The sequence below is a fragment of the Nicotiana tabacum genome, chromosome 7 (genome assembly GCF_000715075.1).
Source record: "Nicotiana tabacum cultivar K326 chromosome 7, ASM71507v2, whole genome shotgun sequence".
NCBI lineage: Eukaryota > Viridiplantae > Streptophyta > Magnoliopsida > Solanales > Solanaceae > Nicotiana > Nicotiana tabacum.
Genome location: NC_134086.1, coordinates 102,824,452 through 102,968,630, shown reverse-complemented (window position 1 = coordinate 102,968,630; position 144,179 = coordinate 102,824,452). Strand labels below are relative to the sequence as shown.

General features: G+C 38.2%; 3 protein-coding genes, 1 long non-coding RNA gene and 1 other non-coding gene across 25 annotated transcripts; all 5 read right to left on the bottom strand.

Annotated features, from left to right (window-relative positions):
- Positions 1 to 13,229: 13,229 nt before the first annotated feature.
- LOC107831292 (transcription factor SAC51-like) lies at positions 13,230 to 17,179 on the bottom strand. Its single transcript, XM_016659047.2, has 4 exons — positions 16,920 to 17,179; positions 15,428 to 16,048; positions 15,166 to 15,313; positions 13,230 to 15,069 (listed from the first exon to the last, which is right to left on the bottom strand). The coding sequence occupies exon 4, from the start codon at positions 15,050 to 15,052 to the stop codon at positions 13,958 to 13,960; it is 1,095 nt and encodes a 364-aa protein (XP_016514533.2). The 5' UTR covers positions 15,053 to 15,069; positions 15,166 to 15,313; positions 15,428 to 16,048; positions 16,920 to 17,179; the 3' UTR covers positions 13,230 to 13,957.
- A 1,942-nt stretch (positions 17,180 to 19,121) lies between these two features.
- LOC107831294 (peptidyl-prolyl cis-trans isomerase FKBP12) lies at positions 19,122 to 22,691 on the bottom strand. Its single transcript, XM_016659048.2, has 5 exons — positions 22,464 to 22,691; positions 22,179 to 22,212; positions 22,039 to 22,100; positions 20,736 to 20,788; positions 19,122 to 19,408 (listed from the first exon to the last, which is right to left on the bottom strand). Exons 1-5 carry the CDS (start codon positions 22,549 to 22,551, stop codon positions 19,307 to 19,309), a joined length of 339 nt encoding a protein of 112 aa, XP_016514534.1. The 5' UTR covers positions 22,552 to 22,691; the 3' UTR covers positions 19,122 to 19,306.
- Positions 22,692 to 71,820: 49,129 nt separating this feature from the next.
- On the bottom strand, positions 71,821 to 73,896 carry LOC142161816 (uncharacterized). Its single transcript, XR_012693457.1, has 2 exons — positions 72,497 to 73,896; positions 71,821 to 72,238 (listed from the first exon to the last, which is right to left on the bottom strand). It is a non-coding gene; the product is annotated as an uncharacterized LOC142161816 (long non-coding RNA).
- Positions 73,897 to 90,287: 16,391 nt separating this feature from the next.
- LOC107784450 (ATP-dependent DNA helicase PIF1-like) lies at positions 90,288 to 123,930 on the bottom strand. 21 transcript variants are annotated; one of them, XM_075217435.1, is made up of 10 exons: positions 123,802 to 123,890; positions 101,540 to 101,710; positions 101,290 to 101,376; positions 97,116 to 101,211; positions 96,534 to 96,590; positions 95,752 to 95,866; positions 95,593 to 95,622; positions 94,310 to 94,479; positions 91,206 to 92,536; positions 90,288 to 91,030 (listed from the first exon to the last, which is right to left on the bottom strand). In XM_075217435.1, exons 4-7 carry the CDS (start codon positions 98,161 to 98,163, stop codon positions 95,616 to 95,618), a joined length of 1,227 nt encoding a protein of 408 aa, XP_075073536.1. In that variant the 5' UTR covers positions 98,164 to 101,211; positions 101,290 to 101,376; positions 101,540 to 101,710; positions 123,802 to 123,890; the 3' UTR covers positions 90,288 to 91,030; positions 91,206 to 92,536; positions 94,310 to 94,479; positions 95,593 to 95,615. The 21 variants fall into 21 exon arrangements, with proteins under 21 accessions (XP_075073536.1, XP_075073533.1, XP_075073532.1 ...); XM_075217432.1 differs by lacking the exons at positions 90,288 to 91,030; positions 91,206 to 92,536 and adding an exon at positions 92,543 to 92,957; XM_075217431.1 differs by lacking the exons at positions 90,288 to 91,030; positions 91,206 to 92,536 and adding an exon at positions 93,665 to 93,918.
- A 19,129-nt stretch (positions 123,931 to 143,059) lies between these two features.
- On the bottom strand, positions 143,060 to 143,166 carry LOC142162470 (small nucleolar RNA R71). The gene has a single exon (XR_012693734.1). It is a non-coding gene; the product is annotated as a small nucleolar RNA R71 (small nucleolar RNA).
- Between the last annotated feature and the right edge of the window lie 1,013 nt (positions 143,167 to 144,179).

Below are 144,179 nucleotides of genomic sequence, written 5' to 3'. Positions count from 1 at the left end.
CAAGTCAACAAAATTGGCTACCAACTCATTTGAATGAGATGGACACCATATCAATCTCCCCCTCCAGCCTCATTCATCTATAGGAGGTAGCACTGTCTTCTAGTTTGAGTGCATGCCGACAAGTTCTTTGCATAGCTCGAACTTGTCTCTTGGTACCACCTTGGTCAACATATCTGCAGGATTTTCACTCGTGTGAATCTTTTTACTTGAAGTGATTCGTTCTCCACTTGCTCACGAATCCAATGATATCTGACGTCAATGTGTTTTGTTCTCGCATGGTACATGGAGTTTTTGCTCAGGTCTATTGCACTCTGACTGTCGCAATAGACAACATACTCCATCTGTCGCAATCCAAGTTCTTGAATAAATCTCTTGAGCCATATCATCTCTTTGCCAGCTTCAGTAACCGCAATATACTCCGCTTCAGTTGTAGATAGTGCGACACACTTCTGCAACTTCGACTGCCATGATATAGCTCCCCTTGAAAAAGTAAACAAATATCCAGTAGTGGATTTTCTGTTATCAAGGTCACCTGCCATATCAGAATCTGTATAGCCCTTCAAAATTGGATTTGATCCTCCAAAACATAAGCATTCACGTGAGCTTCCTCTTAAATACCTGAGTATCCACTTTACAGCTTCCCAATGCTCTTTTCCTGGATTTTCGAGAAATCTACTAACAACACCGACTGCATGAGCAATATCTGGTCGAGTGCATACCATTGCATACATCAAACTTCCAACGGCAGAGGAATAAGGAATCTTGGCCATTCTCTCTTTTTCCTCCGTTGTTGTTGGACACATCTTCTTGTTCAACTTCAGATGACCAGGAAGAGGTGTGCGAACCAACTTAGCACTTTTCATATTGAAGCGTTCCAGTACACGTTCTATGTACTTCTCCTGTGACAAGTAAAGCTTCCTTTCGTTTCTCGAACGAGTAATTCTCATGCCCAAAATCTGGTTAGCATGACCCAAGTCTTTCATTGCAAAAGACTTATTCAACTGTTTCTTGAACTCGTCAATCTTAGAAGAATTCCTGCCCACAATCAACATATCATCCACATATAACAAGAGGATGATAAAATCGTCATCAGAAAATCTTTGTACAAACACACAGTGATCTGAAGAAGTCTTCTTGTAGCCTTGCTCCCCCATAACAGACTCAAACTTCTTGTACCACTGTCTGGGAGCTTGCTTCAATCCATATAGACTCTTCTTAAGTTTGCATACAAGATTTTCTTTACCTTTTGCCTTGAAGCCTTCAGGTTGTTCCATATAAATCTCCTCTTCTAAGTCACCATGAAGAAAAGCAGTCTTCACATCCATTTGCTCAATCTCCATATCAAGACTAGCAGTCAAACCAAGAACTGTCCGAATGGAGGACATTTTCACGACAGGAGAAAATATTTCGTCAAAGTCAATACCTTTCCTTTGACCAAATCCCTTGACAACCAATCTAGCTTTGTATCTGGGCTTCAAACTATGTTCTTCAGCTTTAACTTTGAATACCCACTTGTTCTTCAAAGCTCTCATACCCTTAGGCAATTTCACCAACTCATAAGTATGGTTCTCATGCAGAGATTTCATCTCATCTTACATGGCTTCAATCCATTGATCCTTGTGCTCATTTTCTATAGCCTCCGCATAACATTCTGGTTCTCCCCCATCAGTGAATAATACATATTCATTGGGTGAATAACGGGAGGAAGGAGTACGAGGTCTAGAAGACCTCCTGAGTGGAATATCTAACTCGTCCACAACTTCGTGAGTATGAGCATCTACCTCATCAACATTAGCATTGTTATCCCCATCACCATCAATATGTTGATCTGGAATATGGTTCTGGGCATCACCATCATTATTGAGCCCACCAGTGTCATCCCCATTTGTATGAGGAACTTGATCAAGATTAACTAAACCTTCAGAACTTGAAGATTTTAACTTCTCCGCTTTGTTAATATCTTCAATGGTTTGATCCTCCACGAAGATAACATCACGGCTTCTCACAACCTTCTTCTCAATTGGATCATATAGCCTGTAACCAAACTCATCAAGGCCATAACCAATGAAGATGCACTGCCTTGTCTTGGCAGTTAATTTTGACCTCTCATCTTTAGGCACATGTACAAAAGCTTTGCAACCAAACACTTTCAAGTGGTCATAGGAGACATCCTTGCCATACCAAACTTTGTTTGGAACATCACTTTGCAAAGCAACCGCAGGGGATAGATTAATAACATGTGCGGCGGTCAACAAAGCCTCACTCCAAAAGGAATTCGGCAACTTTGCTTCAGAAAGCAAACATCTGACTCTTTCCATCAATGTCTTGTTCATCCTTTCTGCTAAACCATTAAGCTGAGGAGTCTTTGGAGGAGTCTTCTGGTGTCTGATACCCTGTTGTTTGCAGTATTCGTCAAACGGTCCACAATATTTACCACCGTTATCAGTACGAATACACTTCAGCTTCTTTCCAGTTTCTCTTTCAACTGAAGCCTGAAACTGCTTAAAGACACCCAACACTTGGTCTTTAGTTTTCAAGATGTAGACCCAAAGTTTCCTTGAACAATCATCAATAAAGGTAGCAAAATAAAGTGCACCACCCAAAGTTCTTGTCTTCATTGGACCACATAAATCTGAATGCACCAACTCAAGCAACTCTGTCTTTCTTGAAGGAGGATGAGACTGGAAAGAAACTCTTTTTTGTTTTCCAGCCAAGCAGTGCTCACTTTTTTCTAATTTTGCACTTTCAAAATTTGACAACAATTTCTTCTTGGCCAGAACATTTAGTCCTTTCTCGCTAATGTGGCTAAGCCTCTTATGCCATAACGTTGAAGAGTTATGGCTCTCAACGGCATTCACCATATCAACACAGGTAGAGGTCGTAGTCCAGTATAGACCACGACGCTTTTCCCCACAAGCCACAATCATGGAGCCCTTAGTGAGCTTCCACTTTCCAGCACCATTGGTACTGACATATCCCTCATCATCCAAAACACCAACAGAGATCAAGTGCAAATGAACATCAGGTGCATGCTTTACATTGTTTAAAACTAGTTTAGTTCCAATACTAGTTTCCAAACAAATCGTTCCAACACCAGCCACCCTAGATACAGTCTCATTACCCATACTCAGAGTTCCAAAGTCACCCTGAGTATATGATGAGAAAAATTCCTTCCTTGATGTCACATGAGATGCGGCACCACTGTCCACAACCCAGCTTGACTCACACCATCCGGAGCAGAATTTGATAATGAAGTTCTAAGAATTTCCCAAGAATCTGGTAGGGAACCAAGTAGAAACAAGCCTTGAATTTCTTCATCAAATTTAATGCCCATAGCAGATAACTGGTTTATGATCCCCTGAAAATTATTCAGATGATCTGTCATCGCGGAACCATCGTGGTATTTTAAACCCAACATCTGCTTTATCAGAAACATCTTGTTTCCAGTTTTCCGAGCATACAAACTTTCAAGGTGCTCCCATAGGGTCCGAGCATGTGTCTCCCCAGAAATATGGTTCAAAACATTATCGTCAACTCACTGTCTAATAAAGCCGCAAACCTGCCTGTGTAACAGATTCCACTCTTCATCTGATTTATTATCAGGCTTTACAGTGGCGAAGACAGGTTGATGAAAATTCTTGACATAGAGCAAATCTTCCATTTTGCCCTTCCAAATGGCATAATTTGTGTCATTCAAGGTAACCATTCTACTAGTGTTGGCTTCCATCGTTTATCACAAATACAAATATTATTTATTAGGAGACCAAAGTAATTCTTTTCTGATGTGGAAGTTCAGACTGTGCTGCAACCACATAGAGCATACTCAGATAGAACCTTGGCTCTGATACCACTTGTTGGGAATAAACCCCGTAAAAATAGTATTCACGGTATTAGTGATAAACGCAGAACACTAAGTTATGGTTAAATCAGCAAGAATAGAAATGCAGCAATAATGACACCAAGATTTTACGTGGAAACCCTTCTGAATAAGGGAAAAAACCACGGCCAAGAAGAGCAACTGATATCACTATAGCGAGGAATTTTACACTGTGTAGTAACGAGTAAAAAATACTCCTAAGACCACTACACCCTCAAAAGAAATAAACACTCTTTTGCTTTTTCCACCTCACTACAATATCTCTCACACTCTATTTTTCTTCACAAACTATTTTCTTATAGTTTATGGAATACCTTGCTCTCTCTTTTCTCTCTTTGTTGGTGTGTAGAAATGAGAGTTAAAGCTCTCCTTTTATAGCCAAAACCTCACTCTTTAAAGTCTACAATATTTGACAATTTACACACCCTTTTCACAATTTCAACAAGGTTGACTACCAAACCAAACCAAGTCAATAAAATTGACTACCAAATTATACAAATTCAACAAGGTTGGCTACCAAACCAAACCAAGTCAACAAAATTGGCTACCAACTCATTTGAATGAGATGGACACCATATCATGAGGTTGTTACTGATGGAAGTACATCAATATGAAAATTTCAAGTTGTTAGTGATGCAGAAACTCGCATAACATATATAGCTTTCTAGTTCATGTCTTAACGAAAAGATAAAAATGTGACATAACATGTTAAGTAGATCACTTTAAAACTTCCGAGCAAATGAAATCATGAGATAATGGATCAAAACATAAAAGGTCTAATAATTCAACTCAATAGATTTAGCATCTTATTATCACTTTGATTGACACAGTAAACTTGAGCCAAAGTAAAGGAGATATTCGGTCCGCTGATGCTAGTATAACTATGCTGCAAGCAAGTCCTTCTTATGCTAGCTGCAATGAGTTCTTGTTAGGAAAACCACTTACTTTAACTATGAATATACTGCAATGAGTTTAACTTTTGTGGTTTCCTTCAATATTATTTCAAGATTTTCTACAGAGAAATGTGTTTATCAGCATTAGGGATTGTTTTTGCACTGAATTTAGGATAAATATCAGCAGAACTTGAATTTCAGAAGTAGTTACTTGATTAAAAACTGCTACTTGTAGTTGCAATATTTAATCTAATAAATGGAGTAGCAATGTAAACAGAAATAAAGAATTATCAATCAACTTAAATTTGAAATGACAGCAGAAGTGTATGATAAAGAAAGTAGCAACCACAAAGTACAAGATACTATCAATTAAAAGGCCTTATAATAGCAATATTTAAGGTTATGTCAAGTCTTAAACTGCCTAGCCAAATTACAAGCTAAAGCTAACAGCAGAATCAATGCTTTCAAGAGCTCTCTCTCTATCTCTATCTCTTGTACTTGTTCATTTTTAATTTCTCTTTTAATCTTTAGAGACCAAAGACTAAAAGATGAATACATCTTGTTGGACTTGTCTATCCAGTGTCCAGTACGTAGTTGAAGTTTAGACAGATGTGAAAGCCTGGTGAATAATAGAATTAGTTAAGGAATTGATTCCTCCACTGTTCTATGTACAAAATGCACGTGACATGAAAAACATTAGGGGATAAAACTTGGGAACTGACTCTCTCCATGACATTCACTAGGTAACAAACAAGGTGGTTCATTGACAGGTGATTAATATATATGTTGTACTCAAGGGCGGATTTAGGGGCGGAAGGGGTTCACTCAAACCTTCGCCAGAAAATTACACTTTACATATAAGGCAAATTCCGGTTTCTACCTCTATATATTATATTTTGAATCTCTTTAAGAGAGCCCAAAAGCATAACTCAGTGGTAAGGGAGTTCAAAATCTTTTTTAAGTTGTTGGTTCAATTTTCAATGGCCACAATTTTTTTTAATTATTCAACTTTTTTTTAAACTCCTTTATAGCGAAAATCCTGCTTGCGCCACTGATTGTACTCTTGTTAATTTCCAACGATGATACTCATTAAATGATTCTCTTTTGTCCTGGACATATACCTACCACTTTTTGAAGGTTTAAATACCTTAATAATCATCATGAGATATATGAAGTTTCACTTTAAGTAAGTAAAAGCACATAAATGGTTTATAAGATCTTGAATAATTCATCTATTACATTTGGAGTTGAGACTTTTTCACAAACATGGACCCAAAAGACTTGCACAAATCAATAGGAACTAACTCTAGACCTAAAAACACGACCTAAATAAATCAATGGAACAGACTCGAATCAATCGATGGGAACTAAATCACAATTTCTTACCAACAGACCACGTTTTAAGAGTTTTACCATTCTCGTAAGGATACACGTGGCGAAATTTTCAAAACTAGGATATAATGTTATTGTTTAATCTCTTATAAAATTTTATACTAAGTATATATATATATATATATATATATATATATATATATATATATATATATAAGTATAATAAGTATGGAGTCCATTGTGTTATCTTGTCATCACAAGACTAATTGTTTCCATTTTGTTACCTATTCGGCTTGGAAATTGTAAATACTGTTAAGATAATCAATTGTTCTAAGTGTTACGATGAATATCACATTATGATGGATGTCTACTCTTCTTCCATGATCTTCATCTAAAATGCTTAATGACATATTCAGTGACATAATTTCTTCACTTTTTATGCCTATATAAAAGCCTTGTAATAGATAGGAAAAAATACACAATTGAAGAAGAAAATCTCTTCATTCTCTCTATCTCTATTTCTTGTTTATGTTTTACTAAATTGCTTTTATTTCATAACACGTTATCAGCACAAAACTCTAATTTTATTCTTAACTCCAGCTAAGTTGAGCCATATTTTATTGAGGTATGTATCATTATAATCATTTTATTTATGACAGTACATATATCATATGCTTAATTCTTACAACCTAAATTTTTCTTTGCAATTTTTGATAATTTACATCATTCATGTTATTGTTCCATTTTTCATATTTTTGTTTATCGTGTTGTTTTTCACACCTGACACAATACCATTAAAAAAAATGTATGCATATGTATGTAGTGTATACATTATCTAGTCACTGCAACTAATAAAACGTTAAATTCTATTAATATATATATCAATAATATAAAGTGAAATGAAACAATATATAGTTTCTATTTTATGGCATGAATAAAATGAAATAGTAGATTGCTAATATGATATAACTTTATTTTCATTTCTTTTACCTTAATCGATTTGTTTCATTAATTGTTTATTATTATAATTATTTCTCTAACTTATTCATCTTTTATGATAGTTTTTACTATGTCAAATTTATCAAAACTTGAATTTGTGGCACTTGACATCACCGGGAAGAACTATTTATCATGGGTCCTTGATGCTGAAATTCACCTTGACGCTAAAGGTCTTGAAAATACGATTATACAAGGAAATGAAGCATCAAATCAGGATAAAGCGAAGGCCATGATTTTCCTCCGCCATCATTTACATGAAGGGTTAAAAACTGAATATTTAACAGTAAAAGATCCACCTGAATTATGGATTAATTTGAAGGATCGATATGACCACCTAAAACTTACGGTATTACCGAAAGCTCGGTATGAGTGGATACATTTAAGGTTGCAAGACTTTAAAACTGTAAGTGAGTATAATTCTGCTATCTTTAAAGTAAGTTCTCTATTAAAATTATGTGGAGACACTATCACAGATGAGGACTTATTGGAAAAAAATATTTTCTACTTTTCACGCTTCAAATGTGGTGCTACAACAACAATACCGTGAAAAAGGTTTTAAGAAATATTCTGAGTTAATCACATGCCTACTTGTGGCTGAGCAGAATAATACTCTATTAATGAAAAATCATGAAGCCCGTCCCACTGGGTCAGCTCCATTTCCGGAAGTGAATGTTGTAGCAACATATGATAAGTTTGAAAGAAAACAAAATAATTACCGTGGTTGTGGACATGGTCGTAACCGTGGACGTGGCAGGGGGCGAAACAATTATCGTTATTATGGTGGAAATAAATTGGAGAACAATAAGGGTTCTCAAATTAATCATTCAAAAGGTAAAGCTAGTATGTGTCACCGATGTGGTATGAGAGGTCATTGGGCACGCATTTGTCGTACGGCAGAACATTTTGTCAAACTTTATCAAGCCTCCCTCAAGAAAAAAGAAAATAATGTGGAGGCACACTTGACCTTTCAAAATAATAATGATGAAGTAGGTCCCTCAAATAAATATGATTCTAAGGCACATCCTGCATATAAAGATGATGATTTTGAAGGCCTAACAAATATTACTCATTTAGAAGTTGGAGACTTCTTTGAGGATATTGACTGAAGAATGAATCATCTTATTGGGGAATGAAATTATAAAAGTTGTTATGTTTATGTTTGCAACTAGTTTATTTTTTCTTGAGTGTATTTTCCTAATGCATCATGTGTTGCTAGTTTCTATATTTCTAATGTATTTCTTAATGTTTTTTTTGCTTGTCTTTCATATTTCTTATGATGTATTATTTGTCTTTTTTATGAAGAATATGAAAATTTCACAGTCTTCAGTTGGACTCAAGATTAATAAAGATGATATATGTCTTCTGGATAGTGCTACAACACACACTATTTTAAAAGATAAGAGATATTTCTCTTATTTGGTAATGAAAGAAGCGAATGTTAATACAATATCCGGTAGTACAAGATTAATTGAAGGTTCTGGAAGAACCAATTTATTACACCAGGAGGAACAAATTTGGCTATTGATGAAGCACTATATTGTAGTAAATCTCAAAGAAACTTATTAAGTTTCAAAGATATTCGCCAAAATGGCTATCATATTGAGACTACAAATGATGAAAAGATTGAATATCTTTATATTACTACAATAACGTCCGGTAAGAAATATGTGCTTGAAATGTTACCCGCTTTTTCCTCCGGCTTATACTACACAAGTATTAGCAGGATTGAAACACATGCCGTAGTAAACAAGAAGTTTACTAATCAAGATAATTTTATTATTTGGCATGACCGGTTGGGCCATCCTGGTTCTAATATGATGCGTAAAATAATTGAGAATTCATATGGACATGCAATGAAGAATCAGAAAATTCTTCAATTTAAGGAATTCTCTTATGCTGCATGTTCTCAAGGAAAATTAATTATTAGACAATCAACTATTAAAGTTAGGATGGAATCCCCTGCATTTCTGGAACGTATACAAGGTGATATATGTGGGCCCATTTACCCTTCATGTGGACCATTCAAATATTATATGATTTTGATAGATGCATCTATAAGATGGTCACATGTGTGCTTACTATCAACTCGCAATATGGCATTTGCGAGATTGTTGGCTCAAATAATAAAGCTAAGAGCACAATTTCCAGATTATGCAATTAAGACAATCCGTCTTGATAATGCTGGTGAGTTTACATCCCAAGCCTTTAATGATTATTGTATTTCAACTGGGATAACAATTGAGCATCCGGTTGCTCATGTTCATACACAAAATGGTCTAGCAGAATCATTGATCAAACGCCTCCAATTAATTGCTAGACCAATGCTTATGAGAACAAAACTTCCCATTTCAGTATGGGGTTATGCTATTTTGCACGCAGCATCACTTATGCGGATAAGGCCCACAAGTTATCATAAAGTCTCCCCATTGCAATTGGCTTTTGGTCAGGAGCCAAATATTTCCCATCTTAGGATCTTTGGTTGTGCGATATATGTTCCAATTGCTCCACCACAACGCACAAAGATGGGTCCTCAAAGAAGGTTGGGGATATATGTTGGATATGAATCTCCTTCAATTATAAAATATCTAGAGCCGATGACTGGAGATTTATTTACGGCAAGATTTTCTGATTGCCATTTTGATGAATCAGTATATCCAACATTAGGGGGAGAAAATAAGCAGCTGAAAAAGAATATAGATTGGAATGCATTATCACTGTCTCATTTAGATCCTCGAACAAATCAATGTGAACAAGAGGTTCAAAAGATTATTCATTTGCAAAATATTGCAAATCAATTGCCAGATGCATTCACTGACCTACCAAGGGTGACCAAGTCACATATTCCAGCTGCTAATGTACCAATTCGAGTTGATATCCCGGTAGGACAATTAATTAAAGCAAATGAGTCTAAGCCATGCTTGAAACGTGGTAGACCAATCGGTTCTAAAGATAAAAATCCTCGAAGAAGAAAAGGAGCAAATGATCAAAGTGAACATAACACGGAGGTAGTGGCTCAAGAAGAGCCCCAAGACGTAACAAATGATAAGACCTTAGGGGAGGTCCAGGTACCTGAAAATAATGAAAATGAAGAGATATCAATAAGTTACGTCTCAACCGGGAAAAGATGGAACCGAAATAATGTTGTTATCGATAACATTTTTGCTTATAATGTTGCTGTTGAAATAATGCAACAAGATGAGGATCTTGAACCAAAATCTGTCAATGAATGTAGACAGAGAAATGATTGGCCAAAATGGAAAGACGCTATCCAGGCAGAGTTAACTTCACTTGGAAAACGTGAAGTCTTCGGACCCATAGTTCGAACACCTGAAGGCATAAAGCCAGTAGGGTATAAATGGGTTTTTGTGCGGAAACGAAATGATAAAAATGAAGTCGTTAGATATAAAGCACGACTTGTGGTACAAGGGTTTTCCCAAAGGCCTAGAATTGATTATATGGAGACATATTCTCCTGTAGTGGATGCTATCACCTTCAGGTATCTCATAAATATGGCAGTGCAAGAAAAACTTGATATGCATCTAATGGATGTTGTTACAGCCTATTTGTATGGATCATTAGACAACGAAATTTTTATGAAAGTACCTGAGGGATTTAAAGTGCCAGAAGCATATAAAAGTTTTCGAGAAACTTGTTCAATAAAGCTTCAGAAATCTTTATACGGATTGAAACAATCAGGTTGTATGTGGTACAATCGCCTGAGTGAATACCTGTTGAAAGAAGGGTACAAGAATGATCCAATTTGTCCTTGTGTCTTTATAAAAAGGTCTGGATCTGAATTTGTTATAATCGCTGTGTATGTTGATGATTTAAATATCATTGGAACTCCTGAGGAGCTTCCAAAAACAGTAGACTGTTTGAAGAAAGAATTTGAAATGAAAGATCTTGGAAAGACAGAATTTTGTCTTGGTCTACAAATTGAGTATATGAAAGATGGAATATTTGTCCATCAATCAACATACACCGAAAAGATTTTAAAGCGATTCTATATGGATAAAGCACATCCATTGAGTACCCCGATGGTTGTGAGATCACTTGATATAAAGAAAGATTCATTCCGACCTCATGAAAATGATGAAGAGCTTCTTGGTGCCGAAGTACCATATCTTAGTGCAATTGGGGCATTAATGTATCTTGCCAATAATTCCCGACCAGATATAGCTTTCTCAGTAAGTTTATTGGCAAGATTTAGTACTTCGCCAACACAAAGACACTGGAATGGTATTAAACATATATTCAGATACCTCCAAGGGACCATTGATATGGGTTTATTTTATTCAAACGAATCCAAGCCATCATTGATTGGTTATGCAGATGCAGGATATTTGTCTGATCCACACAAAGGTCGATCTCAGACAGGCTATTTATTTACAAGTGGAGGTACCGCCATATCATGGCGTTCGACAAAACAAACTATGGTTGCTACTTCTTCAAATCATGCAGAGATAATAGCCATTCACGAAGCAAGTCGAGAATGCGTTTGGTTAAGATCTATAACTCAACACATTCAGCAAACATGTGGTTTTTCTTCGAAAGAGAATATTCCAACAATATTGTATGAAGACAATGATGCATGCATAGCTCAATTGAAAGAGGATATATCAAAGGAGATAGAACAAAACACATTTCACCAAAATTCTTTTTCACTCATGATCTTCAGAAGAATGGTGAAATAGATGTACAACAAGTTCGTTCAAGTGATAATTTGGCTGATTTGTTCACTAAGGCATTACCAACCTCAATATTTGAAAAGCTGATATATAAGATTGGAATGCATCGTCTTCGAGACATTAAGTGATTTTTCATCAGGGGGAGTAACTATACGCTGCACTCTTTTCCTTAACCAAAGTTTTGTCCCACTGGGTTTTCCTGGTAAGGTTTTTAATGAGGCAGCAAGCAATGCATATCATAAATAACTATGTACATCCCAATATTTTTTTAGAGAGTTTTTAACAAGGCACATTATCTATGGACATCCAAGGGGGAGTGTTATGATGAATATCACATTATGGTGGATGTCTACTCTTCTTCCATGATCTTCATCTAAAATGCTTAATGACATATTCAATGACATAATTTGTATGTTCAATGACATATATAAAGGCCTTGTAATAGATAGGAAAAAACACACAATTGAAGAAGAAAATCTCTTCATTCTCTCTATCTCTATTTCTTGTTCATGTTTTACTAAATTGCTTTTATTTCATAACACTAAACTCATTTTATTTTTTCCTTTTTTTTTTCGGGTTGCACTTAGGTAGGTATTATGTTTCATGAAAGTAAGTAAGGATGAGATATTGGTGTCAAGTAGTTCTAAATCGTAATACCATTTCTATATTTCTTTCTAAAGAATCACAGAAAGGAAAATGATAAGGGACGTCTTTTTCTGATTGCACTTTTCTACACCCTTTTCGTTGTTTTCAAAATCTGAATCATAACTTGCAATACTTTCAAAGGAGAGAATGTCCTGCATTAGTGCCATGGCGACTTTCTGAAAAAGCAGTCAAGAACTGTGATTATGTTGATATGAGCGCCGCTGCTTTTCATCTTTTATGTGAAAAAAAAAAGGTAAGATCATAAAACTAAAAATAAGTTTGTAAAGAGCCATAAAACTAATTGAATACTAATACGTCTAGGATTTCATATACAACCACATACAATATAATGAAATTTTTGTAAATATATTGATGGTATAAAACTTTTCTACATCGGTGTATAAAAGTTCTTTTTTTCTGTTTTTTTATCCCACTCCACGTCAAGTTGATCCCGTAAAACTTTAATGTTTCTCCTAGTTTGATGAGGACTTAAATTTTTCTCCTTATGGAAATAATATCCCATGTTCGTTGATAACAGTAAACCTTTTTTAGCAGGCAATGATTCAAGTTCAAAGAGATTCCAATCTCATTGCCTCTCCCATGAGGGAAAACTCTCATTCTACATGCGTAATCCAATATTTTTCTCCATTTAAAACTTTCTTTAAGTAGTGCTAACCCTTAAAATAGACAAAACCACATAATGATCAAACATAGCCACCAGTATCCATTAGAATCACATAAACGAGTCCTCAACAAAATGCACAAAACAAATATGACAGAAAAACACAACAGAAATAATAATGAAGCAAGCTATATTTTAATAGTTTTAAGTAGTAAAAGCATAAAGACAACACACACAGCAATAATAGCATGAAACACAAGGGTCCATCAGGCTCATAAAAAGACACCACGCTTATAGAAAAAGACTCACAACTCTCTCCAACTACAAAAAACTCACCATTCCAAAGCTCTCACACAAGTGGGAACAAACCAAACTTTAAGACAAGATTTGATCATGTTTCTCAATCAACCTTTTCATGATAAGCTTTAGAGGGCAGGCCCCCCCATTTTTCCATGCGCTACTCTTCAACAGTAGTTGCCATCACTATCCTTTGTGGGGATCAACAGAAAGATCAACACATCATAACAGTCATTCAAATCAAGAAACATATGGGGGTGGATTGTGGGTCCTCAATTACCAATTGCGCATGCATTGAATCCATGGTTTTCTCAAGGGTCCCTCATTTACTGCACACTCATGAGTTTGAACTTTGAAATTGCTACACTTTCTTACTCCACAAAAAACTCAAAAATAATCCCTTTTATTTCACCCCTTGCAAGTAAAAGACATTCCACTAAATCTTTACCTCTGGTGGTTCATAATACTTGTTGCACTAAAGGACTGATGAAGATGGCAAATGCTTCATAATTTAACTATTTTAACCAAATAGATTAATATCCAAGAAACAATACCCCTAAAATCCACAATGTTAATGTTGTAGGGTTGGATATCCTTTTCTTTATCAAGGAGATGGGGGATACTCTTGAGGGAGCCCAACTCCTAAAGCTTTGGCTTTGCCCCTCAGAGACTTCAAGTAATCAATTGCTTCATCAATAACCAACAATGGGTCCTTACTCTTTATCCCAGGAATCAAGCTCTCAAGAATTCTCAAGGTCTCACGAATTTTTGCTTTCCTTTTCCTAGTGTTCAAACTGGGATCCTCCTCATCCTTCTCCCTGAGAGGAAGAGATGTTTTAACACATCTTGATTCCACATTATCATCATCATCATCATTATTGGCCCATCCAGATTCTATGGATGAACATTTCTTGTGCCCGCCATTTGGCAATCTTTGCCTTTTACATGGGCCATCAGAACTGGCAACTTCTTCTGTAAGTTCCTCAGACAGTTGTACATGCTCACCACAGCCACAACCCCCTTTGTTTGCACAAGGAGAGCGAGCCGTGCTAGTTACTTCATCATCCTCGCCACAATCATCGTCATCTTCGTCCCCTTCAATGCCATCAGAAGAGTAGAGCAATGCATTGATTTCTTCTGTGTCTTCATGCATACTACTTTCTTCACCATTTATGTAGCTTTCCTCCAATTTATCTTCTATAATGGGTTTCACAGGAGATCTTCGCTCCACTACAGCAGTCAGGTTCTCATAATACAAACCATAAGCATGTTCTTTCGGTGTAGTTACTTCATTTTCAAGAGGGCGACCTTGACTAAAGAAAATTCTAGTTTGATTCCCAGACTGATCACAAATGAGGAACCTTTTCTGAGAATTTGCTGATGCATCAGTTGGTGGGGACTCTAATCCTATCAAGCGAGGAAGTAAAAAGTTAGTATCATTCGGATACTCAATTTTGGGGGGAGCTAAGCTTGGCAGCCATTTGACTCCATTCTGATTGGCTGCCTTAGAACTTGGCAAACCAGGGACGAAACATGACGGCCTAGGAGAAACTGCATTTGCAGCACATATGCAAGGGCTATACAGAGATGGAACACCAAGGTTATGTCCATGTCGTAAGAATGCAGTTGCATGGTTCAAATTCGGTGAAGTCCATGCTGGATCCTGCTGGTAACAATTGAGCGTGCTGGTTGTAACCATCTAGACAGAAGAGAAACCTAACATGCATAATGTAAGAACTTTAGATGGAAATACACAACAAAAATCAACAGAAATTTAGCGCAGATAGCAGTACCAAAGACTAAGACACATACCAGTTATATGGGTTGTACAAATTCCACTTCAAATTACTCTTTAAGGACGTAAATAACAAGAAAAATACTATAAAGCTGGATTTAAGACAAAGGCGTGAACTCAGAGCATCTACGTTACAGGCTTCAACAACTGACGGAAGTATTCAGCCTGGTAAGCAAAAACAGATTGTAAGTTAGGAAGCCTTTCAATTACATCATAGAAACCCACAACTGAAAAGCAACACTTAAATTTCCCATAAGTGAGGCAAAAACGTGAACGAACCTGGCAATTCTGTAATGGTTGAAAACATGCTATAACTCTAACTACAATGGTTGCTTTCCCTGTGATTCCACTCTCATGCTTTAAGGCCCGAAATCTTGTTTGTCCTGCTGCTTGGCACACCATAACTACTTTCGACTTTCCAATTAAATTCAAAATATATGCGGAGAGATAATACTGAATTCCAAGAGTAAATAGAATACTAGCTTTCGGGGGAATACGGAGATTACAAGAAAGGAGAAGGTTGAGGAAATCGCAGTATAGGAAAAGAAGCCTGAAAAGACCTAAACTGTGTCACAGTGATGACAAAGTGCAAAGGAATCAAAGTCAGGACTAAGAGGATTTAAATTTGCTTTCCAGTTGTCTTTCAGCTAATCATATAGATATAACAAGCAAAGAGTCAAAACTGACTGGTTAAAGGGAAGAGGAAGATGAAGAGAATGGTAGATAAAAAAGCTGGTTTAATAGGAGAAATAATTTATAGGATCACCCTGCAAAATAAGTTCAAGGGGATGACATAAGAAAACACATCAATTGACAGGCTCAGCCACCGCATGTTGTTACTTCTTTAAACTGCAGAAGTTGCCACAATTGTGATAGGCTGTCAATATGAAATTAGTTTACCTGAAATATTAGACAACATATGCGTTAGTCATGAACCAGAACAACTAAATAGTTTGCCATGTGAATATCGCCTAAATCCCTTAAGAGAAACAACTGTGTGAATGTCTGGACAAAAACTCATTTTTTTCCCACAAAAAGTACATGAAACATATCACTTATTCGATTTCGTATTAAAAAAAATCAAAATAAAACAAAAGGCTAAATAGAATTCTAGGCATGTGCAGTAAGCTTGTCTTTAACACTAATCAACCTCAAAAAACTATAAATTAAAAAAAAATCAAAAAATTAATCAACCTTTAGATTTCTTAGCACTGATGACTGAACTCACCATACTTTTAAACAAATCCATTTTTTGTTGAATTTTGTTTTTCGCACATAAACACACACACACACACACTCTTCTATATATACACACACATTCCGTGTCAAAAATACTGGATTCCATAGCAGTAAGGCTACATACGCCAAAGCATGTCACTGATACAGCTCTCTTTGAGTTTGTATGACTTCCCAAACAGCGAAAAAGAAAAAAAAAACTGAAAATTCGAACAAAATCCAAAAATTTAGCCAATAACTGTAAAAATTAAAAAGAAGCGCAGCTAGAGATCTCAACAATAAAAGTATAACTGAAAGATCAAATCTTGCAATCAATCAAACGCTTCTGAAAGACGTTCGAAGAGGCGCACACCACACACACACAGAGACAAAAACAAGAATTCAGAAAACCTAAACATGACAAACTGATTTTCTCAATTTCAAAAATCATAACTTAAGCAAACCAGATAAATCAAAGGGGTTAGAAACATTTATGGTATGAACATTAAGCATAAATGATGTGCATAATAAGAAAAATGCAGCTGAAACAACTTACGAGGGAAGAGATCCAAGACGAGTATATTTGACCATGCAAAAATGTTCAAAAATGATTTCAAGAGAGAGAGAGAAGCAGAAGCAGAATGTGAACAGATTTTATGGTTTCAGAATTCAGATAGTAGGTAGTAGAGCAGGTGAAAAAAGAAGGAAGTGTTGCAGCTTGGGGATTGATGGTCTTATATATACATATTCCAATGACAGTATTGCCCTTCACTAGAGTCATAAGTACAATATTAACCTTTCTTGCCTTTTTTCTTTTTTTCTCTTTCATATTTTCCTTTTTTTTTTCTTTTCATTGACGTCTCAAATGTTGTTTAATCTTTGGAAAAAAAGTGTTTTATATTTTATATAAATTGATTTTCTGTTATATTTAACGTCATTATAATGTTACTCGAGTCTCAAGAATTCAATAATTTGATTTACTAAAATGAAATCTGGACGTAATATTTCAGTCAAGCTAACATTTTAATATTTTCTAACAATTCTACTAGGTATATTATTTATTTGTAAGATAAACTACAGTAATATTTACTCAAGATCCAAACCAATTGTGTCACATAGGAATGAATAAATAGAGTACTAACAATTGTTAATTAACAAACGTGCAACAAAATTAACAAAATGATGATTTCGTGATCAAGAACAACTAGTTATGATTATAAGTGCATAACTTAATTTCTTAATCTACATAAGATATAATTATTAGGAAAAAGAAAAGAACACATTCGTTGTGGGAGGTCACAGTTGTAACTAGTAGGTATTTAAATGAACAAAAAATGAATTTAATCAAATTGAGTCCCTCGTGCCTTCGATATTTATGAGGATCATGATAGTACTAAACAATTTTAAGCACTCAGGCCGTACCTTTAGGAGGCAATGAATGAGAATGGTCCATTAAACATTATTATTAGAAAGTTAAGAAGAAACCATAATTGTAATTTCAAAAGCTTAATTACTACTCCACATTACAAAAGAGAAAATAAAATGATTAAGACCATGCTCTGAAATAGGACTTTCAGGCAAAGCAGGTCCAACCACTATATAGAATATAATCGATTGATTCATACTTAATAATAATTGATAACCACTTCGTATAATTGACAAATTTTCAAATAATGAATAATCATAGAGTAAACACGTGGCACATCAACGCATTTTTAAAGTATGCACTTTTCAAGACGCAAAGCAACAATTAACATCAATTGAGGGATTTGTTAGTTTCTTGCTTGATTTATTTAGGCATTTGTGTTTCTTTCTGATACCGACCCTCGGATATAATTTCATTGTTTTTTTTTTTTTCTTCAAATAAAACTCATTGATTTAGCATTTCAGGCCCTGAATTTCTGGTTAAAGACGAGGGAGATAAATGAATGCCACCAAAAACTTTACAATCTTTTATACATTCTGACCTATTGCAAATTGTTAGTATTACTATCTTGAACTCGCAGCCTGCATTTTAGTGTCATTTCTTCTTGCTCTTTTCTGCCAACTCAAGCATGAAAAAGGGACGAATGTTGCTTGTTTGCTGCAGAAGCGCACGTACAAATTGTCTAAGACTGCAATTATGTGATTGAAATTTTGTAATAGATATGTATTATACTAGTAATTAGTTCCCATTATAATCAAGGAGTAGCGGCTGAAATTGTATTCTACACCTAGTGATTTGAAATATGAATCACTAGGTCTCTTGGTGAGAGTAAAATCTTTGATCTTGCCGTTTTCACTCGATCTTTCGTTTAATGTTTGTATTTGTCACTCCACCATGAGGTCTCTTGGTTATTGATTTTGGTCAAACTGTTAACCGGCGGATAGATAGAACTTTCTTCCCCTATTATTGACAGTGTTAAATAGAGGCAAATGTGCGTGTAGAGGACGGACGTATACTGAGCAATTGGACAATCTAGTTCACAGAGTAGCCTGTGGAGATATGTTGATCACAATTCACAAGTAGTCTACACTCCTCTGGGAGCTTTAACACGCTAGTCATTATCATAACCATGATCAAAGAAGAAATCAGAGAAGATCAACTGGTGGCTATGGCAACACTCACCATAACGACCACCACATGAAAATTCAACACCCCAGCCATCGTTCTTGGTTAGTCCTTCGTCCAATATACTACACGACCTTATCTCTAGATTATTGCAAGTCCCTACGGACGTTGCCAATGCAAAAAAGGTGTATCATCTTAGAACGACCATTATCCAGAGAAAAGCTAGAAAGCATTTATGAGTGCCTCGGCCTGTTTTAAAAAGTTGCATAATGCAAAGTACATGAGCAGTTCTGATACCCTCAAAGCTGTGCCATAATATTATGTCTAACCATCACCAAACTGTCTACTGCAAAGAGTACAACATAGGAATAGCCCAAATGTTGGGAAAATGCTCACTGTGCACCCAGGACTTCAATCTCAAAAACCAGAACTGAGTTGGACTGAATACCCCATGCTGGAAATCCAGCAGCACCATAAGCATAATCAGGAGAGCACTGCAACATTTTAAGACATCATCAGTTAAGACTCTCCTTGTAGAAGATCTTAATACATAAAGCCTAGAAACTTCATTTTTCATGTTTGTACAATTATAGCAGGATTAATACGCTTTGGAGGAAAGAGAAGTGCAATTATTGTGTTGTTACCATGCGACATGTTCATGCAGACCCCTTTATAAACTTTTCAATTATCAGTATCAAAAAGATGAAGATAATGTGCGCTTGAAGTGGGCAGATATGACTAGGCAAAAACTGAGAAAGGGCTGTTAGGAGAATGATCTGAAAACCATCAGTATATTTTAATTTGTAAATTGTAAAAAGCTTCATCATGCCTTCTGACAAGACAGTAAGCCCAAAGGATGACGACATTTCAGTGTTGTCAAAGGCGCGCTTAAGCCCTGAAGCGAGGCTCAAAACACGTTGAGCGCTTCGCCTCGCTTTGTGGGCGCTTTAGTGTCGCATCAAAGCTCTAACGCATTCTTTCGTTACCAATGATTGGAATCCTAAAAAAGGCGACCTTAAACAATTGATATTTCACTTTATCATGAATTTTTTTTTCAATTTCTTTGTCCATATATTTGTTATTCGTGCTTATAATGATTAGTCTTGGACTACTATGCATATTTTACTTTTTTTCCTGTTGCGCCTTTTTTCATTAAAGTCCACGCTTCATTTGCACTTTGCGCTTAAAGCCCCAACGGAATAACTAGAGTTTTTTTACGCTTTTCGCTTTTGATAACACTGCGACATTTTTGTAAAGTAAAATTAGAGGTGTCAAACAGACGGGTCGGGTCGGATATGAGCGGTTCAAATCGGGTAATTTTAAAAAACGGATAAATTATCCGACCCGACCCGTATTTGAGATGGATAAAAACGGGTTCATCCGGCGGATAATATGGATATCCATATTATCTATGGCTTCTTAAATATGATCACTTATGAGAGAATTCCTAGTCTTCCAAACTTGAGAAACTCCAATTTAAGGCTTTACAAATTTAAAAGTTAAACACATTAGTTATTCATTTGGTTAACCATTTTCTAAGCGAATAATATGGTTCTTTATTCATATTCGACCCATTTTTAAATGGTTCATTATCCAACCCATTTTTTGATGGATAATATGGGTGGATAACTGTTTTCTTTTAACCATTTTGCCACCTCTAAGTAAAACTAATGAAAATTCAATCAACTAAAATCACCCCGGAGATATCAAGCTCCTTCTTTTCAAATTGCCTCTTTAATTTTTGAATATAAATCCATATAACTAACTCCAAAATTAGTTTCACCTCAACTAAGAAATCAAAAGAAACGAGAAGGTATTTACCGTTAATCGAGCAACTTCTCCCACTTGCATGCTAAGTACTCCTTCATCCCATCCTGTAAATAAGGAGATACAAGAATAAAAGAACTGCGGCCTGAGAGAACTTTGTCACTATGGTCTGCAGTGTTGTCCTAGTCTCTCCCTTAAAGACCCAAAATGAGGAGAGGTTTTGTTAAAAATGTATGCACGTCTAACAAATATAGAAGGATCCAAAGAAGGAAACCCTCTTGTAGCAAGAGCTTCATTTGGGGGGGGGGGGAGAACATTAATAGAAATAACAAAACATAACCATTAAGCAAGTGCAAAAGTTTTTCTAAGGCCAAATTTCACTCCATAAATCAGATGTGCTTTTGTGTTGTCAAAAAGATTTACTTTTTCCAAATATTAATATGTTGATATCTGAAACATTGAAGAATTAGCTGAATTAGGTGTGCACTTCTGTCAGGGGGTTTGATCCTGCATTGAGTCTCTTTTAGTACAATCTTAAGCCAACAACAACAACGCTGTATAATCCCACTTAGTGGGGTCTGGGGAGGGTAGTGTGTACGCAGACTTACCCCTACCCTGGGGGGTAGAGAGGCTGTTTCCAAATAGACTCTCGGCATCCTTCCCTCCAAGAACATCCCACCTTGCTCTTGGGGAGACTCGAACTCACAACCTCTTGGTTGGAAGTGGAGGTTGCTTAGCATCAGAGCAACCCCTCTTGTTTACAATCTTAAGCCAGTTGTCTTAAATTTAGGACCTCCCTGTCATTTGCCAACAGATCTATAACTATCACGCTAGCTTTAAATGAATCCACCTGCAGCTCATTTTGACTACTTTGACCACCAAAATCACGAGCTTTTCATATTTGAATCAACAAGTAATTGCTGAAACTACACCACTGTAACCACAGAAACACTACTCTCAACTTTCTCATCTCAACGTCAACCCTGAACCATATTAGGCAAAGAACCTGAAAACTGATAATTCACATTCTGGAATAGGTGGATACTGGATACTTTTATGCATTTTTATTTTGTTTGCTTTATACAAATGTAATATTTTAGCACTAAAAGCTGTTCCGGTAAAAGCTTCTGGACCATTTGTACGCTTTAGAGATAAAGATAAGAAAAGGTAGTTGAAATTAATTAAAAAGAAAGTGGTATCACTATGATAAGTTTCATTAATGGTTAGTCTAACACTACTAAGTTTTTCAAATGAATCTTCCAATAGAAAAATATTCTTTGGGTATAAAGGCAACATTCTAATGCATAAACCAGCAATAAAAAGAATATAAATAGAGATAAACATGAGTCAGGACTACCTTTGATAACTCTGCCTTGGCCGATCTTGAAAGAGAAAGGCTGCTGGTCTGGATCCTTAGTGCTGTTACACATAAAAATTCAGTAAATATATACACAAAATCCTGTATCAAACTTCCCAAAAAAAAAACCGTAAGCTTACCTCCAGAATTTCTGATTCAGGTCTCTATTTTTCCCTGCAGGCAAGGAACAAGAAAAACAATATCAATCCAGCCTCTACTAAAAACTGTGCATAATAAAGAGTCAAACTAGAATAAAGATTCAGCCATTGTTGCTCCAATTCGTCCCTCAAAAAATAAGAAAAACAAAATTTGAGATTCAACCCTGTGTACCTCCGATTGATCCATTAATAAATAAGCTTACTGAATTAGCTACCGTGGAAAATTCTAACTTTTTTTTGTGGAGCGAAAAATAAAGGGAGACTAACCGAAACCGGTGCAGTGGACGGTGACAGTTTGACCAGGTTGTGGTTTGGGCCCATTTCCGGCTCTCACGACTTCCTTCTCCACTCCCATTTTCCGGTGATTTTGATGATTTCTATGATTTAGGTTTAGGGTTTGACGACGGGAACGGTAGTGCCTGTGAATTTCAAGGATCTATCCACGTGATTCACGCGTGCGGCATCGTAATATCTTTGATACTTCCCTTTTATGGATGTTTAATGGAGTCCGGAACTAAATTTGGACTCAATCAACAAAAATATATGGAAAAAAAATGAGAAATTTTCATAAAACACATCTTTTAGTAGTAATTAGTCATCTATAGATACCATTTGCTATATTACGGAATATAGATACTTTTTCTGTGGTTATAGGATGTATTTGATGTATTTAAGTTATTGTATTCATGAATACAGTAGCAAAAATAGACGTGAATCAGGAAGTCCAGCTAATCAGTTGTTGTATTCAAGTGTATTCGACTGTATTCATGGAGTGACACATGATTGTATTCACGGCGTGAAATAGGGGATTACACTGTTTTTAAAACGGAAAGTGAATCAATTAACATAATAGACTCCTAATATAAATCAACAAACTCAATTATAACACACAAATTTTGTATTTTCAGTTATAAAAAAGATTCTCAACCAAAAAATACCCCAAAAACATAGCAATCTTCAGAGAAATTATATAATACATTTGAATACATAAATTATATTAATTAAAAAAAACTTATGAATACATTCATGACATATAACGAGATAGTGAATACAATGAAATACATAGAATATATCGGGATACATTGAAACACAATGAAAAAAAGACAATGAATACAGTGAAATACATGGAAATACATTAAAATATATTAATAGAAAATTTACGTTGCTCAGCCCCAAACTCCGTCGTCTTTGTTCAAGAACAACCCTAATGTCGTCTCGTCGAGCTGGAGGACAAGTAGAACCAAATCAAGAACCCAAAAAAGAAAAGGTCCCTTTTCCCCTAGATTCCCTCTTTTCCTCTCAATTTCTACTCCAAAATGGAGAAAATCGCTATTTCTACTCATTTGTGCCCTAGCCTTAAGCTTTTCAGTTCTAATTCAAGTTCAGATGTAGGGTTTTCCTTGCCTTGCCTCACTTCTGTATTCCCAAATCAATGCAGAAAGATATTTGCTTGAACAACTTCAATTGAACAGCTTCGTTTACTCCTCTTGGTCTTCGAATATTTCGTAAGGAATTTGGTTGTTTTATGAAAGGGAAAGAATCGTTGCCTAGACAAAAAAGAGGAAGAAAATCGGAAATTTTAACGGGATGGGGGAAGAGAATGAGATGTATCAAATGAGAGAGAGAAAGAAAATATTGTAACTCATTAGCGTATTTAGTGGCTTAGGGATAGGAGGTAGCCAAAATTAAATATTTTGCTATAAACCTTAAAAGGTATCTATATAATATAATTTATTTTAAATGGTATTTATTAAAAATAAATAAGGTGTTAACCTTTGCTATATGATGTAAAAATTCCAAAAAACAATTAGTGACATAAATATATATAGCGTTTTTTGAAACCACACTATACTTTAGCGGCTGTTTGACTAGTTAAGTATAGCGTCATTCCAAAAATGCTATACTTGAATTAATTTAAGCGAGAAAATATAGTGTCTTTTGTTAATACGTTATACTGTAACGTCTTAATAAAAGACGCTATTCTTCCCTTCCCCAAAACAGAAACGGTCCCTCCCAAATTAAAAAATTAAACTGCCCCCCCTCCCCCCCCCCCCCACATATTTTTAAACCCAAAAGGCTTGAGTGGAGCCCATCCGTCCCACATAAAGTAAAGATTCTAGGTCCCATATGCTAGCTAAGGAGTTATCTCAAACGTTGTTGGTTGTTTCGGCTCAAAATCTTCGACTTTCTAAAAACCTTAAATTGAGGTATTTCGACTTAGATATTGTTAAAACTTGTATAAAAAATGCATATTAGTTATTTTTTATGTGCTCTATGTTATTTTATGATTGTTTTGCGATTTAACCAATTTGTTATTTTTTATCCGGACTATAGTATTAGTGTGCTAAAAAAATTTATAAAATAGAGAAATAGTTATTAATTATTAAAAAAATTATAAATTAGTTACTTTTTACTGTGGTATATATAATTTCGTGATTGTTTTGTGATTAAATTGATTTATTATTTATATCTGATTTAGATTATTAATTTGCTAAAAGACTAGTAAACTAGATAAATTTTTACTTTAGTACCCTATAGTGGTATCTTGTGGCCTAATGTAGTGTTCATATTTGTAATGTAATGACCTTTTAGCCCAGTAAAATGTAGTGCCCTTTAGCGTAATATCCTTGTAGTTATAGAAATGAATTATTTAAGTATCTCTTATTCCAAAAAATACGTCAAAAAGCTGGATTCAAACATAAATTATCTCCAATTATAATCAACAAACATAAGAACATAAGAATTCAGGGTACATTGGTGTACTGGGCCTCAAATATTGTGTCCGGAACCAAAATGTGATTATTTAATAATTAAATCTTGTATAGTTATAAAAATTATTTATTTATTTTAGTATAGTAAAAATATAAAATAATAAAATCAACATATTAAATAATAAAACTAACATATTAAATAATAAAACTAACATATACAATAATAAACTAACATATAAAATAACAGACTAACATATATAAATAATAAAATAACATATACAATAAATAAACTAATATATTAAATAATAAAACTAACATACAAACTAACAGATCTGTTGATTGAAAAATTAGAAAAAAATTCTCATCATGAACATAAGAATTCAGGATACATTGGTGCCACTGGGTCTCAAATATTGTGTCCGGAAATAATTAATAATTAAATTATGTATAGTAAAAAATAGGTGAATAACTAACAAACATATAAAATAATTAAACTAATATATTAAAGTAAGGTATAAAATATAAAATTATAATATTGAAAATGTATCAACCTAATTAACAATATTGTAAAATATCGAATAAAATTTAATATTCAAGGTATTGTAATATATTTAAGCAGTGGAAAAGAAAAATAATGTAATTAATTTTGTTCAATTTACAGTAGTCGTCATGGAGGTTCCGCCTTTGCATCCATGACCTGCCTCCCTAGAGCTACTACAGCTATAGGCCGAGCATAGGTCTTCCTTCATATGGGAGGGGGGGTTATTGGCCCAGACTTTACGTTCTAGGAGAATAGACGATGTCTAGGACTTTCTTAAGGAACGCCAGCTTCATCCACGTGTAGTCAGGCTCCTGCAGGATACGAGTTTTTATAGGATCATTGAGATCGGCCGACAACAGCTAGATTGGTCGTTGCTCACGGCTTTGATAGAGCGGTGGCGACCAAAGACGCACACATTTCATTGCCATTGGTGAGCCCACTATCACGCTGCAAGACGTGGAGGTCCTTTATGGGCTGCCGATTGATGGACTTGTTGTTGCTTTGCCCCAAGGCATGAGCGATTATACGGGAGCTCAGTACCTGGTGACTTTATAGCGGCTCACCGGTTACCGGCCAGAGGATGAGGGTGTATAGGTTGGGGCTAGTCATATTTTGTTGACGCCCACCCGGCAGCATTTGGAGGCTATGTATGATAACATTGGTTATGATACACCGGAGGTTCATATTAACCGGTACACGAGGTCGTTGTTGCTACTTATGTTTAGAGGTGTATTGTTCCCGAACACTTCGGGAAACCTAGTCAGTTTGGGATTTCTTCATCATCTTAAGCGGCTAGATGATTTACTTGAGTACAGCTGGGGTGCTGCTGTTCTTGGTTACTTGTACCAGCAGATGTGTTGGTCATGCATGGTCACCTAGCGAGACGTTGCAGGATTTATGTCGTTGTTGTAGGTGAAAACATATCAAATACTCTCTTTCATTATAACATACATCATAAAAATATACCTTAAATTTTACGTCTAAATTGTATATTAGGTTTGGGCCTGGGAGCGGTTCTTGCAGTTTCAGCCACCTCTACCACCTATAGCTCAGGATGCACCACCTTCCCGATTTCTTTCTTTGGCTAGGAGGTGGGTTGAGAGGCGGGGATACGGACGCGAGTACCAGGCTCGACATAATCTCCCGTATTGTAGAGATTTGTTGGATTTGCTGGAGGACGCGCAGGTAATTCTATACTTAAGTTTACTTGGCCTGGATTTATATGTGTTGCGTATACTCACGGTTGCTATTTTTACGTGATAGTTCATTTGGACGCCATACAGCGATGCGCTAATAGCTAGTTTGCCCGATTATTGCTCGACTGGGCAACTTATGTGGAGCTCTTCCGTCCCGTTTATATGTCTCGATATTGTCGAGCATCATGCCACCGAGCGAGTCCTTCGCCAGTTTAGTCGATCGTAGTATGTACCTCCACCGCCCGCTTGGGTTAGGACACATTATCAGCGGGATGATCGTTCGAAGGTTGACCAGGCATATGAGACATGGTTAGAGGCGCAGATCGGGAGACTTGGGACCAGCGTTGTGGCCTGATTCCACCACCCCCTTCAGCCCATCTTATGGATGGAGAGCATACGTATATCGGCTGGTACCGTAGCATTACCCGACTTATCATCGGGAATCCCATTCATCGCGCTGGCGGTCGATTCGTTCCATACGCTAGGAGGCAGAGGCGCTGGTATGTTATTTGGTAACATTACCGTTTAATGAATACTTAGTTATAATGTTAACATTACCTTTTCGCAATTAATATTTTACACGTTGTGCAGGCTATTAGACTATATATGTTCCATCAGTTGGGACTGCAGATGCAGTAGCATACTAGCGATGGAGCGGTTGCTTTGCACGACTATGGCTGACAAGTTATAGATTTGGCTGCCCGAACATTGCAGCGAGCCTGTAATGATGAGCGTTTAGCACACGAGGCTGATTATATGACGTCAGAGAAGTACCACCGTGGTCGACGTGGCAGGGGTGTGCCACAAGGCAGGGGTGTGCCACGAGGTAGGGTTGTCCCACGAGGTCGTGGGGGTCGGCAAGGAGGTGGTCCCCAACAAGAGGGTGTTGAGGTACCTGTTGAGGATGTTGTAGTTAATCTGCCGGGTGACCACCCCGATCTAAGTGATATCCCGTCATTTAGCCTGGGCTTACTCTAGGGACTTCGCAGGTGATCCCTCAGTTCCATTGTCGATTGCGCGCACGACCTTTACCTCTCATGACTAGGATGCGTTGTTTTTTGACCATCCAGAGGCATCGACGGTTGCTGATGCTCGTCCGGTATGGGATGTGGATACTGGGCGCCGACTTAGTTATGGCTCATCACCGAGGGATGCTAAGGATCTTTCACAAGATTTGGTTAGTTTGTATTATTATTGTAAGCACGTAATTTTTGACCCGCGAAACATTTAAAAGTAGTATTTTAAAAATATTTACTTATTTTCATTTTAATAGGATTTCAGCTAACTTTTAGTTTTAATTTTAAAACATAAGTTTAAAAACACAAAAATAGTTTCATAATCTCACTTTTCTTAAATATATATATATATATATATAGCTTATTAGTATTTTATAATATTTATACATTTAAAATATAGCTTATTAGTATTTTATAATATTTATAACATTTTAAAAATACCAAAATATTTTTATTTTAATATATATATAGTTCACTTTAATAGTTTATTCTTATTAACTAAGATTAACTAGTATATTTTGGTAGTATTTTTATTTTGTTCGATGATAAAGAATTGAATTTGGGCCAATTGGGAGCTCATTTTCGGATTTTAATGGCCCAGCAAGACAATGACACATTCTTCCCAACCCATTAAATACCCACTATTCACTTAAATGCAAAATTTATTCTTACCCATTTATTCCCTCCAATCTAATAGCACATGTCAATTCTTACACCCATATTTAAACTAATTATAACCAAATCCTAACCTACCTTTTAATCTCCTAATAGACCAAAATACAAAGGGAGACAACCATTGACTCTTTGTTCTTCAGTTTCACCACAAATCAGCAGCACCAACGCCCTCCTTGACAAAAGATCTGTCGTTTCCCCTAGGGGAGCCTTTTGACTTCATCTTCTTGTTTTTTCAATTGAAAAGAAACACACACAAAAAATAATACACATAGAGGGGAACGAAGCAGTGATCAAATTGGGGGTGGAAATTCTAGAAAAAAAAAGAAGGAAAAACGCTACAAGGAGGCTACGTGAGTTTGACGATGCACTAATAAAAGTTCTTAAAGCTGCTATTTGGTTTCCTTGTCACTAGTTCATCATTGATGGAGGGGTTTAGAAGGTTGAATAAGAAACAAAAAGCATATGGATTTATTTTTCCCTAGAAAGAACGAAACACACATACACGTAGGAAAACAGAGGAACACGAACAGAGAGGTTTCGTCGCCGGTTCGAGAGTTGGTCAATAGCTCATTTTTTTTGGTTTTCCGCTTTGGAGATTTTCATTCATTGTACACGATGAAAAATACAAAGCAGTAAAGGTCCGAATTTCATTATCCTTAATCACTTTTATTGATACCTTACGTGTGCTTATTGTTTAATTTAAATTTATTTTACACTTGTAGCCTAAAGTGATCTACTGTACCAACGTGGAATTATCCATATGTTTGTGTGCTCGTAGTGGACCATTTTAAGACTTATTCAGTTTGTAATTTAAGAATGTTGGTAGTAATTGATGGATTGTTGGCTAACTTTTATTCTGATTATTAATTGGGTTGCACGAATTTTTAGTTGGAATCAAGTCGGATTAAGTTATTTTCTGCCAGAATATGGGCCAAATGCATTGTTTTGTCAAGCCATCCAATAAACGCCAAATAAGGCTACGACTGACATGTTTTCTTTCATAGACAATTCATCACAGGTTATTTCACAGTATTGAGAATTTTTGGCATACTTATCGTGATCACGTACTGGATTGCGTATTGTGATTTGCGGATATTAATTAAATAGCTTCAATTGTCTCCAAACCCTTTCTAATAGCGTTAATAATATCACATCACTTCTTCTGCGATAGTTCCAGTTCCATAAATCATGGCGTTACAACAATCTCAATTTAACATCGTAGTTTGCTTTAGGCGTGATTAATAAATAAATCATCGTGACTATGGATACGGTTCTCGTGGCATAGTTATGATACATAATCCCCAATTCGAGTGCGTGTTTTACGTGACTCGACCGTAACTTCAAATCAATTAATAATAATAAGCATGTTTTAAATCGCCGGTGCGTTTCACGTGACGCGATTCATAATGTGTTAAAAAATAAACGAATGCGCGACATCGCGATTTGTTCAAATAATTTTCCGTAAAAACTAAAAGCGGTTAAATAAATAATAAAAAATGGCTAAAAGGTTAAAAATGCACAATATGTTTTAAACATGTAATAAATCAGATAATTAAGCCAATTATTAATAGTTGAGCGACCGTGCTAAAACCACAGAACTCGGGAGTGCCTCACATCTTCTCCCGGATTAACATGATTCTTTACCCGGTCTTCTGTGTTCGCGGACCATAAATAAGTTATATTTCCTAGATTTGAGATTTTAAAATAAACCGGTGACCTTGAACACCATAAATTATTTCAAGTGGCGACTCTGAATTAAATAATTAATCCAATTTCGATTAATGTCACTTCACTTTAATTGAAAAAACTCTCTACCCCTTTGGGAAAAAGGAGGTGTGACAGCTCTGCCTACTATGCTGGGGAAAAGAACCCAGAACTTCTGGTTCAGAGTTCAGAATTCGAGCTTAGATTAACTGTTATAGTTGGCTTTTATTTATTATATGGGTTTTACGTATTTGAGTCTAATGTGCTAAATGCCATTTTTTACTACTTTGATATTGTTTGGACTGTATATAAACTATCATGAAACCCTTCTTCTCTCTGAGTCTTCTAAATCTTCTAAGAAGTGCACGCTGGCGTGACATCTTTTCTGTTAGTGTCACACCCTAATTTAGAACGAGAATCAGATCAGTTACAAAGCCAAATGATGTTTTGGTTACCTGTATGTTGCCGCCCCTCCGGCTCGAATTGTCCGCTCGGGTAAGCCAGATCTAGAATAATACACAAAGGTTTAAACCTTGGATAACAAAGCCTTATGTTGTATCCCTAATAGGGATGCTTGTTTGCATCACGTACATTTGATTTTGGGGACTCAATACAGAGGTTAGGTCCGTCTAGGACAGGTGTACCCGAAATAAAAAAACTATCCTGATGCATCTTACGTGCTACTTGCGTGTCTATTTGTTTCGGCTTGCATGTTGACTGGCTTCTAGAACAGGGAAAGAAAATGAGAAAAAAAACAAGAGTGAGGTAGGTATTTGAAAATTTTTGAAACTCTGCTAAAATTTTGAAAAAAAGAGAGAGAAAGTAAGCCAATATTTGCAAAAGTCATGTTTCTCTGTTTCGTAAAAAATGACCGAACTACGTGGATGTGATTCTCACCGGATGTAAGATACGTAGGCAAACCTCATCGCTTCCGACTCACAATTTTAAAAAATCCAAAAATATTTTCTTTTGCTTCCTTCTTTAGAAAGTCTTTCTTTTAGACCCCAATTTTTTTAAAAATCCAAAAATATTTTCTTTTAATTTCTTCTCGAAATCCAAAAGTATTTTCATTCTTCTTTCGAAAATTGAAAAGAAAATTCAAGATACAAAAATATTTTCTTTTTTCTTTAGAAGTCTTTCTTTCATAAATTCAAAATAAAAGTCCAAAAATTAAAAAATATTTCTTTTTTTCTTTAGAAGTTTTTATTTCAAAAATTCAAAAAAAAAAAAATCAAAATCCAAAAATATTTTCTTTCTTCTTTATAAGTCTTTCTTTCAAAAATTAAAAAAAAAAGAGAAAAAAATTTTAAAATCCAAAAAAAAAAGAGTTAGTTTATTTACTTTATTCCCGATCTTCCTGAACTACGCAAAGATCTGATTCATGTAGCGTCATGATACGTAAGCAACCTACATAGGGTTCGATTGAATCGTTTTTGAAATTAAAAAAAAAAGGAAAAAAGAAAAAAAGAGGTGAAGTTATGGGATGTGAGAAATGAGAAGAAAGAAAATAGTGATAATCAGAAAGAAAAAGAGAAAAAAGAAAATGAGCAAATCAAGGAGCGCAAGAGAGGAAATGAAGAAGAAAAGGGCAAGAGAAGTAAAATTGGGATGATGCCTAGTTGACTTTCGCACCCTCGAAGTCATTTTAGAACCGATAATTATGATTAGGTGCATTGCACATAACGTGAGATTATATTATGTTAAATGCACTAACACCAACATGATGACTTCATTTTATTCCTCTTTGTTATCTCCATTGAGTAGATGGTTGGTTGGTTTGTTGTTCTTAAACTGGTAACTCATCCCTACAACATAAAGTTGAAAGGCAATGGCAGACGATAACAGAATTGAGTTGATTGATACTAGTGCCCAAAAGAAATTGGTTGAACAAGACACTAGGTTGGTTAAAGAGGTAAGGATGTTGAGACAACACATGTCAGACATGTATCAGGCTTGGATGATTGGGAAGACACCACCCCCGCTGTGAGCACGTGATTTTTGCCCTATGTGAGAATTACTCCCAAAAATTCAAAATAAAACAATTTTCCTTTGTGTGCAATTTTGAGAATTTTCGTGGCATTTTTGGATAATTATTTGTATTTGTCTGTGCATGTTTATTTATTAGATTAATAAAAAATACAAAATATGTCGCATTTGCATTTAGGATTTAATTCTACAATTAGAAGCAATTAAGTTTGTTTTACAAAAACAAAAATCATAAAAATAATGTACGTTGTAGTTTTAGCATTTAATGTCCAAATTGTGTGATTTTATCGTTAATTGCTATGTAATTGTGTCTTAATTGTTAAGAGTTAATTAGTACTTTTATAAATTAATTTAGTTATATAGGTTAATTTAGAATTTTTAGAATTTTAGTTTTATTTTAAGAATAAAAGAAAAAGAAGCAATGGAAATAAAAGAAGAAGAAAATCGGATTGGGCCTTTTCTTCAATTTTAAACCACAGGCCTAAAGAACCAAACCCCCACCGGGTCGACCCGACTTGGTCCGCCCCATAACCCAACAAAAGGGTCGACCCCCCCTTTCTATTTTTCATTTTTTCCCTAACAACAACAAAAAACCCTAAAAAAGGGACACCCGCCCCACCCTTGCTGCTTCATCTTCTTCGTCGCCTTCACCCACCAAACCAACGACGCAACCAACCAGCCTCCCGTCGCCAACCTACAGCCCAACGACCCTCCAGTCGCGAGCTCCAGCCAGTCCGCCATGGCTGCTGCTTTTTCTTCTTCGTCTGTCACTGCTCAACACGCACACACACAGCCCGTCGACCACCTGAAACAACCTCCTCACGTCCACCACGACCACATCGTTACCACCCCAGCTCCGCCTCAAGACCAGCACAGCCAGCCCGTCGCCAGCTGACCATCAACCAGCCTTTTCCGTCGAGCAGCAGCGAGCAACAACATCTCCAAGCCACTGCTGCTCCAGCTGCACTGTCACGCCAATGACCCCTTAGTCGTCTCCCCCAGTCCGTCCCCAAATGCACCTAAACCAACCCGCACGACCACCATAACCCGACATCCAGCTTCATCCGCGAACGACCACAAACCAGTGAACTCCTTTGTCACTTCATCAAAAAAACGAAAAGGGGCTGAAAACAGCGAGGTTTGTTCAGGCATGTCGAGGTCGCCGTTCGAACCCGGTCTTTAAACTAGTAGGTTTCCATTCTCTTTTCTTTTAGTTCATTCAGCAAATTCGTCTTCCCCTCCTTTTCTTCTTTCTCTGATTGTGTTTGTGTTCCGATGGGTTAGTTTGAATTCGAACCCAGGTCTTTGTTTGTATTATAGATAATTCATGTTCATTTTGTTTGAAGTTTGTTAGTTCTCATCAAGTGATTTAATGTCGAGTGTTTTATGTGTTGGTCCTTAGATTTTAGCTTCAGGGTTCATCGTCGATATACTTTCAATATTCCTACATTTCTGTACAGGTTTAACTTAGAATTGTGTTATTTCAGCCCATGTACCTGTGTATCAATCGTAGTCTGAAATCTGACCGTAGTAGTTCAACATAGTTTTGTTCTGAATCATTCATCTTTGTTATGATGTTGTTTGATATAGTTTGAGTTCAATTGATGATTGTGTTTAGTGATTTGGATCTACTTGTTTGTTCTGCTAAGTTTGTTTGGATATGAATCTGGCTTTGTTGAATTGTCCTAATGTTGTTGATTGAAAGTTAGTTTCATGTGTTCAATTAATCAATTGTTAGGCTTGATTTGGTTATAGCTGATATGGTTTGTAGTACAGATTGAAAGGGATCGGGGTAGGATGGTAATTTCAGTAGTTTCAGGGGTATTTTGGGATTTAAAGTCTTAAAAAATGATTAATTTGAGTGCTTCGTCTACGAAGCACTAATAATGTTAAAATAATACATTGTTTAATATAGTGGGGGACAAAACATATAGTAGTGGGGAATAATGGAATTAAATAAAGAAAAGATAACGATAGTCGGGAACAAGTGAATTAAAAAGAGCACAAGACATATAGTAGTGGGGAACAAGGCATGCAAGTGTGGGGAACAAAATAACTTCAAACAAGAAGACACTTGATAATGGGCTGCAGGGAATATCATGGAGGGATATACTTTCTTAATCATTTAATGCTCCTAGGAGCTAGAGGGTTAAAAAAAAGTTTAGATATAAATAAAGAGAGACTTAAGGGGAAAAGAGGATTCTGAAAATCTTAAAAGAGTGCTGGAGAGTTTAAAAAGAGGAAAACAAAAATAAAGATAGGGTTTTTCATTGCATCTGTAGGAGTAACTCGAATTCGGGACAGTGAACCTGATTCCTTTTTGAACGCTTAATTGGTTCAGTGGTCTACGAGTTCAGTTTCAGATTCAATACACGCGTGGTTGAGCCTGTTTGTGGTGATATTGGTTGTTGATGTTTAGTCTTTTACAAACTTTTGGGGTTGTTCTATCGAGCTTGTTGGGTTTTCTTCAAATTTTTCTAAGCCTCGAATTTGGTTTGAATTGCTGCTGTTGGGTTGTTGTTGTTTTGCTATGTTACTACTGTTGCTGCCTGCTCCTTCATCTTCTTGTATTTCCATTATCCAGGTACATGTTCTAAAGCTCTCAAATTTAATGGAAAGGAAGTAAAGAGTTGTTGGAATGGATTTCTGAATTTCTCCTGTTTCTTTGTGTTTAATTTAATGTATAAGCAGCAGTTCACTCGATATCGCATAATATGTATTAGAATGACTTTGGAATGCATAAACTGGACTGTTGAATCTATTTCTACAAACATGTGAATATCAATTGTAATTAATCTTAGTTTGTGATTACTAGTTATGAAATATAGTGTAGTTAATTCTTTTTCAGTAGTCGTGTAATAGTTTCAAATAGGTTATGCCACAAAACAGGTTCAAATAGTTCATGGAAATCAGCATGTTGGTTTAATAGGGTTAGTTCTGAAATTGCGAGTTCACTTGAGTAAGTAACATCATTTTAAATAGCAATGTGAATAATGTTAGTAACTAATATTCTCAAATGTTAGTGATTGATGTTAGCCTGATGTCAGTTTTTAAGCATTGACGCATTTCTTCGACAAGTCGTAAAAAGAGTTAAAAAAATGGCTTTGTATTAAACATAGTTAATTCCAATAGTTCAATTCATCTAATAATGTTAGTTTAAATTAATCAAAGAATAGTTAGTTTGTTTTGATATTACTGGGTGTCAATCTCGTGTTCTATTCATAATCTCAACTTTAGTGTTATTAACTAATAGAATGAGGAACGATACAATCTCCCTTGAGTAAGCTCTGTTGCAATTTTCCGTTTGCATTTGTCTTAACCTAATAAATAATAAGAGGCATGAGCTTATAAACATGTAACTAATTAGGACTTCTTCTATTTTATTTTAGAGACGAACTTAATAGAAAATATAGTCACTTTAGGATTGTCCTTTTAAAATAAATGAGACGGGACTCGACAAACAAAAAATACACAAGTTGTGGGGCCCTCTATACATGTTGGTAAAATTACTTAGACTTCAGAATGGGCCGTTTAGCAAATTTTTACGGCCTCGCCCAAAATAATGATACGCTAGTCGCTTTAGGCGCGCCTTTAATACTTTACTTTCTTAAACTCGGGTGCACATTTATGTGACCCAAATCCAAATCTCAACGGAGTCGAGATGTGTCAACAACCACGGGTGCATTAATGTGACATGGATCGAGATGTGTTTTCACGACGTTGCAATTCTCGTTGGAAAATAACAATAATAAAAGCGGTAAAAAGTTTAAATTTGCACATAGAATCAATATGAATTAAAATCAGATAAATAAGCCGAATATGACAGTTGAGCGGCCGTGCTAGAACCACGGAACTCGGGAATGCCTAACACCTTCTCCCGGGTTAACAGAATTCCTTATCTAGATTTCTGGTTCGCGGACTGTGATACAGAGTTAATCTTTTCCTCGATTCGGGATTCAACCGGTGACTTGGGATACCATAAATCTCCCAAGTGGCGACTCTAAATTAAATAATAAATCCCGTTTCGATTTTCCTTTAATTGGAAAAACTCCCTTTACGTCCCTTCACGGGGTGTAGCTGAAAAAGGAGGTGTGACAGCTCTGGCGACTCTGCTGGGGACATTTAACCCAGAATCTTTGGTTCAGGGTTCAGAATTCGAGCTTAGATAAATTGTTATATTTGGCTTTATCTGATTTTGTTACATGTTTGGGCCTAATGTGCTAAGTGATGCTTTTACCGCTTTGATATTATCTTGAACTGTATATAAACTGTTACGAAACCCTGATCTTCTCATCTTCGGGGATGTGCTCGCTGGTTGAGACTCCCTATTCTGTTAGTGTCATACCCTGAAATAAGAAAGAGGTCGGACAAGTTACAAAGCCGGACGATCTCGCGGGTCCCCGGTACGTAGCCCCCTCCTCGACTCGAGTTGTCCGCTCGGGTACACAGTCTAGAACAAATACCCAAGTTACGAACCTAGAATAACTCAGCTTCATGCCGGATCCCTAGTAGGAACGTTTGTTTGCATCATGTGCATTTGACTTAGGAGGCTCAACACAGGGGTTGGGTCTGTCTAGGACAGGTGTACTAAGACGACAAAAGACCATCCTGATGCATCCTACTTGCTACCTGTGCATTTGTTTGCTTCGGACTTGCATGCTGACCGGCTTTTGAATACTTTGAGGAAAGAGAGATAGAGGTAGTTAATCGCCTGTTTTGGAAAAAAAAAATCAATGTCCAAATAGCGTCGAAACTCTGTCGAATTTTCGAGAAAATGAAAAAAAAGAAAGGGGGTTTTGTTTAGGAAAAATGGTTTTTATTTTCCATTGAAAAGAGTCTTGTTTTCAAAAGAAGTTTGTTTTATCTACCCGAACTACGCCGGTTTGATTCTCACAGGGTGCGGGATACGTAGGCAACCCTCATCGGGTCCAACCTTCCCTTTACAAAAATGTCAAAATTTTAATTTTCGTCATCAATAAGTCGGGTGATGTCGTTTTTGTCAAAATAGACGAATGTTCCCAAAAGGGACGCCGGAAGGCTGACTTTGCATAAACGGCCACTCATAGTCGTTTTTCGGATTTTTGACCGGTTGACTCACCCAACCTCAAAATCTTCGTTCTCGAAGTGCTGAAAGGCCGTGTTCGGAACCAGATCTTTCTTTTAATCTGTGAAAAATTAAAAAAAAAATAGCCAATTGGTTGAGTCAAATAAATTTTATTTTTTTGTTTAATCACCTTAATAAACGTGCAGGATGAGCACGATGCAAAATGAACATTTTTCAATAATAACTAAAATCCCTTTCAAGTTGCGGCTATGATGGGATGATTTAGGTGGTGAAGGGCAAGATGAGGTCAAGAAATATCTAAAAGGTCTTACGGGTTTATTGGAAATCCAGCCTCAGGGGGATATCATAAGAGCTTTGGTCACCTGCTGGGACCTGACACACAATGTCTTCCACTTCTCCGATTTTGAACTCACTCCGACTTTGGAGGAAATAGCCGGGTACATTGGAAATGCTGAAGTTCCGTTGAGGCAAAAATACCTGGTTGCTGCAAGAGCTGTCACTGTGCATCGGTTTTTAGATTCGTTAAAGATACCCAGGACGGTCCATAACCCAGATTTGGCCGCAGGTTTTTGTAATCCGCGCTTCATATACGACAAATACGGTCATGTCGGAGGATTCAACAACTCGGGTAACAAGTTATGCAGCAAAAGTAACCGTCAGAAAGGGGACGAGCATAGACGAGTGGCTTTTATGATAACCTTTTTGGGCCTTTTGGTATTTCCAAGGATAGACGAAAACATTGATCTGAAAATAGTCGGGATCGTCAGTACCTTGCTCATTCAAGATGAAAGCACTCTTGCGCCTATGATAGTATCTGATATCTTCCGAGCTCTCACAGCCTGCAAAGCCAGAGGGAACTTTTTCGAGGGGTGTAACTTGTTGCAACAAATATGGATGACTGAGCATCTCTGCCACCGTTCCCAGCTCTTGAGTTATGGCTCCTCGAAGAAAACTTGCATAGAAGAGTTCTACACAAGAATCAAGGGGGTCAGTCTACCCGAGGGAGTTACGGCATTGACATCATTCTTTCGGACCCTTACCGCCAGCCAAATACAGTGGACACTAGGATGGTTGCCCGTTGACGAGGTCATCCATATGCCGCCAGCTAGGACCCACTTTCTATTGATGGGTCTCAAGAGCATTCAGCCTTACGTGCCATATCGGGTTTTGAGACAACTCGGGAGATGCCAAACAGTGCCACAAGAGAAAGATCTTAGTGCTCAAGTAATTGAGATTAGCCCTGACGGACAGTTCCCTGAAGCAAGAGTCCGTCAGATCTGGAGTGAATGCCAATGTTTAAAAGCAGATACTTGCGTGCAGGATCAGGCCAAAGGCGAAGTGGCGCCAGGATACCTTGCTTGGTACATGAGAGAACTTGAGCACGAAAGGCCGGCTAAAAGACCCATCTCCAGGAATTCGTCAAGGCGTCGCAAGAACAGTGGGATTGGTTAGCTCAAGAGCACGAGTACATGGTTGCAATAGGCAAGTTGGAGAAGCAAGTTATAGATTTGAAATTTGAGAAAGATTTGCATATCGCTGCAGATGAGGGAGACAAGAGAAAACTAGCTCAAGAAAACGAGGTCCTCAAAGCTCAAATCCAGGAAATGAAAATAGCTACCAGAGACCCGAAGAGAAGCCGGGCCGATGAAAGGCTCATAAACGGTCTAAAGAAGAAAGTCCTCGAGTATCAAGAAGATCTGGAAAAATCTAAAGCTGTTCTAGCGAGAATCCAGGTGAAATGGATAAAGAAGGCAGAAGAGCGAGCCCGGTCTATGCAACAAATGAAGAGGGACTACGAAAGAAACATCGCCATATTGAGAGAAACAATATCCACTCTCAAAGAGCGGATCTTCAGACAAGCCCGAGATGCCAGAGCAGATAGGAAGCAATACTATGATCTAATGGCCCGAATGGAGAAATAGATGAATGAGTTTCAGGATCAACTCCTTTACAATGCGCAAATGTTAGGGACGTGGAATCAACAAATAGAGCGATTGCTTATGGAAAGGGACAGAATCAAGGGAAGAATCGACGATATCGTGCACTACATCACCATAAAGTGCCTAGCTTGTGAGGATATGTCTCGTACCACCTTCTTTGCTTCAATAATGATTTATATCCACCAGATCATGGAAGATTTGAAAGATCTGCAAAGGGGCCTTGCACCAAAGCCCGCGGCGAGGCCGAACGACGCCCCGCGGGCGCCAAAATTCAAAACTCTGAAACATTCATAGTTTGAGTCTGTATTTTCCTTGTCTTTAGAGTTTATTGTCTGTCGGAGTTTGTATTTCCCTTTTTGGCATAAAGTCTGTAGTTTGTATCAAGTCTGTCAATTTCCTTTCAAAAATGTTTTGCCTTGTAATAAAATGTTTTGCTAGTAAAGGTTGGAAAATCCAAAAATGGTGTCTTTATTTTCCGCACTTGTGGAAGAACTACACGCGGTCTGATTCATACGGGGACATGATACGTAGGCAATCCACATAAGATTCGACCACCACTAAAAAGAAAAAGAGAAAAGAAGAAAAAAAAAGGGAAAAGAAGAAAAGAAAGAAAATAAAAAGAGAAATAAAGAAAGTTTCGGAAACACTTAAACAAGGCACAAACAAAGTAAGCCGGAATGATGCATGCGATTGAAGAAAAGACATCTAGAAATGGTTAAACTGCCTAGGAACATTGCATCCCCCAACGTGAAATTGCAGTATGTGTTAAACTCTAACGCTAACAAGTTTGTTGTTTATCCAGAGATTTCGAACCAGTTAGTTTGTTAGAACGTTCTGGCAGATTACCATTACCAAACAAGATCCAAAGGGCCCGTACTAAAAAGCATGACTAGTTCAGACCAAAGTGTCGAGGATGAAAGGATGGAGAATCAAATGCTGAAGGAGGAAATGGATAAGATGAGACAGGAGATGAAAGAAATGCAGTTGGCCTTAGCTAGGGTGCAAAAAGTGCCTAACCCTCCCGTTATTCCCACTCTCCCACCAGGACACACGCCAGAATACCCTCCCCCTGCCCTTCAACAAGCTTCCCCAGTCACCAATACTATCAGGGAAGAAATGCCTATGATCCTCAAGCTTCACAACCCAACCAGAACCCCCCTCCACCAAATGTCCCTGTTTTCGTGGCACCCCCACCAGCCACACTGCAAAGATCATCCATCGAGCCGTTGTTTCAGGCTCACGATAACCAGTATTACCCCCTGAACCAACCTTCAAAGCACCCGAGCCTCATACTTATAATACTCACTTCGAGCTCCCGGTAGAGACTGAAAAGCCGGCTAAGAGCCCAGAGCAAGACGAAGTGCTTCGAAAGTTTAAAAGCCTGGAGCAATCCTTCAGGAATATCCATGGGTTAGGCAACCAAGTCAGTGTGGCCTACAAAGATCTATGCCTATTCCCCGATGTTCAATTGCCGGCAGGTTTTAAGATGCCAAAGTTCGATCTATATGAGGGACATGGTGATCCCATGGCACATCTACGAGATTTTTGTAGTAAGATGAGAGGGGCAGGTGGAAAGGACGAGCTGCTGATAGCTTATTTTGGTCAAAGTTTAAGCGGGTCCGCACTGGAATGGTACACGAGGCAGGATCCTAGCAGGTGGTATACCTGGGACGATCTAGCACAAGCATTTGCAGGTCACTTCCAGTATAACCTTGAGATTGTCCCTGACCGTCTCAACTTGCTGAAACTTGAGAAGAAGTCGGGGGAAAGCTTCCGAGAATTTGGGTTCCGCTGGAGAGAACAGGCCGCAAGGGTTGATCCTCCGATGAGAGAGGGGGAAATGGTGGCCTACTTTCTACAAACTATAGAGCCAACTTACTTTGGTCACCTGGTGACGTCAGTTGGCAAATCTTTCAACGAAGTAGTAAAAATGGGCGGTATGATTGAGGAGGGACTTAAGTCCAATAAAATCCTGAGCTATTCGGCGATTAAAGCAACCACTCAGGCCATCCAGAGCAGCACGGGAGGTGCGCTCGGAAAGAAGAAAAGGGAAGATGTCGCAACAGTCGAGGCAGGTACTTGGTCCAGATCCAGAGGCCCCCCTCACTACCAGCCCAGACCCCATCACCCAAATTACCCACACACTCCATACAACCCTCCACAACCCTATTATCCACCACAAGAGCCACATTTCTCCGTCCATCACGCCCAAACTTACACCCAGCCTCCGGCTCGTCCACAATGGCGTGCGCCGTTTCCCTAGAATACATATCCACCTCCACAAAACACATACCCACCTCCGCAAAGCACTTATCCACCACCAAGGGCCTACAGGAATCCTTCAGGGCTAGGCTTCCGCAGAAATCAGGCTTTCAGGAATGAAAGGGTGCACAGGCAGAGAACATTCACTCCGCTAGGAGAGACCTATACTACTCTATTCCACAAATTGAGGCAATTAGGCCTATTGGGTCCTGTTGAGCCTAAATTGCCAAATCCCCTTCCCAAAAATCTGGACCACTCAGTAAGTTGTGAATATTGTTCGGGGGCTCCCGGGCATGATACTGAGAAGTGTTGGAAGTTGAAGACTGCCGTACAAGATCTTATTGACACAAATAGGATCGAGGTTCAGGCACCAGAGGCACCCAACATCAATGACAACCCTTTTTCGGTGCACCATGAGGCCTACATGATCGAACTAGTGCACAAAGGAGGGGAGCTCAAGAAACCCTCACAAACGGTAATGATGATTCATGCCAGTTCAAACGAAATGCCAACCAATGTAGAGGCAGTGGTACAGTTGGGAAGGGTAGATGACAAGCCAGTTGTGGTAAAGGGGAAGAAGCCAGGGCCGGTCAAGGTAGTGCTGCAGGGAGTATCAAGCACACCAGTGTTAGTTGTGAAGGGGGCCCGCATAGAACCAGTTGTTATCATGCCAGTAATGCAGTTACCGATAACAAGTGAGAAAGTTATGCCCTGGAGCTCCAGTCAAGTGACAGTGATGCATAAGGGGAAGGAGGTTGTGGAAGAAGTATGCGAGGCCCAGGGGTTAACTCGTTCGGGAAGGTGTTTTGTTTCCGCAGAATTGAGAAGGGCCAATCCTATAACAATAAAGAAGCCGGTGACAGAGGAAGAAACAGATGAGTTTTGAAGAAGATGAAGGCACATGACTACTCTATTGTAGAGCAGTTGAGGAAGACCCCGACCCAGATTTCGTTGCTATCCTTGTTGATCCATTCAAGGGATCATTGCCGGGCATTAATGAAGATTCTGAACGAAGCCCATGTTCCGGACAAGCTCTCAGTGAACCATTTGGAGAAAATAGTGCACAAAATCTTCGAGGTAAACCGAGTGACATTTTCCGACGATGAGTTGCCAATAGAGGGTAAAGAACACAACAAAGCACTCTATTTGACTGCGAAATGCGAAGACTCGGTGGTCACTCGAGTACTGATTGATAATGGGTCTAGTGCCAATATCTGTCCTTTGGCCACTCTGAACAAACTAAAAGTTGATGATGATAGGGTTCACAAGAACAACGTCTGCGTCCGAGGTTTTGATGGGGGTGGTACTGACACAGTGGGTGATATCATGCTGAAATTGACAATTGGTCTGGTCGAGTTCACCATGGAATTTCAAGTGATAGATGTGGCGATGTCGTATAGTCTTCTGTTGGGGTGACCCTGGATCCACACGGCCAAAGCAGTGCCTTCTACACTTTATCAGATGGTCAAATTTGAATGGGATAGACAAGAAATTGTGGTACACGGGGATGATGGTACAACCGCCGTTAATGATGCCATTGTGCCCTTCACAGAAACCGACGATGACAAGGGCCCATGGGTTTATCAGGTTTTTAACGTAGTCTCAGTAGACAAAATTCCTGAGGGCGGGGGCCTTCCAAGTCCCAGAATCGCAGATGCAACCTTCATGATAGCCTTGGAAATGTTAAACAGCGGGTTTGTACCAGGAAAGGGTTTGGGGGTTGATCTGCAGGGTATTGTCCCGCCAGTTTCTTTGCCCAAGAACCTGGATACATTTGGGCTAGGATTCAAGCCTACCGTAGCAGATGTAAGACGGGCCCGCAAGTTGAAGAAAAGAGTCTAGGTCCTTCCCAAGCCAATCCCGCGCCTATCCAGATCATTTGTCAGAGCAGGTACCAGAAAGCTGTCGGTCCCGAAAGTTCTCGGACCACTGATTGGGCCAGATGGAGATTTGAATGAAGGCTTTGAAAGGCTGTTCGCTGATGTCAACATGATAGAAGCTGGAGAAGGTTCCAGTAAGGCGGACATACAGTTTGTGGGGCCTAGGGCCAATGTCAACAATTGGATGGCTACTCCCCTTCCTACTCGGAGGGAGTCTTGGTAGTGGGCTCTAATTTTTCTTTCTTGTTTTTGGATTATTCCAGGGTTGTAATCCAGTCTTGTTTTGTATTCGGCAAAGTGTGAAACTCTGTTATCCCGTATTTTAATAAAGTGAAAGCTTTTTCTTTTTATTTGGTTTTAATTTTGTTTTCTTCTTTTTCTCTTTCTGGACAGTTCTCTTTATATTGGTCCTAATGACATGGCATGCACAATGGATCTTTAACCCAGTCTAAAAAATCAGTCTAATTCCGAACTAATTGTATAAGAGGTCGATTATGATGATGAATCGGAACACGATGAGGATGAAGCTTTCGAAGAGAAAAACAGAGAGTTAAGCCAGTTTGAAGAGAAATCCAAGCCCAACTTAAATGACACAGAAGCCATCAATTTAGGGGATGCAGATGATATCCGGGAAACTAAAATAAGCATCCACATTGCACAAAATATCAGGGAAGAACTAATCAAAACACTTATTGAGTTCAAAGATGTTTTTACAGGGTCGTATGATGACATGCCGGGGTTAAGCACGGATTTAGTGCTTCACAAATTGCCCACTGACCCGGCGTGTCCTCCCGTCAAGCAGAAATTGAGGAAGTTCAAGATAGATATGAGTGTGAAGATTAAAGAAGAAGTAACCAAGCAGCTGCAAGCAAAGGTTATTCGGGTCACTCGATATCCTGATTGGTTGGCTAATGTGGTGCCAATGCCGAAGAAAGATGGGAAGATCAGGGTGAGTGTCGATTACCGCAATCTGAACAGGGCAAGTCTGAAGTATAACTTTCCATTACCCAACATCCATATCATGATCGATAATTGTGCCGGACGTGAGATCGGGTCTTTTGTAGATTGCTATGCTGGGTATCATCAGGTTCTGATGGATGAAGAAGATGCAGAAAAGATGACATTCATTATGCCGTGGGGGACTTTTTGCTACCGGGTAATGCCTTTTGGCTTGAAAAATACTGGGGCAACGTACATGAGAGCAATGACTATTGTGTTTCATGACATGATACACAAAGAGATTGAGGTATACATGGACGATGTGATCATAAAATCCAAGCATCAGGAAGACCACGTAGCAAACCTGAGGAAGTTTTTCCAAAGACTTCAAAGGTATGATATTAAGCTCAACCCGGCCAAATGTGCATTTGGTGTTCCATCTGGAAAGCTGTTGGGATTCATCGTCAGTCGGCGAGGTATTGAGTTGGACCCATCAAAGATCAAATCCATCCAAGATTTGCCACCGCCGAAGAACAAGACAGAAGTAATGAGTCTGTTGGGAATGTTGAATTATATCAGCAGGTTTATTGCGCAACTCACGGCAACTTGTGAGCCCATTTTTCGGCTACTGAAGAAAGATGATGCGGTAGAATAGACGGCAGAATGTCAGGAAGCATTTGACAAAATCAAGGGATACTTATTAAATCCACCTGTGTTGGTTCCATCTGAGCCGGGAAGACCGTTAATTCTTTATCTAACAGTCCTGGAGAATTCGTTTGGCTGCATACTAGGGAAACACGACATTACAAGAAGGAAGGAGAAAGCCATCTATTATCTCAGCAAGAAGTTTACAGGCTATGAGGTTAAGTACACTCAACTCGAGAAGACATGTTACGCCCTAACTTGGGTGGCCCAGAAATTGAAGCATTATCTGTCATCATATACTACTTATCTCATTTCACGCTTGGATCCACTGAAGTATATTTTCCAGAAGCCTATGCCCACAGGGAGGTTAGAAAAATGGAAAATATTGCTCACGGATTTCGACATCGTCTATGTGACGAGGACGGCCATGAAAGCCCAAGCATTGGCTGATCACTTGGCCGAGAATCCTGTTGATGAAGAATACGAGCCCTTGAGGACGTATTTTCCTGATGAAGAAGTAATGCATGTAGATGAGTTGGAATTATCTGAGGAACCATGTTGGAAGCTCTTCTTTGATGGAGCCGCAAATGCGAAAGGAGTTGGAATAGGAGCGGTACTTATTTCTAAAACAGGACATCATTATCTTGTTAGGGCACAACTACGTTTCTATTGTACCAATAATATGGCTGAATATGAGGCATGCATTTTGGGTTTAAGGTTAGTTGCGGACATGAATGTCTAGGACGTCTTGGTCTTGGGAGACTCGGACCTCCTGGTGCATCAGATTCAGGGTGAATGGGAAACAAGGGATTTGAAGCTCATACCATATCGACAATGTTTGCACGATCTGAGCAAGCGATTTTGATCAGTGGAGTTCAGACACATCCCAAGAGTTCATAATGAGGTTGCCGATGCTTTGGCCACTTTAGCATCGATGTTGCACCACCCAGACAAAATTCATATTGACCCATTGCATATCCAGGTTCGTGATCAGCATGCTTATTGCAACAGGATAGAGGAAGAAATGGATGGCGAGCCATGGTTTTATGATGTCAAGGAATACCTCAGGATGGGGATATACCCGGACCAGGCCACCGGAGATCAAAAGAGAGCCATTCGGCGATTGACAAATGGATTTTTCCTCAGTGGAGGAGTGTTGTACAAAAGAACCCCAGATTTAGGATTGTTGAGATGTATAGATACTAGTCAAGCCACGACAGTTATGACAGAGGTACATGCTGGAGTTTGTGGGCCACATATGAGCGGATATGTGTTGGCGAAGAAGATTCTTCGAGCAGGGTACTATTGGCTCACTATGGAGCGTGATTGTATCAATTTCGTGCGAAAATGCCATCAGTGTCAGATACACGGAGATTTGATTCATTCTCCGCCAACAGAATTGCATACAATGTCAGTACCATGGCCATTTGTTGCCTGGGGCATGGATGTCATTGGACTTATTGAGTCGGCAGCTACCAACGGTCATAGGTTCATTCTGGTGACCATCGATTATTTCACTAAGTGGGTTGAAGCTAAAACTTTCAAGTCGGTAACCAAGAAGGCAGTGGTAGATTTTGTTCATTCCCATATCATCTGTAGATTTGGGATCCCAAAAGTGATCATCACGGACAATGGTGCTAATCTTAACAGCGGTTTGATAAAAGAAGTATGTCAGCAGTTCAAGATTACACACCGCAATTCCACCCCATATCGTCCCAAGGCGAATGGAGCAGTTGAAGCGACCAACAAAAACATAAAGAAGATACTTCGGAAAATGGTAGAAGGTTCGAGGCAATGACATGAAAAATTACCATTTGCTTTGTTGGGCTATCGCACTACTGTCTGAACTTCGATAGGGGCGACTCCTTATTTGTTGGTATATGGAACTGAAGCAGTAATACCGACGGAATTTGAAATTCCATCCCTTCGGATTGTCGCTGAAGCTGAGATTGATGATGACGAGTGGGTCAAAACCCGTTTGGAGCAGTTGAACTTGATTGATGAAAAGAGATTGGCAGCCGTGTGTCATGGCCAGTTGTATCAAAAGAGAATGGCAAGAGCATACAACAAAAAGGTGTATCCTCGGAAGTTTGAAGTGGGCCAGCAAGTACTGAAACGCATCCTCCCACATCAGGCTGAGGAAAAGGGCAAGTTCGCCCCGAATTGGCAAGGGCCATTCATTGTAACCAGAGTGTTGTCCAAGGGCGCTTTATGTTTAACAGATATCGAAGGAAAATGCGTCGACATGGCTATCAATTCTGACGTAGTTAAGAGATATTATGTATGATTTCTTTTGATTGTAATTGTTGTTTGTTTGTACTTGGCATTTATCGGAGAATGAAATAACGGAAGCAATTCTTTCTTCTATCTAAATACTTTAACCTTTGCTTCCCCTTTTGAGCCTTATTTATTCTTTCATACCCCTCTTTTGGAATCAGTAATGAAAATGAAAGAAAAAGAGAAGAGAAAAATAATGATAATAAAGACAAAAGAAAAGTCACAAGAAAAACAAAGGAATTGGGAACTACGTTTGACCTGATTCCTCAAAGAAGGATACGTAGGCGCCTTACGGCTCGGTCATAGTGTAACATAGTGCGCGTAATGTAACATAGTGTAACAAAAAATAAAAATCCCCAAGCAAGAAAAATTGGGGCAGAAGTTTGTGTTTGCAATTTTGGAAAGAAAGTGTGATTCCAAGAGTTGTACTGTTTTACCCATCAAAATTATTTTGAACTCTTGATACCCCTTTTCCTTAGCCATACACGAAAACCCATATTGATGTCCAAAAAAGACCTCCTGATCAGTATCCGAGAAGTGCCAAGTCATGCAAACAGAAGTCGGGGATAGCACCCCGATCCCCAATAGAGAAGAGGATCATGAACTGGAAATGAATTGATAGCCGAGAAGAATCCCCAACAGAGAGAGTCATATCGGCAGCACTCCAATCCCCAGCTAAAAAATAAAATAAAATGAGAGAGTCTTATCTGTGAAAACCTTCACAGGTACCATAAGGCAACGAAAAATGAGAGAAATAAAACGAGAGAGTCTTATCGGTGAAAACCTTCATAGGCACCATAAGGCGACGGGAGTTGAGAGAAATTAGAGAGTCTTATTAGTGAAAACACCTCGAAGCGCACTATGAGGCGACAAGGCAAGATTGGCAGAAAGGGTCTACATTTGGCAAAAAGTTGAGTGTTTGTTTATCCCCGGCAAGATGAGGCCGTCCGAAAGATTGATTGATACGAATAGACTGGGTTGATTAATCTGGAATGCACGACATGATCGTTGGAATCGGTTGTATCATTCAGATAAGTTCTTTTCTTTCTTTCTCCCCAGCATTTGTTCAGAAAGATTTCTTCTTTTTCTATTTTTTGAAATCATCACTTTTTCATTTCTTGGTTTAAAGACTTTACCTCTCCAGCAGTTTGTTTTTGAAAAGGATTTTCAGAGCTTACTACCAGTTACCAAAATGGTGGAAAGCAAAAAGGCGGCAAAAAATAAAGCGACCAAGCGAAAAGAAGTTGGTCGAAAGACCAAATGATGAATGGGTCTAGATCCCAAGAGGACCAAATTTCCAGGGGAAGTTGGAGAAAAACAGAAAAGCAACAGTTAAAAGGTTATGAGGATCCTCAGCAGATTTGCGAGATACAGGAACAACTCCGACAGATTCTCGACCAAGTTCCGCAATGGTCGGATAACACAGAGCGGGGAAGGAGGAGAAAAGAAACATCCCCAGCAGGAGTATCATCCTCAGCAAATAATATCATCCCCAGCAAGTTTTGTAATAAAACGCAAAGCAGGGAAAGGGAAAAGGGAAAAAACCATCCCCAGCAGAAGTGGCACGACCACTTACCACGTTTTAAACTAACGACTTTTTCTTTGATTTGAAGCAGGGAAAGGAAATGTTATTAACAGCGGGAAGACATGGCCACAAAGAAGATTATCAAACTGGGGCAGAAAATTTTCTCTCATTGCGAAAATTTTCTTGAAATCAGATACCCACTTGGGGAAGATGGAAGATAACACAAGTTTTGAAGGAAGTGGAATCCCTAGCAGTATACGAGAGAAGGCGATACAAGTTTTAAAGAAAGTAATCTTGGAAGAAGAAAGATAACCCAAGTTTTAAGGGTAGTGGTATTTGAATCGGTATCATCCCCACCATTGTTAAAGGAAGGAAAGTAACTAGTCTTAAAGAAGGAAGATAATTCCCCAACATTGTTATTCCCGACAGGTTTCAAAGAAGGAAAAACACCAGTCGGAGGGAGGTAATTCCAGTGTAAGGAAAGCGCCAGCTTTAAAGGAAGTAGTATTTAAAATAGGAAAATGACATATTTTGAATAAAATACCGGTGTTATCCCCAGCAGTTTTCGGAGGAATAAGACACCAGTTTTGGGGGAAGCAGTTCTGAAAGAAGATGATTCAAGATAGAAGGAAAATGGTTCATGAGGCAGGAAGGAACAACGTCAATAAAATACATTTTAAGAAGTTGTTGAAGTCAGGAACCCGCCTGGAGAATGGAGGTGTTATGTTTTAAGAAATTAATTGAAGTCAGGAGCCCGCCTGGAGAAGGAGGTGTTGTATTTTTAAGAAGTTGTTGAAGTCAGGAGCCCGCCTGGAGAATGGAGGTGTTATGTTTTAAGAAATTTGTTGAAGTCAGGAGCCCGCTTGGAGAATGGGGGTGTTATGTTTTAAGAAATAGTTGAAGTCAGGAGCCCACCTGGAGAATGGAGGTGTTATGTTTTAAGAAATTTGTTGAAGTCAGGAGCCCGCCTGGAGAATGGAGGTGTTATATTTTTAAAGAAATTAGTTGAAGTCAGGAGCCCGCCTGGAGAATGGAGGTGTTATATTTTAAGAAATTAGTTGAAGTCAGGAGCCCGCCTGGAGAATGGAGGTGTTATATTTTTAAGAAATTAGTTGAAGTCAGGAGCCCGCCTGGAGAATGGAGGTGTTATATTTTTAAGAAATTAGTTGAAGTCAGGAGCCCGCCTGGAGAATGGAGGTGTTATATTTTTAAGAAATTAGTTGAAGTCAGGAGCCCGCCTAGAGAATGGAGGTGTTATATTTTTAAGAAATTAGTTGAAGTCAGGAGCCCGCCTGGAGAATGGAGGTGTTACATTTTAAGAAGTTGTTGAAGTCAGGAGTCCGCCTGGAGAATGGAGGCTGAATTATTTTAAGAAGTTGTCGAAGTCAGGAGCCCGTCTAGAGAATGGAGGCTGAATTATTTTTTAGTTGTTGATGAAGTCAGGAGCCCACCTGGAGAATGGAGGTTGATTTATTTTCAAAGTCGCTGATGAAGTCAGGAGCCCGCTTGGAGAATGGAGGATGAATTATTTTCAAGTTGTTGTTGGAGTCAGGAGCCCGCCTGTAGAACGGAGGTTGTTATATTTGAAGATTGATGAAGTCAGGAGCCCGCCTGCAGAACAGAGGAATACATTCCAAGAGCAAGTCAGAAGTCAGTAATGCAGAGGGTCACGACAAAAATACCCCCAGCACGAATCCCACTTCAGAAATCAGAAAGAAGACTACAAGAGCAAATCGGAGATAGATAAGATTCTGTAATCATTAGTTTAGTCTAACTTTTGTTTTCTTTCTAGCAATGGTGTAATAAGGAGGTCGAAAAGCAGTAGCAACAACATGCAGCAGCAGTAACAGCAAAAGGCAGTCCCATGGTAGTCCCAACTACCAAACTTTTCCGAACTACATTAACCTGATTCCCTTCTAGCCAGGGATATATAGGAAACCTTTGAAGCAAAGGTTCGGTTAAATCTTGTCAAAAAAAAATGCTTCACACGGAGTATCCCAACGGGCAAAAATCGCTCGTATCTGCTCACTTTATCTTTGCACGAAAACTCTTCGTGTTTTCGGACAAAGAGGGGCAGCTGTGAGCACGTGATTTTTGCCCTATGTGAGAATTACTCCCAAAAATTCAAAATAAAACAATTTTCCTTTGTGTGCAATTTTGAGAATTTTCGTGGCATTTTTGGATAATTATTTGTATTTGTCTGTGCATGTTTATTTATTAGATTAATAAAAAATACAAAATATGTTGCATTTGCATTTAGGATTTAATTCTACAATTAGGATCAATTAAGTTTGTTTACAAGAACAAAAATCATAAAAATAATGTACGTAGTAGTTTTAGCATTTAATGTCCAAATTGTGTGATTTTATCGTTAATTGCTATGTAACTGTATCTTAATTATTAAGAGTTAATTAGTACTTTAATAAATTAATTTAGTTCTATAGGTTAATTTAGAATTTTTAGAATTTTAGTTTTATTTTAAGAAAAAAAGAAAAAGAAGCAATGGAAATAAAAGAAGAAGAAAATCGGATTGGGCCTTTTCTTCAATTTTAAACCACAGGCCCAAAGAACCAAACCCCCACCGGGTTGACCCGACTTGGTCTGCCCCATAACCCAAATGAACCCCAACCCCCTTTCTATTTTTCATTTTTTCCCTAACAACAACAAAAAACCCTAAAAGAGGGACACCCGCCCCACCCCTGCTGCTTCATCTTCTTCGTCGCCTTCACCTACCAAACCAGCGACGCAACCAGCCAGCCTGTCGTTGCCAACCTACAGCCCAACGACCCTCCAGTCGCGAGCTCCAGCCAGTCTTCCATGGCCGCTGCTTTTTCTTCTTCGTCTGTCACTGCTCAACACGCACACACACAGCCCGTCGACCACCTGAAACAACCTCCTCACGTCCACCACGACCACGTCATCACCACCCCAGCTCCGCCTCACGACCAGCACAGCCAGCCCGTTGCCAGCTGACCATCAACAAGCCTTTTCCGTCGAGCAACAGCGAGCAACAACATCTCCAAGCCATTGTTGCTCCAGCTCCACTGTCATGCCAACGACCCCTTCGTCGTCTCCCCCAGTCTGTCCCCAAACACACCTAAACTAACCCGCACGACCACCATAACCTGACGTCCAGCTTCATTCGCGAACGACCACAAACTAGTGAACTCCTTCGTCACTTTATCAAAAAAATGAAAAGGGGCTGAAAACAGCGAGGTTTGTTCAGGCGTGTCAAGGTCGCCGTTCGAACCCGGTCTTTAAACTAGTAGGTTTCCGTTCTCTTTTCTTTTAGTTCATTCAGCAAATTCATCTTCTAATCCTTTTCTTCTTTCTCTAATTGTGTTTGTGTTCCGATGGGTTAGTTTGAATTTGAACCCAGGTCTTTGTTTGTATTATAGATAATTCATGTTCATTTTGTTTGAAGTTTGTTAGTTCTCATCAAGTGATTTAATGTCGAGTGTTTTATGTGTTGGTCCTTAGATTTTAGCTTCAGGGTTCATCGTCGATATACTTTCAATATTCCTACATTTTTGTATAGGTTTAACTTAGAATTGTGTTATTTCAGCCCATGTATCTGTGTATCAATCGTAGTCTGAAATCTGACCGTAGTAGTTCAACATAGTTTTGTTCTGAATCATTCATCTTTGTTATGATGTTGTTTGATCTAGTTTGAGTTCAATTGATGATTGTGTTTAGTGATTTGGATCTACTTGTTTGTTCTGCTAAGTTTGTTTGGATATGAATCTGGCTTTGTTGAATTGTCCTAATGTTGTTGATTGGAAGTTAGTTTTATGTGTTCAATTAATCAATTGTTAGGCTTGATTTGGTTATAGCTGATATGGTTTGTAGTACAGATTGAAAGGAATCGGGGTAGGATGGTAATTTCAGTAGTTTCAGGGGTATTTTGGGATTTAAAGTCTTAAAAAATGATTTGAGTGCTTCGTCCACTAAGCACTAATAATGTTAAAATAATACATTGTTTAATATAGTAGAGGACAAAATATATAGTAGTGGGGAATAATAGAATTAAATAAAGAAAAGATAACAATAGTGGGGAACAAGTGAATTAAAAAAGAGCACAAAACATATAGTAGTGGGGAACAAGGCATGCAAGTGTGAGGAACAAAATAACTTCAAACAAGAAGACACTTGATAATGGGTTGCAGGGAATATCATGGAGGGATATACTTTCTTAATCAGTTAATGCTCCTAGGAGCTAGAGGGTTAAAAAAAAGTTTGGATATAAATACAGAGAGACTTAAGGGGAAAAGAGGATTCTGAAAATCTTAAAAGAGTGCTGGAGAGTTTAAAAAGAGGAAAATAAAAAGAAAGATAGGGTTTTTCATTGCATCTGTAGGAGTAACTCGAATTCGGGACATTGAACCTAATTCCTTTTTGAACGCTTAATTGGTTAAATAGTCTACGAGTTCAGTTTCAGGTTTAATACACGCGTGATTGAGCCTGTTTGTGGTGATGTTGGTTGTTGCTGTTTAGTCTTTTACAAACTTTTAGGGCTGTTCTATCGAGCTTGTTGGGTTTTCTTCAAATTTTTCTGAGCCTCTAATTTGGTTTGAATTGCTGCTGTTGGGTTGCTGTTGTTTTGTTGTGTTACTACTGTTGCTGACTGCTCCTTCATCTTCTTGTATTTCCATTATCCAGGTACATGTTCTAAAGCTCTCAAATTTAATGGAAAGGAAGTAAAGAGTTGTTGGAATGAATTTCTGAATTTCTCCTGTTTCTTTGTGTTTAATTTAATGTATAAGCAGCAGTTCACTCGATATCGCATAGTATGTATTAGAATGACTTTGGAATGCATAAACTGGACTGTTGAATCTATTTCTACAAACATGTGAATATCAATTGTAATTAATCTTAGTTTGTGATTACTAGTTATGAAATATAGTATAGTTAATTCTTTTTCAGTAGTCGTGTAATCGTTTCAAATAGGTTATGCCACAAAACAGGTTCAAATAGTTCATGGAAATCAGCATGTTGGTTTAATAGGGTTAGTTCTGAAATTGCCAGTTCACTTGAGTAAGTAACATCATTTTAAATAGTAAGGTTTAATAGGGTTAGTTCTGAAATTGCCAGTTCACTTGAGTAAGTAACATCATTTTAAATAGTAATGTGAATAATGTTAGTAACTAATATTCTCAAATGTTAGTGATTGATGTTAGCCTGATGTCAGTTTTTAAGCATTGACGCATTTCTTCGACAAGTCGTAAAAAGAGTTAAAAAAATGGCTTTGTATTACACATAGTTAATTCGAATAGTTCAATTCATCTAATAATGTTAGGTTAAATTAATCAAAGAATAGTTAGTTTGTTTTGATATTACTGGGTGTCAATCTCGTGTTCTATTCATAATCTCAACTTTAGTGTTATTAACTAATAGAATGAGGAACGATACAATCTTCCTTGAGTAAGCTCTGTTGCAATTTTCCGTTTGCATTTGTCTTAATCTAATAAATAATAAGAGGCACGAGCTTATAAACATGTAACTAATTAGGACCTCTTCTCTTTTATTTTAGAGACGAACTTAATAGAAAATATAGTCACTTTAGGATTGTCCCTTTAAAATAAATGAGACGAGCCTCGACAAACAAAAAATACACAAGCTGCGGGGCCCTCTATACGTGTTGGTAAAATTACTTAGATTTCGGGATGGGCCGTTTAGCAAATTTTCACAGCCTCGCCCAAAATAATGATACGCTAGTCGCTTTAGGCGCGCCTTTAATAATTTACTTTCTTAAACTCGGGTGCACATTTATGTGACCCAAATCCAAATCTCAACGGAGTCGAGATGTGTCAACAGCCACGGGTGCATTGATGTGACGTGGATCGAGATGTGTTTTTACGACGTTGCAATTATCGTTGGAAAATAACAATAATAAAAGCGGTAAAAAGTTTAAATTTGCACATAGGTTCAATATGAATTAAAATCAGATAAATAAGCCGAATATGACAGTTGAGCGACCGTGCTAGAACCACGGAACTCGGGAATGACTAACACCTTCTCCCGGGTTAACAGAATTCCTTATCTAGATTTCTGGTTCGCGGGTTGTAATACAGAGTTAATCTTTTCCTCGATTCGGGATTCAACCGGTGACTTGGGACACCATAAATCTCCCAAGTGGCGACTCTGAATTAAATAATAAATCCCGTTTCGATTGTCCTTTAATTGAAAAAACTCCCTTTACGTCCCTTCACGGGGTGTAGCTGAAAAAGGAGGTGTGACACCCGCCACCACCTAGCTTCCTAGATGCTACCCTTACCCAAGCTCCGGTTATAGTGTCAAATGATCCACCATATTCTCCAGATTTTCCTGCCTATCATAGCTTTCCTAACCTCCCTAGTAGCTTCATCGTTCGTTCTCCAACTACCTTTCCAAAAAATAGCCCTCCTGATGTTGTTGAGCCCCGTCAACGACAAGATCCCGTGGGCGTTCCTGCTCAACAATTTCAGCCTCAACATCGACCATATGAATGTCTCCGTACTCTAGATAATCCTCCTTAATGTTATTTCTCTCCACAAAATCTCCAAAGTCATACCTCACCTTCCCATTACTCTATCCACAATGCATCGCCATATGCTCTATATCCACAACACCCCGCAATATCTTGCACCGCTTCCACAAATGTCATACCCACCTCTACAAGCGTATTAACCACCTACCCGCAAAAGGTTCTAACCGAGGCCAGAGTATAAAATGAAAAGGCAGCAATAAAGAGAAAAGTCTTTCACTCCTATTGGAGAATCATATGCTAGTATGTTCCAAAGGCTGAGGCAATTGCACATGTTGAAGCTAATTCAGATAAAAATTTTGAACCCCCTTCCAAGGAAATTTGATTATTCTCAAAGGTGCGTATATTTCTCTAATGCCCTGGGGCACAACATAGAAAAGTGTTGGCATCTGAAAAGAGAAGTCCAGAAGCTTATTGATGCAAGTGACCTTACCATGCAAAATCCAGATGCAACAGATACTAGCCAAAGTCAGTTGCCTTTTCATAATGAGACGCAAATGGTGGGCATAATTTGTGTGGAAAAGGAATATGAGAACTTGTCTTAGATCCTTGGAGGGCCACTTGTCGCAAAATTTTAAGCGCTATCAGTCTCGGCTCCAGAAGTTAATCTTAAGAACGAGTCGGCAAAAGGGACCCAAAGGCTATTTGCTGAGGTCAATGTGATTGAAATTGGTTATGGTCTTGGTAATATTGATGTGGTACTCAGTGGTTAAAGATGTTGAGTTTGGTAATTGAAAAGACACTCCTTTCTTGGCTAGCCAGGGAGGAGTTTTGATGGTTTATTTTGTGGTCATTTCTGATGTCCTGGTTATTTCAGGGTTGTAATCTGGATATTATCTTGAGACTCAAACCCTTCTTCCTCTTATTTTGTCTAGTTCGTTTAATTGTAGTAACTCGTTTCGTGTTATCTAGGTCTGTTCCAGGGTTGTAACCCCAATTTATTTTGCTTGTTTTGTTACCCTTTCATCGTCCGTCTAATGCAATTTCCTGTTTTCTATTATTTCTAGTCAGTTTTTATTTAGTTCTCTTTTCCTTTTATAGTTCTTTTCATGCTGACTCTGGTGACATGACATGCACACGTAATTCTCAGCCTAGGCTTAAAAGTTAGTCTAATCATGAAGTAACGAAACATTTTTGAAGACGATAGGGACATTTTAGGGAAATAAGTAAAGATTTGGACATTTTCAGATCATTTAAAGCCCGAATTGTGTGAAACTGGGGCAGAAAGTTTGGAAAGTTAATAGGATGGAAAGAATTTGTTACAAGAGAGTGTATCCCAGATAGTTGAATCAAGCAACGTTTGAGTTCAAATGCACCTCAAGTTACAAGATAAGGCTAAGGGAGTTTGTCCCAAACTAATGGAGGGTGTCCATTGCGAAGAAGAAATCACCCAACGAGAGTTTTGTACTTGATAAGGCACTAAAAAAAGATGGAAGGCATATCTATTATATCAATACCGATGCTGCAAAAGAAATGCTATGCATGATCTTCATTTTTCATCCTCAAGTTGCATGTGTTGTACTTGGCATTTTCAGAGATTGGGAGGGCCTCTTTCAGCTACCCAAACACTTTACACCTTTGGTACCCTTTTGAGCTTGTGCTGATTTCTTTGACCTCCCCTCTTTTGGAATCCAATTAGAGTTATAAAAAAACAAAAAAAAAACGTCCCCATAAGGTTTGTGATAGCAAGTTCACCCCAAATAAAAAATAGAAAAATTGAAGAAAAGGAAACGATATAAAGAAAGAAAAGAAGTCGAAAAGAAAAAGAAAGAAGAAAAAAGAAAAAAATAGCAACAAAAAGTATTTTTTTGAAGTACGTTCGACCAGATTCTTGTCACCACAAGATACATAGGCAGCCTTAAGGTTCGGTCACACCAAATAAAATATTTCATAATCCCACGAAGTCAAGAGTGGGACAGTTTTTCTTAGTAATTCCATCTAAAAAAAAGAAAAAAAATGAAAAGAATCAAGTTCTCTTGTTCTACAAACTGTGGCGAAGTTTTTAATGGATTCCAAAAGTTGTAAATAATTAAGAAGAAATTACATCATATATCACTTGGTCCATACAGCGCATTCGAAAATAGCCCACATTTGAAGCCCTTACCTGATTTAAGCCAGGTTGTATATGTTTTGAAATTTTCTTTTCACCCGGTAGCCCACAAATATTATTAACGGTTTTCACTTTTAAATTTTTCTCTCTCTCTTCTTCTCACGCTTTTCTCAGAGAAGTACGAAGGCAACTGTCCTCCATTGTTGGGTCTCAAGTAATTTTTCTAGCTTTCATTCTTATTTTTAGGTAATTTTTGTTTCATTTTATGCTTTTACCACAGTGTTTTAAATTTTGTTTTATTTTTTAATTTTTTTGCTTTTCTGATTTTGAATATTTTTTTACAATGTTGTTATGTTTTTCGTTCGATTTTGTGTTCCTTCTATCTTCGTTTTAGGCTTAAACTTGATGTTTCAGTGTCACGACCCAAAACCCGGACCCGGTCGTGATGGCGCCTCTCATGAAGACAAGGTCAGTCGACACTTCCTATTTTCCAATTATTAACAGTTAAGCATTTAAGAACAGTCTAAACATGATAAAATAACTCCGAAATGGCAATAATAATATAAGTACGCGGAAGAACACCCATACACAACCCTAACCGGGGTGTCACAAGTCACGAGCATCTAATAACACTAAGTCCTCAAATGTAACTACAGAGTTTAAATACCGAACTAAGGACATAAAGGAAAGGGATAGGGAGGAGCTCCAAGCTGCGAACGCCAACATCTACCTAAAGACTCCTCGAAGATCCGCTTGAAGCTGGAATGAATCAGCACTCGGGAGTGGAACCAGCTACGCCTGAATCTGCACACAGGGTGCAAGGAGTAAAGTGAGTACTCCAACTCAGTGAGTAACAAATGTATATAACGACTGAAAGTAAGAAAACACGTAAGGCACAAGACATTCTATAATGAAGTAGTAAAATCATTTAAAAGCAATAAACCAGTAAAAGTCAAGTAAAATCTTATTTCAACAAGTAAACAAGCAATTGACAGGTAGTTAAGGTAAGGTAACCAAATAAAAGTTCGCCCCTCGGGCACAGTATCAAGAAATCCGCCCCTCGGGCAACATCTCAGAACAATACCAGCCCCTCGGGCTCAATCTCACATCACAATGGGTACCCGTGCTCACTGGGGGTGTGCAGACTCCTGGAGGGGCCCCTTACGGCCCAAGTGCAATAACAAGCCATCTCGTGGCATCAAAACTAGGCCCTTGGCCTCATATCAATCAAGTCACCTTGTGGCGTACATATCTCAGGCCCTCGGCCTCAAATCAATATCAGTGTTTCCTGACAACGTAGGCCCCCAACCTTACTCAGTCAAAAATCATCACAAGCCTCTCGGTCAATAGTAAAACAGTGTTTCTCAGCCCAAACATCATTTAAAATATCATTTAAGTCTTAAAACTGAGTAAACATGGCTGAGAGTGAAACAGTGGAAATTAACATGACTGAGTTCAAGTAATAAGTCAAAACAGTGAGGAAATAGTAATAGAATTCCTGAAAGGTTCAAATAGTTGGCACGAAGCCCAAATATGGCATTCAGCCCAAATCATGATGATAGAAAACAATTTCAGTCAAATACGGAGTAAAATCGTCAACCGGGACAGACCAAGTCACAATCCCCAATAGTGCACGACCCCACGCCTGTCATCAAGCGTGTGTCTCACCTCAATATAGCACTACGATGTGCAATCTGGGGTTTCAAACCCTCAGAATATCATTTACAATCATTACTTACCTCGAACTGGCTAAATCTCTAGCTCGCGACGCCTTTTCCCCTCGAATCGGCCTCCACTCACGTCGAATCTATCCAAAATCAGAACGAGAATGTCAAAATATGCTAAGGGAATGAAGTCCAAGCGAAAACAATCAATAAATGGCACAATCCCAAAATTACCAAAACCCGACCCCCGGGCCCACGTCTCAAAATTCAGAAATTTTCACACCAATAGATTCCTTATCTCTCCACGAGTTCATACATACCAAGAACATCAAAATCCACCCACAAATGACCCTACAAATCCCAAATGTTTCGTCTCCAATTTCAAGCCCTAGCTCTTAAATTTTAGGCTTAGATTTCATGATTTTCTAGGTGGAATTCACATAATAATCAAGTTTTAGGTCCGAGAATCTTACCTCCCAATGATTCCCCTTGAATCCCTCTTTAATCTTCTTCAAAAATCTCCCAAAATGACCAACTATGGAGGAAATAAGCCCCAAAATCGCGGACAAGACGAGTTTAAAAACCTTCTGCCCAGGCCCAATTTCCATCTTTGCGAACGCGGTCAAAGCCTCGCGTTCGCGGAGCACAAAAATTCCGCTAACCAAAAATCTCCTTTGCAAACGTGACCCTACCATCGCGAAAGCGATGCTTCAGCCTCTCAAACCTACACGAACGTGACAATGCCTCTCGCGAACGCGATGCATACTAACCCGACTGACCCAATTCCTCTACGCGAACACGAAGACCTTCTCGCGAACGCGATGCTTCACTTCCCAGCCCTCCGCGAATGCGAAGCCTTTCTCATGAACGCGAAGGCCAACATTCCACTGACTTCCACTGACTCTTCGCAAATGCGAGAGTCCACTCACAAATGCAAAGAGTAAAAACCTGCAGCAGCTGAACCTGCAACTTCTGCAATTTTCTTAACTCCAAAATGATCCATTCAACCCCTCGAAACTCACCCGAGGCACCCAGGACCTCAACCAAAGGCATGAACACATCCTAATACCTTATTCAAACTTGTTCCAATCATGAAAACACCTCAAATAACATCAAATCACCCAAAACACATCGGATTCAAGCCAAACTTTCTAAAATCTTCCAAATTCTGCTTTTGATCAAAATCCCAACCAAACCACGTCCGAATGACCTGAAAATTTGCAAACACATCCCAAATGACGCAACGAAGCTACTGCAACTCTTGGAATTCCATTCTGACCCCTATATCAAAATCTCGCCTATCAATTAAAAATCGCCAAAATCTCAACTTCGCCAATTCAAGCCTAAATCAACTCCGAACCTCCAAAACTCATTTCGATCGCACTCCTAAGTTATAAATTACCTCCTGAAGCTAACCGAACCATCAGAACTCACGTTCAGGCCCTCTAACACATAAGTCAACATCTGATTGACTTTTCCAAGTTAAACTTCCTTAAAAGAGACTAAGTGTCTCAAACCTTACCAAAATCATTTCGGATTCGATCCGACCAACCCGATATCGCATAAAACGGATAAACGAAGCATAAATAGGGAAAACGAAGTGGTAACTCATGAGACGACTGGCCGGGTCATCACATTCAGTTTGCATGCTTTGTTATTTCGACTTTTAAGGTAGAATTTCTTTTTTGAGTTCTGTTAAAATTTGGGAAAATTAGCCTCTGCTTTGTGTTCATGGCCTTTGTTTTTGATTTAATTTTTATGTTTTCCTTCACTTGTCTTCACTTTTGTTAAAGCTTTGTTTGTTTTATTGTAGAAAATGCATTCAAAAATGTCTACTTCTAAAAGTCGTATGAAGCTTGCTGAAAATGGTGTTGAGCTTGATTTTGCGAAAACATTGAGGGACTTGCCCTCAAGCCCTGATTCTGAAGCGAATGGGCACGTCTAGGCCCCCGATGATGATGATTTTGAGTCTTCTGGTCCTACAAAATTGTAACGACCCGACCGACTGTTTTGAGCTTTTGCACTTTGCTCGTCAGTTCTCGGGCGTGACCTGCCCCGTGTGATGTATTATGACTTATGTAAATCATTGGTTTTGCTTTTCAGGGTAATCAAAATGAATTTGGAAAAACAATTCTCAGTTGAAGCTTGAAATTTGAAAGGTTTGACCAAGATTTGACTTATTAGTATATGATCCTAGATCAGTGTTTTTATTATTTGGTTAGCTCTGTTAGGTGATTTGGGACTTAGGAGCGTGATCGGAATGCATTTTGGAGGTCCGTGGAAGGTTTAGGCATGAATTGGCGAAATTGAGATTTTAGCGTTTTCCGGTTGATAGGTAAGATTTTGATATAGAAATCGGAATGGAATTCCGGAAGTTGAAATAGTTCTGTTATGTCATTTGGGATGTGTGTGTAAAATTTCAGGTCATTCAGACGTGGTTTGGTTGGGTTTTTGATCAAAAATGAAATTCGGAAGATTTTAGAAAATTTGGCTTGAATCCGATGTGTTTTGGGTGATTTGATGTTATATTGAGGTGTTTTGATGATTGGAACAAGTTTGAATAAGGTGTTAGGATGTGTTTGTGCCTTTAGTTGATGCTCCGGGGGCTTCGGATTCGCGAAGAGTCAACTGAGGGAGGTGGAAATTTAGCTTTCGCATTCGCGAAGGGCTACAAGATTGTGCATCGCGTTCGCGGGCGTGTAGTCGTGTTCGCATAGAAGGAATTGAGAGGCTGAGCTTCAGTGGAATTAACCCATCGCGTTGGCGATGGATGGAACACGTTCGCGAAGGTTCGTCTGGGTAAAGCATCGCGTTCGCAAGGGTCTTGTCGCGTCCGCGTAAGAGGATTTTGGTCAAAGTTATTTTTTTGTGCTTCGCGAAAGCGAGGCTTTGACCGCGTTCGCGAAGAAGGAAAATATGCCAGGGCAGAATGTTTTTAAGCTCGTCTTGTCCGTGATTTTGGGGCTTATTTCCTCCATAGTTGGCCATTTTGGGATATTTTTGAAGGATATTGAAGAGGGATTCAAGTGGAATCGTTGGAAGGTAAGATTCTCAGACTTAAAACTCGATATTATGCGAATTCCACCTAGAAAATCAAGAAAATTAAGCTAAATTAGAGAACTAGGGCTTGGAAATCTGGACTTTTGATTGGGGATTTGGAGGACCATTTGGGGTCGGATTTGAGTACTTTTGATATGTATGAACTCGTGGGAAGATAAGGAATCTATTGATGTAAAAATTTCTGAATTTCGAGACGTGGGCTCGGGGGGTCGGGTTTTGGTAATTTCAAGATTTGTGCCCTTTATTGATTATTTTCGCTTGGGCTTTGTTCCCTTAGCATATTTTGACGTTCTCGTTCTGATTTTGGATAGATTCGACGCGAGTGGAGGCCGATCTGAGGGGCAAAGGTGTCACGAGCTAGAGATTTAGCCGGTTCGAGGTGAGTAATGATTGTAAATAATATTCAGAGGGTTTGAAACCCCGGATTACACATCATAGTGCTATATTGAGGTGAGGCACATGCTGGATGACGAGCGTGGGGTCGTGCACTATTGTGGATTGTGACTTGGTTTGTCCCGATTGATGATTTTACCGTATATTTGACTGAAATCTATTTGCTATCATCATTATTTGGGTTGAATGCCATATTTGGGCTTCGTGCCAACTATTTGAACCCTTCGGGGATTTTTATTGATATTTCCTCACTGTTTTGACTTTAAACTTGTACTCAGTCATGTTATATTCTACTGTCTTCAAAATTCAGCCATGTTTACTCTGCTTTAACACTTGAAATGATATTTTGAATCATATTTCGGGCTGAGCATCATGTTTTACTGTTGCCCGAGTGGCTTATGTGATTTTTGACTGAGTAAGGCCGATGGTCTGTGTTGTGAGGATACTTTTGGGTCGGTCTGTATGCCGCAACGGTGATACACTGATTTGATTATGAGGCTGCGAACCTGAGATGTGTACGCCACGAGGTGGCTTGTTGATATTGATATGAGGCCGGGAGCCTGTTTATGATACCACGAGATGACTTGATATTGCACTTGGGCCGTAAGGGGCCCCTCCAGGAGTCTGCACACCCCCAGTGAGCGCGGGGTACCCATTGTGATGTGAGATATAGCCCGAAGGGCTGGTATTGTTCTATGTGATTGCCCGAGGGGAGGATTTGTTGACATTGTGCCCGAGGGGCGAACCTTATGTGCTTATCTTTCTTATTTGCTTGTTATGTACCTGTTTAATTGTGTATTTATGCCCGAGGGGCGGATTTCTGTGCTTATCTGCACTAATTGTTTTGCATTCATTTGCGCAACTGTTGAAAAAGTCATTTTCAAAGAAGTTTAAACTGAGCTAAGAGATTTTACAGCTTCATTACTTTCTCACTGGTTTTTGAATTGCTTCTATACAGCATGTTGATGCACTTTTCGTGATTTCTTACCATTCAGACTTTAGTTATGATTATTACTCACTGAGTTGGAGTACTCACTTTACTCCCTGTACCTCGTGTGCAGATTCAGGTATTTTTGAACCCGGTAGCGGGTATTGGCTGATCGGAGACAGAGTTATCGGAGTTTAGCAAGGTAACTGCCGGCGTTCGCAACACTGCTTTTCTCTCTCTTCATTTCATTAGTCTGTATTTTATACATTTCAGACTTTTCGGTTGTATTTAGACCCTAGTAGATGCTCGTGACTTGTGACACCCCGGTATCAGCACATTATAAAATCTTTTGCTTAGTCTTTGGTTTATTTACTCATGCCTAGACTATTTATTAATGTTTAACTATTTAAAAATTGAATTGGGACTAGTTGGTTGGCCTTGTCTTCACGAGAGGTGTCATCACGACCGGATCTGGGTTTAGGGTCGTGACAAAAATAGTCGCAACAAGAGAGCAGTCGAATGACTCGTTCGCAAACGAAAACTACTCCTACTACAGTTAAATCATTGAGGGACTTGCCCTCAACCCCTGATGCTGAAGCGAATGCGTATGTCCAGGCCCCGATGATGATGATTTTGAGTCTCCTGCTCCTACAAAAAAGTCGCAACAAGAGAGCAGTCGAATGACTCATTTGCAAACGAAGAATACTCCTACTCTGGTTAACAATGTTAGAATAAGGAGTAAGAAATATGGGAGACATGAAAAATCCATGTGAACACTTAATTTTTGACCACACCCAAATTCTATACTGTTTTAGTATAAATATTTCTTTTAGGTGTAATCTTAATATTTTAAACTTTTATCTTACTCTTAATAGGTTATATTTTGAAAAAAAATCAAATATATATGGTTTCTTTTAATAAGTAAGCTATAGAATCTTTCTTAGTATCATTTAAAGTACATGTAAATATTTAGTTTTCCTACATTGTAAAAAATATTGGTCATTCTTCTTATCTTCATAATTTAATTATCTTTTAAAACAAAAAAAATTCAAAAGAAACTAAATCACGTTAAAGGGGTGAAGTTTGTTATCAAACTTTATTTAAAAAACTGTTTTGACTTTAAAAAATATAAAAAAAAATAAAATTAATAAAAAAAACCCCATTTTCCCCATACCCCTCACGTTGTATTCTCCATTTCCCCATTTCCCTCCACTCACAATCCCACATCCCCACTTATAACTCTTTGCATAAGAGTAAATAACTACTTTATTCCTGTTTATAAATATAGGGGAAGGGGACATCTTGAAAAAGAAGGTGAAAAGGAAAGAGAGCTGAGAAAAATCTGACTACAAAAGTTTCATCAACTAAGAAAAAAAAAAAAGAGCATTGTTCTTATATAGTCAAGGTTCATTTGGAAAATTGTGGAGTTTATGCTAGTTTAGTTTGAAGACTGGGTTCGAGATTTCGTTCGCAGTTTTTTATTATTGCTCAAATTTGATATTGGATAGCATTGTATTTGCTGGATTTTCTTTTCTTTTCAACATATATTGGAAAGCTTTACTTGCAAAAGGTTAATATATCTCTTCACTTTCCTTAATTTATTTTCTCATCTATGATGATAAAACCAGATGTTAATTATGATGATTTTATATGCTTGTAACAAAGCCAGATGTTAATCTTCCAAGGACATGTTTATTTTCTGTCTCGTTTTATGTATCTAATAATTTGTTTCTTTTTCGTCCCTTTAATATTTGTGCTAGATTTTTTTTTTATATGGACATTTCATATGCAAGTTTGTTTGAAGTATTTGACGTTAATGGTAAGGGTATTCATGTTAGATTTTTCATTCTACATATCCCATGATATTCCAATACCTCTGTTTCACTGTAGTTTTGATCTAAGTAATGCAGGTTCTATTTATGAAAATTAATAATTTTAATAAGTGAGGAAGAGATGTGGTTATGAATTAATTCAAAACCGTTGCAAGAAATAAAAAGAATGATAAAAAAATGTGAGGAAGTGAGATGAGTTAGGAACTGATTCAAGATTAGTTGTGATAAGTAAATAATAATAATAATATAAGATATACAATTAAATATCTCGAGTATAAAAGAGACAAAATAATTAAATATTCTAAATACGCTATTAGCCCATGTGTTCATACCCGAACCTTGGATTGATATGATGAAGTGATAAAAGGATCATGTGCACATTCCGCGTCTTGATACCTTTAAATTTACAATAATTATGTTTTAACCATGTGTACATTATCATACCTTGGTTTAACATTTAATTTCAAAGAAGAATATCTTGTGTGCGTACCGCATCTTGGTGAACACAATTAATAAAATATAATAATTAATTAAGCGGTAATAAATAAGCCATAATCAATAAAATACAAGAATAGCTAAAAATTGATTTAAGCCTTACATTAGTCAATAAAGCGACTGTGCTAGAACCACGGGACTCGAGGGGGTGCCTTACACCTTCCCCTCGGTCAACAGAATTCTTTACTCAATCTTCTGTTTCGTGGACCATAATTAAGAGTCAAACCTTCCTTTTGAAAGGGGATTCAAATAAAGGTGACTTGGAACACCAAAACTCAATTCCAAGTGGGGACTCTAAATAATAAATAATCTCTTTTCAAAACGTCACTTTAATTGAAAAAACTCTTCCAACTCAGCCACGTAATAGGGTTGTGTGGGAAAAAAGAGGTGTGACAATCCAAAGAAAAGCTGAAATTTGATTTGATTAATGAAGATGATGTAGGCCCTAGTGTTAAACCGAAAAAGAGAAAGATCGAGGACATTAAGCATAAAAAGAGCAAGATCAAGGACGATGGTGAGAGTGGTTTTGATTTCATATCCAAAGAACAAAGGATTGCTACTCGCCGCAAATTGAAGGAGAGAAAAGCTAAGCTGAAGGTATTCCCTATGTTGCTATTAATTTTATACATCCTTATATAATTTCATACGAAGTTATACAACTGTTTATACATCTTTATGCAAGTACTGCTACACTGATTTATACATGTTTATACAATATTTTAGTATAGTTTTTGTTTCTGATTTCTTTCTTGTTATTTTTCCATATGCAAGGTTGGAGACTTCTATATACAATCAATTGATTATTTCCACAACAGGATTAGTTCCTATATCGAGACTGATATTTTCAGCATTTTGAAGCATTGTTTGACTGACACGTAACTTAAAATATTTCGTGTTAGTTGTTTTGGGTACTTCTTGGACCTGCCTCAATTTAAAATTCAAAATCAACTTATTCATTGTATACTATTAAGGGAAGTCGTCCCAGGGTGGGAAAGGGAGTTGTGGGTTAAAATTAATGGTTGTTTGCTGCGTTTTGGCATTAGAGAGTTTGTTGTTATCACTAGTTTGAAGTGTGTAGAAGAAGACACCACTTTCTATGACAAACCAGATGTCAATAGGTTGCTAAAAGGGTATTTTCCAGGAGATGGGAAAATGGATATAACGAGGGGGCAGTTTCTTGATCGCTTCAAGAAAAAGGACTGGAAGTGGAGCGAAGATGCGTTCAAGATGGCCTTGTAGTGTTTGTCCATCATTTCATATTCTCAGATGCCAATAATCATGGTATCAATAAAGATAATTTTGATATCATTGAAAGTGGTCAATATCATACGTATGCTTGGGGAAAAAAGTCATTTGAAGATATTTTAAAGACAATGAGGGACAGACAATGTGACTATTTGACAATGTATAGGCTCGGAGGTTTGCCACTTGCGTTACAAATATGGTTTTTGAGTGTTCCTCTATGGTTGACAAGCATCTAGCTGTTCGCGTTGGCACAAATGTGCCACGCATTCTTAATTGGAAAGTCACTGAAACTCCAACATATGCGAATTTGACTAGCGGGGTGATCATGTCTAGTATCGACAAGGTAAACATTTTGTACCATAATACTTCTTCATATATGATTTCGGTTTTTCTGTAAGTATGTATACTGATGAATATGTCACAATTTCCTTTTTCTACTATTGTAATCCAGTTTTCTTATTGCAGTTGAACTATAGGAACATTTTCCCTACTCGTGAAGAGATGTCAACTCTGAACATCGACACACTTTTTTAAGTTAATGCCAACGATGTTGCATATCCTTTCATACTGATAATTCTATCTCAGCATCTCCACCTTGTCCTCAGAATATGAAGCAACAGTCTAAACGACCTTATCCTTATAATACGGAGCAACAGTCTAAACGACCTAATCCTCAGAATACGGAGTGACAGCCTAACCCGAGTTATGATCCTTCGACGCGCATTGATCTATTGAATGCTGAAGTTGAGAAGTTGAGGAGTGCTGTTGGAAAGGTACTGGAGCTTTAGCTTTTCTGTAGTTTATCGGTACTTTTTGTATATATATGATTTTTTGGTTATAAATATGGTTGTTGATTTACTTTTGTTATTTTTTGTTGTAGTTGACTGATACAGTTACGATACTTAACAGTTATGTAGTTTCTTCCTTTGAAAAAGTGTTCAGTTTTCTGAATATGAAGGAAACTAAGTAAACGAGGGAGGAGGTTCCTAATTCTAAGGTAATATTTTACTGATAAAACCAAATCACTCAACAGTTATGCCTTCTCTTTCTATTATTTTTTATTAGATTCGTCAATGCTTGTCTGATGACAATACATCTGGTCTCAGCGAATATGATGGCTATCAATATGATATTGTTCCTAACTTTGTCGATCAAGTGAATCAAGATAACATGCTAGCTAACCAAACAGATTTAGGTGTCAATGCAAACGAGGGAATTACTGATGGTGTTGATCATGGTATTCGTTCTGCATTTTATCTTTTTTTGTCTGATTTTTCTTTTCTTCATTTTGAAAGTTTTTTATTATTGGTTTTCTCTATCTGAGGGGCAATAGGTGATGTCAAGGGTGATACATTTTGGGATGACATTGGCGATGAAGATTTAGCTTCGCTACAGATGTCCTAAATTGTGCTTCACAGACCACCCATCATAGACGTAGAAGAGGATTACATTTCTCCTGAACAATCGGTTTGACAGAAAATACCAAGAAAATATGCCAAATCTCAGTATTTGCCAGTTTTTGATTCGAGGGCATCAGGATCGGCGCACAAGCTCATTTTTGATATCAAGCATCCTTTCACGATCGAAATTGATTATTTTGATCCCTTGTCACCATTGGCCAAAGAGTTTTGCGCGTTTGTTGATAATGAGATGGATACGAGGCGAATGTATCTTAACTTTCTTTAAGCTTTCATGTTCTGATTTTATACTTGTCAATAAAGGTATTTCTGATTACTTTTTATTTTTTGTGATTTGAAGTGCCAAAAATATTTATACCGATGAAGTAAATAAACTTGCAGAAGCTTTTACTTTTGGCTCGTGTCATGTGACCACGAAGGATTGGTTACATTCACTTACGTATTGTGGTCGACCTTTGATTGACACGGTATTTAATAACTTTCTGTCCTAATGTCTTTTTTTATTTGTTGCGTATCTTTATTGTTTGAGACCCCATAGTGTATACATAACTTTGTATAATCACGGTATAAGATTGTATAACTTTGTATAAATAAATATAACTTTGTATAATAGTGTATAAATTTATATATTTAAAAAATCTAGTAGCGGTGGTTATTTTTATTTTATTTCTTGCCTCAGCACTTGGATGTCCTCTTTTACTATTTGAGAAAGAGGGGGAAATGTGGGTCGAATGTTGCCATGCGGTTTACTATAACCCACTTTGCCTTTGGTAATAAAATCAACTCACTGTATAAAAATTTCAAAGTGAATCAAGATCCTTCAGTGATTCCTAAAGGGCATGAGATAGAAGAGTACATTAGAGGGTATTATTGTGATGCAAATGTAGCGTGGCACACTGTTGACCACGTCTTATTCACTATCTATGTTAAGCGCGGAAGAGTAAAATTGGGCCACTAGGTTTTGGGGTTGTTTACGTTCATAGATAGGTGCATCCACATCTATGACTCTAACCGTGGAGCTATTAATGATAGACTTGCTTTGGATGTTGCATTACCTTATGCAATTTTGCTACCTTACTTCTTGAAGAGTTCTGATTTTTCTATCGAGAAGAAGGTCATTGATTGGAATAATGGTGCATATACCGATAAATCCCATTCTGATGCTTTGTAGATTAATCTGGTTAATAATTTGCCACAATAGATTAAATGGTAGGTTAATCTCATTTGTTTTATTATTTTACTATTAATGTACCTATTTACAGTAACACACAGATAATCTAATTTTTTTTAATTACAGTGATTGTGGTGCTTTTGTTGCTAGCTTTGCTAAGTATTTCATCCTGGGTAAGAAAATTTGAAAAGATAATTTTGACATTGAGATACTTCGCACCGGGTGGGGATCTCTGTTGTGGGATTATGGAAGGAAAAAACAACAGTTCGGTGCAATTAGTGGTGATGAAATCACAGGGAGACTTTTCAGGAAGAGGAAGAGGGGACGACCGAGAAAGTAGTTCTGTTTTTCCCATTTTAATGTAGTTTTGCTATGTATCAAGAGTTGTTTCCTAGTTTTGTCTAAGTACTATTCTGCTACTTGTGAGATAACCTTAAAGGATATTATAGATGTTTTTTATTTTTGTATAATTTGTGGTAATCATTACACATTGTGGTTGTGAATGAATTACATTTTAACGAATATTTTAGTTGTTTTTTCCTTTAACAAAGTATGTATTTTCGTTATTGTTGCAGTTTTGTTAATGTTGCAGGGTTTATACATATGTATACAATAATATACTCCCTCCGTTTCAATTTATGTGAATCTATTTTTTTTTAGTCCGTGCCAAAAAGAATGACCTCTTTACTTATTTAGAAACAATTTACCTTTACACAATGATTTATAGCCACACAAAATATATGTGCCTCATTTTACACCACAAGATCAAAAGTCTTCTCTCTTTTCTTAAACTTTATGCCCAGTCAAATAGGTTCACATAAATTGAAACAGAGGGAGTATATAGTTATACAATTTTATACAAACTTATACTCTCATTTATACATCTGTATACATATAATAACATTGATTGTTTGCAGTTCTGATTTGCATTTGTACAATCTATCAATATATTTAGCACCACTAAAAACAGTAGCACATTATTATTGGATAATCAAAACATGTATAATGAAATATATTTAATATAATTGCAACATATAGTGTATGTCACACCTCCTTTTTACCTACACCCCGGAAGGGTATATATAAGGAAGTTTTTTCTAACTTAAGGTGACAATCGAAACGGGATTATTTATTTATTAAATTCAGAGTCGCCACTTGGGATAATTTTGTGGTGTCCCAAGTCACCAGTTTAAATCCCCAATCGAGGAAAAGATTGACTTTGTTTTATAGTCCGCAAACACAGAAATCTGGGTAAGGAATTCTGTTAACTCGAGGGAAGGTGTTAGGCACCCCCGGATTCCGTGGTTCTAGCACAATTGCTTAAACTATCATAATTAGCCCATTGTCTGATTTTAATACATGTTTTACCCTATAATTCAATTTTAACTTTATAACCGCTTTTATTTAATTAATTAAAGGAAGATTGCAACATCATTTAAAATATGTTTCAAACCACGTCACATAAATGCACCCGCAGTTCGCAACACATTTTATCTAACGTTGAGATTTGGATTTGGGTCACATAAATGTGCACCCGAGTTTAGGAAGATAAATTAGTAAAACAACGCGCCTAAAGCAACTACGCGTTTGCAACTTTGTGAGGGCCATGAAAAATTCGCTAAATGGCGCACCTCGATTCTAAGGATAAACAAGATTAATTAGACGAGGGCCATGCATTTGTCATTTGTTTAGCACAGCGCACCTCCAATTCATTAAAGGAAAAACATTCAACTAAGTGAACTACGAATAATCATATTTAGCTAACTAAACTACAAGAAAGTAAAATTGATACCAATTCTGCATTAGACCGCAAAGTCAGTAATTTTCCTTGGTCTTGTGACCATGTCCTGTTACAATATTAATCACGACCTACAACTATGTGACATCCAATTTACAGTAATATTCCAGCTTTACGTATAACTCATTCCAACATGGGCTAACCTTACTGATTTTAATCTTGCGAGTTGGCAGACTTCCATATTTGGCACAACCATGCGCGACCTCGACGGAGACTAATCTGGGGACGATAGTTATTCCCTTTGCACACAGATCTTTTGCTATTATATTTATTTACTTTAACAAAATCCATTCTTAGATCATATGAACCAACATGGTAGCCTAACTTAAGAAACCAACAACACAAGTAGAATAAAGATGAATAAACTTGAAATCACTTAAAGAGCAAAATAAGAATTCATACCTATGTTACTAAATGTTCTTAAACTACCAGGAAGACATTCAATTTCCAAATTTTTTTTTAAAAAAAAATAGAATAATGAGCCATGCAATTGACTCATCATTTTGAACTTCTAAATCTTAACAACTTCACATTAACATTCAAACTTCAACTCTGTTTTAGCATGCTCACGTACAACCAATTACATAGGACTACTCGAAAGCATTCTTAACCATTTCCCCCCATGGATTTTGCACTAACTGACTACTTGACAACTTGAATTCAAGCATGCTTTTCTCAACAACAATGAATAAAGAAGCTATCGTGCATATTAGTTAAAAATGAACTAACTGTGCAATCTTGTGAACAAATGCAACATCCAGACACTACGAATCTGTGGCCACACTTTGAGTAAAAATACATAGCATAAATATTCTAATGCGGCCTACAGATTCAGGCCTTCATGACAGTCCAACTAGTCCAATCATCCTCCAAGTTTAGATAACAATTCTGAATAAGTAAAGCAATACAAAAGAACAGAGAAAACCTAATTATTCAAGCTGGAATTCAATTATATGATGTAGCACATCAATCAGATAAATAAAAAAAAACATCCATGTATCATGACTGAAACAGTGACATAAGCTAATGCTATGCTTCGAAATCTGCTTTTATTTCATTCTGCAAATCAACTTCACAAGCCATTGAGTATCACGAGTATGTACCTGATAAAGTTAAAGCAAAAAAAAAAGAGTGAGAAGATCAACAGTAGCAGAAGATGAACTTCAGCAGATCGAATCAACAAAATCCAGCTTGTTAAACCATTTCAATCCTAGGAAAGTTCAAAAAACCAATTCAAACATTTTTGAAAACCCATAGAGTGACCTATAATACTCCAATCAAACAGTGTTTTATGGTGTTGTTTTTGTATTTTTCTCTGATTTTTCAGACCCTTTTCAATGTTTAAATTCTCCTTCAGCTACCTCTGATTTTTCTAGGTCTGATCTCTCCCCATCATTTTTACTAAGACAGCCTTATATAGAGGACCCTAGGGCTGCTGAAGTGAGTTCCTAGTTTGCCAATTATCCCTTCCCCAATTTTCTTTTTGTTCAGTTCACACCCTAGGTTTAAACCCTAATTGCTGAAATACCCCCCTCTTAAAACCAACTCGGGTCAAGTTGACCCATGACCCAAACCCTGGCCTGCCAATTGGGTGAACCCTTCTTCTTTGGGCCTTCTGAACTTTCAGAACCCAGTCAACAAACCCAGACCTCAACAAATAAAAATTGACAAACCATGATTGTAAGGGCGTCCAAAACTAAAAATTCAACTAAACAGCCAATAAAGGATTCACTAAACCAAACTCTAACTAATAGAAGAAGAAAACTGGACTAAAAAAAATAACGGGCCTATTTATGTAAGAATGGAAAAATCTGAGAGAGGGAAGAAACAGACGAAGCTTGAAAGGAAATTGCAGAACAAGCAATAAGGACCCGAAATACCTGAGTGGGAAAAACAAACGATGAATTTGCATGGACTAACCAGCCATTTCAACTTGGACCTGAAATGAGTGTTATTCGGGTTGTTCTTGTGAGAACAACCCACCTAACACTTGTTTCTAGTCCAAAAATTCTTCATGCTCGGAGAACAATCAAACCAAACCTTAACGGATGAGACAGAGGTGAAGAGGGAATTAGGGTCCCGGATTTTGATTCAAGATTTGAGGAAATTGGGATGGATTCGAGGGGAACCATGTTGGGATTTGAAAAGGGGAGAGTGAGATGGTTCGTGAGTGTGATTTTGAAGCTGGCTTGAAGCGGCGCCGCCGGCGCGTGGGTATGGCGGCGTTAGGGTTTCAAGGTGGTGCCTGAGATGAAGATGAGAGAGAGAGATGAGTTGTTTGGTTTTAGATTAACTGAGAGGCTTTCAGACAATTTTATTTGATATGGGGGAAGTCTTTGGGCCATTGAATGAAGTAAAAAGGGCGGCCAAGATTAAGTTGAAACCAAACAACTCCAAACGGCGTAGTATCGCCCCCCTACTACGTCGTTTGGATTGTCTACACAACTGGACGCTTGGACCGGATAAGTGTGACTCTCGGCCATGTAATTAAAGGGGACTTTGGTTTGGGCCTGGGGAAAATCAGCTGATTTGGCCCAAAATCAAATTCTTTTCCCAATTCTTTCCCTTTTTTTTTCTTTTTATTTTCTTTTTCTTTATAAATTAAAATTAAAAACAAACCTAAATTAATTCCTAATACAAATTATCTAATCAAATTAACTACTACAAACAATACTTACTACTATCAATTAAAACCGAATTAAAGGAGAATTAACAAAATTCAAGACTAAAATTAAAAAGCAAAAGTAAACTATTATTGTGATTTTTCCAATTCTTATAAAATAAATATTTTACTACTTAATTAAAAAATGCAAAGTTAAATCCTAAATGCAAATGCAACATATTTTTTATTTTTCATTAATTAAATAAAATAAACATGTACAGACAAATGCAAGCAATTAATCAAAAAATGCTACAAAAATCCACGAAATTGCAAACAATGGAAAAAATTATTTTATTTTGAATTTATGGGAGTAATTCATATAGGGCAAAAATTACGTGCTCACAGCTGCCCCACTTTGCTCGAAAACATGGAGAGTTTTCGTGTAAAGATAAAGTGAGCGGATACGAGCGATTTTTGCCCATTCGAATACTCCGTGGGAAGCATTTTTGAAAGATTTGACCGCACCCTGCTTCTGAGGTTGCCTACATATCCTTGGCTAAAAAGGAATCAAGTCAGTGTAGTTCGGGAAGTTTTGGTAGCTGAGACTACCATGAATCTGTGATTTCACTATTGTTGTTGTTGCTGCTACTGCTTACTGAACCCCTTATTACACCATGTCAAAATAAAAAGAAGCTAGACTAGACTATGATCTATGCATTACAAAATCCTATCTATATCTTCAAACTTGCTCTTGTGGTTCTTGTTGCCTTGTTGACTTGTATTCTCCCGGTGAATCCCTTTGTTGCCGATTTGAATTGTAATATGAGATGTACTCCCTTTCTCTAGGTGGATGCCTGACTGCTGAACTTGAATTATATTCCCGTGCTCTCCAGGTGGGCGCCTGATTGCTGAACTTGAAATGTATTCTCGTGCTCTCCAGGTGGGCGCCTGACTGCTGGACTTGAATTATATTCCCATGTTCTCCAGGTGGGCGCCTGACTGCTAAACTTGAATTATATTCTCCTTGTTCTCCAAGTGGGTACCTGATTTCAACAAAAATAGACAAAACAAAGAAAATTTTCTGCCCCAGTTTGGTAGCTGGGCACATATGTGAGTGTTAAACTGAATCATGTTACCAAATATTACTAAGAATTTGAAAGCTAGGTCCCATTATCCAGGGGAGTCCGGACACTTCTTAACTAAACGACAGTTTTTAAATCTAAATTATATTTCCTAAAGGTATTACTTTCGCTATATCCTGTTATCTAAGCCGATCTTAAAACTACACCCCATTATCCAGGAAGGTCCTGACAACTCTTAATTAAAAGACAATTTTAAATCTAAGTTATATCTTCTGATTGGGTTCAAAATTACAACTTTTGGAATCAGATTTCTTGTAACAATCACAACTTCTGCCCAAATTTCTTTGCTTGGGGACTTTTGGGATTTTATTTTGATGGGACCGAACCGTGAGGCTGCCTACGTATCCTTAAAAGGAATCAGGTCGAACGTAGTTCATGTCATAGAAACTGCTTTGCTGTTGTGATTTTCTCTTTCTTTTCTTTCTCTTTTTACTTTCTTTTTCTCTTCTTTGTTGTTTTCTTATCTTCTTTTCTTCTTGTTTTTCTCTTTTTCTTTTCTTCTTTTTCTTTCTCTTTTCATTCTTTTCCTTTCTCTCTTTTCCTTCATCTGTCTTTCACGCATGCGTTTCTGATCTTTGCTATTGATTCCAAAAGAGGGGTATGAAAAGAAATAAACAAGGCTCAAAGGGGGAACAAAGGATAAAGTGTTTAGATAGCAAAATAAAATGTCTTTGTCATTCCAATCTTCAAAATATGCCAAGTACAAACAAATACAATTTAAACAAAGAAATCATACATAATATCTCTTGACCGCATCGAAATTGATGGCCATTTCTACACACTTACCTTCTATATTTATTAAATACAAAGCACCATTGGACAACACTCTAGCTACGTTGAACGACCCATGCCAATTTGGGGCGAACTTGCCTTTCGCTTCAACCTGATGAGGAAGGATACGTTTCAATACTAATTGACCCACTTCAAACTTCTGTGGACGCACCTTCTTGTTATATGCTCTTGTCATTCTCTGTTGATACAACTGACCATGACAAACTACTTCCAATCTTTTCTCATCAATTAAACTCAACTATTCCAAGCGAGTTTTGACCTACTCATCGTCATCAATTTCGGACTCAGCGACAATCCGAAGGGACGGGATTTCAACTTCCGCAGGTATCACCACCTCAGTGCCATATACCAACAAATAAGGAGTTTCCCCTACTGAAGTACGAACAGTAGTGCAATAACCCAGCAATGCAAAAGGCAGCTTTTCATGCCACTGTCTAGAACCCTCCACCATTTTTCAAAGTATCTTCTTTATATTCTTGTTGGCTGCCTCGACTGCTCCATTCGCCTTGGGGCGATATGGGGTGGAATTTCGATGCGTGATCTTTAACTGTTGACATACCTCTTTCATCAAATGACTATTGAGATTAGCACCATTATCTATGATGATTACCTTCGGGATCCTGAACCGGCAAATGATATTTGAGTGCACAAAATCGACCACTGCTTTCTTGGTCACGGACTTGAAAGTTTTAGCTTCAACCCACTTGGTAAAATAATCAATGGCCACCAGAATAAACCTGTGCCCATTGGACGTTGCTGGCTCGATTGGTCCAATGACATCCATGCCCCACGCAAAAAAAGGCCATGTTGCAGACATTGTGTGCAATTCAGATGGTGGAGAATGAATCAAATCTCCATGCACTTGGCACTGATGACATTTGCGCACGAAACTGATACAATCTCGCTCCATAGTGAGCCAATAATAACCTGGTTAGAAAATCTTCTTTTCCAGCACGTACCCATTCATGTGTGGTCCAAAGACTCCAGAATGTACTTCGGTCATGATAGCTGTGGCCTGACTAGCATCTACGCATCTCAACAATCCAAGATCCGAAGTCCTTTTGTACAAAACCCCTCCGCTGAAGAAAAATTCGCTCGCCAACCGCCGAATTGTTCTCTTTTGATCGCCTATGGCTTGTACCGGATACACCCCCATCCTGATATATTCCTTGATATCATAAAACCAAAGCTCTCCATCAAGTTCTTTTTCTACCACGTTACAGTAAGCATGCTGATCATGGACCTAAATATGCAACGGGTCAACATAAGCCTTATTCGGATGATGTAACATTAACGCCAAGGTAGCCAAAGCATCAGCAACTTCGTTATAGATCCTTGGAATATGCCTGAACTCTACTGATCGAAACCATTGACAAAGATCTTGCAAACATTGCCGGTATGGTATGAGTTTCAAATCTCGTGTTTCCCATTCCCCTTGAATCTGGTGTACCAGAAGGTCCGAGTCCCCCAAGACCAAAACTTCTTGGATACCTATGTCTGCAGCTAACCTCAAACCCAAAATGCATGCCTCGTACTCAACCATGTTGCTAGTATAGTAGAAACGAAGCTGAGCCGTAACAGGGTAGTGATGTCATGTTTCAGAAATAAGTACAGCCCATATCTCGATGCCTTTCATGTTAGCAGCTCCATCAAAGAAAAGTTTCCAACTTGGCTCTCCAACTAGTTCCAACTCATCAATATGCATTACCTCTTCATCAGGGAAGTAAGTCTTCAAAGGCTCATATTCTTCATCTACTAGGTTCTAAGCCAAATGATCGGCCAATGCCTGGACTTTCATCGCGGTCCTAGTCACATAGACGATGTCAAATTCTGTGAGCAAGATCTGACACTTTGCGAGCCTCCCTGTAGGCATAAGTTTCTGAAAAATATACCTTAACGGATCCAAACGAGAGGTGAGGTAAGTAGTGTAAGATGACAAATAATGTTTCAACTTTTGCGCCACCCAAGTTAGGGCGCAACATGTCCTTTATAGGTGAGTGTACTTAACCTAGTAAGATGTGAACTTCTTGCTGAGATAATAGATGGACTGCTCCTTCATGCCGGTGATGACATACTGACCCAACACACAACCAAACGAATTATCCAAAACCGTCAAATACAGAATCAAAGGTCTCCCCGTTTCTAGTGGCACCAACACAGGTGGATTTGACAAATACCCCTTTATCTTATCAAATGCTTCTTGACACTCATCTGTCCAGTTGACCGCAACATCTTTCTTCAACAATTTGAAGATAGGCTCACAAGTTGTCGTAAGCTGAGCAATAAACCTGCTGATGTAATTCAACCTCCCTAATAGACTCATCACTTCAGTCTTGTTCCTTGGAGGTGGCAATTCTTGGATAGCTTTAATCTTTGACGGGTCCAATTCAATACCTCGACGACTGACTATGAATCCCAACAATTTTCTAGATGGCACACCAAATGCGCATTTTGCAGGATTGAGCTTAAGATTGTACCTGCGAAGCCTTTGGAAGAATTTTCTCAAATCTCTAACATGATCAGACTGCTTTCTAGACTTTATGATTACATCATCCACATAAACCTCGATCTCCTTATGTATCATGTCATGGAATATGGTTGTCATTGCCCTCATGTAAGTTGCCCCAGCATTTTTCAAACCGAAAGGCATGACCCTGTAGCAGTATGTTCCCCATGGCGTGATGAATGTCGTCTTCTCTGCATCTTCCTCATCCATTAGGATCTGATAATAGCCCGCATAGCAATCCACAAAGGACCCGATCTCATGTTTGGCGCAATTGTCAATCAGAATGTGGATATTTGGCAGTGGAAAGTTGTCATTGGGGCTCACCTTGTTGAGATCACGGTAATCAATACACACCCTGGTCTTGCCATCCTTCTTTGGCACCGGTACTACATTGGCTAACCAAGTGGGATACCGAGTGACCCGAATGACTTTTGCATCAAATTGATTGGTGACCTCTTCTTTGATCTTCACACTCATATCAATTTTAAATTTCCTCAGCTTCTGCTTGACAGGAGGGAATGTCGGGTCAGTGGGCAATTTGTGAACCACCAAGTCAGTGCTTAAACCTGGCATGTCATTATATGACCATGCAAAGACGTCTTTGTACTCAAGTAACACTTTAATTATCTCTTCCCTGAGTTGAGGTTCAATATGGACACTTATCTTAGTTTCTCTGATATTATCTGGGTCCCCTAAATTGATTGCTTCTGTATCACTTAGGTTAAGCTTGGGTTTTTCTTCAAAATGACTTAGTTCTTTACTAATCTCTTCAAAGGCCTCATCCTCATCATATTCTGATTCATCATCACACTTTATTTCTTGAATTACTATTTTAGAATTAGATTAGCTTTTAAGACTGGGCCGGAGATTCCTCATGCATGTCACGCCATTGAAACCAACATAAAAAGAACTGTACAAGGAAGAAAAAGGAAAAGCAAAAATAAAACTATCAGAAATGATGAAAAAGGGAAATTGCATTTCATTGAAATTGAAAGATAACAAGGTTTATACATCCAAACGGACGAAACATAGAATCTGAATTACAACCCTGGAATAATCCAGATAAACTGAAAGAAAATCAAAGCAAACTACCAAAACTCCTTCCGAGTAGGAAGAGGAGTAGCTTCTCAATTGTTAATCTTTGCACTGGGCCCAACAAGTTGCACATCCGCCTTGCTAGAACCCTCTCCAACTTCCACCATGTTCACCTAGTCGAATAATTTCTGAAACCTTTCAAGAAACTCCTTATCAGGACCAACCACAGAACTGGGAACTGTTGTTGCTAGGCGTTTCTTGGTGTCGGGCTTGACAAATAATCTAGAGAGACGTGGGATGGGCTTTGGGAGGACCCATCTTTGAAAATCTTAGCTTTTCTCAACTCTTCGGGGGCAAAGCATCTCCCCGATCGGGTCAAACCATGGGTCTCACAAACTTCTTCTTTAACCTCTTTCCCATTGTAAGTCACTGTCACTAGTTCATAATTCCACGGGACTGCCTTGTTGTTGACTATCGGTAATTGAGTTATAGGTGTGATAATTACAGGATCTGTAAGAGAACCCTCCACAATTTTGATAGGCTTGTTCGCCACCCCTGGCACCACCACTTTTGCTTTTTTTTTGTTTCACTGCAACGCCACTTGAAGACCCTTTCTTGACTACCGCATATGGTTCACTGTTTGCCCCGCTCAACCTGATCACTGATTTCTCACTTGTTGGCTTTTCAACTGGCATAACTTCTTTAGACCAAATCATCATGACGATATGTGAAGGCTTCTTGGGCTCCCCTCCCACATGCATTGTCTCGATCATATTTGTCTCAAGATGGGCGGACAACGGATTCTGGTTGATATTGGGTGCCTCCAGAGCTTGGACCTCAATTCGATTAGTATCAATGAGCTCTTGAATAGCTGTTTTCAATTGCCATCACTTCTCTGTGTCATGTCCCGGAGCACCAGAACAATATTCGCAACTCATAGAGTGATCAAGGTTCCTCGGGGGAAGATTTGGCAGTTTTGGCTCGATGGGACTCAGCATACCCAATTGTCGCAACCTGTGGAACAAACTGGTATAGGATTCTCCCAATGGAGTGAAGGGTTTCTTCTTTTGAAACATCTCATTCTTAAATGCTTGGTTGAGCCGGAAATCTGATCCAGGAGGGTTTTGGTAGGCTCTTGGGGGTGGATAGGCATTTTGTGGAGCTGGGTACATATTTTGTGGGACTGTTGCATGCCATTGTGCATGGGCTGGAGGTTGGCTGTATGTTTAGGCATGGTAGACAGAAAAATAGGGGTCTAGTGATGGGTAGTAGTGTTGGGGTGGATTATAGGTTTGGTGGTAGGAACGAGGCTGATGATAGTGGTGTGATGGACCTCTGGTTCCGAACCAAGCTCCTGAATCAATCGTTGCTACATCCTCTTTCTTCTTCTTTCCAATTACTCCCCCAGTTTCGCTTTGAATGGCCTGGGTGGTTGCCTTAATAGTCGAATAGCTCATGATTTTGTTTGTCTTGAGCCCTTCTTCTACCATACCGCCCATATTTACCACTTCATTGAAGGACTTGCCTATAGCTGATACCAGATGACCGTAATAAGTAGGTTCTAAGGCCTGTAGAAAATAATCCACCATTTCACTTTCTTTCATTGGAGGGTCAACCCTTGCTGCCTGTTCTCTCCACCTAAAACCATACTCCCTGAAACTCTCATTGCGCTTTTTCTCAAGTTTCGTCAAAGACAGATGATCCGGAATAATCTCGAGATTGTACTAGAAGTGACAAGCAAATGCATGGGCTAGATCATCCCATGTGTACCATCTTCCGTGATCATACCAGTGTACTACTCCAGCGCTGAAACACTCAGACTTTGACTGAAATATGCCATTAGCAACTCATCTTTCCCGCCAGCTCCCCTCATTTTGCTACAAAAACCTCTCGAATGCGCCACTGGATCACCGTACCCATCATACAAATCAAACTTGGGCATCTTAAACCCTGCCAGCAATTACACATCTGGAAATAGACATAGATCTTTGTAAGCCACACTTACTTGACCTCCCAACCCCCGCATGTCCCTGAATGATTGTTCCAGGCTTTTAACTTTCCTGAACATTTCCTCCTGTTTGGGATTTTTAGATGGTTTTTCAGTTTCCGCGGGGAGGTCAAAATGAGGAGTGTAGGAATAGGGTTCGGGAACCTTGAAAGTGGGCTCCGGGGGTAATACTGGTTGTCGTGAGTCTGGAACAGAGGCTCACTAGAGGATTGGTGTAATGCAGTAGGTGGGGGTGCCACAAAAATAGGAATGACTGGTAGAGGAGGGTACGTGACTTGTTTGGGCGGTGGAGTTTATGATGTATGGGAAGTGGTGTTGTGGCATTGTTGGTAGAGGGGAAAGGCCGGAGATGAGTTCACCGTGGGAGGTTCCTGGGGCTGAGCCAATGGCGGGATAAAAGCAGGGTTGGCAAGGTAAACTGGCGGTGGGTGCCCTTTTGCCCATGCTTGGTACATTTCAGCCATCTGCTGCTTCAGCTTATACAACTCATCTCTCAGATTAACCTTCGATTCTTCCACCTCTTTTGACGGATCGACAATGCTTGTCTCAAGTTCCTGATTGGCCATGATCAATTTGTTTTTGGACCGGGTGTTGTAGGAGTGAGTTGCCAGAATGCCAATCAAACTAACCACCTGCCTGAACTATAATTTTATCATTAACAAACTTGTTAGCGATTAAGGCTTTAACAGATAAGCAATCGCACATTTGAGGAGTGAATGCACCTAAGCATTTAACCGTTTCTATTATGCATTTGATCGGCTGCTTGCATCATCCCGGCTTTCCTTATTTCCATTTGCAACTTCTTTTTTCTTTTTCATTCTTGCCTTTCCTTGCTTGGTCTCTCTTTGTTTTTATTCTCTCATGACTCTTTATTACTTTGCCATTATTTCCTTCTCACTATTTCTTATTTTCTCTCTCTTTTCTTTTCCTTTTCTCTCTTATTCTTCCCTTTTTTTATCACTCTTTTTCTTTCTTTTGGTTATGGTCGAATCCTATAGAGATTGTCTACGTATCATGACCCTGCATGAATCAGACCAAGCATAGTTTTTGGGATAAGTGTAAAAATAAAATATTTTGGGATTTTCAAAATTTCATAAAAAGTAAATGCTTTGATTACAACGACTCAAAAACTAACAGACTCAAAAAGACACTAATAGACTTTGATGAAAATATGAAAATACAGACTCAAACAGAAAAATGAAAATACAGACTCGAAAATAGACTAACAGACTTCAATGAAAATCACGAATACATCAACGCCTCAACTGTTCCTGGGGCCCGCGGGACATCATTCGGTCTCACCGCGGGCCTATGCACTAAATCCCCTTGGAGGTGGTAGAGATTTTCCATTATCTGGCGAACAAAGGTCATCGCGGTGGCAAAGAACATGGCTCTAGTCATATCCTCACAACTACTACATTTCATCGCGATGTAGTGGGCGATCCTTCTGACTTTCTCTCTTATGACACCCTTTTCTTGCAACAAACGCCCAATCTGCTGGGCCCTGGCTTCCAAAGTTTGTTCGGTTACATGATTCTGTTCTTGAAGTTGTTGCAAATATCTTTCTAACTATGCCATCGCTGCGTAACAGTGTTCCCTTTCTGCCTTAAAGTCTTTTGCCTATTTGATCATTTTGTTCTCAAAGATGGTAACCCTTTTCTTCAACCACACAATCTCATTGTCATATTTCTCTTTTAACTGTTTAACCAAGCGCGCTCGTTCTTCCGCATTCTTAGCCAATTTTGTTCGAGCCCTGGCTAGTTTACCCTCTGCTTTGTTCAAATCAAAACCATATTCATCCACCTTCTGCCTAAGGTTCTTTATAAGCTTTTCATCCTTTGCACTTCTGGCGGGATTTTTAGTTGTTGTTTTCATTTCTCGAATCTGGGCTCGAAGGGCCTCATTTTCTTTGGCTAGCTTTTTCTTTTCATCTTCATCCGCCGCGGCTTGCAAACCATTCTCGAATTGGAGATCCCTGACTTGCTTCTCCAGTTTTCCTATTATGGCCCTGTACTCATTCTCCTTGGCCAACCAAGCCCGCTGTTCTTGCGACGCCTTAATGAATTCCTGAATGTGAGGCTTTTTGGCTGGTCTTTCAGGTTCACCCTTATGGCGTTCTTCTTTCTATACCAGGCAAGATAGGCGGGTGAGACCTCGCCTCTAGATAGGTAACGCACTCGAGTGTTTGCTGTCAAATATTGACATTCGTTCCAAATAGAACGAACTGTTTCTTCATGAAATTGGACGTCGGAACTAACCTCGACCGCATAAACACTAAGATCTTCATCTAGGTGCATCACCTGATACCTTCCCAACTGTCTCATCACCCAGTATGGAGCGTAAGGCTGAATGCCTCGAAGACCCATTAGGAGGAAGTAAGGACCAGTGGCGGGCATATACATAATTTCTTCAACAGGAAGCCAACCCAGTGTCCATTCTATTTGCCCCGCAGTGATGGAGCGCAAGCGGGATACCCAATCTCCAAACCCTTCTGGTAAATTGAACCCTAAAATCCTTGTGTCGAACTCTTCAATGCAACTTTTCTCTGCGGACCCATAACTCATATACTGGGGGCGGTGACACAGGTGTTTGATCATCCAAATCTGTAATAGCAAATTGCATCCCTCGAAGAAATCTGCCCCAGCCTTACAAGCTGTGAGAGCTCGGTATATCTCAGATACTATCATAGGGGCAAGGGTGCTCTTGGTGTTGGTAATCAATACTTTGACAATTCCAGCCACCCGCAGATCGATATTCCCATCTTTCCGGGGAAACACCACGAGGCCTAAGAAAGCTACCATGAAAGCGAAACGCCTATGCTCATCCCATTTCGCTCGGTTCCCTTTGCTACAAACCCCACTTTCTGGGTTGTTGAATCCTCCTACATGCCCGTACCTCTAGTATATAAAACGTAGAGTGGAAAAACCATCCTCCAACTCAGAGTACGGGACTCCCTTGCTTATTTTTAACAAATCCATGAATTTGTGAGAGTTAACGGCTCTTGGAGCAATCAGATATTTTTGCCTCAGACCTTCAGTACTTCCCATATAACCTGCTATCTCTTCCAAGGTGGGTGAGTTCAAAATCCGAGAAATGCAAGACGTTGAGCTGGGTCCCAAAACGTAACCAACGCCTTTATGATGTCTCCTCTAGGCCTTATCTTCAACAACCCGGTGAGGCCTCCCAGATGTAGATTGGCCTTATATTGCTCTGATTTACCCAGATCCTCCCACCACATATGCAATTCCAAAGGGATCTTGTTCATGACTATTATTGGCAAACTTTGACTCGTGCTCATTCTGCACATTTATTAGGGTGATTAAGCAAAATCAAGACTCATTTGACTCAAAAACAAAGTTAATACTGTTTTTCTCTCTTTTCTTTTCAAATTTTCATTTCAAAAATAAAACCCGGTTTTGCAAATACGGTCTTTTAGCACTTTCGGGGGGAAGATTTTAAGGTTGTGCTTGCTAACCGGCCAAAATGTCAAAAAAAAAAGACCAAAGGTGACTGTTCTTGCAAAAACAGCATTCTGACACCCTTTTGGGGACATTCGGCGATTTTCGACAAGAATGGCTTCACCTTACTTATTTCCAACAAAGTAAGAAAATTTTGATGCCTTTTGGGCTATTTTTGCAAAAGGAAGTTGGACCCGATGGGGGTTGCCTACGTATACCACATCCGGTGAGAATCAAACTGGCATAGTTCGGGCAATTTAAAACAAAAACAACTTTTTTTTTTCTCTCTCTTTTTTTTAAAATAAAACAAAAAAAAATTTCAAAATTTCGGCAGAGTTTCAGTACCATTTGGACATTGGTTTTTCCAAAAACAAGCAATTATCTCTCTTAGCCCTCACATTGGCTTTCCTTCTCTCAACCTTTCCCCTATAAGCCGGTTAACATGCAAATCCAAAGCAAATGAATGCACAATTAGCAAGTAGGATGCATCAGGATGGTCTTTTTCATTTCGGGTACACCTGTCCTAGACAGACCCAACCCCTGTGTTGAGTCTCCAAAGTCAAATGCACATGATGCAGATAAGCGTTCCTACTAAGGATCCGGTATGAGGCTGAGTTATTCTAGGTTTAAAACCTAGGTACATTGTTCTAGACCTGGCTTACCCGAACGGACAACTCGAGCCGAGGGGGGCTGTGTACCGATAACCAAAAGATCATCTGGCTTTGCAACTTGTCCGAACCTCATTTTATTTGGGATATGACACTAACAGAAAGAAGTCACGACCAGCGTGCACTCCTCGGGATAGAGAAGAGAGGGGTTTTGTAGCAGTTTATGTACAGTTCAGATAATATCAAAGCGGTAAAGGCAACATTTAGCACATTAGGCCCAATTATGTAATAAAATTAGATAGTAAATAAAGTCAAATATAACAATTATTCTAAGCTCGAATTCTTGAACCGCAAAACTAGAGATTCTGGGTTGGATCCCTAGCAGAGTCGCCAGAGTTGTCACACCTTCTTTTTACTTATACCCCCAGAAGGGTATATATAAGGGAGTTTTTTCCAACTTAAAGTGACAATCGAAACGGGATTATTTATTTATTAAATTCAGAGTCACCACTTGGGATAATTTTATGGTGTCCCAAGTCACCAGTTCAAATCCCGAATCGAGGAAAAGATTGACTCTGTTTTACAGTTCGTGAACACAAAAATTCGGGTAAGGAATTTTGTTAACCCGAGGGAAGGTGTTAAGCACCCCGGATTCCGTGGTTCTAGAACGGTCGCTTAAACTATCATAATTGGCCTATTGTCTGATTTTAATACATGTTTTAACCTATGGTTCAATTTTAACTTTATAACCACTTTTATTTAATTAGTTAAAGGAATATTGCAACTTCATTTAAAATATGTTTCAAACCACATCACATAAATGCACCCGCAATCCGCAACATATTTTATCTAACGTTGAGATTTGGATTTGGGTCACATAAATGTGCACCCGAGTTTAGGGAGGTAAATTATTAAAACAACGCGCCTAAAGCAACTACGCGTTTGCAACTTTGCGAGGGCCATGAAAAATTCGCTAAATGGCGCACCTCGATTCTAAGGATAAACAAGATTAATTACATGAGGGCCATGCATTTGTCATTTTGTTTAGCACGGCGCACCTCCAATTCATTAAAGGAAAAACATTCAACTAAGTGAACTACGAATAATCATATTTAGCTAACTAAACTACAAGAAAGTAAATTGATACCAATTCTGCATTAGATCGCAAAGTCAGTGATTTTCCTTTGTCTTGTGACCATGTCCTGTTACAATATTAACCATGACCTACAGCTATGTGACATCCAATTTACAGTAATATTCCAGCTTTACGTATAACTCATTCCAACATGGGCTAACCTTACTAATTTTAATCTTGCGAGTTGGCAGACTTCCATATTTGGCACAACCATGCGCGACCTCGATGGAAACTAATCTGGGGACGATAGTTATTCCCTTTGCACACAGATCTTTTGCTATTATATTTATCTACTTTAACAAAATCCATTCTTAGATAATATGAACCAACATGGTAGCCTAACTTAAGAAACCAACAACACAAGTAGAATAAAGATGAATAAACTTGAAATCACTTAAAGAGCAAAATAATAATTCATACATATGTTACTAAATGTTCTTAAACTACCAGGAAGACATTCAATTTCCAAACAATTTTTAAAAAAAAATAGAATAATGAGCCATGCGATTGACTCATCATTTTGAACTTCTAAATCTTAACAATTCAACTTCACATTAACATTCAAATTTCAACTCTGTTTTAGCATGCTCACGTACAACCAATTACATGGGACTTCTCGAAAGCATTCTTAACCATTTTTCCCCTTTCTTTTAATATGGATTTTGCACTAACTAACTACTTGACAACTTGAATTCAAGCATACTTTTATCAACAACAATGAATAAAGAAGCTATCGTGCATATTAGTTAAAAATGAACTAACTGTCCAATCTTGTGAACAAATGTAACATCCAGACACTACCAATCTGTGGCCACACTTTGAGTAAAAATACATAGCATAAATATTCCAATGCGGCCTACATATTCAGGCTTTCATGACAGTCAAACTAGTCCAATCATCCTCCAAGTTATAACAATTCTGAATAAGTAAAGCAATACAAAAGAACATAGAAAACCTAATTATTCAAGCTGAAATACAATTATATGATGTAGCACATCAATCAGATAAATAAATAAAAACACATCCATGTATCATGACTGAAACAGCGACATAAGCTAATGCTATGCTTCGAAATCTGCTTTTATTTCATTCTGCAAATCAACTTCACAAGCCATTGAGTATCAAGAGTATGTACCTGATAAAGTTAAAGCAAAAAAAAGAGAGTGAGAAGATCAACAACAGCAGAAGATGAACTTCAGCAGATCGAATCAGCAAAATCCAGCTTGTTAAACCATTTCAATCCCAGGAAAGTTCAAAAAACCAATTCAAACATTTTTGAAAACCCATAGAGTGACCTATAATACTCCAATCAAACAGTGTTTTATGGTGTTGTTTTTGTATTTTTCTCTGATTCTTCAGACCCTTTTCAATGTTTAAATTCTCCTTCGGCTGCCTCTGATTTTTCTAGGTCTGACCTCTCCCCATCATTTTTATTAAGACAGCCTTATATAGAGGACCCTAGGGCTGCAGAAGTGAGTTCCTAGTTTGCCAATTATCCCTTCCCCAATTTTCTTTTTGTTCAGTTCACACCCTAGGTTTAAACCCTAATTGCTGAAATACCCCCATTTCCCCTTTCCTGGAAGCTTCCTAGTCAGATGTGGCAAGATTCCCCTACCTATATTCCCCATTTACCCCTCTAATCTAGGTTATTTACTCTTAAAACCAACTCGGGTCAAGTTGACCCAGGACCCAAACCCTGGCCTGCCAATTAGGCGAACCCTTCTTCTTTGGGCCTTCTTAACTTTCAGAACCCAATCAACAAACCCAGCCCTCAACAAATAAAATTTGACAAACCAGGATTGTAAGGGCGTCCAAAACTAAAAATTCAACTAAACAGCCAATAAAGGATTTACTAAACCAAACTCTAACTAATAGAAGAAGAAAACTAGACTAATAAAAAAAAATAACGGGCCTATTTATGTAAGAATGGAAAAATCTGAGAGAGGGAAGAAACAGACGAAGCTTGAAAGGAAATTGTAGAACAAGCAATAAGGACCCGAAATACCTGAGTGGGAAAAACAAACGATGAATTTGCATGGACTAACCGGCCATTTCAACTTGGACCCGAAATGAGTGTTATTCGGGTTGTTCTTGTGAGAACAACCCACCTAACACTTGTTTCTAGTCCAAAAATTCTTCATGCTCGGAGAACAATCAAACCAAACCTTAACGGACGAGACAGAGGTGAAGAAGGAATTAGGGTCCCGGATTTTGATTCAAGATTTGAGGAAATTGGGATGGATTCGAGGAGAACCATGTTGGGATTTGAAAAGGGGAGAGTGAGATGGTTCGTGAGTGTGATTTTGAAGCTGGTTTGAAGTGGTGCCGGCTTTTGAAGCTGGTTTAAATCAGGATCGGTGGTAAACCATCCTTTGGGAGAAAGTTAATCTCTAATGTGTTTAATTCAAAATCGATCCTAATCTGTTCCGAAATAGCTGCAACTAAATTGTTTTAGCTGAATGTCGACTCGATTATTACACAATCGCTGACGAAATTGATAAACTTGTTTTCTTCCCATTCACCACTATGAAGAACATAAACTGGAAAAAGCTCCATCGAACAAAAATTTGAAATCAAAATTGCAACAAAAATGAAAATTGCGCTGATTGCAGCAAAAAAAATCCACTTTTCGTGTTTGATTTGCTATTAATTCGAGATGAAGAAGAATTTCTAGGGATATTAGAGTTGCATTGACTGTAAGATTGAATTTTTGTAGATTTGGGGAAGAAGAGTGGAAAGAATGAGAAAAAATCCCGCTGAAAGATACAAAATCCCGCTTCTGAGTCCCAAAAAACGAAAATAACGCCCCCTTTTTCGGATATGGGCATGTTATTTTTGGGCTACTCAATTGTAAATTGAAATATGGTCTATAAAGTTGAAAAGTAGGCAGCCAAGTTGTTTTAATATGAAATTTTCCCATAAATTAACCCTTTTGTATTAGTTTTAATTTGAGCCTTCATGCCCTTTCTTTCTTTATAACCTTGTCCAAAAGCCGCATTACAATCCAAAAAAGACCTCCCAGATAGTCTTTGAGAGTGCGAGCTAGATATTCCAGGAGCATATGATATTTTTTACTATGGTCAACGCCTTATCATCTGCAGAATCAGAGAAAATAAGTAGAAAAGAACAAGATGAGAGAGTCTTATCGGTGAAAACCTTCACAAGCACCATAAGGCGACGACAAGTTAAGAGAAAGAAAAATGAGAGAGTCTTGATGGTGAAACCCTTAGGGCACTACAAGTTGAACAAGGATCGTGAATCAAATATGATGATCACGCCCAACTATGCCTTATAAAAAGGACAAAGCAGCCGTTGCAAATATCATCCGGTTTACAAGTCCGGAGTCGAATCCCACAGAGAACTAAGGCTTAGCTACAGTTGTTCACTATCACCAAGAGTACAAGCTTGAACAATTCCTAACTTATAGATATTAAGATTCTTGTGTTTAACTAACTAACTAACAAATTAAAATAATAAATTAACACTGAGGATACTACAGGTTGGAGAAACGATTAAGGAGGTCTAAAGTTATGATTTCCCCCAATTATCGGAATCTTTCCCGCTATGTCTTCTATAATTTTGCCTAAGTATTCTCTACCGATCATGAGCTCTCTACATGTTGTAATTCTCTCCCGAGTAATTACGACAATTTACTAGACATACTCTCCCGAGTTATCGCACCTAAGGTTTCGTTATCCCTAATCCCACCTTTAAACCCTTGGTTATTGATTCCTCACATACGTCGAGAGTGATGTTGTTCAACAACTACCTAAATATGCACTCTCTCCCGAGTAATACATACTAAATAGGCACAACTAATTGAGGGCCCTTCAATCAACCACAAGAATAATATAGTTGAACAAATAGAGAAAATACTACGGCTCAATTATATAAAAACATAACAAGAATTATCCTACCAAAGGTTCCATCAAAACCCTAGATAACAAATTAGTTATTCATAATAGTATGTAAAACTACAATACTAAAAGTCATAACCAACAACAAAAAATAGGAAGAGGAAGGAAAAACTCGTAGAAGAATTCCCCGCCTTGCTCCTATTGTGTCTCTTCCTCCTTAGGTCGAATCTCGGTCTCCTTAGCATCCTTAGGTCTAAATTATGTCCAAGGTCTTCAAAATACCGTTTTTCCATGTATATATACCAAGTAGGGTTGAGCCCAAACAATTACACCTTCTCCTACGCAAAAAAGGACACATTTTCCGGACAGGACGTGCGCGTCCGCGCTCAGACCGCGCATATCCACTTTGATTCTGCCTGACGAGCGCGGCCTGAGCGCGGCCGCGCTCTTGATGCGCACATTTCACCCTCTTCCGTTTGGAATTTGGAAAAACGTAAAACATGAAAGTTGTAGCCCTTTGAGGTAGCTTTCCAACCATATATTGTGTATCCCAAATAGAGTTCTAAGCAAAATATTATGTGCGTTCTATGAGACAATGCGTAATATGCCTACTCGATTCTTCGTTTGTTCTAACTATCATCCGTTGACCCCCGAACACGATCCCGACTTAATTCCTTGAGCTTTTACTCAGACTTCAAAGCTCCAAATCACTTGAATTTATTCCATAACATCTACATAGCTCGGAATCACTCCTACAAGGCATAAAACACACAATTAGTGCAAGACACTAGCGATTAAAGCTCAAACTCAATTAAAGTGCAGTAAAATAGAGTGTAATAAGCGACTGCAGCAGCAGCAGGTGCCCGCCTGGAGAATGAGGAAAGTTATTTCAGAAGTTAATTCAAGTTAGAAGCAGCAGAAGCTCACCTCAAGAATGCGAGTCGACAGTCCAAGATGACCAAAAGAAGAAGGCTCGATCCAGAATAAAAGAAAAGAAAAAAAAGAAGTGAATCCAAAATGCAAAAGCAGATGAAAGATGTGAATTGCTTAAGAAATGACTGAAGTCACGAGCACTACATGTCTGGTCTTGATCCGAAGAAGCCGTGGAATAATGAATCAGCACCTGTAGCTAGCAAGCATCAAGGTTCAAATCAAAAGTCTGCATGAAGAACCATCCAAGTCTCAAGATCAAGCTTCAGAAAACTTATAGATAAGAATCTTGTAACTCTTAGCTGATATGTTTGTTTAGTTCTTCAAGATTTTGATTTTGATTTTGATGTAATAACAGGACCCGCGGATCAGAATCACGACAGAACGGTATCTCACTCGACTCTCTCATCCTCTCCACACACTCCGTTACTTTATTCACTTCTGAACTACACGTGACCTGATTTCTTTATAGCCAAGGATATGTAGGCAACTCAGATTCCATGTATCTGTCACAATCTTTTGTCCATCTTTGTTTCGTTTTGAATAAGCATCGCATAAATTAATTACGTTGCTGATTTTTCTTTGCTCCAAAAATTCTTCGTGTTTCCAAGCAAAGAGGGGCAGCTGTAAGCATGCAATTTTTGACCAGCGCAACATTTAAAGTAGTATTTTAAAAATATTTACTTATTTTCATTCTAATAGGATTTCAGTCAACTTTTAGTTCCAATTTTAAAACATAAGTTTAAAAATATAAAAATAGTTTTATAATGTTTCTTTTCTTATTATATATATATACCAGTTAGAGTATGCCCGGGCCCAACGACTATTTAGCATTTCTGTTAATAGAACTATATAGGGACTTAAATCTATCCTGGGGCATAGAAAAGAAACATGTTATGGAATATGTTTTTGTTTACTTAAAGGTTTTGTTGGGATGCTATATAAAGCAAAGTACTACAGGCTAAAGGGAGATTGTATTTAACAGTCATAACTACATACAAAAAATGTGATTTTAACATTATTTAGCAATATGCTCACTGTCTTCACCTATCTATCAGCACTCTTTTTTCCTTTCTTGGATTTCTCCTCCAACTTCATGAGCATACGCTTCTCCCAGTGCACCAAAAATGATTTCTCAGCAGAAGGAGAAAGAGAGAAAAAGCATGTTTAGAAGATCGAGCATACTGCTAAGTGCTACCCCCTGATGAGATTACCATAACCCACTTACAATACTTAAATTTTAGCTTACTTTTGTTTCGTATTATCCAACTGTTGCAGGCACTAAAGTGACCTCTAGCAGTTTGTCAGTCAGCTGAGTGTCTTCTACTCTGCTATGAAGATGAATTAAGCGTGTTAATGATTCACATAAGAGTGTATAATCTGCTCAAATAAACTCAATGATATCCAACACCCATAAAAACTACGTGCAACTTAAAGAGCTGTGGATAAACTTGTGAGATAATATTCATCTGTAAGATTATCTTAGAAACACAAAAATAATATATTAATGCCCTTTTGAACTCACATCCTCATTTATGTATACGACTACCATATGGTAGACTATGACTGCATTAATAGCAGCAAATAGAAGTCATTTTTCGAGGCCAATAAACCAAAAGAGGGAGTTAACCATATATAATATAGACCATCCATTTCTCGTCTTTGAACTCTGCGTAATAGCTCCACTTGTAGGATTCCACCAATGGAAAGAACAGGTTGTGGCAGCCTAAACTTCTACAAGTTGTTCTCCTGTACCCATGAGAAGCAAACTAAGCTGTTCCAAAGTCGAGATACATAAAAGAAGAAATCTTAACTAAAACTGAGCTACAGTTGAAGTAGATTTTAAGCTGTTTGCTTTTGTCAACAAAAGAGAAGATTAGCTCATGACTGAGCACCTAATAGCTGTGGTAAAATGAGGGATATACTTCCGCCAAGTACATGTTCTGACACAAGTAAGACCAAGAATAGGCTTAGTTAGTGGAAACCATTATTATTACTTGGGAAGTAGTTGTTACTTATTATCCAAGAAAAGACGTCAGTGTAAAGTATCCATTTGATTTTTGGTTAATTTGAAGAAAAAAAACAAATAAGCCGAATGAACAAATCCATAACATCATAGAAGAAGAACTTGAGGTGCAACCTTGAAATGGTTGTACATGAATTTCTAAAACCAAACAGGTTTGAGATTAATTTATATGATAGTGGCTCAGGAACTATAGGATCAGTTTCTCCGCTACTTGACCAGTATGTAGCCCCGCAGCCAACCCGGTCACTTAGTTCTAATGTATTCAGAATGCTTTCTTTAGGATAGTTGTCAGAGGATACTTGTCAGTGCCTGATGTAAAGATTGCATCTGTTAAGCAATCTTTTCTCATACAGTTGGAAAGTTCTTTTGCCATAAATGTATAAATCTGCGATCTCACTCCAGACGTAGATTTTTCAGGCTGAGATACCACTTGTACAATTGTGTTTTTTACTTTAATCATATTTCCAACACTTGATATTCAGGGAATTTCCTTAAATAGAGATGCTTACAAATCCATTTCCAATCACTGCACAAAATTGTGTAGTCTGAACTTTGAAGTTAGATGGCTTGGGAAAAAGATGAAAAAGTATGACAAAGACATAGAAATCCCTCTTCAATATTTCATGTGTGCAAAAGTTTGTCAAATAGTTTTGGCGAAGATAAACTCGTGATAGACTTGAGCTGCTGGCAGAGGAAAAAGATACACTTATTAGGCCTATGTAATAATAACACAAAACAAAATAGATCTCTGAGTAGTAAGATGGAATCATTTGGCCAGATTAAATATACAAATTTTGAATAATGACATTTCAAGTACTTTATCCTGCATGTATTTAGCACATAATGCAATTAGAGGGCAGTTACTTGTATTCAATTGTGGACCTTGTAATGAAACAACTATGTTTTAGTGTTGGATTCTATCAAAGATACATGCATATCTTTTACACATATCTTCTACACATCAGTAGAAAGAAAAGCTAGTGAAATAAAGTAAATAAAAAGTGTAAGCATATGTGCCAATTTCCAATGAGCATATCACATTGTAAATCTCTCTAGATAGCGAAAAAACACTTACCTTGTCTTTGCTCTGACCATTTCTTGCCGAGCTTTTTCTTCTTGAAGAGTTATTGGTTTTCTCTTGGTTTTTTCTCGAGCTGCATCATTTCTTATTCTCCTTTTTCAGTTTGAGATCTGTGTTCGTTATCCCTTCGTACAACAGTTATGTGATCATCAAGTGTTTCTACACTACAGTAATAATATTAGAGTCAGAAGTATATTTGTCAGAAGTATATTCTCAGTTAAGTAAAACCTGAGTACTCCAAACATGCATAGAGTAAACAAGAAACATTAAAAAAAATCTTTTGCCATGTTTCATTATAAAAGAACCATCAACTTACTTATTCCCCTAATGATCACATGAATAATACAACTTTATTTGCTCATCTACATAAAAACGATTAATTTAACAAAAATATATATACTCCACTACTTATTTTCCTTTGCAAAATAGTAAATAAAGTACTCTATAGGTATATATATCTTACTATATCATTAATGTTACTTTGTTTGTCCAGGTGTTTTTGTTTTCTCAAATACCTACCATATTCATGTCTATTTTCCCGCATCTAGTATGCACATTAGTCACAAACTTCTCGATGGGCAAAGTTAATTGATGTAAAGTTCTTTCCCTTTTGGGTGGAATATAGATTTACATTCTGCCCCAACATCTATAGCTGAAATTTTTCGACTTAACAGAATGTGATATTTTTGAGTGGCCAACAACACATTATTCAGGTTTGGCCTTTTTTTTAACACAAATAAAGTAAATGAAGTAAAAGTACCAAAATTTTGTGTAATTTCTGTCCAAATCCTAAAAGCAGTTGAGTTATCAAACAATAGGAGAATAGAGCTTAATCATTACACCAGGAAAAATAAAAAACACAAAGTCCAACAAATTAAAGGAAGAAAATATGAATATCCATTCAATCATGTAAAATGAAGATTCTTTCAAAATTTGCCTTATCATATTCACATTCTAATAGTAACATATCATCTTCTTATTTCCTCACATTTGCAACAAAAAAGAAAATCGGATCGATAACTCAATATTGCTTGATGACCCATTCAAAGATAACGTCAATAGCATTTATCAAACAATGTAATAGCTCATTTGCTAAAAAAATATAGGTTAATTTTATACTACCTGCAAATGCAATTTCATACCTTTTCCATGTGACAAAAGAGTTCCAATGATTACACTTTAGGATAATTAGAAAGTGTGTCAAGTCAATTATAATAAATCTTAAAATATTTTAATCAAAGAATGACAAAATTTGTTGAAATGTCAGAGAAGCAAACCTGGAAAGTTTTTCTTGAGTGGCTCACCAACTGCAAGGAAAAATCAAGGAGAAGTTTAGTGCTAATTTTTCATAGATCCATCAAAGAGAAGACTTAAAGAGTCAAAACAAATGTTGATGAAATTTAGAAGTAGCAAGTAGCGAAAGAAATAAAACATACAGATTTGTAGACATATCAGGCTTGTCTTTGCTTTCGGAATGCATTTGTTTTGCTCTCTTTTTCTTTTTGGCTTTTCCAAGTATTATATTTATCATCACGTACATATTATATTTCTCTGAAGAGAAAGCAAAATATTTTGGAACAACACCTACAAACATCATGCTACTAAAATGTAATATGCTTTACCTATACGCAACATTCCAGTAAAAATATATTAGCCCTCCATCTTGCACCAAGAACACTCGTAGAATGATTAATTAATTGTCACCAGTTACGATTTTCAATGACTGCGGAATGTCCTAGCAAGGTTAATAATTCAACGTACAACCATTCATCAAATGAATAAGGTTATATAACTGGAAGAAAAAAGTAAAAGAAAAACAGAAGCCACTACAGGTATAGATGTAAAACACCATGAAAGTAAGATATTAGATATACTGGTATTTCCATTAAAATCTTCTATAGATAGATGATGCAATTTTGTAACTGCAACTTTGAAACTTCAAAGTTTTTATAGATAATTCAATTTGTAGTAATTAACCGCAAAGCTCACTTAGAAAGGTGCCAATGGAGAGCGTAGAAGCTTAAAAAGGCAGGAAGCACGGAAAACAAACCTAAATGAGGATCTCAGGCAACATGAATCTCAGAAGAAAAAGCAGAGGATTAGCGAAGCAAATAGAGAAATAAGAAATTACATAAATGAATAATTCAATCACTCTTTACAAAAAAGCAATCATATTAGATAGAGATCAAGATGAAAACAAATGGAAGATGAAAAATACCTGTTGGATTAACATTTAGAGATACAAACGAAGTATAATCCGCTGAGGAATCATCCACTGCAGAACAAAAGACTTAGACAATCATCTTGTAGTAAGAAACATCACATGATTGCCTTTTGAATGATTTCATCGTAAACTATGTTAAGGTAGAATGATCATCATCACTAGTCGGGGTGGGAGGTCGAATCAACAATTTCACATAGTTCGAACTCTTTGCTCTAGATAAGGCAACATAAAGTTGGCCGTAGGAAAATACAGGTTCACGCAAATAAATTCCCACAAAATTTAATGTTTGACCCTGCGCTTTATTTATAGTCATAACAAAGCACATTCTTACTGGAAATTGTGTTCTCTTGAATTAAACGGGCAATTTTTCATTATTTGAAGATAATAATGGTATTCTTGGAATAAATACATGTGTATTCTTGAAATCACCTGGTGCAATCTTAGCACTTAGAACATGAGTTTTAAATCCACAACAGTTTAATCGTGTGACATTGCATAAACCTTCATATGGATTTAAGTTTCGTAATAACATAATTGGACAATTCTTTTTCAAAGATAATATGTACGGAGGCAAACCTGCAGGGTTTAAAGTATGCAATAGATCTTCAAATTGTGATTGATTGTCAGATTCAATTGTCTCATCAATACCAACAAATATTCTTGCTTTTCCTGGAAATTGATCAATAAGCATATCGTTGATTTCATCGGCACAATTATTTTTTGTTGTCAAAATTACACGGGAGTCTGTACAAGAAGCTTCATAACCAGATGAATTCAAATATGGATATGTCACTGTGAATAGTTTATCTAAAGATTCTCTTTCAGCTGTGAAAGGCACAATTAAAGAATTTGGTACTTCAATGTTATTTGTTGCGTTACGTTCTTGTCCATTCCCAATTCTTAGCAAAAAATCACAGAACGCAGGATCTGTTTTTGCCCTCATATTCTCAGATAATTGTATTTTTTCTAGCTTGGCCCAAATGCTGGAATATAACAAACTTTGATTAATGAAATCTTCCTTTTTTCCATTTCTCACAACGGGAAGAGTTTGTCTAAAATCAGCCCCAAAAACAACTACTTTTCCACCGAATAATACATTTGTATCCATGAGATCTTTTAGTAGCAAATTAAAAAATTCTAGCATTCTTTTATTTGCCATAGATGCCTCATCCCATACAATCAATTTTGCATCGCGAATTAAACTCGCAAGTGCGCTTTGTTTACTAATACAACTAACATTCTCATCAATATCAATAGGAATTTTAAAGCGTGAATGTGCAGTACGCCCACCAGAGAGAATAGAAGCAGCGACACCAGAAGTCGCAGTTGCCAAAGTGATATATCCCATAGACCGTACAGTTGCTAGTAAAGCACGGTATAAGAAAGTTTTTTCAGTTCCTCCTGGACTGTCAATGAAAAATGCGCCCGCTTTGTTGGAAAATACTCTGTTGATAATTACATCATATGCTGTCAGTTGATTTTTGTTTAGTCTCTTATGCAATTGTACCTCATCTTCACTTACGGTAGTAGTTCTTTCAAAATGAATCTCTTTTGCTTCTTTCGCTTCTGCGGAAGGTCTAATAGTTTGTGGAATGAGTTCATATTCATTTACATTGTGACCCATAGAATGCAAAATATCATTGATATGGTTCGGAACTTGATATCGGATTTTGTTTCAATAGTCCGTAACACTTTATAATCTTCAGACATACACTCTTCAAATTGCTCCCATAGTTCTCTTGGATTGGTAGGGTTGCAGTGTACCAATAATGTAGCAAACAAACGCTTTAAACTATATGGTATATGATAACTTGCTGCTTCAGACATGCATTCCGTTAAACTGTTATCACACTGTAATAATCCTCTTTTTTCCACAAATTCTCTAAATGTACTACAAAGTTCTCCATTTACCATAAGAAGATCCTCTTACGATGTCGGCCCACGCACATGCATCAATAATAATCTAAGATAATATCGTTCTCCTTCTGTTGGATGAAACGCGGCCAACAGTACAACGACGCTGTCGAAGTGCCCAAAATTTGTCGCTGGAGGACCACACAAAGTATTCAGGAAATTCTCTGTACAATAAGTTCAGTTTCATGGCATTCTTACCTGTTTTGTTCATATAGAAGAATTCGGTCAACATAGTTTTTTTAATCATGGGATTATTTACAATTGTATTTATATCCATATTTTTCTTGAAGGAAACAAGTTGTTGTCCATCAAGATGCAGCTGAAGATGATAAACATTCGGAGACATTTCGCTAATAGGAAAACGAAAGAGACGCCATACAGCTTCCGGAGGTGATACCCATCTAGTAGATCGATATTCATTTACCTCATCTATTTCTATATTCGCATCATTTTGTACAGAAAATGCAATTTTGTCATGTCCTTTACAGATGTACTTATAAAGGTACTTCACAACTTTGATGCAAACTTCAACATTTATGTGACAATTGTATTTACCGAGTAAATATGGATTGTATGGGACGACCCAAGAGTTATCTAAGTCATGACCTCTTACTTCACAACTTCACCTGTATTTCGTCTTCTATAAATTGGAAGAGAATCATTTCCTTTTAATGTTTGATAAGCAGATATTTTTGGATATTTGAACTTGCAAGAACCCGTTTTTTTCCTCATACAGGAATTTGTTGGGTCTAAACTACCACAAGGACTGTGCATCATATGCTTAAGAACAAGCTTACGCAAATCTGAGTCTGCATTAGCATCTGGTAATTATGCTCTAATTATTTCATCGTATGCTTCAGTTGTCAACAATTTATAGTCATTTTGTAATATAATAAGAAAATGAGCATGAGGTAAACCTCATTTTTGAAACTCAACGGTGTACATAAAAGCAACAACTTTTCCAAAGATATTTCGTTTTAGAATATCCGTCTTCAGCTCTTCTATTTTGGCCCTAAATACGCGACTAATCAAATCAGGTCTATTTTGTGCCTCATCGCTAGGTGCTAAATGTTCCTCAATTTCTGGCCAAGTTGGGTTACATGTCATCGTTATAAATAAATCAGGCTTTCCAAAATACTGCACTAATGCAATATCGGTCATATAACGTTGACGCATATCTCTAGGCCCTCCTATAAATGAATTTGGTAGAAATGTTTGTTTTCCAAAATTAGAAGCATATCGTTCACCAAGTCTTAAAATGTCAAGAAGTCCATTTAACATATCCATTCTGAACAAATCTTGATTGAAGAAAACAAAATCCATTCTTTGAGTCTCCAATTTTATATATTCATCAACCGAATATTGTTGAAGTAATCTCCCTGTATGTAGAAGTTCATCTTCATCATCGTTTCTCATCTGGAGCCTGTAACTATAGTATTCACGAACTGAAACTGTATCTCTCTTTCGTTTTCCTTTTTGCATAACTTGATCTTCCATATCAAGATATCCGTCAACAGAGGTGAAATTTTTTATATTTGGTAATTGTTCCAAATCAGACAACGCATAATTTTTAGGCATATTTTCTTCCCCATGAAACTTTTTAATGCCAAAATGCCACCCACTTTGGCCATATGGAAATAGTAAAGGATACTGTAAAGGATTATAACACCCAAAATAGTAGTTCACTCTTTGAGTTCTATTGCTGTGAGTATAAATTTGAATGTGTGGTACATGAATAGCACCAACATCATTCTCATCAACCCATATAGCTGCAACCTCTGTAGTACTGGGCAAGTTAAATATTCGTTGATCCAATCCAGAGTTACATTTAAGTGCGATGTGATAGTTCTGTAAGTTCGAAATCTCAGATAAAATTCGTAAAAATATAGAATATGGATTATCTTTCAGTGTGTCTATCAATTCCCACACTATTAATTCATTTATTTTATCAGAGCAAGCCATTCTATTTGCAATCTCATTGTCGTTATCATAAAAGTACAACTGTAAATTTTTAGGCCTTCTCTCTGCAGAATATAAATCATCTATAAAGTGATACATTTGACCTTTAACTCTGAATGTATATATACCACGATTTCTTTTGGCTAGATCTTTATCGTAACTGACACCAAGCGAGCTAAAAGCAAACATATTATTATACGTTCTAATATACGTCTGGAAGTGCTTCGATTTTGCAGAAGATCCTAGATATAAATTTCTCAATGCAGGTGCCATTTTATGATAAGTCAACTTAACTGTACCGTTAGCACAACAAAATGAAGGTGATTCATACTGAAATTTTTTAGCCGAGCAGAATTCACAATTTGGCACTTTTTTAAGTGGAACATAGTCAGAGCGTAATCGGATATTATTAGGCATATTTCTCTTTTTTCCATAACCAACATTAGTCAATTTTTTCTTATTCTTTACATGACCTCCATACGCCAATCAGACTTAAGGAGTGGAAAAAATTATGAAACAGCAAAAAAGTAGAAACGATATGTTATGTTCATACTAACCGTCAGCCAAAATCGGCTCAATCGGATATTATTAGGCATATTTCTCTTTTTTCCATAACCAACATTAGTCAATTTTTTCTTATTCTTTACATGACCTTCATACGCCAAACAGACTTAAGGAGTGGAAAAAATTATGAAACAGCAAAAAAGTAGAAACGATATGTTATGTTCATACTAACCGTCAGCCAAAATCGGCTCAAAGGATGTAGCACTTGACTCATTTGAAGTGTCTGATGTAGAACCTGGTGCAACACGATTATGGATTAAACATTTGAGCATAGTAGATGTTGAATTGTCAATGATCAAGGTTACATGATTACCTTTTTCAAAAACATGAAAAGGGTACACCACATTTTTCTCCTTGTGAAGCACATCGGGTGGCGTACAAACTTCACATTCAATGATTTCTGCAAGAATTTTTTTTAACAAACATGAGAATCATATGGGCATAACTGTTTCACAAGCGCACTCATATATATGTACATATATATGTGTGGAAAAGACAGATAGTGCATTTAATATTCTAACTTGTTTTTGGCATAGAAGAAGAGGCTGCAGCAGCAAAATTACCTGGCATTACAGATGTTGGTTCAACAAGATTGACATAAGTTTTACTTGTGAGAAGACGATTAGTTGTTGTCTCTCTTTTTTTTAGACGTCGTTGCTACAGAAGCGCATTCTTTTCAGCCATGGTCATATTGTTGTACACTTCGCGTCATTTGGCATTCTTATCATAGGCTTCTGTCATTATGCAAGGACGTTTTTTTGTTTGATGAGGATCCATTGTTAAGAGAACTTGAGTTATACAAATATCAGTATTCTAATCACAGTACAAACCTACATCAGAAAAATAAAGATTAAAAGGTATAGTAACTTGCCATATATCAATTTTAAGTCTTAGGCTTTCTCATTAAGCAACTCGATTATTTTAATGATAAGACGAACAAACATAGAGATTAAATTGAACCATGTCGAATTGAACATTGTAATCCAAAAGGCTGTAGGCACGAAAAAGAGTATTTGTTTGTGTTTAGACAAAGTGATATGAAGCACAAATATTTGTAACCTATCACCACACATTGAATTTTCACCTACTGTATAAGTTGCCTATGTTATCCCATTCAACAACGTTCATCAACTTATCAGATTGCACACTAAATATAACTGATTGTACAATATGATAACAATATGTAGGCATCTTGTTTAACCAAAAATCTGAGTCTTTGGTCAAAGCTAGAAACGAAGAGAAATTCGGGTTACTGATAATCAGGAGACGAAAATAATAAAAGATTTTTGAGAACGATGATAAAGCAGTAAATAGCTTTGTATTTCAGTAAAGTCTCAATAATCTTCCCCTCTACAGATGTCGAGTCCTTCTCATTTTATAGTTGATTCTAGGAGAAGGTGTAATGTCTTTGTCTTAATGAGGCAATTATGAGCAATAAATGACTTTAAAAAAAACGTTACTCAATCATTCCTATTAAATACAAATTCTCTAACGTATTTGATATGTAATGCTGAATTTGGACTCTTTTGCGTCATCAGATTCATATCTTCAATCCTTTCCGATCTTCGGGGTTATAAATGACTTATATAGGTACGAAACTCGTGCCTATTTAACTTTCTTCTCTCCGTATCTGTTGTCGCCCGTGCCTTCTTGGTTGATTACCGTGTTTTGACCATTTGACCAGTCCACGTGTCATGACACGTCATCTTCAATATATAAATTCAGTTTTTTTCCCAATACAGATAGTTCCCCCACTTTTCATTTATTTATCAATTAAATATTTGGGAAGTGGATCTTCACAAAAAGGGAATTTTTACCATAATCAATGCTATGACAGTACTGACGCTTCAATTGTCTTTTCTATTTAATGTTCTGCACACGCGTCACCTTTTGATTGGCTCCGTAATTTTGCAGCCTTTTTTTCAAGGCTTATTCATACCTTATATTCACGAAGCGATAGTTGCCTTTATTATAGGCTTTCCGTCATTACACTTCTAAGTTTGACGGTTGTCATTATAAACATATTTGACCCTCTTTCTTTTGTCTTCTTCTTCATAGACCTTCAACAAGCAATTTGTTATTCACTTTTGCTTTTTCTCCCCTTTAGTTCATCCTTCTTTAATAACTGAACTTGTGATTCCTACTGTTAGGAAAGATTGTAACTGGAGAGATAATCTTCGTATGATGATTCCTGCCCCAAACCAGAGAATTTCTTCTTTCAGAATTAGATTCTCTTTCGTTTATACTTATCCCTTTACTTTGGGATTTAATCCTGCCATTGACCTAGTTATACTTGAATTTTGCCGCTTTTTCAAAATTTGCCTAGCACAAGTAGGTCCTCTTGTTTGGAGAGCTGTGGCTTGCTTAAGGTATTTGTCTACCAAAGCCAATGTTAATTTTATCTTTTCCCATCTTGTTCACCTATACCACCCCAAATTATTCCGCCATGGAGTTTTTACCTTGACTGCAAGAAGCAAGAAGGTTTTGGTAAACCCCGAAGATGACAAGGATCAAGGGTGGTATTGTCGTTACGTTGCTGTACGTACGGTGGATTTGTTGGGTGAAACAAACATTCCCTTCCCTGAGAAGTGGAATTTTGCACGTAAGTTTTTCTTTTTCTTACCGTATCTATTTTTTAAGAATTTTGATTTCCTTTCTAATCTCGTCTCTTTTTGGCTTTTTGTAGCAACCATGGGAGATGTGGAACACATTCCTAACTTTCGTGGTTGGGTAGATTCAATTTTGAAGATTGCACCTATGGAGGCGAGAACTTAAAAATCAATTTCTCTTTTGAATGGTTGGAAAGTGAAGACCCATGGTATGTATTTCCTTATGCTTTGCCGTATATTGAATTCTTTCTTATTTTAATTCTTTATCCCTCTTTTTATCAGGAATTGGTATCAGGGGTATGACAACTGAGGTAGCCATTGCCATTCGAGCGTCTTCAACCGCTTCACTTGATTTGGAAAAGACTCGGGCCATGCTACCAAAAACAAAAGTTGTAGAAGAAAGTTCTGAGAATGAGGAAGAAGAGAATACCTCTTTGATAGCTAGGCCAAGAGCCAGGAGACGCGTCATTGATGGGGATGAAGTTGAAGATACTCCTGCTCGAGCCTCTATCTCCGAGCCTGTTCAAATCCTTTCTGATGAGGATACCACTCCAAGAGGCTCTAATGAATCAATTCGACGTCTCTTTGTTAGTGGTTTTGAGAGTGGAGAGTTTGGACCAGTTCTTGATGAAACTCCCCTCTTCTTCTATTCCATTTCTTCTATTTCTTCTATTCCTTTGACAACCACGAGTATTTCTTTGCCTATTTTATCGACTCATGTTTCCTTACCTGTTTTGGTTCCCATATCTGCTCCTACTGTCCCTGCTTTGACTCCCATAACTCCCATTGTTTTTACCTCTTATACTACTCCTCCTTCCATTGCTCCCCCTCCCTCTGTTCAGCATACAGAGGCGGGTTCTAGCAGCAGAGGCATGGCTATGAGAAGTGTTACTCTTGAAGTTCCTGCCAATCATAGCCTTTTGAGAAAGACTGGTGGAGCTGATGTTTGGCTCGAGCCTCTAATCGGAGATATTGAGAAGAAGAAGATGGAGAGCCACAGTTGCTTGACTTTGATGAATGACATAGTTCATTCTACCTTGAAGGTACTTCTCTTTTAACTTACAAGTTTTTTTTATCTCTCTATATTCTCACATTTGATGTCTTTCCCTTGTAGGCTAATCTTATTGGTACTGAGTTAATGGGAAGAATCTCCACTCTAGAGAAGAAGGATCGAGAGTCTGCGAAGGCCATCTCTGAGGCTAGGAGAATAGCCAAGGAACCCCAGCTTGAGGCAGCAAACTGAAAGGAGCATTTTGAGAATGCTCAGGGGACCATAGAGGAGTTGCAAGAAAGTAGAAACCACCTGGAGCAGCAAAAGCGTGGTTTGACTTCTGAGCTAGCAATTGCCAAGGCTTCTTCAAGCCAATTTGAAAAAGATAAGGAGCTTTTGGAGTGCTCATTTTCAGAACAATTATCAAAGGCCAGTGAAGAAATCAGAGAGCTTAAGGCACTTGTGGAGAAGAAAGAAGAATATGCAGGGGAGTTAGTGCAAAGCTTGACTCAATCTCAGGCTGACTTAAGGATCTCCTCTGACGAGATACGTGCTTTGAAGAGTTCTCATGTCTCCCTTGAAGATTCCCTTGACTCCCACTTAGCTGAACACCAGATATTGAAGAACGATCTTGCTATGCGATCTTGCTATGTGGGAAAGAGAGTATAGACTTCTTGAGGAGAACTTCAACATAGAGGTAAGTTGGGCTTTTCTAAAATCTCTCTGTGATGCTTTGATGGAAGCTACTCAAGAAAACTTTGAATTGCAATCTGAATTAGCCAAAGTCTTAGACACTATTGAAAAAAGCCAACAACCAGTTGATACTCCTTCTCCTGCACTTGGAACTCCTGGGGCAGAAGAGCTTTTAAATGAAGAAGTGGCTACTGCGGCAATTGGAGTTGCAATTCCAGCTCTCGAGGGTGAAACTTCTATGACACAGTCCATGGAAGCTGAAGCTCCCGTGACTCTTGATTCCCTCGGTGATTTTAACACTCCAGGCCCAGTTGAAACCGCTCCTATTGCTGCTCCCTCAGAAGTTGTTACCGTGCCTGTGACTGCCCCTGAAAATGAGATTGCAACTTCTGATGTTCCAACCCCTTCAGTGACTAGTTGAATGTATTTCAAACTTTACTGTTTTTTTTTATTAATTGGTGGTGTTATCCCTTGGCAACTTTAAGGGATCTTTTGATGAAGTCCCCAGTTATCATAATGGGGCATTTGTAAAAAACAAATATTTTGTTGACTAATTTTGTACTTAGTCTTTTATATTAAGAAGTTTTATCGGTACTTCTGTATATTCTATTCTTGCCTATTTATCTAGGACTTATAGAATAGCTTAGCATTTTTATCCTTTGAAAATGCTTTATGATTCTTCTCATGGATTATCAACATGAGGCTTATAAAAAGGGCCCTTTTATTTTATCGACACTTAATGAAGAAGACGTCTCAACTTCATAATGGTGTTATAATACGATGAAAGAAATAGGAATACACATGTTTTGTATGAAACAACTTTGACAAGTTTTTATTCATGAACTTTAACAAGTTTTTTGACTATTACATGTATTAAAATACATCTATAACTTTCTCGTAACTGTTTTTCTTGTAACAGATTTTTACATAATATAAAATAAACAAGGTTTTTCTTCATAACCTGTTTCAGTACATAGTCATGAACCTATCTTTATATATTAGGAAGGGTTTGAGAGGTGACTTCGTTTATGAGTTTGAGAGATGACTCTGTTGTTCTCATGGGAAAAACATTATGATGAATGTTGTGTGTTTGTTGAACACGATAATGAATGCTGAAGACTTCGTAACTTTTTCTCAACACTTGTCTCTTTGTGGTCGACTTTTGTTCGATATTCGTATCTGTTTTTCACATATCTGTGTATAATATGTAGTCCCCCAAGTGTTTGAGCGGTGAAGTATGAAGCCTCGAGCACTTGTTTATTTCTTTCAATTTGGTCCTTTTCCTGAAACAGAAAAATATACAGGACTCGGAGGTGCGATTATAGATGAAGACTGCCTAACTCGTGTGTATTTCCATCAGATTAATTGTAACCCTGGGCTGGGACTTTTAGAATACTCCATTTTGCCTTGCAGGTCGTGACTCATCATTTGGCACGAGTTAGAGTTTTTGCCTAGCATCTAAAATCGTTAGTAAAACTTTAATAATTCAAAAGAAATTTTTTAACATGGCGATACCTGACCTTGGGTACTTTCTCAGAAGTAATATCTCTTTAAATGGACGGCATTCCAATGTGAGGGTAAAACTTTGTCGTCCATTGTCTCCAACTCGTATGCTCCTTTTCCCGCAATGTCACGAACTCTGTATGGTCCTTCCCACGTTGGACTTAGCTTTCCTGAATTAGCAGCCTTTGCAGATTGGAACACCTTTTTAAGCACGAAGTCCCCAATTTTGAAAAACCTGAGGCGTGCTTTCCTATTGTAATATCGTTCAATTACTTGCTTTTGTGCTGCCATTCTTATCAATGCAGCTTCTCTTCTTCCTTCAAGCAAATCAAGGTTGACCCGCATCTCTTCATCATTAGATTCCTCCGTTGCCTGAACGTACCGTGTGCTAGGTTCACCTATTTCAACTGGAGTTAAGGCTTCCACACCATAAACCATTGAAAATGGTATTTCTCCAGTGCTTGTTTTTGTCGTTGTACGATAAGCCCATAGTACTCCAGGTAATATCTCAGGCCAATTACCTTTTGAATCCTGTAACCTCTTCTTCAAGTTGTTGATAATGACTTTGTTTGTGGATTCCGCTTGTCCATTACCCACTGGATGGTATGGCGTAGATGTTATCCTTTTAATCTGCCAACTTTGAAGAAATTCTGTGATTTGAGCTCCTATGAATTGTGGTCCATTGTCACACACGATCTCCTTTGGTGCTCCAAAGCGGCATATTATATTTCGCCATATGAAGTCTTTAACTTCCTTCTCTCGTACCTGTTTTTGCTTGTGGTAGTGGACCTACGATATCCATTCCCCATTTCATAAAGGGCCTCGGGGCTATAACAGGGTGTAGTAACTCAGCTGGTCTATGCATATTATTGCCGTATCTTTGACTTTTATCACATTTGGACACGAAACTGTTTGCGTCTTCTTCCATCTTAGGCCAATAATATCCTGCTCGAATCAATGTTCTTACCAGTGACCTTCCCCCTGCGTGATCTCCACAATGTCCTTCGTGCACTTCCCTCATCACATATTCTGTTTGAGAGGGTCTGAGACACCTTGCTAGTGGTCCACCGAACATCTTTCGATAAAGATTTCCTTGATATAAACAATATCGAGCGGCTTTTTTGCGAAGCGTGTGAGCCTTCCCTTTGTCATTAGGCACGGTTCCGTGCTGTAAAAAAGCAATAATTTTGTTTCTCCAATCCCATGTTAAATGATTAAAATTTACCTCATTCTTATCAGGTTCAAGAACGGAATGAAATAAATGTATGACTGAAGCATTTGCGTCATTTGCTACGTCAGCTGCAGATGCGAGATTAGCTAAAGCATCTGCCTCCACATTCTCATCTCTTGGGATCTGCATTACCTTCCAAGTTTGGAATTGCTTTATTAGTTCCCATACCTTTTTGAGATATTCTTGCATTCGAGTTTCCCTGGCTGTATAAGTCCCCAGCATTTGATTGACCACGAGTTGAGAATCACTCTTAATTATAATTTGTGTTATGCCGAGTTCTCTTGCCAATTCTAAACCTGCAATTACAGCCTCATACTCTGCTTCATTGTTAGTTATAAAATGACATTTTATAGCTTGCCTAATAGTTTCACCCGTAGGTGGCATGAGAACTATACCCAGACCTGCTCCTTTTATATTAGATAAACCATCAGTGAATAAAATCCAAGTCCCCGGGTTTGCACCATTAAAAACTTGTAATTCTTTTTCTGCTTCTAAATGCATCCCCTGGCTAAAATCAGCTACGAAATCGGCTAATACTTGAGATTTTATAGCATTCCTAGGTTGATAAATGATTTCGTATTCACTTAATTCTATAGTCCATTTTGCTAACCTCCCTGACAATTCATGTTTATGCAAAATGTTTCGAAGCGGAAAAACAGTAACTAAAACAATGGGATGGCATTGAAAATAAGGTCTTAATTTTCTAGATGTCATGATCAAAGCTAATGCTAACTTTTCTAGCTGTGGGTATCGTGTTTCAGCATCTAGTAAGGACTTACTTACATAATAAATAGGAGATTGTTTACCTTGGTCCTCACGGACTAAAACAGCACTTACCGCAACTTCAGACACAGCCAGATAGATGAGAAGCTTTTCTCCCACCTTTGGTTTTGCCAATAACAGTGGTTTTGACAAATAAGCTTTCAAATTTCTAAGGGCTTGTTGACAATCTTCATTCCATTCAAAATGATCTTGCTTTTTGAGTGCAGAGAAAAACTTAAAACACTTTTCTGAAGATTTGGAAATAAATCTCCCCAAAGCTGCAATTCTTCCCGTTAATCTTTGAACTTCCTTTTTATTAGTAAGGATATCAGGGATTTCTTCTATTGCTTTGATCTGAGAAGGATTTACCTCAATACCACGGTTAGAAACAAGAAAACCCAAAAACTTACCTGATGCAACTCCAAATGCACATTAATCTGGGTTGAGTTTCATATTAAATTTTCGCAAAATTTCAAATGTAACAGATAGATGAGAAATATGATCATGAGACTGCTGGGTTTTGACGAGCATATCGTCTATATATACCTTTATTGTCTTTCCTAAATGTTCTTGGAACATTTTGGTGACCAACCTTTGATAGGTTGCGCCAGCATTTTTGAGACCAAAGGGCATTACTTTATAACAGTAAGTCCCCCTGTCTGTGATGAAAGAAGTTTTTTCTTCATCACTAGGGTCCATTTTAATTTGGTTGTACCCTGAATATGCATCTAAAAAACTTAAAAGTTCATGTCCTGCAGTTGCATCAATTAATTGATCTATATGTGGTAAAGGAAAAGAATCTTTTGGACAAGCTTTATTAAGATCTGTATAATCTACACAGACTCGCCACTTACCATTTTTCTTAGGTACAACAACTGTGTTGGCTAACCAATTAGGGTACTTTACCTCGCGGATTGACCCAATTTTTAATAGCTTTTGGCCCTCATCTTGAATCACCTAGTTTTTGAAAGCCCCTTGCTTTATTTTTTTTTTGCTTTATTGGTGTAAAGGATGGGTCTTTGTTTAATTTGTGAGTCATCACATCTGGTGGTATCCCTGTCATGTCAGCATGGGACCAAGCAAAACAGTCCACGTTAGATTTTAGAAATTCAATTAACATACCTCGCATGTTTGAGTTTAAATTAGCTCCAACATAAACTTTCCGTTCAGGCAATTACTCAAATAATATCATAGCCTCGAGTTCTTCGATGGTTGTTATGATATTTTCATTCTCCTCAGGTTCTTGAATTGTATCAGGTTTCGAGTCTAAATCTGTTTTCTCTCGCTCAGTTGAGGTTTGATTGCTGACACCTTCAACTATTTCCTGTAATTGCTATTTTTCTTTGTTTACGGTGCTCGTATCTGTTACAGCGTTGATACTCCTCGCTGTTTGTTGATCCCCTCGAATTTGACAAATCCCCCACGGTGATGGAAATTTAATAACTTGATGTAGAGTTGATGGAACAGCATCCATATCATGGATCCAAGGCCTCCCCATGATCATATTGTGGGCCATTTCCATATCAACTACCTGAAATTTAGTTTCTTTAACAACACCTGCAGCAAAAGTTGTTAGAATTACCTCTCCTTTTGTTACCACATTTGAATTGTCGAAGCCTGACAAGGTATGCACCTTGGGTATCATTTTGTCTTCAGCTTGCATTTCACGTAATACCCTTAGTAGTATAATATTTACGGAACTCCCTGGATCAATCAAAACTCGTTTTACATTAGTATCATGTACAAGTAAAGATATTACCAGTGCGTCATTATGTGGGGTTATCACTCCTTCGGTATCTGCATCATCGAATGAAATACTTTCATTTTCTAAAACCTGCCGTACCCGTTTCCCGTGTATAATTGTTACTTTAGAAACCTTGTTGGAAGCTGTGTAGGTTATGTCGTGAATATCTTCTCCCCCACTTATCACATTCACTGTTCTCTTGGGTGAAGGAGGCTTTGGTGGCTCTTACCTATTTTTCATATAGGCTTGTTTACCTTTTTCACTAAATAACTCAGTGAGGTACCCTTGCTTCAATAGATGATCCACTTCACTCTGCAAGAATCTACATTCTGAAGTTTTGTGCCCGTGATCATTGTGGAATTCGCACCAATGATCTGGATTGCGTCTATTTGGATTTGACCGCATCTCTTTTGGCCATCGTACCTTATCTCTCATGCTTCTCAAAACAACCACGAGCTCGAAGGTAGTGACATTAAAGTTATATCCGCCGAACCTTGCCTTTAAACTTCTGTCATCATCTCGTGACTCTTGTCTGTTCCGATCATTTCTGAATCTTGATGAAGAACCAGATTCCCTATTCCTCGATTTTTGATCATATTGCTGGCTATCTTGTTTTGACCGTGAGTCTTTTCCTGCAGGTCCCATATATGGATCGTACCTGTTTTTACCTGATCTTTTTTCGGTTTCTGATCTTCTGGAACCGCCCCTTTCTTCATGATGAAACTTAGGTACGATATCTTCTTCAATTCGCAGCTTCGTACTGTACCTGTTGTAAACATCATTCCACGTGGTTGCAGGGAATTCTCGAAGGCTTTCTTTGAGTCTTCTCGTGGCTTCAGAACTTTTGTCATTTAAATTACTTGCAAAAGCTATTGCAGCCCAGTTGTCAGGTACACGGGGTAGAGTCATTCTTTCACGCTGGAATCTATCAACAAAGTCTCTGAGCAACTCTGAATCCCCTTGTTTGATTTTGAAAATATCTTCCATTCTTTTCTCAACCTTTTGAGCTCCCGAGTGTGCTTTAATAAAAGAATCTGCAAGCTCAGCAAAAGAATTTATAGAATTTTTAGATAAAAGAGAATACCAGGTTAATGCACCCTTGGTGAGTGTTTCTCCAAATTTCTTGACCAGTACTGATTCAATTTCTTGTTTGGTCAAATCGTTGCCTTTCACGCCTGTTGTAAATGCAGTCACGTGGTCACGTGGGTCTGTAGAACCATCATATTTCGGGATGTCAGGCATTTTGAACTTTTACGGAATTGGAAGGGGAGCAGCACTTGGCTTCCAAGGTTGTTGTGAGTATTTGTCCATGTCTACTCCTTTTATTACAGGCGGAACTCCAGGGATTTGCTCAATACGCTCATTTTGTTCCTTAATCTGTTTCTGGAAGGTTAGTACTAAATTTTGCAAATAGGAATTATTTGAATTACCTGGTCCCCCTTCCTGTGGTTCACTGGTGGTTCCTCCATTTCCAGAATTAACAAGACCAGAACGAGGATTCTCCAATGTATTATTATTAGGAGTTGGTGTGGGTGGTGCAGCATGCAATCGACTAACTAGAGCCTGAAGAGCTTTGCCGACCTGTGCATCAATTAGCTTTTGTAAAGCTTCATTTGCACCTCCTTCAAAATGTTCAGATTGTTCTTGTTGATCAGCACGGGATTCAGGGGCAGGAGTGCCTTCACGAGATTGACGTGGTGAATCTAAAGGGGAGGGAACCACGTCAATGTTCGGTAGGTCTCCTTGATTTTGATGGGTTTGATTTTCATGGTTTCCCAAGGTGTTTTCACTGTGGTTGTTGTTGTTTGACATGATGATAACAACGGATAGAGCGTAGCTTAAAAGAAAAGATTATCAGTTTCCCGGTAACGGAAACCAATTTGTTTAACCAAAAATCTGAGTCTTTGGTCAAAGCTAGAAACGAAGAGAAATTCGGGTTACTGATAATCAGGAGACAAAAATAATAAAAGATTTTTGAGAACGATGATAAAGCAGTAAATAGCTTTGTATTTCAGTAAAGTCTCAATAATCTTCCCCTCTACAGATGTCGAGTCCTTCTCATTTTATAGTTGATTCTAGGAGGAGGTGTAATGTCTTTGTCTTAATGAGGCAATTATGAGCAATAAATGACTTTAAAAGAAACGTTACTCAATCATTCCTATTAAATACAAATTCTCTAACGTATTTGATATTTAATGCTGAATTTGGACTCTTTTGCGTCATCGGATTCATATCTTCAATCCTTTCCGATCTTCGGGGTTTTAAATGACTTATATAGGTACGAAACTCGTGCCTCTTGAATAACGACTCGTGCCTATTTAACTTTCTTCTCTCCGTATCTGTTGTTGCACGTGCCTTCTTGGTTGATTACCGTGTTTTGACCATTTGACCAGTCCACGTGTCATGACACGTCATCTTCAATATATAAATTCAGTTTTTTCCCGATACACATCTCACTGCAACAACATGCCGAACGGTACAATCACATTCGGGGAGTTGGATTTTAATAACGCGTAGGTACCCTTGCAAGTTGAAGCTTAAATCTTGTACATGCTTCTCTCTCTCAAAGTTTTTGTTCATTTATAACAAGCAACAGTTTTATCTGCGATGTAGATTTCTTTCTCACGACACATTAAGCGGCAATTCCTAGCTGGATATTGGATAGTAAAAAGAACATGTTGGTATTTGCTCAAGTTTGTTTCTTTTTGTGCTTTTTAGTAGTAAAGTTTGGTTAACATCGTAGCTAGCCAGGAATAATGTATTGTAGCATGCCACACTTCAAAGTTAACTTTTTCCTTCCTAAACTTTTTGTTTGGTGCAAGAATGCATTTACAAGAATTTGGTATCCCTTGAGTTCATGACAGTTATCATCTTTTGTATGCGATATATCATACAACAATTTCACACCAACAACTACTACAGGATGCCAGTCCTCCACCATGTGAGCTTTATTCCTCTTTGTTTTGGGAACCTATATTCATATATTATTTCTATTTGATAAGTGAAAATGTTGGTCCTATAACTACATGACTTACAAACCTTGGTTGTTCACCAGAAATGTAACGACCCGACCGGTCATTTTGGCTTTTAGAATCCCATCCCTTAAATAAAAATTTTCGTGCTTGCTTTAACTAATTTACGACTTGCGGGGATGGTTGGTTCGGGATTTGGAAGAGTTTGGAGTGACATATGCTCATTTAATTCCTAAGGATTTTCTTAAAATGCTAAGTTTAATTTTGGTCAACATTTCGAGCAAACGGACCCGGATTTGTGATTTGACGGTTCCGGAGGGTCCGTAGGAAAATATGGGACCTGGGAGTATGCCCGGAATCAAATTCCGAGGTCCCTAGACCGAGTAATGAATTTTTATTAGAAATTGTTAAACTGAAATTCTAAGGATTTAAAGAAACTAACTAATGATTGATCACATGGGTATCGGGCTCGTATGTTGGTTCCAGAGCCCGGAACAGGTCCGAAATAACATTTAAGACTTGCCCGCAAAATTTGGTACCAATCCAAGTAGTTTAAGGGCGTTTCGGCTCGTTAAAGGAAAGTTAAGAACTTGAAGATTTATAATTTTGATTCAATTAGTTTTAGGGGGGGGGGATTCTTAGATTTAGCGTTGTTTCAGGTGTTCCGAAGGTTCAAGTAGGTCCGTTTCATGATTTCAGACTTGTCGGTATGTTCGGGCGGGGCCCGGGAGTCCCGAGCGTCAATCGGATGTGGCTCGAGTGAAGTTGGAATTTTTGAGAAGTGTTGAAGCATATGCTTCTGTCATAACCGCACCTGCGGTTGGTCGACCGCAGGTGCGCGACCGCAGAAGCGGTCCATCTATCGCAGATGCGGCCCAGGGTAGGCCAGGCCAAAACCGCAGAAGCGGCTTCGAGACCGCAGAAGCGGTCGCAACCCGCTTGGCTGGTTCCGCAGGTGCGTCCGATTTCTCGCAGATGCGGAAATCGCTGAAGCAGTGAGCTTCATTTAATACGGGTTCTAAGTCCCTTTTTGCCACTTTTCACTCTTCCATTGGCGTTTTTGGGAGCTTTTGAGAGAAGACTTCCTCTTAGCATCTTGAGGTAAGTTTATCACACCTATTATTAGTTTAATACTTGTGTATTAGGTAGATTAAACACTAGAATTTAGGTAAAATCAAGGGGTTAGAGCAAAACCTAGGATTTTGACAAAAGATATATTTAACCATGAAATTTGTTATGAAATGAATTAGAAGTCATATATTATTGATCCTTAGGTTATAGAGAATAACTTCCTTCGAAAAATTTCGGAATCCGGGCACGTGGGCCCGGGGTCGGATTTTAGGAAACTTGTGTTAAGGGTTGGAAAATTGCCTAAATAGCTAGAATATGATCTTGTGAGCTTATATTGACTAGTTCCTACCTTATTTAACTAGTTTTGGATCGTTCGCCTCCAAATTGAGAGTTCAGGCTCGTTCTTGGTATTGGAAGTGCACTTTGGAGTGAGGTGAGTCTCCTTTCTAACCTTGTAAGAGGGAATTGTCCCCATAGGTGTAATAATTGAGTAATTTGCTACTAAATGTGGGGGCTACGTAGGCAGCAGGTGACGAGAGTCCATGCGTAGCTACTATTATGTTAATTATCCGGGTAGTCTAGGACCCGTATCATGCTATATTTGTGAATGTCTCTATAGTTTCTTGCTAATGTGATCACTTAGGATATGCTAGAGACTTGGAAAGGAATATAAGCGAATGTATACACTTTTTGGACACTTGTATAAATTTACTTGGAAATAAATGCGCATTCATGTGTTTTCTTGATATTAATTGATATTTGTGGATCAGGCTGATCGCCTCGGTAGAAATAGATGCATCTTTGGCTCGCACCATTCGACCCTCTGGCAATGCACAATTTATTTAGTTGGATCGGGCCGTCGACCTCGGCATAGTATGCACATGATATCTATGTGAAATCTTATCCATGACTTGACCGGCTAAATATTTGAAAATGTAAATGGCTAACTGTAAAATTGTTAAGAACACGACTTATTACCTCTTGCTACGAACTGTTGATTATTTGTGACTCCCATGCTTAACATAACACTTCATTATATTATTTGACCTTAGTAAGTATCAAGTCGACCTCTCGTCTCTACTTCTTCGAGATTAGACGGGATACTTACGGGGTACATATTGTTATGTACTCATACTACACTTCTGTACTTAATTGTACAGGATCTGAGGCAGGTACATCTGGCTATCAGTCTGGTGCGCGCCCCTGATTCATAGTCCGAGACTTCCACGGTGAGTTGCCCCTTCTTGTGTCGTTCAGCAGCTTGATGGAGTCTCTCTTTATTTATTTTTGGGTTGTCTATTATATTTCGGATAGTATGCTGGATTTATTCTTTTGTATATTCTACTAGTTGTCTATAACTTGTGACACCAGGTCTTGGCACACACATTAGTAGACGTTTCTTTTGGGTTGTATAATTATTATCGAATGTTGCATATTATCACCCGTTTTTAATCGCAAATTAAGAAAATGTTGTAACTATTTTGGGTAAGTAAAATAAGAATTCACTAATACTTCCGCGTTGGCTTGCCTGACAATGGTGTTAGGCGCCATCACGATCTGTTATGGAAATGGGTCATGACAACATGGTATCAGAGCACTAGGTTCACGTAGGTCTCACAAGTCATGGGCAAACCTAATAGAGTCTTGTGAATTGGTACGGAGACGTCTATATTTATCTTCGAGAGGCTGTAGGGTGTTAGGAAAACTACTCTTTATTCATTTCCTGTCGTGTAGTGGTTGGTATACTAAATTTCCCTCTTCTATTCTCTCACAGATGGTGAGGACACGCACGGCTGATGTTCCAGATTCGGGAGGAGCTGTTCCCCCCGTTGCTAGAGGCCGAGGCAGAGGCCGGGGGAGGGCACCGGCCGGAGGTAGGGGACGAGGGCGTCCCAGAGCTGTTCCAGTAGCCCCATCAGCAGATCCTGCGGGAGATCCTATCATCGAGGAGCAGGGCGAGGTGCCCGCAGCTTGGCCTACCCTGGCGGACGTCATAACAACACCGGGTTTTCAGGAGATCATGGGCCGTATGCTGCGATTCATGGATTCCATGACTCAGACTGGTTTATTTCCAGCAGATCCAGCTACATCACAGGCAGAAGGGGGAGCACAGACCCCTACTGCTCAGGCCCCTAGACATGTAGCTGCAGTGTATCAGACTCTGGGTGCACTACCCGCAGATGGGGCCCAGCCAGTGGCTGCAGTGGCGCCCCTGCCCAGACCAGCTGTGGATGGCGACCCGTAGAAGTTGTTGGATAGATGGACCAGACTTCACCCTCCTGTCTTCGGGGGTGAGCGTCATGAGGATGCCCAAGACTTCATAGACAGGTGCAGGAACAGACTGCACAACATGAGGATTTTGGAGTCGCATGGGGTTGACTTCACTACTTTTCAGCTATAGGGCATGGCCCGTAGATGGTGCCAGTCTTATGTTCTTGGCAGGCCGGCAGGTTCCCCTCTACTCACTTGGGGTCAGTTCGCACAGTTATTCTTGGATAGGTACATTCCACCCTCTGAGAGGGAAGAGTTGCGGTATCAAATTGAGCATCTGGAGCAGGGTCAGATGTCCGTGACCGATTATAAGGCAAGGTTTTCTGAGTTATCTCGTCATGCACTCATGATACTTCCCACTGACGCAGAGAGAGTGCGGAGATTTGTTGCGGGGTTGCACCCCAGTATTCGAGCTAGCATGGCCCGAGAGGTGGAGATGGGTACTGAGTATCAGCTAGTGGTAGAGATTGCTCGCAGGATTGAGGGATATCGCCAGAGGGGTAGAGAGCAGATTTAGCAAGACAAGAGGGCCCGGTTTTCGGGAGAGTTCAGAGGTGCCCCGGCTAGGGGTAGAGGTCACTTCGGGAGGGGTTAGCCCAGCAGATCCCCGTATTCAGCACCACCGCCACCTCCCCGAGGTGCTCCCGTGAGACCATATTTCAGTGCGATGCCGGAGAGTTCTTACTGCCCACCAGCTATTCAGGGTTCCTTTGGCGGTTATTCAGGTTCACACGGTTCTTCTGATTCTTATTTCAGTGCTATGCCGGAGAGTTTGTACCGTCCACCGGCTATTCAAGCTTCTTTTAGTGGGTCCACAAGCCATCAGGGTCAGCCATCAAGGCAGCAAATCACCGCACCACGGGGTTGTTTCGAGTGTGGATACCTTGGTCATATGATAAGATACTGCCCCGGGTTTCGGGGCAAGGCGGTGCAGCAGGGTCAACAGCCTATGATTTCAGCACCGGCTGCCCCGCCACCTAGAGGTGGAGGGCAGACTGGTAGGGGTCGTCCTAAAGGTGGAGGCCAGGCAGGGAGAGGTCAGCTAGTTACTGCTCAGTCAGGTGGAGGCCAGCCAGCCGGCGCTCCAGCCAGATTCTACGCCCTTCTGGCAGATGTCGTCATCACAGGTACTATTTCCATCGGCGGTAGAGGTGCTTCGGTATTATTTGATCCAGGGTCTACTTATTCATATGTATCATCTTTGTTTGCTCGTTTCCTGGTTATTTCTCCTGAGACTTTGGGCACTCCTGTTCATGTGTCCACTCCTGTGGGCGATTCTGTGGTTGTGGATCGGATATACCGGTCCTGTGTGGTCACATTCTGTGGTTTCGAGACTAGAGCGGATCTCATATTGCTTGATATGATCGATTTTGAGGTCATCCTAAGCATGGATTGGTTATCTCCATACCACGTCGTCCTAGATTTTCATGCCAAGACTGTTTCATTAGCAATGCCAGGGTTGCCGAGGTTGGAGTGGAAGGGCTCCACAGTTGATACATCTGGTCGGGTTATCTCTTTCCTGAAGGCTCGGCAAATGGTCGAGAAGGGGTGTTTGGCTTATTTGGCTTATGTTCGAGACACCACCACAGAGTCTCCGACGATTGATTCAGTTCTAGTAGTTCGAGAGTTCGCCGATGTGTTTCCTTCTGATCTTCCTGGCATGCCACCAGATCGTGATATTAATTTTTGTATTGATTTGGGCACCCAGCCTGTATCAATCCCACCGTACCGTATAGCTCCGAAGGAGTTGAAGGAGCAGCTTGAGGAGTTGTTAGCAAAGGGGTTTGTTAGACTTAGTGCATCGCCTTGGGTGCACCAATGTTACTTGTGAAGAAGAAGGATGGGACTATGCGGATGTGCATTAATTACCGCCAGTTGAACAAAGTCACCATCAAGAACAAGTATTTGTTGCCTCGTATCGATGACTTGTTTGACCAGTTGCAGGGTGCTAGGGTGTTCTCCAAGATTGACTTGAGGTCAGGGTATCATCAGCTAAAGATTCGGGACTCGGATGTTCCGAAGACTGCATTCCGGACTAGATATGGCCATTATGAGTTCCTGGTGATGTCCTTTGGCTTGACTAATGCCCCAGCAGCATTCATGGACTTGATGAACATGGGATTCAGGCCTTACATTGATTCATTTGTCGCCGTCTTCATTGACATCTTGATATACTCCCGTAGCCTGGAGGAGCACGAGCAACATTTGAGGGTAGTGCTTCAGACCTTGCGAGAGCAAAAGCTATATGCTAAGTTCTCCAAGTGTGAGTTCTGGCTAGAGTCAGTGGCATTCTTGGGGCATATTGTGTCAGGAGAAGGTATTAAGGTGGACCCCAAGAAGATTGAGGCAGTTTAGAGTTGGCCACGTCCTACTTCGGTGACCGAGATTAGGAGTTTCCTGGGGCTAGCAGGTTATTACAGACGATTCGTGTAGGGCTTTTCATCTATTGCATCACCTCTCTAGATTGACCCAGAAGGGTGATCCCTTCCGTTGGTCCGATGATTATAAGGCGAGCTTTCAGAAGCTCAAGACAGCCTTGACTACAGCACCAGTCCTTGTATTGCCTTCCGGTTCGTGGAAGTATACGGTATATTGCGACGCTTCGCGCGTTGGATTGGGGTGTGTATTGATGCAGGAGGGGCAAGTTATTGCATATGCTTCGCGTCAGCTGAAGATCCATGAGAAGAATTATCCTATGCACGATTTGGAGTTGGCCACGATTGTTCATGCTTTTAAGATATGGAGGTTTTATCTGTACGGGGCATCATGTGAGGTTTAAATTGATCATCGCAGCTTACAGTACTTGTTCAAGCAGAGGGATTTCAATTTGAGGCAGCGTAGATGGCTTGAGTTGCTCAAAGATTATGACATCACCATTCTTTATCACCCGGGCAAGGCAAATGTGGTCGCAGATGCCTTGAGCAGGAAAGCAGAGAGTATGGGTAGCTTGGCGTTCATACCAGCAAAGGAGAGGCCACTAGCTTTGGACATCCAGTCCCTGGCCAACAGACTTGTGAGGTTGGATATTTCAAAGCCCAGTCGAGTTCTTGCGTGCGTTGTTGCTCAGTCTTCATTATTGGGGCAGATCAAGGCCCGGCAGTTCAATGATCCACATTTGGTAGTTCTCAGAGAGACAGTGCTTCAGGGTAGTGCCAAGGAGATTTCTATTGGCGAGGATGGTGTTTTTTGACTCCAGGGTCGCCTCTGTGTTCCTAATGTTGATGGTCTGAGGAAGGGGATACTAGAGGAGGCACACAGCTTGCGGTATTCCATTCATCCGGGTGCTACGAAGATGTATCGTGACTTGAGGCAGCATTATTGGTGGCAGAGGATGAAGAAAGATATAGTGGAGTATGTGGCTAGGTGTTTGAATTGCCAGCAGGTCAAGTACGAGCACCAGAGGCCGGGTGGCCTACTTCAGCAGATGCCTATACCATAGTGGAAGTGGGAGCGCATCACTATGGATTTTGTAGTTGGCTTGCCCCGGACCTTGTAGAAGTTTGATGCAGTGTGGTTCATCGCGGATAGGTTGATCAAGTCGGCACACTTTATAACGGTTGTGACTACTTATACTTCGGAGAGACTGGCTCAGATTTACATTTGGGAGATAGTCCAGTTGCACGGTGTGCCTATTTCCATCATATCAGATAGAGGCCCTCAGTTCACTTCGCATTTCTGGAGAGCTGTTCAGGGTGAGTTGGGGACCCGCGTGGAGCTTAGCACAGCATTTCATCCACAGACCGACGGGCAGTCGGAGCGGACAGTTCAGATTTTGGAGGACATGCTCAGAGCATATGTGATTGACTTTGGAGGGCAGTGGGATTAGTTCTTGCCCTTGGCGGAGTTTGCGTATAACAATAGCTATCAGTCCAGCATAGAGATGGCTCCATACGAGGCTTTATATGGTCGACGTTGTCGTTCTCCTATTGGGTGGTTTGAGCCTGGTGAGGCTAAGTTATACGATACAGATTTGGTACAGGATGCCTTGGACAAGGTAAAGTTGATTCAGGAAAGGCTTCGCACAGCTCAGTCCAGAGAGAAGAGCTACGCGGATCAGAAGGTGTGTGATGTATCTTTCATGGTTGGCGAGAAGGTTCTCTTGAAAGTCTTGCTAATGAAAGGCGTTATGAGGTTCGGGAAGAAGGGCAAGTTGAGCCCTAGGTTTATTGGCCCCTTTGAGGTGTTGAGACGAGTTGGGGAGGTCGCTTACGAGCTTGCTTTGCCACCCAACTTATCGGGAGTTCATCCGGTTTTTCATGTATCGATGATTTGGAAGTATCATGTCGACTTGTCCCATGTGTTGGACTTCAGTACTATTTAGCTGGATGAGAGTTTGGGTTATGAGGAGGAGCCAGTTGCCATGAAAAATATGGGACTTGGGAATATGCCCGGAATCGAATTCCGAGGTCCCTAGCCCGAGTAATGAATTTTTATTAGAAATTGTTAAACTGAAATTCTAAGGATTTAAAGAAACTAACTAATGATTGATCACATCGGTATCGGGCCCGTATGATCGTTCCGAAGCCCGGTACAGGTCCGAAATAACATTTAAGACTTGCCCACAAAATTTGGTGTCAATCCGAATAGTTTAAGGGCGTTTCGGCTTGTTAGAGGAAAGTTAAGAACTTGAAGATTCATAAGTTTGATTCAATTAGTTTTAGGGGGTGATTCTTAGATTTAGCGTTGTTTCGGGCGTTCCGAAGGTTCGAGTAGGTCCGTTTCATGATTTCAGACTTGTCGGTATGTTCGGGCGGGGCCCGGGAGCCCCGAGCGTCAATCGGACGAGGCTCGAGTAAAGTTGGAATTTTTGAGAAGTGTTGAAGCATCTGCTTCTGTCATAACCGCACCTGCGGTCGGTCGACCGCAGAAGCGGTCCATCTATCGTAGATGCGGCCCAGGGTAGGCCAGGCCAAAACCACAGAAGCGGCTTCGAGACCGCAGAAGCGGTCGCAGCCCGCTTAGCCGGTTCCGCAGGTGCGTCTGATTTCTCGCAGATGCGGTCCCCTGGCCGCAGATACGGAAATCGCTGAAGCAGTGAGCTTCATTTAATACGGGTTCTAAGTCCCTTTTTGCCACTTTTCACTCTTCCATTGGCGATTTTGTGAGCTTTTGAGAGAAGACTTCTACTTAGCATCTTAAGGTAAGTTTATCCCACCTATTCTTAGTTTAATACTTGTGTATTAGGTAGATTAAACACTAGAATTTAGGTAAAATCAAGAGGTTAGAGCAAAACCTAGGGTTTTGACAAAAGATAGATTTAACCACGAAATTTGTTATGAAATAAATTAGAAGTCATATATTATTGATCCTTAGGTTATAGAGAACAACTTAATCCGGGCACGTGAGCCCGGGGACGGATTTTAGGAAAGTTGTGTTAAGGGTTGGGAAATTACCTAAATAGCTAGAATATGATCTTGTGAGCTTATATTGACTAGTTCCTACCTCATTTGACTAGTTTTGGATCGTTCAGATCCAAATTGAGAGTTCAGGCTCGTTCTTGGTATTGGAAGTGCACTTTGGAGCGAGGTGAGTCTCCTTTCTAACCTTGTAAGAGGGAATTGTCCCCATAAGTGTAATAATTGAGTAATTTGCTACTAAATGCGAGGGCTAGGACCCGTATCATGCTATATTTGTGAATGTCTCTATATTTTCTTGTTAATGTGATCACTTAGGATATGCTAGAGACTTGGAAAGGAATATAAGCGAATGTATACACTTGTTGGAAACTTGTATGAATTTACTTGGAAATAAATGCGCATTTATGTGTTTTCTTGATATTAATTGATATTTGTGGATCGGGCCGATCGCCTCGGTAGAGATAGATGCATCTATGGTTCGCACTATTCGACCCTCTGGCAGTGCACAATTTATTTTCTGTTGGATCGGGCCGTCGACCTCGGCATAATGTGAGCATGATATCTATGTGAAATCTTATCTATGACTCGATCTGCTAAATATTTGAAATGTAAATGGCTAACTGTAAAATTGTTAAGAACAAGACTTATTACCTCTTGCTACGAACTGTTGATTATTTGTGACTCTCATGCTTAACATAATGCTTCATTATATTATTTGACCTTAGTAAGTATCAAGTCGACCTCTCGTCTCTACTTCTTCGAGATTAGACGGGATACTTACGAGGTACATATTGTTATGTAGTCATACTATACTTCTGTACTTAATTGTACAGGATCTGAGGCAGGTACATGTGGCTATCAGTCTGGTGCGCGCCCCTGATTCATAGTCTGAGACTTCCACGGTGAGCTGCCCCTTCCTGTGCCATTCAGCAGCTTGATGGAGTCTCTCTTTATTTATTTTTGGGTTATCTATTCTATTTCGGACAGTAGGATGAATTTATTCTTTTGTATATTCTACTAGTTGCCCATAACTTGTGACACCAGGTATTGGCACACACATTAGTAGACGTTTCTTTTAGGTTGTATAATTATTATCGAATGTTGCATATTATCACCTGTTTTTAATCGCAAATTAAGAAAATGTTGTAACTGTTTTGGGTAAGCAAAATAAGAATTTATTAATACTTCCGCGTTGGCTTGTCTGACAACAATGTTGGGCGCCATCACGATCTGTTATGGAAATGGGTCGTGACAAGAAACTTAGTCTCCAGCTATTAAAATGCAATGGCCAACACGTAAGTACTAAATATTGTACTAAATTCTGATTTATGCAATGGCCAACACGTAAGTACCAAGTTTGTCAGTTATCTTTCTAAGTGAACTGACAAACTTGAAGAAGCAGAACAGATTACAGAGAGACGGAAATAAAATGCCATCAAAATTACCCAAAATCAAAATTACGAAATTATTCTTCACCCAAGAGAACCAAGAAATTAAATCTGAAGACAATAATAAAAATCAAGTAGTAAATTTGATTCATTGTAAAATTTTGCCCTTATTCTCAAGGAAATACACAGAAGCTGAAGTGAAGGAGGAGAAAATCCAGCAAAACATAACTAACCTGATAAAAGTTTCAGAGCTACAAGAGGGAAGACCATAAGAGACAAAGAAAAATTGAAGAGGAACTGAGAAAGGTATGAAAATCCGAAGAAAGAGCAGTATAAACCTTCTTCTGAGTTGAGCTCCATATATCGACGTGGCAGAGATTGAGAAACGGAAGGTAACATGTTTGTAGAAAGCTAAAATAGTTGAAATTCCCAAACTAACCCTACGACCCCAAGCTCCTCTCGCTAGTTGTTTCTATAATAGTAGTAATATATAGCTTATTAGTATTTTATAATATTTATAACATTTTAAAAATACCAAAATATTTTTATTTTAATATATATATAGTTCACTTTAATAGTTTATTCTTATTAACTAAGATTAACTAGTATATTTTGGTAGTATTTTTGTTTTTATTTTTGTTCAATGAGAAAGAATTGAATTTGGGCCAATTGGGAGCTCATTTTCGGATTGGGCTTTTTACATATCTATACCATATATCAAAACTTATTACTCTCAATGTTTAAGGTTTATGTTTATTACATTTAAGCATACCAAATTACCATTTCTATACCATAATTCAAATTAGGGATATAATTAAGGGTTCATTTTTATTAGGCATAATTATAGGACTGTATCTTCCCACTTTCTCTTTCCTTTCATCTCAACCGTTCACAACACACACAAAACTCACGATGCTCCTATGCTTCCTCTCGTTGATCATCCCCAACTGCCCACCACCGTCGAAGAATATCATATTTTCAGATTCACAAGAAAATTTTAAATTCTTTGATCAAACCACTTGAATTCCCACTGGAAATAATAATGGCAGAGAGTTCGAAATTCTTTGACCTCTTTTTTTTTGGCAGTGGTTGAAGGTTACTGGTTAACACTGTCGATTGAAACTCGAAGAAGAAGAAGAAGAAGAAGAAGAAGAAGAAGAAGAAGAAGAAGAAGAAGAAGAAGAAGAAGAAGAAGAAGAAGAGAAGAAGAAGAAGAAGAAGAAGAAGAAGAAGACATATTTCCAGAATTTGTAGATATTTTGTAGTCAAATTGTAGTCAAATTAGAAAAATTGTAGATAAATTGTAGACTGTTTTTTGCAGAAGATTTTGTAGAAGCTTTAGTCGTTTTGGATTTGTGAAAATAGAAAATAATGCATCTACAATCAGAATACAAATAATCTACAATTTATCTACAAGATATCTACAAAATAGATACATTGAATTTTAATATCCAAATTCTCATTTCAATTGTAGCATAATTGGCATTTTCGACATAATTGTAGAAGATTTGTAGAAGTTTTAGTCTTCCCAATCTACAATTCATCTACAATTTATCTACAATATATCTACAATTCTACAATTTAACTACAATTTATCTACAATTTCTGGAAATACGTCTTCTTCTTCTTCTTCTTCTTCTTCTTCTTCTTCTTCTTCTTCTTCTTCTTCTTCTTCTTCTTCTTCTTCTTCTTCTTCTTCTTCGAGTTTCAATCTAAAATTCAGTCAAAACCAAGTCTAATCTTCACCAAAACCCCTGAAAATTGAGATATAAACTCCTAAACATATTCCGAATTATTTACAACAACACCCAATCCAAACAAATAATGATTTTTGAAAACCCAAATTTGAATTCAAAGCTTTCAAGCTTTTTAATGGCTATCAATGGTGGAAAATATATGGAAGAACAGATAAAGATGAAGATGAAGAACAGAAATCTCCTTTCCGTTTGATTGCTAGAGCTTCAGTAGCTTGCGTTTTTTGAGAATTGTAGTTGAGTGAGAGAAGAGAGATCTCTTTCCGTTGAGGAAGGAGAGAATTACGCAGCAATTCGAATTTAATGTTGACAGAATCACACGCAGATCTGGTGCCTTCATTTTATCGCGTTTTTTATGGCAAAATCTATCTATTTTTGGATTGGTATATAATTTGTAGTAAAAGTGTGGACTACACGGGTAAATAACAAATTATGAACATTTTTGGTAATAAGGTTTGATATATGGTATAGATAGGTAAAAATCTCTTTCGAATTTTAGTGGTTCAGCAAGACAAAGACCCATTCTTCTCAACACATTAGCCCACTCCCACTTAAATGCAAAATTTAATATTAGCTATCTATTCTCCTCCAATGTAATGGCCCATATTAATTCGTACACTCATATTTAAACCCAATTATAACTAAACTCTAAACTATCTTTTAATCTCCTAAGAGACCAAAATACAAAGGGAGGCATCCATTGATTCTTTATTCTTCAATTTCACCAGAAATCAACAGCACCCACGCCCTCCTTGACAAAGGATATGTCGTTTCTCCTCCCCACCTTTTGACTTCATCTTCTTGTTTTTTCAATTGAAAAGAAACACACACAATAATACACATAGAGGGGAACGAAACAGTGATCAAATTAGGGGTGGGAATTCTGAAAAAAATAAATTAAAAAAAAGGAAAAACGCTACAAGGAGGCTACATGAGTTTGACGATGCACTAATAAAAATTCTTAAAGTTTCTATTTGGTTTCCTCCCTCTGGTTCCTCATTGATGGAGGGGTTTAGAAGGTTGAATAAGAAATACTCCTTCCGTTTCAATTTATGTGAACCTATTTTTTTTAGTCCGTTCCAAAAAGAATTACCTCTTTCCTTATTTGGAAATAATTTACTTTTACACAAAGATTTATAGCCGCACATAATATATGTGCCTCATTTTAGACCACAAGATCAAAAGTCTTTTCTTCTTTTTTAAACTCTGTGCCCAATCAAATGGATTCACATAAATTAAAACGGAGGGAGTAGAAAGTATATGGTTTTGTTCTTTTCCCAGAAAGAACGAAACACACACACGTAGGAAAACAAAGGAACACAGACAGAGAGGTTCAGTTGCCGGTTCGAGGGTTGGTCAATAGTCCGTTTTTTTTTTTTGGTTTGCTGCTTTGTGATGATGTCCATCTCATTGAAGAAGTATTAGACATGTGCCTAATAAGAGTTTTCTTTGGTTTGGTAGCCAACCTTGTTGACTTGGTTTGGTTGGTAGCCAACCTTGTTGAATTTCTTTGGTTTGGTAGCCAACTTTGTTGAATTGTGAAAAATGTGTGTAAATTGTCAAATATTGTAGGCTTTAGAGGGTGAAGCTTTGGCTATAAAAGGAGAGCTTCAACTCTCATTTCTTCACACCAACAAAGAGAGAAAGAAAGAGTGAGGTTTCACAGACAAGGTATAAGAAAATAGTCTGTGAGAAAAATACAGAGTGAGCGATATTGTAGTGAGGTGGGAATATCAAAAGAGGGTTATTTCTTTTGAGTGTTGTAGTGGTCTTTGGAGTATTTATCTCCAACCTACAAAGTGTAAAATTCCTTACTATAGTGATATCAGTTGCTCCTCTCGGGGTCGTAGTTTTTTCCCTTATTCAGAAGGGTTTTCCACGTAAAAATTTTGGTGTCATTGTTACTCTTTTATTCTTGTTAATTACCGTATCTCGGTGCTACATTATTATTCCGCTTTATTACTGTGAATATTATTTTGGTAAGGGGTTTATTCCCATCAACTGGTATCAGAGCACAAGTTCTGCTCGTTCACTGAAATACTATTCACTGTCGGTAGTACTATACTTGGTGAAAAATAAAAATGTCTGGAGTAAAGTACGAGGTAGAAAAATTCAACGGAGATAACGGTTTCTCAACATGGCAAAGAAGGATGAGAGATCTGCTCATCCAACAAGGATTACACAAGGTTCTAGATGTTGATTCCAAAAAGCCTGATACCATGAAAACTGAGGATTGGGCTGACTTAGATGAAAGAGCTGCTAGTGCAATTAGGTTGCACTTATCAGATGATGTGGTAAATAACATCATTGATGAAGACACTGCACGTGAAATTTGGACAAGGTTGGAAAGCCTATACATGTCCAAAACGCTGACAAATAAATTGTACCTGAAGAAGCAGTTATACGCCCTACACATGAGTGAAGGTACAAATTTTTTGTCACATTTAAATGTGTTTAACGGACTAATCACACAGCTTGCCAACCTCGGAGTGAAAATCGAGGAAGAAGATAAAGTCATCTTGCTATTGAACTCGTTGTCATCTTCGTACGATAATTTGGCAACAACCATCCTGCACGGTAAGACTACTATTGAGTTGAAAGATGTCACATCGGCTCTTCTACTCAATGAGAAGATGAGAAAAAAGCCTGAAAATCAAGGACAGGCTCTCATCACAGAAGGTAGAGGCAGGAGTTATCAAAGGAGTTCGAACAACTATGGTAGATCCGGAGCTCGTGGGAAGTCAAAGAACCGATCCAAATCAAGAGTCAGAAATTGCTACAACTGTAATCAACCAGGTCACTTCAAAAGAGATTGCCCAAATCCAAGGAAGGGCAAAGGTGAAACCAGTGGCCAGAAGAATGACGACAACACAGCCGCCATGGTGCAAAATAATGATAATGTTGTCCTCTTTATAAATGAGGAAGAGGAATGCATGCACCTGTTAGGTCCAGAGTCGGAATGGGTGGTTGACACAGCGGCATCTCACCATGCCACACCGGTAAGAGATCTTTTTTGCAGATATGTAGCAGGTGATTTCGGCACAGTGAAAATGGGTAACACAAGTTACTCAAATATTGCGGGGATTGGTGACATTTGTATCAAGACAAATGTCGGATGCACATTAAAGGATGTGCGGCATGTACCTGATTTGCGGATGAACTTGATCTCGGGAATTGCTTTAGACCGAGATGGATACGAGAGTTATTTTGCAAATCAAAAGTGGAGACTCACTAAGGGATCATTGGTGATTGCAAAGGGAGTTGCTCGTGGCACGTTGTACAGGACAAATGCAGAAATATGCCAAGGTGAATTGAACGCGGCACAAGATGAGATTTCTGTAGATTTATGGCACAAAAGAATGGGTCATATGAGCGAGAAGGGATTGCAGATTCTTGCCAAGAAATCACTCATTTCTTATGCCAAAGGTACAACTGTAAAACCTTGTGACTACTGTTTATTTGGTAAGCAGCATAGAGTCTCATTTCAGACATCGTCCGAAAGAAAATTGAATATACTTGATTTAGTATATTCTGATGTTTGCGGCCCAATGGAAATTGAATCAATGGGCAGTAACAAATATTTTGTTACTTTTATTGATGATGCTTCACGAAAATTATGGGTTTATATTTTGAAAACCAAAGATCAGGTGTTTCAAGTTTTCCAGAAATTTCATGCTCTAGTAGAAAGGGAGACGGGTCGAAAGCTAAAGCGCCTCCGAAGTGACAATGGAGGTGAGTACACTTCAAGGGAATTTGAAGAGTATTGTTCAAGTCATGGGATCAGACATGAAAAGACAGTTCCTGGAACCCCACAACACAATGGTGTAGCCGAGAGGATGAACCGCACCATTGTGGAGAAGGTGAGAAGCATGCTCAGAATGGCTAAACTACCTAAGTCATTCTGGGGTGAAGCAGTTCAGACAGCCTGTTACCTGATCAATAGGAGTCCATCAGTTCCGTTGGCGTTTGAAATCCCAGAGAGAGTTTGGACCAACAAGGAGGTGTCCTACTCGCATCTGAAGGTGTTCGGTTGCAGAGCTTTTGCACATGTACCAAAAGAGCAGAGAACAAAGCTGGATGATAAATCTGTTCCCTGTATATTTATCGGATATGGAGATGAAGAGTTCGGGTACAGACTGTGGGATCCTGTAAAGATGAAGGTCATCAGAAGCAGAGATGTAGTCTTCCGAGAAAGTGAAGTTGGAACTGCTGCTGATATGTTAGAAAAGGCGAAGAATGGTATAATTCCTAACTTTGTTACTATTCCTTCTACTTCTAACAATCCCACAAGTGCAGAAAGTACAACCGACGAGGTTGCCGAGCAGGTGGAGCAACCTGGTGAGGTTATTGAGCAGGGGGAGCAACTTGATGAAGGTGTCGAGGAAGTGGAGCACCCCACTCAGGGAGAAGGACAACCTCAACCTCTGAGGAGATCAGAGAGGCCAAGGGTAGAGTCATGCAGGTACCCTTCCACAGAGTATGTCCTCATCAGTGATGAGGGGGAGCCAGAAAGTCTTAAGGAGGTGTTGTCCCATCCAGAAAAGAACCAGTGGATGAAAGCTATGCAAGAAGAGATGGAATCTCTACAGAAAAATGGCACATACAAGCTGGTTGAACTTCCAAAGGGTAAAAGACCACTCAAATGCAAATGGGTCTTTAAACTCAAGAAAGATGGAAATGGCAAGCTGGTCAGATACAAAGCTCGATTGGTGGTTAAAGGCTTCGAACAAAAGAAAGGTATTGATTTTGACGAAATTTTCTCACCTGTTGTCAAAATGACTTCTATTCGAACAATTTTGAGCTTAGCAACTAGCCTAGATCTTGAAGTGGAGCAGTTGGATGTGAAAACTGCATTTCTTCATGGAGATTTGGAAGAGGAGATTTATATGGAGCAGCCAGAAGGATTTGAAGTAGTTGGAAAGAAACACATGGTGTGCAAATTGAATAAGAGTCTTTATGGATTGAAGCAGGCACCAAGGCAGTGGTACATGAAGTTTGACTCATTCATGAAAAGTCAAACATACCTAAAGACCTATTCTGATCCATGTGTATACTTCAAAAGATTTTCTGAGAATAACTTTATTATATTGTTGTTGTATGTGGATGACATGTTAATTGTAGGAAAAGACAAGGGGTTGATAGCAAAGTTGAAAGGAGATCTGTCCAAGTCATTTGATATGAAGGACTTGGGCCCAGCACAACAAATTCTAGGGATGAAGATAGTTCGAGAGAGAACAAGTAGAAAGTTGTGGCTATCTCAGGAGAAGTACATTGAACGTGTACTAGAACGCTTCAACATGAAGAATGCTAAGCCAGTCAGCACACCTCTTGCTGGTCATCTAAAGTTGAGTAAAAAGATGTGTCCTACAACAGTGGAGGAGAAAGGGAACATGGCTAAAGTTCCTTATTCTTCAGCAGTCGGAAGCTTGATGTATGCAATGGTATGTACTAGACCTGATATTGCTCACGCAGTTGGTGTTGTCAGCAGGTTTCTTGAAAATCCTGGAAAGGAACATTGGGAAGCAGTCAAGTGGATACTCAGGTACCTGAGAGGTACCACGGGAGATTGTTTGTGCTTTGGAGGATCTGATCCAATCTTGAAGGGCTATACAGATGCTGATATGGCAGGTGACATTGACAACAGAAAATCCACTACTGGATATTTGTTTACATTTTCAGGGGGAGCTATATCATGGCAGTCTAAGTTGCAAAAGTGTGTTGCACTTTCAACAACTGAAGCAGAGTACATTGCTGCTACAGAAACTGGCAAGGAGATGATATGGCTCAAGCGATTCCTTCAAGAGCTTGGATTGCATCAGAAGGAGTATGTCGTCTATTGTGACAGTCAAAGTGCAATAGACCTTAGCAAGAACTCTATGTACCATGCAAGGACCAAACACATTGATGTGAGATATCATTGGATTCGAGAAATGGTAGATGATGAATCTCTAAAAGTCTTGAAGATTTCTATAAATGAGAATCCCGCAGATATGCTGACCAAGGTGGTACCAAGGAACAAGTTCGAGCTATGCAAAGAACTTGTCGGCATGCATTCAAACTAGAAGACAGTGCTACCTTCTCTGGATGAATGAGACTGGAGGGGGAGATTGATGATGTCCATCTCATTGAAGAAGTATTAGGCATGTGCCTAATAAGAGTTTTCTTTGGTTTGGTAGCCAACCTTGTTGACTTGGTTTGGTTGGTAGCCAACCTTGTTGAATTTCTTTGGTTTGGTAGCCAACTTTGTTGAATTGTGAAAAATGTGTGTAAATTGTCAAATATTGTAGGCTTTAGAGGGTGAAGCTTTGGCTATAAAAGGAGAGCTTCAACTCTCATTTCTTCACACCAACAAAGAGAGAAAGAAAGAGTGAGGTTTCACAGACAAGGTATAAGAAAATAGTCTGTGAGAAAAATACAGAGTGAGCGATATTGTAGTGAGGTGGGAATATCAAAAGAGGGTTATTTCTTTTGAGTGTTGTAGTGGGCTTTGGAGTATTTATCTCCGACCTACAAAGTGTAAAATTCCTTACTATAGTGATATCAGTTGCTCCTCTCGGGGTCGTAGTTTTTTCCCTTATTCAGAAGGGTTTTCCACGTAAAAATCTTGGTGTCATTGTTACTCTTTTATTCTTGTTAATTACCGTATCTCGGTGCTACATTATTATTCCGCTTTATTACCGTGAATATTATTTTGGCAAGGGGTTTATTCCCATCACTTTGGAGATTTTCATTCATTGTACACGGTGAAAAATACAAAGCAGTAAAGGTCCGAATTTCATTATCCTTAATCACTTTTATTGATACCTTACGTGTGCTTATTGTTTAATTTAAATTTATTTTACACTTGTAGCCTAAAGTGACCTACTGTACCAACGTGGAATTATCCATATGTTTGTGTGCTCGTAGTGGACCATTTTAAGACTTATTCAGTTTGTAATTTAAGAATGTTGGTAGTAATTGATGGATTGTTGGCTAACTTTTATTCTGATTATTAATTGGGTTGCACGAATTTTTAGTTGGAATCAAGTCGGATTAAGTTATTTTCTGCCAGAATATGGGCCAAATGCATTGTTTTGTCAAGCCAATCCAATAAACGCCAAATAAGGCTACGACTAACATGCTTTCTTTCATAGACAATTCATCACAGGTTATTTCACAGTATTGAGAATTTTTGGCATACTTATCGTGATCACGTACTGGATTGCGTATTGTGATTTGCGGATATTAATTAAATAGCTTCAATTGTCTCCAAACCCTTTCTAATAGCGTTAATAATATCACATCACTTCTTCTGCGATAGTTCCAGTTCCATAAATCATGGCATTACAACAATCTCAATTTAACATCGTAGTTTGCTTTAGGCGCGATTAATAAATAAATCATCGTGACTATGGATACGGTTCTCGTGGCATAGTTATGATACATAATCCCCAATTCGAGTGTGTGTTTTACGTGACTCGACCGTAACTTCAAATCAATTAATAATAATAAGCATGTTTTAAATCGCGGGTGCGTTTCACGTGACGCGATTCATAATGTGTTAAAAAATAAACGAATGCGCGACATCGCGATTTATTCAAATAATTTTCCATAAAATTAAAAGTGGTTAAATAAATAATTAAAAATGGCTAAAAGGTTAAAAATGTACAATAGGTTTTAAATATGTAATAAATCAGATAATTAAGCCAATTATTAATAGTTGAGCGACCGTGCTAAAACCACGGAACTCGGGAGTACCTCACACCTTTTTTCGGGTTAACAAAATTCCGTACCCGGTCTTCTGTGTTCGCGGACCATAAATAAGAGTCATATTTCCTAGATTTGGGATTTTAAAATAAACCAGTAACTTGGGACACTATAAATTATTCCAAGTGGCGACTCTGAGTTAAATAATTAATCCCATTTCGATTAATATCACTTTAATTGAAAAAAAAACTCTCTATCCCTTCGGGAAAAAGGAGGTGTGACAGATATTACTTAATTTTTGTGTTTATCTCATTGATTAGTCATAAATATCTAAATCATATTTTTTTGAAGCCATCATCCTCGCCCGTCGCGGAGGCCACTAGGTGTGACACTTACATGCCTGAGACAGATGAGTATATTCAGGAGCCCGTTGCGACCATTGTAAGACATTTTAATTATTTTTATGCAATCAACCCCTACATTACTATTACATATTTCATATAGTAAAATATGTCATTATTCTGCAGGTTACTGCTGCATCGACGACCCCTTCTATCGAGCCTGCCAGTTATGAGAAATAATAACATTGAAATCTGGCTTGATAGGCATCTTTGAAATAACCAGTGTTACCACAATGAGTGCAAAGCCAGTTATCAGGAACAATAACATACTTGCTATATGGGTTGTAACCTTTTGGATCCCAATTTTTTGCATGCTCCCCCATTACTTTTATACATGAAAGTGATTGTATCAGAGAACTAGGTCCACTTTAGAGATTTATCTAGGTCATTTTAAACCCTTCTTAGATCTTCTTGAAGTTGTCTATTTGCTCCAGGTTCAGCATACATACTCAATTTTATCTTTTTAAGTTCATTTTCAAGTTTAAGGTGTGCCTCGCTTGCCACCTCCTTTCCTTTTGAAGAGTTCATGCAATTTTCTATTAAGGCTTTCACAGAAATATTTTCCCTTCTTAATTTCTCTACTATTTTCTCTAGATCCACAACTACTACCAACAAGTCATGTGTCTCATGTTCTATATTTTTAATTTTCTCAGTTAGAATATCCTTTTCATTCTTTAAATCCCCAATGGTTTCTTTTAAATCAATAACTATGACTAGTAAATCATCTCTCTCATTCTCTACCTCTCCTAATTCCTTAGTTAAATTTTTTTTTATCATTGATAAGGCTATGGTAAGCATCAATTAGGACATTAGATAAAGATAGAAGCTTATTTTGAGAGTAAGACTTCAAATTTCTTTGAACGTCTTGAAAGTTTACCCCATCGTCATCATCATCTTCATCATTATCATATTTTTCCATCAGGGCAAAGATAGAATTATATTCAGCTGCTTCGCTTTCAACGAACGTCATGGATGTGTTGCCTTGTTCATTATCGCCCTCAGATTCACTAGAGGAAATCCCTATAAGCAAGAGTTTGTTTCACAACATTGTCAGCGACATCTTTTCACTTGTATTTCCTATCAGGAACCAGGTTCTTCTTGGACATCTTATATGTGTTGTGCTTGTAATGGTCATGTTTGTGGATAGGATAATCTTTGACGAAGTATCCTGGCTTCCCGCATTTGTAACATCAATCATAACCTTTTATTTTGCTAGAGCTGTCCTTTTTCGGGATACCTGCATTTTTGTGTACCATTTTCTGAAACCTCTGTCTCAAATAGGCCATATCTGTATCACCACCACTTGAGTCACTGTTTTCTACTTTGAGAACCATGTTCTTCTTCTTTTGGGGTTCTTTTCTTTCATGGTCCTTCTTCTTCTTCTTCATTTCATAGGTCTTCAGATTTTCAATGAGTTTGTCAATCATCAACTTTTGCATATCTTTTGCCTCCCTGATATCATTGTCTTTGCTCTCCCAAGAACCAGGTAACATACTAAGTATTTTTCTTGCCAGTTTGTTCCTTGGAATGATCTCTCCTAGATAATTGAGTTCATGGATAATAGAAGTGACGCGAGTATGCATGTCCTGAATGGACTCATCATCTTTTATCTTGAAGAGTTCACACACAGTGGTGAGCATGTCGATCTTTGACTGCTTTACTTAAGTTGTTCCTTCATGTGTGGCTTGGAGAGCCTCCCAGATCTCCTTGGCAGATTGACAAGTTAAGATTCTGTTGTACTTGTCTGGTCCGATACCATAGACGAGGATCTTCTTTACTTGGAAGTTTTTCTCGATAGCTTTGCGATCGACATCATTGTACTCCTTCCTTGTCTTTGGGATTGTCAATGTTGTCTCGCTAATAGTCTTTATAGGGACAAAGGGTCCATACAAATGAAATCCCAAAGCTCTGAATTTTTAGCCATGATAAAATCATGCATTCTTGTCTTCCACCAGCCGTAGTATTGTCCATTGAATCTTGGTGGTCTGTAGGTTGATTGACCTTCTTCAAAGTTTGGTGGAGCAGCTATGTGGATCATTCCTACGTGTTAGCTTTATAGAAAGAACCTGCTCTGATACCAATTGATGTAAACTAAGAGTCCACCAAACTGTATAGAGAACCCGGTTCTCTGTCAGTTCCCACAGAACACACACATAATAGTAAGTAAATCACACAACAATATTTTACGTGGAAACTCCCAGCTTACGGGATTAAAAATCACGACCTACACTCGTAGGATTTCAATTTCACTAACCAAACAACTTTAGATTACAACCTATTATAACCTAGGAATTAATCTCTTAATCTCACTTACTTGCAATAACTCTATTGCAAGCCTCTTTGTAATAACTCTATTACAAAGCTCACCACTTTGACTAACTCTAGTCAAACATAAACACAAGATTTATGGTTTACAAAGACATCTTACGAAATGCTTCTAACTAAGTTGAGTGGGAATTACAAGTAAATAACATTAATAAAGATACAACAATACTAAGAACACACGATGAACTCAGTGCTAGGATCTGATCCTTTATTTTGTTGCTACTTTGTTCTTCAAGCATTTGAGTAAAATGAAGACGGCTGCACACTTGAAAGAGAGTTAATGTTGTAGGGTTTGCAAGGGTGTGTAATCCCTTACCTCATGTTGGTAATATATAAGTGAGGTCATTGGGATGATGTAAGCAAGTATCCAGAACACAACATACTTCAAACATTGACTGTTGCACTGTTGCGTGTGCAATGCAACAGTGCAGTAGCTTTAACAGCTGTAAAGAGTTAACTTGTACTGTGACCGAAGGAATTGATAGCCATATGTTCCCTCTGTTGTTCCTTTGACTCATGTCATTGGAACTTGTGCCATACTTGTGACTTGTCGTACTGAGCACTTTGAGGCTTTGTATCAGATTTCCTATCTGGTTCTCCTATGAAGTTTGTTAAATCATCAAAACACAAAGGCACATAGCTTATAAATATGATCTGTATAAATTTTACCACTATCTTTTCTAACATATTTTAATCAATTAATTCGTCTTGGCTAGTCTAGTTAGCAGTTTAATCATGTAGGGCATAGTATTGATTTGTTTTAATGAATTGAGTCATGTGCTTCGTTATCTCCGTTAGGTATTATCTTTTAAAATCTTATTCATAATCAAGAACTCTTGACATATTTTCAACTACTGTCCAAAGACTCACAATATTGGTCACCCTTTCCCTCTACACAATGAGCGGGCATCTACTCTCACTCATATAACTCATCTCAATGAAATGAACGTCTATTTCTTTGTTAAAAAAATTCAAGATCTTGAATGAGGTTGGCGCCATATAAAACAAGCATGCTCTTTGTACACAAACGTTGAAAAACATGAGGACTCTTAACAGAGGTAAAAAATATTAATAGGTGATTTCTTCTTATCTGTTTAAGTTTTAGTGGACAAAGTTATCCGATACCTATATTGATACTCGGTAGGAGCTAGCATATACCTTACGGAATTAGTCTAGAACACCACGATTATTAAAAAAAAAGAGATAGAGGAATGCTCCTTCCTTAGTTAGAACCGAAGTCGAAATAATTGAAGTGAGAAAAAACAGATGTGATGTTCTAAATTTTTCTCATGTTCATGTAAGTAAGCGCCAAATGGGAAATGGGGACCAGTGAAAGATGGAAATGGGCTGGTGGTCTGTACTAAGGTGGAGTACATAAAACGGGCTGAAGCATCTCCATCTTCGGGCCTGGGCCCATGAAAATCATGTGATCACGCTCCATTTGTTTGTACCTTCCTTCAATCATGTGATACCTACACTTTATCCACCGACACTGTTACTTATCTGTAAGACGTACACGTACTCCTTGTTCACTACTGATTTGATTTGGATGGCAATTATTGTTTTCGTTAATATATGTATTTCTTTCGGAAACTACTACTTTAATTTAGGAAATTGCATGCTCACTTCATTTTTATAATTGAATTTATCACTTTGTTCTTGAAGCTTCAATATAAAGTTCCTTCAATTCGTATACATTTTGGAGAACAAACCTTAAAAGTGATAATGCCAACCACGGAGAGGTCTAGCAAGAAAGATTTTGACAGTGAACAAGTAGGTTTAAGGTTAGTTCAATGATTTGTTGTTTGTAACTTGTAAGTAACCTAACCTAATGATATAAATAGTTAGCCGGGGAGTACTGAAGGATAGAGAGATTCACACAATTATTAATCACCAGTTTTAAGATATGCGTGTGTAATCTATTTCAAAGAATATAAATTTTAAAAAATTATATAAATAATCTATTAAAACTTGTGTTAAGAGTTATAAAATTAAAATTAACAAACATGTAAGTTTCTAAACATTATTGATCCCAATAGCTAACTCTAAATGAAAGAAGAAACTCGACAAAAATACAACTATTCTATTTCTGTGATCAATAAGAAATGTCATATGAATTATTTCCAACATATTAGAAAAGACTAAATACAATTGCAAAAGGTATTATTCAATCACTATATTTTGATTAATCTACTCTTTCTTCGTTTTGGAGTGAGTTTTCTTTCTCCATTCAAGCACATAACCATATGCATACGAGCATTTTCTTTTATGGAAGTAAGAGTAAAATTATAATGGAATTACTTACTGTTAAAGGATTCTAAAAGAACTATATTAATCTTTGAGCGAAAAATATGGAGCTTATGTTAAAAAAAATCCTATGCTTTGCACAAAATTAGTTACACCCTTAAACAAATTATATTCTTAGTTACCTCCAAAGTTGGCCATTTGATAGTTGTTACTCCTGGACATTGACGTGGTAAAGTGCATGGATATATACACTCTCCTTTAGGCATGTGAAGAAAAATTTAAAAATTAACTTTCAGATGTAATATTTTTCAATCTAATATAATTGTTTATTTGTTAGAATATAATTGTGCATTTCTTCTTGCTTCATCTTAATATACAATGCATACTCATCTAACTTTGTATTTTAATTTCTTTTTAAAATACAGTGACTATTTGATCCAATTGTATATTTTATTTTTTGGGGGCTAAATTTTTAAAAACTTAGCAGGAGTTTCACCATAAATAAAAATAATTTTACCTAAGATAATAAAATACTAATTGTGTATTATTTTTATTATTTTTTGTTAGATGCAAATGATTATTTATTTTAATTGTGTATTTTAATTTTGGCTCAAATCCATAAAAGAAAAATTGTCTAGAGCTTTATTATTTTCTTGCTTAACTAAAAAGGTGTAGCCAAAATAACGGAGTTGCCATTGTTTTCAAAAATTCATAACATTTTTGAAATGTTTAAAGCCACCTACTACGTTGTTTAAGTAAATAGAACAATTATTATAGTATATTTTTATTTCTTTAACAGACACACACATTCCCTTTTCCAAAAAACAAATATTTGTAGACACTGAAATTTTAACAGATCAAGATAAATCCTAAATTCAAGATAACTCTTGAAATATTAGGAGTCTATTAGGGTTACTTGGTGGCTACTCCACTAAAACCCAAATTCATGCCTATAAATAAGGCTACATATGTCTTTCAAAGAGGGTCTAAGCAATTCCATAAACTCTCAGAATATGCATAAAGAGATCAAAATATGAGATCTCTGAAATTCCATGAAACTCTTAGAATATTTATTAAGAGATCAAAGATATGTCAAATATGTCTTGCTTAAAGTCTTGCGTTCGAGAAATATGTCGCTAAGGCCCTCGAATCACGTAGAGTAAATCGGAGGAAAGAATCAAAGGATAAACTGAGTTGTAACCTTTAATGTTTATCAATAAAATCTTTTTTTTATTGTTTTTTGTGACTGTAATTTTATTTTTCTCTGCATAAATTTGTTACAAACAACAAGCACACACATTCTTCCTTCTCCAAAAAAGATATTTTTCAAAACTTGGATAACAATTCGTATTGTGTGACGAAAGATTTCTAGAGTAGGGGTGGGCATCGGTCGGTTCGGTTCGATTCGATTGTGAATATTATCGGTTTTGCATATCAGTTATCGGTTTATAAATATGATAAACCGATAACCGAACCGATAAGATATCGCTTATCGGTTATTGGCCATTATTGGTTCGATTATCGGTTTACCCGATGAGATAACTCAATCAAGAGTTAAGCAAAAAAAAAAGACAATTCACTGGAGTAAAGTAAAAAAGAGAAGAATTCACATATAGTATACTACCCATTTCTGCGTTCTGGCCACAACTAATATTTGAAGCATGCTTCATTTTGACAAATTCAAGACCCGTGCAATCTCAAAAATTGATACTACATCTCCACAAGCATTTCATCTCTAATTCGCTGGAAATAGAAGTTAAAAGGAACATAAATAATAATTTTTTGGTTTCCTGCCAAACCATAATCAAGAGATCAATGTCTTTCTTCAAAGTCTAATTGTAGCAAGAGCAACAAGAGTATTAGTAATGCAACAGTTGTCCAAACACAACTGAAATAGTACTAATTCTTATTGGGTTATAGGTTTACCCGTTAAGAAATTGGGCAAACCGAGGCCGAACCGATAACCCAATAGTGAAAAAATATTAAACTGTTACCGAACCGTTTACCCAATATCCCGATATCGATACTCCAATAAGCTTTTTTCGGTTCGGGCTATCGGTTATATCCGATATATGCCCAGCCCTAAAAATGATTGTTGTTTTGGAAGTTTTAAAAAACTTAAGTAATAATTCTTACAAAAAGAGATTAATTCAAATAAGAAAAGAATTTATATTTATATATAAGTAAAATCTTACTCGATATTAGATTTCTAAGTATTAGGAGTTTTTACCTAACTCAAATAAGAAAAAATTTAATAATCAAAATTTAAATTAATTTAAAAAGCATAAATATTAGAAAAATAATTAAATGACTATTTTGTCCAGTGTGAACTCTATATTAAAAAGATAAAAAGGGCTCGCGATATTTCGCTAAGGGTATTCATGTTTTTAATATATACTAGCTTTAGTGTACGTTTTTTTGCACGTGTGCCTAACCTTAATCAATAAAGTACAGGAAGAACATGTAAATCAAGTTATCAAATGCTAAGTTTAAAATACCTACATTAAATTAATATTTTACAATAAGTAACTTAGTACACAGAAAAATATAAGAAGTTGTCATTTGTTTAAATGAATACACCAAAGAAAAAAAGACTAATGACAAAAAAAGGGTATTTTAGAATACCTCATTTGTTGTTGTTTGTTGACACTTTTACTCAGCCTTGAACTCTTGACCTAGTAAGTTAGAGAGAACTCCCCAACCACTATGTACAAGGATGGCCCGTAATGGCAACTCACTTAGAATATATTTTATCTTTTAAAGCATTATGCTTATTGTTTGTCGTTTGTATTTTAACAATTTGACTCTTAATACTACATTATAACATATTTATATGAGGAACTTCGAAAAGAATGACTTGGATTTTTCAGAAATTAGTTAAATCAAAGATTTTTTTGGTTAATTAATTTAAGGACTTAATTATTTATTCTTAATATTTTTGTTTATTCAAATCTTAATATTAGCTCTCCCAAGTTTTAATATCTAACTGTAATTATAATTCTTTTCGGTAAGAATTCCATATTCAGAATAATAAAAAAATCACTCTGACATATCAATTGCACTAAATAAGCTGAAATTTTTTTGTCCTGGATTCATTAGTTTCGTCATAAAGCTTTTTCAAAAACTTCAGTAGAAGATGCTGAAGTTATTTAGTTCATTTATAAAAACTTCAACACTAAATGATAATAGGTGAATTGGACTATAATTAGGCCCTAAAGAACCACCTTCTTGTATAGTTTTTATGGTAAAAAGTGATAACAAAATGCTCTGATTAGTGCTTTTCATGCTTTGCAGGCTATATACAATAAAAGAAGTCTATGGAGTACTTTTGGGATCAATTACGGAGAAAAAGAGGTCAATCTTACAATATCCGCTAAGTGCACCACGCGAAGGCAGCAAAAACAGAACTGGAGATGGACTGCCGCGGTCCCGGTGTAACCGCGGTCGGACCGCGACAGAAGGCTATTGCAGATTCTGAGAGGTTAGTTGGCCGCGGTCCTGGCATGACCGCGGTAGGACCGCGATAGGAAGCGGAAAATTGAGGGACTGAAGTGCAAAACACGGAAATTTTAGCCCAAAACCCTATATTAAACAATAGAACTCGTCCAAAGGAGGCATGTAATGTTTTAGAAAGTACTTTGGCAAGAGAAACAAGTGTGAGAGATCACCCAAAACATCATATTTTCTTCTTCTCTTTATTTTTCTTGCAATTTTGATCATGAATATTTTCATAGTTTATTTACCCATTGTCATGAGTAGCTAAATCCTTTGTCTAGGGTTTTGATGGAACCTATTGAAGGATGAACTTCTTGATTATGTTAATATAGTTTGCCAGTTTAATCTCTATTTGTTCAACTACGTGTTTGTTGTAGTTAATTGACAGGATCCTCAATTAGCTGTGCCTATTTAGTATGCATAACTCGGGAGAGAGTGCATATTTAGGTGATTGTTGAACAACACCACTCCCAAAGTATAAGAGGGATCTATAACTGCGGGTTTAAAGGCGGGATTAGGGATAACGAAGTCTTGGGCTCAATCTAAAGTGAACTATAAGAAACAAAGCCAGCTAGCGTATCTCGGGAGAGTGCGCCTAGTAAATTATCGTGATTACTCGGGAGAGATTCACGATAAAAAGAGTATTCATGGTTGATAGAGATGTGTTGATAAATCTATATGAAACATAAATAGAAGGGATTCCATCAATAGGGGAAATCACTACCTTAGAACCTTCTCATTATTGTTCACAACTTAAGCATATTTAGTTTATAACTGTTTATTGATTTTCAATCTTAGTTATTAAATATACCATCAACTGTTATTCACAACGTTTGGGGAAGTTGATTCTAAAGAATTTAGTGAGTCCAACGAAAGTAATTGATAGGTTAATTCTATGTGGATTCGACTCTGGGCATAAATACTCAAGTTATATTTGCAACGTCCGCATTGTCCTTTTATAAGGCATAGTTGGGCATGATTAAATTTTGGCGCCATTGCCGGGGAATTAACGGTGTTATCAATTACAATTGAAAGAAGTGCATGCCTAGAAACTCATCGAGATCTAGTGAAGTATTTGAAGCATTATCAGATCTCGAGAAAGTTTTCAAGGCCTTGAATCGGGCTAATCGGAAAAACAAACAACAACAAACAACTGCACAAGTCGAAACATCATGGGGGATCACGAGGAAAACCCAGCGGTACCAATAATGCCAGAGGCTGCACTCTATGACTGGGCACAACCCACAACTAAAAATCTGTCCACAACCATTGTAGTTCCGCAGATACAGGCTGAGTCATTCCAAATTACGAATAACTTGCTGCACTTGTTGCAGAACAAGGGACTATTTTCGGGGTCGCAAGTAGAAGATCCTCAACAGCACTTGAAAAACTTCCTCTCTATCTGCAAAACCCAAAGGCATCCCAACGTAACTCCTGAAGCAATCAAGCTGTTATTGTTTCCGTTCTCAGTGGCAGGAGCTGCCCAGACTTGGCTAAACTCACTTCCCATAAATTCTATAACAACTTGGGATGATTTAGTCAGGCAATTCCATAACAAGTTCCACCCACCCAATAAGACTGCTCAACAAATTGATGAAATTTTGAGTTTTAAACAGAGACCAATGAAGACACTGCATGAAATATGGGAGCGCTTTAAAGGGATGCTGGTTATATGCCCACACCATGGTATTCCAGATCTGATGTTGGGGCAGCAGTTTTACATGGGATTGTCAGATAGCGTGAAGAACATTGTTGATGCTTCAGCTGGTGGAGCATTTTTTAGCAAAACATGGAGAGAAGGCCAGAGTCTGCTCGACAAGATGGCACAAAATTCGGGATGGACAACCAGGAATGCACCTATCACTCCAGTGGTTCACTCAGTGCCCTTAGATCCATCCAACTCTATGGCTGAAAATATGGCCACCTTATTGACACAGATGAGTATACTCACCAAAAAGGTGGAAGAGTCAGGGCAGAAGCAGCAGGTACACATCGTAGATACTACCAATGGGGGCTTGTGCGCATCTTGCATTAGTCATCCAATCGGTAACCAATGGAATGCAGAACATGATCATCACCACTACCTTGAAGACATAAATTATGTGTCTAATTATGGAGGCCAGAGACAGGGTGGTCAGAATTGGGCCCAGCAAAATCAGCAATACAAGCCAGTTCATCCACAGTTCAACAATGGAAACATGGGAGGTATGAGACCCCCTAACAATATGGCACCTTACCCAAGGCCACAGGGATATAATAATCAGAATCAGCAGCAGGTGTATCGCCCTCCTCAGCAGCAGCATGGTGGAAAGCAGGAAGATGGGTTTGCTAGACTTAAGGCAATGATGCAGCAGGTTATTGGGTCTAATGCAAAGATAAATGAGAGAGTAGATGCACATGATGCAGCAATCAAGAATATTGAAGTGTATGTGGGCCAAATTTCTATGTCTCTGAACAATCGTCCTCATGGGACACTACCTGCAGATACCCAGATAAATCCAAAAGATCAAGGCCCAAAACAGCTGATGGCTGTAAGTCTACGTAATGGCAGAGATCTGGATGTAGAGCAAGAGAGGGCTCGAGAAACTAGACAAGCTGAGACACTTATGCCAGTGCCCATTGAGCTGGATGAGTAAACGAAACTGACGGAGGTGCCAGTCCAGCCTGCCCAGGAAGAAAATAGCATCCAGAATGCGACCGAGA

Excerpts from the sequence above, each read along its gene's own strand:
- LOC107831292 (XM_016659047.2), bottom strand. The coding sequence starts at position 15,052 with ATGGTTACAACCAGCACGCTCAATTGTTACCAGCAGGATCCAGCATGG.
- LOC107831294 (XM_016659048.2), bottom strand. The coding sequence starts at position 22,551 with ATGGGAGTGGAGAAGGAAGTCGTGAGAGCCGGAAATGGGCCCAAACCA. Across the intron at positions 22,101-22,178 it reads CTGAATCAGAAATTCTGGAG|CACTAAGGATCCAGACCAGC; the intron begins GTAAGCTTACGG and ends TATGTGTAACAG. Across the intron at positions 20,789-22,038 it reads CCAAGGCAGAGTTATCAAAG|GATGGGATGAAGGAGTACTT; the intron begins GTAGTCCTGACT and ends CCTTATTTACAG.
- LOC107784450 (XM_075217423.1), bottom strand. The coding sequence starts at position 100,829 with ATGCCTAATAATATCCGATTACGCTCTGACTATGTTCCACTTAAAAAA.